We start from the raw sequence: 144,179 nt of genomic DNA on the forward strand, positions 1-144,179 counted from the left end.
TATGCCTTTTCTGTTCTCTTCTCTCATTGGCTCCCTTAGCCCAGCTACATCACTTCCTCTTCCTACACAGCTCTGTCAGTTTCTGTCTGTATAGCTCTCCAGACCTCTAAGGTTAATTGGTGTTGGAATTAAGGTGTGTGCCACCACACCTGGCTGTTTTCCAGTGTAGCCTTAAACACACAGAGATCCTGCCTGCTAAGTGATAGGATTAAGGGTGTATGCTACCACTGCCTGACTTCTTCGTTTACTTAAAATGGCTTGCTATTTCCTCTGAACTCTAGGCAAGTTTTATTTATTAAAACATAAATAAAGTATATCACCACAGACAATGGTTAAAATTTGTGTTAATACCTTCTTGGATGAGACGCCAAAACACAGATGACAATAAAATAATAGTGAAATAGGTAGCATCAAAATATGAAATATCAATAACAATGGTATTATCAATAATAGGAAAAGAAAACCTACAGACTGGGAAGGCATTTTTGCAAAGCATGTGATTTTACCTTGAATACATGAAAACAAATAATTTGATAATAAAATTACTATTGAACTAATGCTTAAATTGTTAAAAGCAGAAGGTCTGAACATAGATTTCCAAAGACATATAAATGAACAAAACACACATAGAAATATAACATCATTATCCATTAGGAAATTGCACATCAAACCCACACAAAAATGGCTTCCTACCCACTATTGACAGCTAGAAAAAAAGACAAGCACTAACAGGAATGCAAAGAAATAGAAACTTTTGTATAAAATGTTGCAGCTTCTTTGACAACTAGGTTAGTAATTACTCAAAATGTGAATCGTAATTACTTTCAAACTAGCAATCCTTTTCCATGCATGCAACTAAGAGAAATGAAAAAATACAATATAAAACAATGGGGCACATATGTGTAACATTTCAAAAGTAGAAACAGATAAATATCCATCAACTAGTTAATTAAAAAACTAAAATGATTTATATTCCTTCAAAATATTTGGGGCAGTGAAGAGACAATGAAATGATGATGACATAAAATGAATGAACTTTGAAAACATGCTAAATCAAAGTCACAAAAACCATAAGCTATCATACTTCATTTGTATCAAGTGCTTAGAAACCATTCATAAAGATAGAGACAGAAAGTTGACAAATGATTTTATATTTGAAAGAGGGAAGACAGGACAGTAATCACTGTTAGTAGGTAAAGGTCTTTTGAATTAAGGGAATATAGTGTGCTAAAAGCACATCATGGTGTTGGCTGTGCAGGCCTGAGTATACTAAGAAGGGAAGAATTTTTTGCCTTAAATGGGCTGACTGCATGGTATATAGATTGTAACAATAAGCTACTTCTAAAACCTCAAGTATTTATAAAAGTAGTTTGTAGTTGAAAGTGTGAGATCTGAAGATGACAACACGAATGTTTTCTCCGTTAGCCACTGAGTTTTAGAGCCAATCACTGAAATGTCCGCTTTGTTTGGAGAGGGATGGCATGAATTAATTTTTGAAGATGTTAGGTGTGAAATGCTTATGAAATATTTAAGTAGGCAGATGAATATCCACAGCGAGAATGCAGAGGTTATGGAAATATGGTGGTCCTTATTAAGCAACTGTGAGTGGAAACCAAAGACTTTCAAATTTGTGGAAATCCACAGTGAAAGGCTATAGGTACTATGTAGACTTACCTTTAAAGAATTCTGGATGTAACAGCTGGACTGTGGAGCATAATTGGAAGCAGCAAATGACCCAGAATTGACAGAAGTGCACAATTAAAAGAATGTTCTCCAAAAACATAAGAAGATCAAAATTGAGCTGATTCACTTCATCCATATTCAGTTGTATGTAGTGAATATTTTAAATAATGTGACAATTTGTAACGAAATAAGTTATGACCATTAAATATTTTTTGTTCAATTTCCATTCTTTGTTCACACCCTAGCATCATAAACTGAGAGGTAGTTTAAGAAGCACCCAATTTATATAGTATATTAGAACATGAGATTTTTTTTAATGCCTAAGAATAACCTGATCAGATATATGGTAAATAGACCATTTCTAATTTTGATAGCTTTAGAGTTAGAAAGCTCATGCTGGCTATGGACTTCTGTCCCTTATCATCATGCTAGTGCTCATGACAGCAGACAGAGGTCTGTGGATGGCTGTGCTACTACAGCCTGTTCACCCACGAGCCATTATATGTCATCAAGTTATATTTATTTTTCCTGGTCTATAGAATCTCAGAGAAAAGGGAAAGGTCATTTTAAAGGTTAGTGTTGTATCACACCAAAGGACACATTGGAAGAATTCCTTTCATTTGAAAAAAAAAATACAGCCAGGGGTAATGGCAATGCTATTGTTTCTATTTCCATCTATTCTACTTTGTTATTTGATCCGGCCGGAGTGTGGCGGGGAATAGGTCATATCTGTTGCCATTTTGTTCTGTGGGGAGGTCAGAGTGGGAGAAAAAAAAAAGATGTCACCTATGAGTACAGCCACCCAGAACAAGAAATAATACTGCAATTTTGACACTTCTTTGATAACTTCATAAATCCTAGGAATTAAACCATGACACAATCTCATAAGCAAAGTAAAATTGAGTTTCTATAAGGCTCTGATCATCAGCCTCTCACCAATGTTCCTTAAAACTTCTATCCTGGTACTAAGGGACAGATATTGATTTGTTTGTCCACAGAGCATTTGCACAGGCTGTCATCACAAAGTCACTATGTACAAAATATGCCAGGGTTTATCTTTATAAAGAGTTCAATGGGCAAATAGGTGGCTGGGATGCCTCTCAGCAGTCCTCCAGCTCTGTGTCTCCAGTTACTGTAAGCACCACTGCATGTTACTACCATTAAGAGAGTACCAAAATGGATATCCTCAATTAATTCCTGATGTCATTCAATTGATAGCAAAATAAGAAAAGAGGATCTTCCTATTCAGCTCTGTGAAGAAGAAGAAGAAGAAGAAGAAGAAGAAGAAGAAGAAGAAGAGGAGGAGGAGGAGGAGGAGAGGAGGAGGAGGAGGAGGAGGAGGAGGAGGAGGAGGAAGGGGGCAACGTTAATCACAAGCCTCTGAAGATTGCACATAAGTGGATTTCTACATTAAATGACAGAATTGACTTGATCTATAAGGACTGTTGGTATGTAGGAGGTTGGGAGGTAAGTGGCCTCATGGGATCATGACCCTACTTTTGATTTTTTCTTCAGTTTGTGATTTTTGATGTTGTTGCTGTTTGTTTATATCTGCTGTCCTCACGAGGGACTTGAAAATAGAACCTCATATAGGAAGACAAATAGGGAGAGTAGCCACTACTAGGTAATAAAAATGCTGAATTTCCAAGATGGCTTGTTTCTTCCTCATCCTGCTAACCTAATACAAATTCCTGGTACCTTAGAAAGGCCATATGGGCTTTTTCTTCTGACCAGAAAGAGCCCTGCTGACGGTCTGGCTCAACAAACTCAAGGCTAGATCAGGACATGTTTACACAGAATTGTGGGCCAATCAGCCATCCTTTATTTTCTGAACAGACTAACCTGAAATTTGGGAAGGAATGTCCTTCAGACACTTTAAAACTCTTAGCCCTGAAGGAAAAATTGGTATTTGGCATCCTGAACCCCTACACTCCTTTTGAGGAGTGTCTCGATCTACATGCTTGCTGAAGAAACACCTTTCTTCAGTTGCTGATTCTGCCTGTTCTTGTTTGTGTCTTTGGAAGTTCTCTGCTGCTACCTGTTGTACTGAAGATATTTCCTGCCTTTTAACTATTTATCTGGCAGAAAAAAAGAAGCTAATCAAAATCCCTGGATGTAACACTCTTAAGGCTAGCAGAGGAACAAGTAGGAGCAACATGATAAAGTGAGAGTTTCCAGTTAATAGATCTGGATACAGCAAATCCAGAAGAAGAAAAATAACACTTATAATGGATCCCTATCTTATAATGAAACCAACATCCACTCACTGTTTGGGTAAGTTTGAACTCCTGAAACAATCACTGGCAAGAAAATAATAAGATTACTGTACTTTATAGTACAAAGCTGCTTATATCTAGCTCTAAAGAAAACGATCACCTTTGAAATGAATATGAAAGAACATCACAGATTAAATTGTATCTTAGTCCCTGCTCTGTAGACGTAGAAAGACACCATGACAAAGGCAACTCATGAAAGAAATCATTTAATTGTGGACTTGTTTATGGTTTCAGAGATTCACTCCATTATCATCATGGTGGGAAGCATGGCAGCAGACATGGTAAGCGTGTTGCCAGAGAAGTCATTGAGAACTACTTCCCAACCACAAACAGAGAGGGAGACACTTGGTCTGACATAGGCTTTTGAAACCTCAAACTCCCAGTGACATTCTTCCTCCAACAAGGTCACACCTCTTAATCCTTTCAAATAGCGCCACTCCCTAGTGACGAAGCATTCAAATACATGAGCCGACAGAGACCATTTTTGGGGGGAGGAGGGGGTATTTAGGTTTTTATTTTGTAATTAAATTTTCTATTCATTTTACATACCAACCACAGATTCCCCTGTTCTCCCTCTTCCCACCCCCTACCCAGCCTTCCTCCCCAACCCACCCCCAATTCCCACCTCCTCCAAGTCAAGGTCTCCCATGGGGAGTCAGCAGGGCCTGGTATATTCAGATGAGGCAGGTCCAAGCCCCTCCCCCTTGCACCAAGGCTGCTCAAGGTGTCACACCTTGGGTACTGGCCTCCAAAAATGCCCGCTCAAGCACCAGGGACAGATCCTAATCCCACTGCCTGGGGGCCCCCCAAACAGTTCAAGCTAAACAACTATCTTGTGTATCCAGAGCGCCTAGTCCAGTCCCATTGGGGCTCCATAGCTATTGGTCCACAGTTGGGTTTCCATTAGTGTTGCTGGTCATCTCTGTATGTTTTCCCATCATGATCTCGATGTTCCTTGCTTATAAAATCCCTCCTCTCTCTCATCTATTGGATTCCTGGACCTCAGCCTGGTGCCTGGCCATGTATCTCTGCATCTGCTTTCATCAGTTACTGGATGAGGGCTCTATGATGACAGTTAGGGTATTCACTGATCTGGTTACTGGAGTAGACCAGTTCAGGCACCCTCTCAACTATTGCTAGTAGTCTAAGGTGGGGTCATCCTTGTGGATTCCTGGGAACTTCCCTAGAACTCTGTTTCTTCCTATTCCCATGATGTCTTCATTTATCATGGTATCTCATTCCTTGCTCTCCCACTCTGTCCCTGTTCCAGCTCCAACCTCCCATTTCCTTACGTTCTCATCCCCCATTCTTTGTCCTCCATCCCCCTGCAACTCCCAGTTTGTTCATGTAGATCTCATCCTGAGTAAGGTAACCCAGACTCCGAAGGACAAACATGATATGTACTCATTCATAAGTGGATACTAGATGAAAAGCAAAGGATAATCAGACTACAATCCACAGCTCCAGAGAAGTTAGCTAACAAGGAGGACCCTAAGAGTGAAACATAGATAGCCCATCGAAGGAGAAATAAATGAGGTCTACATGAGACCATTTTTTTGGTTGTTGTTTTGTTTTGTTTTGTTTTTCGAAACAGGCTTTCTCTGTGTAGCTTTGTGCCTTTCCTGGAACTCACTTGGTAGCCCAGGCTGGCTCGAACTCACAGAGATCCGCCTGGCTCTGCCTCCTGAGTGCTGAGATTAAAGACGTGCACCACCACCGCCCGGCTGAGACCATTCTTATTCAACCCACCATACATAGGCTGACAGTGCTAACTATATTGAGCTACTTTCTTCATCAAGAAAAATTACCAATAATTTTCCAATTACTCTTATATTAGATATGCTGTAGCTATTATCTCCATAATGAAATATCCCTTCCCTATGTGAAAATAAGACTCAGAAACCTTGCAAAAATTTCAAGGCTCTTTCCCTACCTTAAAAAATGCAGTACTTATTACTGTGGAAGAGACTTCTCAGTGGAACCACTTACTTACATGTTATGCAGGGAAATGTGCAGATATACAGCTTTCATGAGTCATCACCCATGAGATGGTAGGGTTTCTGGGGATGCAGTTGTCTTTGAGTCTCCTATGCTTCTGCAATTAACCCCTTAACCAAATTCCAATGAATTGATTGTTTCAACAAGCTAGTCTTTGGGGAATCATTTGCTTGTTCACTTATGATGCTTGGTCTGGTGTAAGTGGAGAATTCTTTCCAAGTGTCACAAAATAGTAATATTAATTATCTAGATTCAAGATATAGAAATCCATGGATGCAAAGGTACACAATTACTTATGTCCAAAGTAACAAAGGGTTTAGTTTCTGGATGGTGTTTTGTGTCCTTTCCTGGGAAAGCAGGACTACCATCTTTTGGCATGAAGATAGAGTAAAGGTCTGGAGTCCTCAGCAGGAAACCTCTACAGAAAAATTGGTCCAATGCTTTTGTGAGTGCTATATTTAGGCAAACAAGATTTGTATTGCCAGAGAATGTTTAAACATATAAACACTTGGGCCCCACATCTGACATACTAAAGTAGTAATTTGGTGTGATGGCTAATGATATGTGTTGTGGTATGATGATATTCACACTTGAGAACTGCTGAGAATTTTTTACTCCCCCAATTCAGTTAATTGACCCATTGCAGTCTTCATTTTCATATTCCTGCCTATGATGTTATGCATGATTCATCCTACCACATAAATCAAAATCATTTCTCTCACCCATGAGAACAACTTCTATATGATAATGTCTAAAGATGCATTCTTTAATAACATGGTAGTAGCCACATGAAACTAAAAATAATGTAAATAAAAGTCTAACCATTCTCATCACATAGCAAATGCTCAATAATCACAGACAGCAAAGAGTACTATTTTGAAGAAAACATATACTTAATCCATTTCTGTCATTTTTTAATATTCTTTTGGAAGTCACTAAAAACAGCACTACAGATGCATGTTCTTAAGTACACACTTTAGCAACATGCACTAAAACCTTTTGCTTCTATGTAAGTGTGGCATCAATCCAGAATATATTGAATTGCAGAGAGAAGAATTATTCACCCTTAATTCTCTTTTATAATGATTGTGGTTCCCAATTTTGAAATTGTGCCAGACAAGATGTTCTGGAGACAGAAAACAAATGACAAAAGCCTTTCTAAAAACCACATAAATTCTAGCCAAGCATAAAAAAAAATCTTTCCAATCTATAAAGAAACTGACAAGAAAGGAGTGAAGAGAGAGTAGTCTCCAAAGGACATGCAGACTTGCTAGTCCTGGAAACCAAAACTGGGTTTTAAAATGGAAATACTGTGGTGGGAACAGATCTGTACACAAACCTGAGACAACTGTAGTCAACTCACTCTGTGAGAGGGGTAGTAGGGAGTAAAGACTGGAGCAAATATGAACCATTTAAATGGTCTGAGGATATTAAGGCAATCCTGGGAATTCTGGCCTCAGCTCGGCCAGAGAAGAGCTAGCCATTCACTTCTACTCTCTAAAGGGGTTTACGTGACTCTAGAATCTGGCAGATGCATAGATGAATCCTCTCTCAAGGAGGTAAATCCGAAATCAGACCTCTCAGGATTCTCAAGCAGAGCCATTCCAAAAGTCTACTGTCCATGGGTCACCACATATGACATGGGATGTAAAAAAAGAAAAACAATGGAAGAAAGACAGAAGTGAGGGTACTTACTGGCCTGGTCCCCAAGTGCCAGGAAAAGGCACCATCTTCTTCTTTTGGTTAAGGAAGAGCCCATCAGAATGTTCCAACTTGAAAGTGAATATAAGTAGATCATTTCACTCAGAAAGTACAGGCGATTCTAACTTTTGCTGCTACTTCACTGGGTTGACTTGAAGCCCTCATGTCAGGGTATAAGTTCTGTAATGGACATTGGAGCTAATTGTCATCATGTGCGGGCAATGCCTACATTCTGTGTTCACAATCCCACACTGTAATTTAAAACAATTTAGCACATTTCATAATACTGCTTTTTAAATGATTAAAGTAGTGAACTATGTCTAATAAATACCTTCTGATTGTGATATTTATAGCAAATGAAGTATGCTTTGTGAAGGATTTTCAGAAAGAAAACATTTCTCAATTTTCTCTGTATTCTGCTAATTAGTCATTGAATCATCTGATTCTCCAATAACCTTCAACGGAAACTGCTCCTTGTGTAAAAAGACATCAGTATGCCTCTCTATCACCTTGTGGCATAAGATAAAGAAACACAATATACACATATTTTAAAAGTTAAAAGAAATAAACCACATTTCTCCATGCATTCAATTGATAAGAACATAGGCTGGTTCCCTACCTTCGCTATTAAATGTATATATTGTTTAAAAATGTTTTTCTCTCCTTGATTATAAAAGCTTCAGAATATCAAAGTGCCAATCTACTGTTTTCAAGAATGTTAGATGTAATAATTATTTGAATTATCAGAATATTAATTTTGTATAATTATATTATTTAATATGAGATATTGTTTTGGGTGTGATATACTGTGGGTACAAGGTGATTGTTAAATAGGAAAGAGTTTAAAATTGTGGCAGAGTACGTTTGAGACACTAGTTACCAATTACAAGTTAATTTAAAGAGAATAAACAAATGTGATTGTTATAACACAACTGAATGGTTTATTAGGATTTTTGTCAGGTATTATTGCTTTCTGTTTTTAGTTTCAGAGCCAGTTGTATGTCTCAGCTATTTTCTCCTACTAAGAATAAAGAAAAGACTGAATCATTTATAAAGTAGAGGTTTATTTAGCTAATTGTTCTGGAGTCTAGGAAGTCCAAGTGCGTGATATTGGTATCTGGTGAGGAACTTCTCATAGACTATGCCATGGGTTGCTCCAATTGGATCTTGAAACCAATTTAAAGGAGACAATTCAAAAATCTATAGCTTCAGAGACAAGAGAACATGTCTGTACCAATGTGAAACTAGGAGTATCAAAGCCTGAAGCCAATGTAAAAGTCATTACTACTCATCCTGTCTTAACTTAAATTTTTAGGTTCATTTGGTTTGTCAATTTTGTACTGATTTAAATATTTTAACAGCACATTAAAATTTTCTTGATCAGGAATGGGTATTTTGGTGTCTTTATTTTACATCTTAGTACTCTCCTCACTTCATCTAAGTCCTAGCCTGGTAAAGATCAACTCTATTTGATGTTTGTACTACTGACCAAAATATCTAAAGAAAACATAAAGTCTAGATTTCTAGAGATTTGGAGGTATATAAAAATGGTGGAAGTATGTAAAATCTGAGTCTAGTATAATTATATACATATATATAGTTTATGTATTATTATATTATATATATATTATTATATATAGTTTATGATATTTTGTTTTTAACTAGAGGCTCATTGCACACAAGATTATACACAAAGAAATATACAAATTTATTAACTTATTTTTAGAGTTAGTACTGGGATAAAAAGAATCTTGAAATGTTTTGACATATTTTTAAGCCTTTCCATTATTACCCATTTAGGGTTTAAAGACCTTCGCAACAATAATTTACTGAACTATTGATTGCAACCTATCTGAATATTCATCATCTTTATTTTAATAATTCATTTAAAATTCCAATTAGCATCTGTATTTGGGATATTTCAGTTGGATGGCAGCTGTAAAGTATACCACATGGAATTTGTGGGTTTTTTTTCATTGCTAATATTTTTGGTTTGTGATAATGAAAATATCTCAACGAATAGACTGCAGGATGGGACTTGGGAATTTTTGCCATTCAATTTTATCCTCAGCAGGCATCAGTAAATAAAGAGAGAGAGAAAGTCGAGCATATTGAAAGTCTCACTCGAAAAACCATGCCAGAATCTCCATGTAAAACTCTATTCCAAGTTTACTGAACTACAAACAAGAATGATCCGTATTTTATAGGATTCTATGATGAGCCACATATCACACTCTTGAATTAACATGAGTAGGTCAAATCACCATTGCTTTACCTATGAAGCATGAAGCCTCCCAAATCTTTACTAAATTCATGTGCTGCAAATTAACAGGTTTAACAAAGGTAGTAGTTTCAAATTCCCAATCCAAGCAGAGTAGAAACATATAGAAAAACCAGAGATTGTGGTCAAAATGTTAAGACTGAACTGCAGACACAACCCAAGGTCATTATGGAACTGTGTTTCATGAGTTTTAAAACTTCCATTGCATAGTCTTTATTATGATAAAGCCAGAATTACAGTACACAATGGACAAATAAAAAGCAAACAACATCAAAAACCTGTGTTATTAGTGAGAAAGCCCTATCCTAGTCTCTACTATTACTATTTGTGATGGTTAATATTTTTATTTTATTAACTTTATTATAAAAACATGCATATAGCTCAAAACAGTACACACCAAATTAATCAGATCCCAACTTATACAAATAATGGCCCTCTATCCAGTTAGAATAGGCATTCGGAATGAAAGTTGTGAATCTTCACATTAAATTTTACAATTTCAATAGAGAATATATTTCATGCACTTATCCACCAACCAAAATGAAAAATCCATGACAGAATTGGAACTAAAACAGCAATTAAATTTACATTCTCTTTTGAAACTTGTGTCCATCACCTGCATTCAATCCTTCCTCATGCCCTTTTATTAGCTTTTCTGGTTCTCTATTTTACATGTTATATTGTTGTGATGACTAATCTTGACTGTCAACATGACAAGCTTTAGAATCATCCTAAATCTCTGGGCGTGTCTTCAAAGACCTTTCTACTTTACCAGTTCACGATGTTTAGGCCCAACATGATATCTCTAATTTCATAATACTGCCTACATTCACCATTGTTCTTACCTCTTCAATGACATCCTTCTTCAACAAATTCCTCCTGTTTAAAGACTCATATCAAGTGCTAAATGATAAATGATAATTTTCCCTGACTTGTACAGTACTTCCTCTGAACCCACACTGAGGTCACAGGAAATACACTGTGCACATCCTTTTATTAGAGCTCTGCATAAATTTCTCCTTATTCCCCTTAGAATTAGGAAATAAATTGAACAGTATTTTGAAAATACACTTTATATCCTCCATAGTATCACAAATAGAAAATTTTACTCACAAATACTAAATAAGGCTTGATAGAACTTCTTTAATCATCATACCAAATAGCATATGTATGCTCTCATCTGCTGTCAATTCTGGGGATAAAGTCCTAAATAATGCTCACTTGCCTCAAAAAAACCTCTCTCTCGAAGGAAGACAAAAGGAAAAAGGGAAGATAAGCCAAAGAAGATGTCATTTCTAGTATGGCAATGAAAAACATGAAACCAAATAAAGTCTTGTGCAATAGCCAACTTTATTCAGAACCTCAGACAATTTATCCTCTGAGAGTTGAAAAGGTCACATGAGTAAAGTTCTCATGAGTTTAAGATGTATACAATCACTGCCAGCAGTCTTTTGTGGGGGCATCTTTGTGGATTTCTGTGGGCCTCTTTAGCACTTTGTTTCTTCCTTTTCTCATGTGGTCTTCATTTACCATGATCTCCTATTCCTTGTTCTCCCTCTCTGTTCTTGATCCAGCTGGGATCTCCCACTCTCTTTCCCTCAACCCTCGCCCTTCATTGCTCCCACTCATATCCAGGACTGACCTACTCTGGTGATGGGATGGCCAAACACCCTAATAGTTGTGCCAGAAACCCCATCCAAGGACTGAGGAATCTGGATGCAGACATCTACGGCTAGGCCCTGGATGGAGCACTGGGAATCTAATTAGCGAGAAAGAGGAGGGTTTATATGAGTGAAAATTGTTGAAACCAAGGTTTGATAAAGCACAGGGACAAATAGCCAAAGGAATGGAAACACATGAACTATGAACCAAAGGCTGAGGGGCCCCCAATTGGATCAGGCCCCCTGAATAGGTGAGACAGTTGATTGGCTTGATCTGTTTGGGAGGCATCTAGGCAGTGGTACCAGGCCCTGGGCTCGTTGCATGAGATAGCTGTTTGAAACCTGGGACTTATGAAGGGACGCTTGGCTCAATCTGGGAGGAGGGGACTGGACCTGCCTGGACTGAGTCTACCAGGTCTATCTCAGTCCTCGGGGAGGCCTTGATCTGGAGGAGGTGGGAATGGTGGGGTGGGCTAGGGGGAAGGGGAGGGGGGCAGGAAGGGGGAGAACAAGGGAATCTGTGACTGTTATGTAGAACTGAATAGTATTGTAAAATAAATAAATAAATAAATAAATAAATAAATAAATAAATAAATAAAAATAAAAAGATGTATACAATCACAAGGACAAGCCACACATGGCAAAAACATGTTTTTCCATAGAAACAGATAAAGAATAGTTTAAATGTTTAATTGAATAACACCAGAAAGCAGTAATGAGTAATGAGAAGTAAACTCACTCCTACCCACTACACCTGAGAGTAGTATGCGAACATGTGCCAAGAACAAGTCTGTGTTTGAAGAAACTAAGATCACAAGACTCTTATCTTGTTTCTTGGAATCATCTCACAAGCAGTTGTGATCCTCCTCACAAGACATTCCTGGACAATGTTCCAAATTTATTTCAGTAATGTATCCTCAGTTTTCTTTCAATGAGTGATCATAACTGTTTGAAGAAGGGTAAAAGACTAAATTTGAAAATAGAAATCCATAAGTAGTATGAAGTTCTGTGAAACCTTGTAAATTATCTAGAAGAATTAACAACGAACATTCAGTTTCATTCAATGAATTAGCCAGGTTGATGGATCAACTATTTATCATGATTAAATTGGTAATCATATAACTGGATCTGGAATCAATACAAGTCAAGTCAGTGGGAACACCTGCAGGGGATTTTCTTGCCAGAGTTGGTTTTTGGTTTTGATGGAGGAAAGCCCAACCTACATGTGGGTAGCACTCTACTGAGAACACAGACAAGAGAAGGACCAAGAAGCTTGACTCCTCTGCTTTCCTTCACACTCGCTTTCAACATCATCCCAGTTCCTGATTCTACTGCTCCTTGTACATTGCTGTGATGATGTGGGAACCAGTCCTTTTCAGGCTTCCAGCTTATACTGAACACTGACCATTTCAAGGTTTCGGGCAATGTGTAGAGGCTGCTGAAGAATCCAGTTCCATGAACTGAACAGCGACTGGGTTCTCCACCTGGCCCTTCAAAGTCTTCACTGCCCAGACCTTGTTGTGTAAGCAAATCAAATAATATCCTTTTTATAATAATATTTGAAGTTAAAATAATATTATACAATTCCTCCCCTTCCATTTCCTCCCTCTAAATCCTTGCAAAATGCAACCCGTTTGCCGTCTCTCATATTCATGGCCTCTTTTCTTTAATTTTACTGTGATATATATATATATATATATATATATATATATATATATATATGAATGAATATGTATATATTCTTATATACATAAACACAACCTTCTCAGTACATGTATGGATATGATCTCAGGGCTAACAACTTGTCCACATCTCACACTAAGCAAAGAATTTTCTCTTCCTAAAAGACAGAGGCTATTACCAGTAATTACAAACAATCAAACTGTAGAGACTAAGAGATTGTGTGGTGCTCAATCCCACAGATACACCCGCAACATGGCTTGTACAAAACGGACTTGGGAATCATTATGGAAGAGGAGGCAGAAATCTTGTCAGTCAGAGAAACAGGGAAGTGTACTGTGATACTGTGTCACCTAGAAATTTCTGAGAGGCTGCACCAATGAAGCTGCATCAACACAACTGCCTGAGCAAGACCTGAACAATAATAATACCAATGGATGTACTAATATAGAAGGGAAAAAACTCCTTTATTCCAATTTTTAGTCATCCCATCTATTCTGTTTCTTAGACTAATCCTGACTATTGCATTATTCAACACAAGATATTCCAAAAGTTGATGACTTGACATAACAGAGCTTCATTTGCAGCTCATACAGCCGACATGCAGGGTAACCCAACTGCACACTATCCAGAAGTTTTGGGGCTGTTTCCTCCTTCTTGGTCCTGTCACATCACAGTCTAACCAATATAAAGGAATGACAGAAAATATAGGGTAAGGAGGTTTCTCATAAAATTAGGAACTAGGATAAATGGACATCATTTCAATGTAGATATGTCTTATGGCTTACGTGAGAAATGTAACACAGAGGCTCCCACATTTGAATACGTAGTTGCTGTTGGCGAGGTTTAGGAGGCACAGCCTTGTTGCAAGAAGTGCATCAGCAGAGGCAGACTGTGAGAGTTTATAAGTTTATAGCCCCACCATACTTCCAGTTCATTCTCTCTGCCTCACACTTGCAGGTGAAGATGTGTTCTTTTGGCTTCTTTCTCCTGCCATTGTGGCTTCTGCTTTTTGCCATCCCTATCTGCCATGATGGATTCTTATCGCTCTGGAACTACTTGGCAAAATAAATTCTTCCTTAAACTCTCTTGACCATGGGGTATTGTCACATCAACAGAAAAGTAACTAAGACATATGTTTAGTTGCAATGATAGCTGAGGAAGGCCTTTAGCCAAAAAAAAAATGTAATAGTCAGAATGCTATCAATAATGAGAGAAAGTGTTATATGGCAATTTGAAAACTGACGCCCAAACTGATTTCTTGAGAAAAAAAAATATCAGAAAGAAAATAAATAACAAAACAAAATCATTTTTAGGGAGATACTACAAAAACATTAATGCCCAAAGGGTTTGAAAGGAAAACAATCTGAGTAATAGACACATGATGATGAACTCTATGATTATTGATTTTTACTGGATAAGAAGAAGTAGAAGTCGCTGCAGCATATCATCTTTATATATCAATGCAGTGTGGTTTTTTTTGGGGGGGGCTGAAAAAATTTAAACTATCATGAGCAATGAAAAAATAGAACATAATTTTATCCTTAAAAGAAAACATCTTAAACTGAGCAATTGATGTACAAGAAATAGGAATTCACCTAAAATCCTGGAGGAATAAAAACTGGGGAAAATGAAGTGACTTTACATGAAGAAGAAAAAAACTGATAACATATATTATAGCCAACATACATGCAAATTAGATTTTTATCATAATCTTTGTAGAGTAATAGGTGTTGTGTTTTTAACTTACTATATTAAAGGAATGCTAATGCTCTTCAGAGGACTATAGTTAGCTTTTTCAGGATGTCATGGGTGACTTTGAAAGAATATGAATCTTCAAAATTGCTCCTCCAATACCAGTGTTGGAGACAAACATTGAGTTTAATGAACCACAAATCTGGCTTCATTATCCAAAAGTATTACTAAAAATTCTAATTGTGTAAATGGCAGTCACTTTGAATTATCACCTGTAGTGGTTACGATCTAACATGTTTGAAGATGGGGAATTCACATTCCTTTTTATGAAATGAAATGGGAAATTACAATCTTCTGTTTGAGTTTTCTTTCACTTTAATTTATAATTGCCTCAACACTCTGTTTGGAGGACATTATCTCTATGTACAGATGCAAGAGCTTTGCAAACAGTGTAAGAGACTTTGCACTGTTATAGGCCTTTTTAATTTCACCAAGTCTTGCCATATTTTGCATGTTATTGTTCCTCCTGAATAGCTGGGGGAAACAACACTCATTTTCAGCATGTTTGCAGAGTAGTTAAGTGTTACAGCTGAGCTTCGGAGTTAGGGCTAAGTTAAGAACAGAAGAGCACGCTGTAAGATCTCTCTTTGTCTGGGATCTGCTTTCATTCTGCTTCTAGTAAACCAACTGAATATAATAGGCTGTTAACTTTAACAACTTTTTCTGTTGTGTGCATCTCTTCAGAACTTGAAATATTGCTCTGTGATATAAACGATCTTCTATTTTTTTTCCACTCTCAAAAGCCTCCAATCAATTGGTAATCGGAGATCCAGAAATGACAGTCACCTCATTAACATCATTCAGCTAGATGTGGCAGAATTTTAAGATTTGAACTTTATCATGATGCCACATCCAACGCCATGCCTACTACACCAAGTTCTTTTACAGAAGGCATCCTACCGAAAAGGCAGGAGCTTTAGGCCGTCTACTTTCTATTAGTTTTTCCTGTCAATGGTTTTAAGAATCTGTCTTCAACTTGGTTTCTCCACTGCCTTTTATCAGTGACAAGTTCACCAACTCAAATTTTAGAGAGCTCTACAAAAAAAGGTTTTCTATGACAAGGTCTTGACCATTAAATTTCTTTACTTTTCTTCTGACAAAATTTAAGTTTGTTAAGTTCCAGAATGTTGTACCAGGACTGTGGCTAACTAGAAGAGAATAATTTATATTTTTAAACAATTATTTTTACTTTATTTTTAGGCAACATCAAGAGAAATATTACATGAATACAGAAATTAAGAAAGTTAAATATTAAACTGTTTTATTAATAATAAGCTTACTTAAAATTTTCATATATTATATATGCCTTGTCTATATTGTTGTGTTTGGTTCGAAGTAAGTGAATCTGCTTCAATTCCAGACCTTTGATAGGGAGACACAGGCCTTTCTTTGATACGGATCTTGAGGTGGGAGGACACAGGCCTTTAATCCAAATATTGAGGTGGGAAGACATACTTTTAATATGGACCACACTTCCTGGTGGAAGTCTGTATAAGGACACGTAAGGAGGAAGCTTTTATTCTTTGTCTGCCTCCTCTTACCTTGCTAGCCCCTCCGTTCCTTCACTGGTATTAAAACCTACTTCTTCAGGATTCTAGCACACACAGAAGACCAGCTGAGACATCCAGCCTGTGGGACTGAGAAACTCTAGATTCCTGGACTTTGTTTTCATAGATAGCCAATGTTGAATTATCTGGACTGTAGCCTGTAAGTCATTCCAATACATCATATATATTTATGATTTAATAAGAGAGATAGAGATAGAGAGAAAGAGAGAGAGATTCACTCCATACGTTCTGTGACTCTAAAGAACCCTCTCTAATACACCAAGTCAACTTATAAAATTGAGAGTTTAATTGGGATTATGGTTCCAGAAGGTTAAAGTCTATGATGGTGGAGTGAAGGCATGTTGGCCAGCAGGGGGAGCAGTGGGCTCAATAATCACATATTAATCCACAAACAAGAGGCAGAGGACACACATACATCAGGAACAGAGCTTTTGAAACCTAAGTGATTTTTCTAGTAACACAGCTCCTCTAAGAAGGCCACACCTTCTAATAATGTCCAACTAGTTCTCCCAGCTGGAGACCAAGTATTCAACCATGTGACCCTAGGGAGGAGAACAAAATTGAAGGACTTCATCTTTCTGATTTTAAAAACGTATTCCAGATCTACAGTGATCAAGACAGTGTGGCAGAGGTTCATGATTCAACAAATGGAACTCAGAATCCAAAAATAAACCCTCATGTTCTGGCCAACTGCTTTTGAAAGAATTTTAAGACAATTCAGTGAAGGAAAATAATCCCTTCAACAAACAGTGGGACAGCTGAATATCTACATTTAAAAGAATAAAGTCATATCCCTACCTTACACCACACATGAAAGCCAATTCAAAAGGGACCAAAAACCTAAACACAAGAGCTAAAACTACAAACATCTTAGAAGAAAACATTGGCCATTCTCATTAATACCACCACATTCCACTCTCAGACCCCCTTTAGGGTTATAGCTATAATATAATGAAAAATGAATTTTCAAATTCCAGAATTCCAAAGTCCCCATAGGTTTTCTGTTTCAACGCTATTTAAAAGTCCAAAGTTCAAACTCATTTCTGAGACAAAAGATGGTCACTTAACTATAACACTTCTGTAATATAATTTTTTAAAATTACATAATTCTAACAAACAATGGCATAGAATATTAATTACCATTCTAAACAGAAGGAATTGGGTCACAGTGAGGATACACTATACCTACGCAGACCAACACCAAGCAGGTAACATTCATAATTGCTATGGGTAGTACAGGATAGTGAACTTAGGATTTTTAATTAAAACTCAGTTATAAGACAGAGAACTCAAATATTGCAAAGATGTTAATAGTCACTGTCTTAGTTAGGTTTTCTATTGTTGTTAAGAGACCCTATGACCACGGTAACTCTGACAAAGTAAAAATATTTAATTGGGGTGGCTTACATTTTCAGAGGTTTAGTTCATTATCACCATGGTGTGACATGGTGGCATGCTGGCAGACATGGTGTTGGAGAAGTAGCTGAGTAGCCTACATCTTGATTTGCAAGCAACAGGAAGGGATCTGTCTCACAGGTCATGGCTTGAGCATATATGAGACCTCAAAGCCTGCTTCCACAGTAACACACTTCTTCCAACAGGACTAGACCTACTTCACCAGGGCCATACCTCCTAATAGTGCCACTCCATTTGTGGGCCATTTTCTTTCAAACCACCACAGTCACCATCTAGCCACCACCATCTTCCTGTAGAAGAAACCTCTGGGACAGTCCATGCTTTCTGGAGAAATGTAGCCTCAGTCTATTAGTCTTCAATTCCAGTCATTATCACCTGTGGCTGGCTGTAGCAACTCCAGCTCAGGAGGACATTCAACAGTAGGCAGCCCATAATGCTGTGGGCTTCATCATACACAACAACATGGTTCTTGTCTCAATTTGCTGTTGATTCATAATGTGAGTGGACAATGTTGTCCACAAGGGTGGTATTGGAACCTTGGATTTGTCCTACCCCTGGAATTCAGCATAGAGCCAGTCAGAATTCTACAGTTCCTAACTATGTCACAGGTCCATGGATTTGAAAGGTGCCTGTGCCCACCCTGGCCACAGAGACAAGTTTATAGAAATAGATTAGTTACCCCTTTTAGGTGCTTCCTTCAGAAGTTACTGAAAAATAAACTAGCTACAGATTTGGAACAAACTTGCACTTGGATATGTGTCCTGGTGAAACAGTAACAACATAGCAACAATAGACGTAAAGCCAAGACTAGACTTAGGGTGGAAGGCATTTAGTGTTGAAGGAGTATAAACAACCATAGGCTAAAAGAAAATGAGAGGACTATTTAGAGTTTGGTGAATACCAGGAACAAATAGAGCCATATTAAGAAGATTAGAAGAATTATATAATCCTTTGACACCCCAATGATGACACACACCAGTAAGCAGCAACATTTATCAAGTAACCATAACCTGACCTAATGAGGACAAGGCAACAGAAAATAACCATCCTATCATCAGTACCATGAAAGAACTAATCATTCTGTCATCAAAGCCTTAAATTAAGAATGTAAAACAACTTTTTAAAGAAAAATTACACTCTAAAGAACTCAGAGAAACAACTCATGTCTTGAGCAAAGAAACTTAGCAAAGAGATAAAAAGCAATTTTAAAAATTAACCAGATATCCTTTATCTGAAAAGTATGCTAATAGAAATTTAAAATACAATAGAACACATAAGAGATAAAACATTAGGAAGAATAAGTAAGCTTAAGGACATTAAAACACAACCAGAAGGGAAAAGAAGAAGAAGAAGAAGACAGAATTAGGAAGGAAGAAAGCTTATAGGCTTGCATTTTTAAGTTAGTTCCTATTTAAGTCTCATTTATCACATACCCTAAATAACTTATTTAGACACTTGTAACTTGCATAAGCTTTCCAGATTTCTTCCCCATTCTGGAAAAGCATCCAGACATCTTAATCTTTATATATGTCTTTCTTTATTAAAAATATTTTCATTTTCACATCCTAACATCTTACAGAATTTTTTAAATACCATAATAACATTTGTACAAGTTTACCAAGTACATTTAACATTTGTTGGAAAAATTTTTATGTTTCTGGGAGAATTTAACAATGCATATTCCCTCCTTAGAAGGTCTCAATTACAAATACAATTTTTGTTTTTAACCAAAGATCACCCTGGGGGACCAATGAGTTTGTACAACTTACTTACTTACAAGGGCAAGAGGAACTGAGAGGAGAATGGGTGACCTGAAAGCAGCCTTATTGGAAGGTTTACAGGCCATGGCAAGAAAATTCATTTTCTTTCCCTCCAGTCCCACCTTGAAATCTATCAAGTATTTTTGGTGAAACCCAATAAAAAATGGACTCAATGAATCCCTAAAATTTTTATTGAAGATATTGAAGTCAATTGCACCTTGTTGTTTTATTTTTTAATCTCTTTCATGATTTGTACAGTCCAGAGAATGAACTAACATAGACATGCCTTTGATTTTGAGAAAGCATAAGTACCAAATAAAGAGAATCAGCAGACACATAGCAAAACATTCTCCAATCAACAATTACAGCCTTCCTATAGTGAACTAGGAAGCCCTGTCGAAATTATTATACTGAAGTTAGTAGTTGAGAACCTTCCAGGCAGAAAGTCTTCTCCATGGATAAAAACCTCATAGGCATCTCTAGATCATGAGATGAATGATAACTTGTGCTGGAAATAGTTCACCCCTTAGCTAGCCTTAGGGTCACAATGCCTTTATCCGTTGTTTTATTGTTCTTCTCTTCCTTGTCACAAAGTTAGGGGTTAGCCTGACCCAGGACAAGGATTTTGGAAGACATGTTGAGATAAAAATGCTTGAATCTGAAGTAGAAGCGCTGAATCCAATCTTCAGATGCAGCTTCTCAATTAAACAGCACAGGGCAATTTGCCAATAGGTGTATATATAAAAGACATCTGTCCTCTGTAAAACTGAATGCAATGGCTTACAATGGATAGGGAACATGCTGCTGAGTCCTGTGACAATTGTCTGTCTGGACCCAAAGCACCTGGCCTCCTTATCACCCGAACAGAGGTGCCCAAATGTGTCTTACCTTCGGAGTCTAGCAATAGGAATAGGTACTGACAGGAGAGAGATAGCATTCTCTTTCCTTTTAGAGTACAATAAGAGACAGATCATTTGATTTTTAAAGGGTTGCCCTCTGGTTTCTTTAACCTTTGACAACATTGGTGTGTGGCAATCTCTACTCATGATCAAGCTGACAGGGGTATGTATCCTTACCAGTGTCTAACCTGAGATTGATTCTGACAGGTCTTAGGGTGACCAACTGCTTTAAAACCTGTACTTACAGTCAGTCAGTGTGTGTGTTTGTGTGTGTGTGTGTGTGTGTGTGTGTGAGAGAGAGAGAGAGAGAGAGAGAGAGAGAGAGAGAGAGAGAGAGAGAGAGAGAGAATGGAGGCAGACAGCCTAACAAGTGTAACATGTACACTTGCTCCTGTACAAAACAAGGTTCTATCTTTTGTCCTTCCTTTGAGCAAGGGCAGTGAGGATATTCAGAGATCTAGGCCTTTGAACATTTAGGTCAGGGTGTTTCTCTGGGGATTCATTTTTCTATGGGCAAGAGATTTTTAGAGAGATTCTTTTTTTAAATTTGGTATCAGGGTTTGATAGCTCCATCCTGCAGGTTTTAGTGTGCTCTGGATGGCATTGTAGGTAAAAGAAAAGTTGGGCAAAAGGAATTTCACTGGATTTTTCCTGTCATTTACAGAAAAGATGAACAGGTAGAAAAATTTTTTTCTTCCTAACTCCATGGATGTTTAACTTGCTATAATTTTTCAGGCAGCAAGCCATGGGAACCCTGAAAGTGGCACCCATCCCCCACCTGTAAAGCACAAAGGATTGGGAGAGACTGATGGAGGTTAGCCTAATTTTCTTTGAGTGTCTCAGGCCATCTGGAGACAGGCATCTCCTAGCAATGAAAGGGGAAGTTAGAAGACTCAAACAACCTAAGACCGGTTCCCAGTGTAGGACTGATTCAAGCTCATCCAAATCGGCAGTTGTGCTCCCTGCCGGTTTTCACTTACACCCATGATACCATTCTTGAAAGTATCTGAGTTCTCTTCTAATCTCATCATTGAGAGATATCAAGATGAGAAGCCTGGACACCAGTTAGTTCCCTCTTAACCTTGTCTATAGGACAGATCAAGTTGAGAAGCATCTAGCCAAAGACATAAAACATTTCCTCTTTCATAATGGCTTAAGGTCCTGGTGTTTGAGTGATGTAAACTAAAAAAAAACTCTTGTCCCATACAGATGGAAGTGGGACCTCAAAACATCACAAGTAGTAGCGGGGACAAATGATAGCTAATGAGAAAACACCGGACCCTTAGCCTGAAATAAATTTTGAGAATTTCAAACATGTCAAGGGGGAGAGGAAAGGTACATGTTCCTGATGAAATAAAAAAGAAGCTGCTCTGCTGTAGGGTCTCCCTAGTCCGGTGGTCATTTTCTTAATCTGTAAAGCCATACCACATTTTTTAAATCCAGATAGAGAGGCAAACATGAAAAGCATTCATGGCAACTCCCTGTTATTTAAAGAGGGCTGTCTAGATTGGGAAAGCCTCCTTGCAATCTACCACATGTGCACTCAGTTCAAATAGCTGTGGTCCAGAGAATACTACACACAGAAAACAACTGGAGCGCAAACCAACTCAACGGCACAAACAAAACCAAAAGAACCAAGAACGGGGGGCGTTGGAGTCTTTCTTTCTTCCCTGAACTGTCTCCATGACTTTGACTGAAAGGTGAAAGCAAAGGCAAGAGAGTGCAAAGCACCAAGGGGCAGAAAAGCAGAGGAAGTGTGAAGCAAAGGAGTTGATCTGGAGAAAGAACATTGTATCTCACTAAGAAAAGGAGCCTGGAGCGACAAGCAGCCACCACAGGCACTAAGGGCCAGCAGAAGCTACATCTCCAATCTTTTGTCCATGGTGACCTCCTGCCTTGGCTGTAGCAGTTGTCTGCTGGCAGCAGCCTGTCTAGCACCTGACAATTTATCCTTCACATCCCCGTGGTGGGGGGGGGGGTGTGCTTTACAAATACTCAGCCCTGGGCTGCCAAAAACCTCAGAGTGCTAACTCCCTATGTTAATAAATCAGTGTTGGAGGCATATAGCCAGGAAATATCTTAAGTAACCTGTAGAAGCCAGTAAACACATGATCTAAAATAACAGTTCAAATGTAAAGTAAAACAAAAATCTAAAAAAAAAAAAAAAAAAAAAAATCCCTGCAAGTCTGGTATTTTCACCTTAGTCTAATGTAAAAAGGGTTGCAGTGATCCAAAGCTCTGTGGAACTGGGAAGTAAATGCTGTCATTTGATTTATTTCATGTGGTTCTATTAACCAAGATGGCAGAGAAGTCACATAGCTTTTGCCCTTTGTAAGCTATCATTAGCTAAGATGGTGGCCGTGTCGTGTGATTGCCTCCATCAGAAAGAGGCTACCAGCCAAAATGACAGCAAACCTACATTCTGTTCATGGTGAGTTAGCTCCATACTGTAGCTGGAGTTTTCTCCAGTCCTGCCTGGCCCATGGTCAGGACAAATCTCTCTCACCCGCCAGTCACAAAGCCACTCAGACCCAACCAAGTAAACACAGAGACTTATATTGCTTACAAACTGTGTGGCCATGGCAGGCTTCTTGTTATCTACTTCTTATATCTTAAATTAACCCATATCTATTAGTATATAAGTTGCCACATGGCTCGTGGCTTATTGGTACCTTACATCTCGCTTTTCATGGCGGCGACTGGCAGCGTCTCTCTGACTCAGCCTTTTACTTCCCAAAATTCTCCTTTCTCCTTGTCCCAACTATACTTCCTGCCTGGTACTGGCCAATCAGTGTTTTATTTATTAACCAATCAGAGCAGCACATTTAACATACAGAACATCCCAGAGCATCATAGTAAACTGAACCCATGCCCCATCAGGGTACAAGACCCTGTGGAATCCACACATCTCACAGATTAAATGCTGGCCAGTACATCTATTCTCTATAATGAATGAAAGAACAAAATCTTCAGTTAGGCTGGTAGGCATAGAGGAGAGAGTACCTATAGCCTCAGCAGATAGGACCTAAATATCACAGTAAAGAAACAGAGGGGGGAATTCTATGATCTCAGATCAAGGAAGCAGAGATAATGTTAGAGTAGCTGGAATCAGTGTGAGGTCTCTCTCAGATAGCTTCTAGCAAGGAGGGAGAAGAAATTTAGCCATCATACAAATTCTAGTTCAGAACAATAGTAGTCCTATCTCTTTCTCAGGGTTACACAGGAGACAGGGAAGGATGAAAGATGTAAGCCCTCAGTAAATTAAAACATTTTGTCTGTCTCCAGCTGAAGGGTGACTTCCCACATCATCTTAAAGAATAGCCCTCCTTTCATCACCTGGTTCAGTGTGAGGTAACATCTTGGTGGAGCCAGGCCTCAGGTTAAGAGTGGAGTCTTAGTCTCTATTCATAGGTTTCTAGTCACCAAATAGCCTAATTTTCCCCTAAGATACATAAACATTAATATCAGAAGAAGAAACATGTAAGGGGAGCTGTCTTAGAAAGAAGAAACTGAAGTTACTAGCACTGTTTCAGGGTAAGGGAAGGGTGTTAGCAACTAACAGTCATACCTTTCTATCCTTTTCAGGTTTGGCATGGTTTATACTCAGCTTGATGATTCCTTGGTACTCAGAGGATAGATAATGTCCCAAAAAAATCACTATCTCAGAGTCTCGATTGGGTTCATTTTCTCTTCTAATTAGAATTAAAAGACAGGAAAAATCCTGAACATAACAGGTAGCCATGGGGGAATTCTCAGACACAGACAGAATCAGACCTTAAAGAAAAGCTTTTATTAGGAGTGAAGAAATACACACAGCAAAGAAACATCCACTGCAAAGCATAGGAGGAACTTGGGAAGGTGTGTGTGCAAATGCTATGAATCACCATCATCCTAGTCAGATGAGTGCTGTGCTAAATGTAAGGTAAATGTGCAGTAACAGTGACTCAGAATTAATGGATAGCAAAACTTGTTTTTTTTCTTCCATATGCCTTACTGTAATGAGGGAAAACAAAGGAATTCTGTGTCATCACATTGCTTATGAAAGGAGTTTAAAGACACTCAGGCATGAGCCTGTGCTTCTTTAATGTGCAATGATCTCAGATTCTATATTCCACTTCTTCCCTCTCACTGTGACCTTGTCTGTGGTCTGATACCATGTTTTAGACATTGAAAATGTCGATTGCTAGAGTGGAGAAAGATGTTTCTGTATCTTGTGAAAAGTCTCAAAGAATCCTGTATCCAGAATAGCAATTATATTTTTGACAAAATGGAGCTGCATCAATGTCTCTCTGTTAACTTCTGTGAAAGAGTTATGAATTTGGTTATCAAATAAATATTATGTTGGATTAATGGCATATGTACAGAACAACAGAAAATTAGATTTTTCTCTCTGAGCCATTATTTCATTATTTCACTACATATCCCAAGCTATTCTTAGGTTCTCTGGGCACCCCAGACTAGCATCAGACTCCAAAAACTCCTACCTCAGCCTTCTGTGTTTTGGGACAAGCACAGAATAGTCCATTGTAAAACCATACAAGTGAGGGGGAAAAAAAGACTACCATTTTTCTAGATGCCTCCCTTGAGACACATTGCATTCACTATCCCCCTAAAGGCATTGCTATTTCCACAATTACAGATCAGTTTTATCTGTCATTGATTTTGTAAAAATGGATTAAACTACCCACATGCATCTGTAGCTAGGGTATCTCAGTAGATAAGCTTGTGTGATATATCTAAATTAAGGCATGTTTCCAGTAGTTCATTATTTTACATTGCTCTAGACTACAATCTTAAGAATATCCTTTCCACCGTAAATGAACGTGCAGTTTTTCTCCACTGTGTACTTTTTACTAACAGTGCATATTATAACATTCAATTGTACATATTTGTACATGTGTGTTGTTTCTCTTGTACATGTAAGTCTAGAAATCAAGCTATCAGCTCATAAAAAGTTTGCAAATGTCCAAATTTAAATACATTTTCAACTAATTTTGCAAAATGTGACATTTCGCACAGTCATAAAATTGAAGATTGTTGCAGGGCATGATGACACACATACGTGATGGGCAGAGGCAGGGGGATGAAGGAATTGAGGACAGTCTCAGCTATATAGTGAGTTCAAAGCTAATCCAAACTACACAAATAGATGCTGTCATGAAAAGCCCAGGGCTGAGAATGTAGCTAGGTGTCGGAGCATGTGTACGGACGGCCCTCTGGCACCAAGCACTCAAGAGTGGGCAGGTGAAGATCCTATTTTGCATTCCTACCTATCTTTGACTGTTTTTTAGACTGTGGTACATATAGTGGTTGCTCCTTTATTTCTATAACTAGTAATGGGAAAGATTCATTCATCTATTTATTGGCCGTTTCACATTTACTTTTACTGTTGCTTGCTTGGCTCTTCTTCACATGCTTTCAGATGGTCTATGACTAACTTTCTGACACATAACTGATTCTTGCATTTTCTGTTTGCACAGACTCTGTTACATTGAGTTTGGATATATTTTCTCCCACTCTACGGCTCCTATTTTCTTTTCCTCACGAAAGAAATCGTGCATTTAACATAAACTCTTGGCATCTAGTAAATGTGTAGAATTAATAAATAAATTATGGGACATGATCTTTATTAAAATATTTCATCAAGCCTGATTATGCTTATAACCCAGCACTCAGGAAGTGAGGTTGTGTGAAGATTTAGAAGTTCAATGTCATCGTCATCTACATACCAAGTTTGGTGCCCATCTGAGTTTGAAGCTATATCTCAAAAACACGACAAAACACAAAGTCCTCTTATAGTCTGAGAACTGCATGGCTGAAGAAATACACATGAAACCATAAAAAAGGCTATCATTTAGAGATCATTTTAATTTTTTAAATAGTCCTCACTGTACTTGATATTTTAATAATGTCAGAAAAATTATAGTTTATTAGAATTTCCTATTGTCAAGCTTATCACATTGTTACATATATCACTTCTAAGGATGAAATAATAAAAGAAAATCTGAGACATTAGATGCCCCTTTAAAGACTAGCCTTTAACAGTGGCACAAACAAGTGAGCCTGCAAAGATTTCACTAATGTAGTCAACCACTGACATCTATTGGCAAAACTAAGCTATACAAGGTTGGGTAATGTAAAAAACAGGATTTTTTTTTTAATTATCTTAGTTTAAATGTTATATTCCTTAAAGGTGGCATTTAGTGACAGTTTAGGTAAAGTAAGACCCCGGTTGTTTGAAACACAGAACCCCAAATATTGAAGAGAAGTGCTTAAAGTTGAACAGATAACCTTGTTTGTCTTCAGATCAAGAGTACAGTCAGAAATAAGAACAATATTTGTTATGAGAAGAAGATATGGATTTAACAGGATGGATAGGCTAAGCACAGCAAATGCATACTGCTGTCAATTCTTAAGAGAAAGGAATAAAAAACAATACTTTTCAAGCCAATCAAATCACCAAGGTTTTCATTTGGTGTATATTCATGAGCTCTCATTCACATTCAAACTCCTTCCCCAACATTTTTCTCTCATCAAGTATGATTTCCTTGACTTTTATCCTGATAGTTCCCAGGAATCGATCTCTTCAAGATACCAGTGCACTATATGCTGGCTTTATGCTAGCAAGCTTCTGTGGGAATAATTCACTCACACTTTCAATAATGATTTTAAATATTAGATGCTATAAACAGTATGATGCATTATAACATAAAAGTAATCAACTCATACTGAAATCCCAGCTTACCTACAACTTAAGAGAAAATAATAGAAAACATGAAATAAATGATACAGTGGATCAGCACAGGGCAGTGTTATTGGTAGATAAAATAAAGTTGTAGAGAGGATAGAGACAATTAGAAACAAGGGCTGCATAATGTCAGCAGTGACCAATTTCCTGGTCCTATTAATTCTTCTTTGACACTGAAGTGAATCAGGAGAGACTAAGCCAAGAGATTGGCCATAGAAAGGGGATTCCGGAGGAGGGAGAAGCGAGTGTAGAGATGGCAAAGAGTGGGGACTTTTGGAAAGTTAAACAAGCCAACAAACCCAAGTTATAGGGACAGAACAAACATTCTGTTTACAGGAGACAATACCAGAGAAGAGACGAAGGACAGATTCTACAGGGTTGTGTGTTCCCTAGAGGATACGCTTTAATTGTGAGTGAAGAAGGAAGTCATGTTTTCCAAGTTTTTAGTGTGGTAACTGACTCAATATAAGGGCAAAAAAAATGTATGAAGAAAAATACCCGTGCAACCCAGTGGAGGCATGACTTAGGTTGGAATTAATATGGTGGGGATTAATATGACAGAGGAAAGATAACACGATGAATATCTCTTCAAAATAAAGTTATGAATAATTGGGTAACTGAAATAAAGAAGCATGAGAAAGATAAGAAAGAGCTAGAGAGCTATAAGAAAAGCCTATAAACAAAGCTAAAAATTAATTCTCTCTCTTGTTCTCCTCTCCTTGCCTCCCTTCTTCTCTTCCTCCTCCACAAAAAAAACAAAAACAAAAAACAAAAAAAAAACAGCCAAAACAAAGCAAATGGAAACCAACAACAACAAAATTCTAAAAGTAGCCAGGTATTATCATTTATTTTCACTTAAGTATAGTTTGATGAATGATTCTGACAAAATTCTAAACTCAAGAGCATGAAATTCCTGCTTCCATACCATTTATATGACCAGAATTACTACAAATGAGAAATATTGTTAACTTTCTAAGTGTATTTCAGATGCATAACAAAACTCTGCTTCATTTATCATAACACTATAAAATTGAATTATGCTCTGTGATCATCTAATAAGTATGTTCCCCAAAGTTTCTCCCTCAGGTCAAAGGGCTCCTTCACTTATTAGATGCATGTACCATTTAACTATGAAATTCTAATTGATAAAACTACTTAGTAACAACATAATAGTGTAAACTAATGAGCCCATCAATACCATCGTCAGATTTGGATCCTGCATGAAGGAATACAGACCTTCAGCGGAAGGACTTTTCACTGGGGTTTGCAATGCGGATATTTGGTTTGTTTCAAACGCATTCTGCTGGCCAAGTTACCTGTGAGCCGCCTCTGCGTCAATTATGAGCTCCAGATTTATAATCAGCAGCTCCACGTGAGACACTGTGGGTGGCACCCTCTCATTTCCGTGTCTTCCCTCCGATGCTGTTTATTCATGGGAAATGGGTCATAAATCCCTTTGAACAGTTATCCATTATGTGCAGGCGTGTGTGGAGCAGCGCTCCAGCAAATTGCATCCTGGAAACACCGCCCTGAACTGTTGGGAAAGAATCATTTTTATCCAAACATCCCTTCTGTTTGTTGTTTGTTGTTTGTTGTTTGTTGTGGGGTAAGCCCAAAGATTGAAACCACAACTCCTGCCTGCCTGAGAAGCAAGCAACCTAGCCCTGAACTTCACCCCCAGCCCTTCTAAATGACTGCTTAGTTACTGTCGCTACTATATTATTTGCTTTATATTTCGTTCCTCAGACATCCCCAATTCACTGTTTGGTCTTCTTGTTCACGATGATATTTAAATTTTATATGCCAAAATTAGTTACTTTGCAGAAATAAAGCACCTCAGAAGAAAACTAATTTTACGAAGTAAGAAAAATATTGATAACTGTGTTTAAAACTCTGTGTGTGTGTGTGTGTGTGCGTGCGTGCGTGCGTGCCGTGCGTGCGTGCGTGTGTGTGTGTGTGTGTGTGTACACCTAAGCTCCTAAGGAGCTTTAACATTACCTCACTTTCACTTTCTTGTTTCTAACTTCCATTTTCAATATCCTTTGCTTCTCACTGGATTGTGAATGTGCCCTTTCCCTCTGTCTGAAAATCTTTCAACCTTCACCATTCATTCTAAGAATCAGCAATATGTTATGTTTTTTATAGAACCTTTCTTCCAGGGAACAGAGAGTGTTTCATATATATTACCACATTCATCCTTAAAATTTCCCTCACAACACCCATAGCCCTGACTGAAGTATGCCTCCATCGAAACCTCCAGCCATATCTTTAGTTCTTCTTTCCTTGGCTGCCTTCTCTATAAACTCTGTAAATCAGTTTCAAAACCCAGTGTCTGGAGAAAATATGCATAATTCTATCACTCGGGTGACCTTTCTTCTGAACCCTGTGCTGAGAATTCACCATCTCTGTTTCAAGGCTTTGCCTGTTCACATGGCAAGCATTAGGTTACTAAGTTTTTTGCCAATTTTCTGTTAGTTTCCTTCAATACAGTGAAATAATCTCACTTTATAACACACTGTGACTGTCTCTTTTTTTCAACCATGTCACTTGTGTTATTTTAATTTATATTTATATCACTCTGTAGTTTATTTTTCGCTAGTAAGTAAAGTCATATCCTAAATTCTATTTGACTCTCATGTTCATCATTTTCCCTGATTTTTTATTTCCATTTATTTATTTATTCATTTATTTTACCTCCCAGTTGCAGTTTTTCCTCCCTCTCTCCTCACAGTCTCTCTCCACCTCCAGCCCTCTGTTCCCAGCCCTTCCATTTCTGTGTATAAAAGGGCAGGTCTCCCACAGGTACCAACCAAACATAGCATATCAAGTTTCAGTAAGACTAAGCACCTTCAACTATGTCAAGAATGGGCAACATGACCCAGCATCAGGAGTAGGGTACCAAAAGCCAGTAAAAGAGTCTGGAGACAGCCCTGTTCCCACTGTTAGGAGTCCCACAAGAGGACCAAGCTACATAACTGTAACGTATATGCTGAGTGCCTAGGTCAGTCCTTATATTCATTGTGATTTTGTATTTTAAAATATGCTTCTCCCAGTAGGGATAGGTAACATTTGCTTGTTTTTGCCACATGGCAATCTGTTTGGAAAATATGTAAATGGACTGCTGAATTTACTCCTCACTACACACATGAGAGCTCCAGGCTTCTGCCTGTATATTAAAGACAATGTGAAGGTCTCCCAAGACAGAATAACTAGACAGACCAAGGACATACATGCTGAGTGGTTAAACATTGCTTTGCATTGAAGTGCATCCATATTTGATACTCTGTTTTCTCTAAGCAATTACTGTACATTAAAAGGTTAAAGAAAACAATATAAGGTTTTGTTTTGTTTTTTAACAGAGTTCATCAATTATCTATAAAATTGTTGTACTATATCTGGGGACTAAATTCCAAGTTGAAAGTGGATTGGAAATTTAGACTAAAATCTGGCTATTTCGAGAAAAGTATCAATATTCAAATGTGGTTCTTTGAGATGCAAAACTAAATCATGCTCTTTAATCTCACTTCAAACAATTAAAATTTTTCCTTATAACTGAGGACTATTCCTAGAGTCTCACACTTCAGTGGTAAGGTTTTTGATCAATACTACCACTGAAAATACCCTACCACTGAAGTACATGCCTAGTCCTTTTCTAATTTTTTTTTTAAATGGGAACTCACTAATTTCCCAGGCAGTCTTGAACTTGTGAACTTACTCTTTCAGCCTCTCAAGCCCCTGGGATTACAGGCCACCAGCACCAAATCCTGAACATACTCACCAATATACATTTTTACGTGTGTGTGTGTGTGTGTGTGTGTGTGTGTGTGTGTGTGTGTTCATTTCATGTGTGTGTGTGTGTGGAAGAAGAGAGCACAGGTGTGTACAGGTTGGAGATCAGCATTGGGCATCTTCTTTAACCTCTCTCCACCACAGATTTTGAGACCACATCTCCCTTGGACCTGGAACTCATCAATTTGGCTTGACTGACTGGCAAGAAAGACATAGTGATCTTTCTGTCTGCACCCACTCAGCACTAGAGTATAGGAGTCCACCTTGGGGACCTCTGTACTTTTGTGTGGTTAGTAGGGATCCAAACTCTGGTCCTCATATTTGCCTATCAAATGCTTTGCCATCCAAGACATTTTACTAACCCCTGGCTATACTAAGAACACAAAACTGTTAGAACTTAAAAAGAAACCTTATTCTAGATTTGCTTGATTACTACATTTTTTATTACATTTATTGATTTGTTCATCCATATAGAGGCAAGAGGACAACTTGCTAAAGTCAGATCTCTTGTACACAGGCATTAAAACTGAGGTAGGTTATCAGGTGTAGAAGCAAGTGTCTTTACCAAGTGAGCCATCTCGCCACTTTATCAGCTGGTTTGCTCCTTTTTAACCCATGCCTTAAAGAATCCATATTGATTTGGTTTGGTTTATCCCCAGTTCTTCAGTAGAGCAGTCATTAAAGATGATCACGCTATAGTAGCTGGTATACTGGTATTTAAAAAAAAAAAAAAACTTCAAATGACCTCAGTAACTACTACGATTCTATTTCATATTTCAAGTATCTCCTGTTACTCTAAATCTTTTTAAATACTTTGACAATTTTTCTCCAATGTCTTCTCTTGATAAGGATGTTCTTTATATACCGAAAGCTTTTAAGTATTTTAAGTGTCCTCCAGATGCACTTTGAATGAATGAAACTAAAGAATAAGGTATGCAGATGTAAAATGAAATATGAATTTCCCATGCAAACATTTAGACCATATAAAGCCATGCAAATACAGCCTTCAGAAGGAAAAAGTTTGTCATTACATTTTTTTCAATTTGATCTCTGTCATCAGAGTACAATTGCAAAATAAAGATTTACATTTTTTTGACTGAAAAATAATTTACATATCACAGAGTAAGTGACTTCACAGTGTGAAGATTTCAGGACACATATTCAGGCAGTAACTCATTAAAAAAAGAGACCAGAAGAGCTGGGGTAATGGGTGGATTTGATTTATTACAACCTAATAGAAACACCACCAAAATCCTTCAAACTAAAATGTAAATATCTTGAGCATGGAATGGATTCAGTGGTGTTCAGAAATTAAACTAAAGAATAATGTGGTTATTCAAAGATTGTTTCAAAAATAAATATGTATATTTGGTAGGGAGCTTGTTAGTATAGAAAAGTTACTGATTTGGAAAGGAACCAATTGAAGAAGCAGGGAATCCTCGTATCTTCCTCGAGACCTAGGACCACCTCAAGGGAACAAGAAGTGGCTTCCACGGCAGCACATTTGTGTGAGTATAAAACAATTTAAACTGTGTTAGAAAAATGAACTTAGCTCAAAGAGGAAACTGATGACATTTAAAGATAAAAGTTCCAGATATTAGATCATATTCATCAAACTCAGCAAGATGAGAATCATAAAATGAAAAACTTTTACTAGCTAATCATTTGGTAACAAATAATAGAATGTCCCAGATTGTCAGAGCCCTGACACTCTGTCAAACAGTTTGATTCAAATTTGAGAAGGAAAGTTGAATAGAAAGGATATCAGAATTCACAGAAGGAAAGAAGAGACAAGATGCAGAATGGTAGAACCCAGAGAATGGTAGAGCAAGGATAAAAGGAAAATAGCATAATTGTCCCTTTATTTTTCCAAGAAAAAAAGCATAGAATAAGTAATCAAGGACATAGGAAAATAATTGCCAAACTCCAAAATGATAAGTTAAATTTTTTAAAATGTGAAAAAGGGGTTATAAATAGCATATAGTACACACAATGTGAAATTTTACATAGTTTTTTTTGCAACTTAATTGACTTAGGCCATGCAATCTCTAGTTTATAAAAGTAGTCCATATATGTCTAATTTTGAACTTCATAAAGTTTTGATAGTCAATAAATGCACTCCTGGCTCAAGATAAAATGGTTCTCATATCTGTGTCTCTACCTCAATGTGTTACATTAATACTTTTGTATTTACAATTACATTGAGAAGTTTGTATCATGTGCCAAATTTCTGACAGCTCTTTTGATGTCTTTCTAACATTTGTTATATTCTAAAATAATAAGTTTTAATATATCTACCACTTAAGGTCTGTTTTTAAGAAATTAATAGAAAATATTAAATATTGCATTATCTTAAAAAGAAACCTAGTCAATAACCCTAGAAATATCAATTATGCATTCAGATATGCTGAAGGGATACTACAATTGTCTATATGATTTGAAAATAAATCAAGCAGCCACGGAATTCACAGAGTAACAGTATTAATTACTTACGCTAATTGCTTCTGAGCAACTGGGAAAGGAGTAAAACTTAAACCTTGGTCTGCTAAGGGACATCACAAGCTCTTACCCCATCAGCCCGCTTAAGATTTCCTGTCTCCTGAGGTGAGGCTATGGCCCTCCCAGAGCAACAGAGTCAGTCAAAACTTTTGTGTGGAGGCTGTTTTTTTTATTTTGGCTGTGCCATGATATTGTCTGTCCTAAGACTTTTTTTCTAGCAGAAACACAGGTATAAAGGTGTGACTTAAAGAAACACTCCTAAGTCAAGTATAATTTAGTTCCTAATGAAGCTATTTTTCTATAGGTAATTTCTTTCAAAGGTCATTCCAGTGCCTTAATAGAAATGGCTTCATCACTGTTCACACTCGAGAAAAAGATTGCCTATTTAAAAAGTAAGACATTTTTTATTTAATGCTGTTTTGAAAAAGTAACTCATTAAAGAACTACTAAGAGTTTTAAATAATTCTATTTCATCATCATCGCCAACAACTATCTCTTGACCTTCACATTTTAGAGTAAATTAAGCCCAGAAGTAAAGTTTTGGGCAGTCATGGAATCCATCTGTAGCAAATAAACAAAAGAGAGGCAGAGTCAAACAACTTCTGGAGTGAAATAAACTTTTAAATATGACAACTCATTTCAACTTTATCAATGTAGTTCCAAACCATTTTTCTAGAAAAAAATCAACTTCCATATAAAATAAAATATAAAATGTGTATTTCTACTTTTTCTTCCATTAGTTATTTTTTAAAAAAAGAAAATAAACATACAAAATTAATATTAGAGCAAGACTGAGCATAGAATTCTTGCTAAGACTAGGGATACAGTTCCAGTTAGATTCACACCTGTGTAATGAAGCAGTCTTGCTTATTTATTTAATTATGTTCATGGAAATGAAAAATTGTGATTTAGTAACAAAAGAAGAATCTGAGGCCAGCCAATTTTTAAGTACATGCTTGACTCTGATTCTGCCACAGTTTTCACTCATGACCAGCCATTTCCTTTTTTCTGACTTGTTAGTTAGGTGTCACAGGGCACTTAGCTGGGTAAATTCAATTATTAGAAACAAAATTCTGCTACAGTGCATCATGGAGAGTTGACATTTTCTAATTGTCGTTTCTCTTGCCACTTCAGTTTTGATCAGAATTTTTATCCTTTCACTCCACATTTTGTAGATTAGTATGAGACTAGCAGAATTTAGATTTATGTTTTAGTCACTGAATTATTCTTCTTAAACTGTAGACAAAAGTCAAAGTTGAAGCTAGTATAGTTGTTTCAGATCATACCACTTGGAATATATATATATATATATATATATATATATATATATATATATATATATATGAAACATTTCCTGTATTCACGGCTACCAAATCTGAGCTACACCATGTAGAAGCTGAGAGAGTGATAGAATTGGTCAGCAAAACCCCAGGCTTCTAATTGTTCTAATTGTTGTTGTATAGTTACAGTAAGATTGTTCCACTGTCCATGCCTTCTACAGAAGTAGTAATAAGGGGGATCTAAAGGGATCTGTTCACTTTAGTTGCTGGGATATAAAATTGTATGGATAAACAAAATATAAGGAAGGCACACTCAGTAAAGTATAATATAAGACAAATACAGGAACATGGGTAAAGCATTGTCAAATGTGTAAGGGTGGCTGAAATAAACTAAGGAAACACAATAAAGTTTTCTACATGATGCCACCTATTTAAATTAGTCTATGAGTGAATGAATAAAAACAAAACACATTTTACAAAAATATATGCATACACAACACTCTGCATTACAATTGTGTCATGGGAAGCTGAGATTTAGAGTACCTCATCTTGAAGAAGCTCAGACAACAAAAATTTAAATGGAACTTAGTGTAGAAGACAGTGAGTTGTAGATCTCCATGACTTTTGCATTAGAAAACACATGTGTTCTAACAGAGATACTGAAAGATGGGCTCAAGACACTTTGGAACATGATTTTTATGATGTAATATATTGTTCTTTTAATTTTCTGTATTTCTATTAGCATTTCCAGAATACAATGAAAATAATAAATAACCTGAGAGGCAAGAAGACAAGTTTAGAATTAGCTAACAGAATGAAAATACTCAAGATTTCCTTTTCAATTTAACTGACTTTAATCATTTGTATTTTTTGAGTCTAGAAAGCAAAAAAACATAAAGACTAATTATAACACTTAAGAATTTACAAAGATTTTAATCTCCATGTCATTTATAAAGCCTCAATTAGCATATTTTCAAAGAATAGACTGTAATATTAACATGACTACCTCTAATTCACCTAATAAAATATGTTTTGAAGTTGAATTCACATACTAATTAAGAAAGATCCTAATATTTAAATTCTAAAGCAAAAACTTCACATCTTTAAAATACATATTTTAATACTTATTAATAAAATCAAGTCTATATTCATGCTAAAATTACCTTGTGGTGTTACAGCTCCATTTTTTCCTCTTGCCACTTCTTTGGAAGATAAAAGAACAATATACCTTGATTTTCCAAGAGAAATAAACTCTTTGAAACTGTCCATCAACTAATAAAACCACCAATTTAATTACTTTTCCATTCTTGAGACTATAAAATGATCTAATTTATAACTGGTATTATGACAAGGACCTAATAAACTTATAATGACTTGACATTATGGCTAAATTTCCATTGGAAGTAGAGGGAAGGTTTATGACTTGGGGAATTTCTAATCCCAAGGCACATTGATGAAATGGAACTCATGTAAAATCCTCCCTGTCCTTGCTGTTTTCTAATTATAACTTCAGGTACTAAACACACACAAAAAATAAAACCTAAAAACAAATAACTGCGGGAGTTATTAGCACTTTATAAAAAAATCAAGTGCTTATTGATTTTATGTCTTTTAAAGTGCTTTTACATAAAATATTTGCATACTCATATATTATAAGAACATGATGATAAGTAATAAACTTATTAGTTGGATGTACAGCCGTATAAATCAAACTAATTTCTAATGAATCCTATATAAACATGCTTTTGTATAATAACAAGAGCCCTGATCTGAAGATAATTAGCATTTGGAATATAAATTTTTCATTTCTAATACTTAAGCAATTTTTTTTATTTCACACTATATCAAGGAGAGAGATATGACTTTAAAAATAAGGCCAAAATCATAAATACACATTCACAGATACTTCAGCAAATAAATCTTGCATATATCTCATATTTTAAAGGCATGTATTGCCATTTTTTTCTTAAATGTACTCATAACTACACAATATGCTCCCAGGAAATCAAAAGTGGACCAGATAATCCAATTTCCTGACTGTTCAGGGTCTACAGGAGCCTCTTCCAGGAAAACAGACAGCCACACAGATTTTTTCCCTCAGGGTGTGAGGGAGAAGACTTAGTCAGAAGCCCCTACTGAAACTTGAAAAGATCTATGTAAACATGGATGCACAAAATTCAGACTGCTTAAGTTGATTATAAATTGTGTGTAATGAGAAACAAAACCCTATTGCAAGGCCTTAATCAAACCTAATTGCTCCAAAACTTTGAGTACCAAAGCCCATTCCCATACTAAAAGCTCATCCAAAGGCCACAGAGAGAATCTTTTAGGAAGAAATTTGTAAACATTCACTCGAGCTTCAGCTATAGTCAATGGTGCATATTTTATTGTTTCCAAATATTTTTAGAGATTGGAATCATAAATGTATTATTCTTGAATATAATGGAAATGCTTGCTTCTAATGCTCCTCGCATTTGAAATCTCATAAGTCAAGGGCTTAAGGAAATCCTCATTTTCCAGGATTCCCATAGGAACAAAATCTTCAGTCCTAGAACATCATACCCAGCAAATACCCTCACATTTTAACTCCCAGCATCACCCTTGTTCTCTTTGCTCAACCCTCTAAAAGGGTTTATTAAATTACATTTTCAATTCCTATAGTCAAGTTTTTCCTACTTAAAGGAATAATGTATTTAAAGGTTCTAAATTGAATATTGAGAACAGAAAAAGAAACCATAAGCAAAGCAAATGAAATCTGAATATTATTTGGAGGAGAGATAACACTAAAATTCCGTGAGCCCTTCTTAGCTCTGATAAACAGACAATGATAAAGGAATATTAAGGTGTGAAAATGGGTAGGTCAGTGTACATTCAGTACCACCTTTGCAATTTCCATGTACAGCTGACACTCCTCAAACATATTTTGTTTAAAAACTTCAGGGTTGTGTGTTCATCAGAGCAAACTCAACCTTTTAACCCAAACAGTAGGGATGGAAATATTAGCTATAATAGTGTTGCAAAGTGAGAAATTTGTATTGGAGAAAAAGAATCTCCCTGCTTTATGTCATAGACGCAGCTGCCTCTCTCTGCCTTTGCATAAAGGTTGGCCATGAAGGAAATTGCATTACTTTGCATGGCATCTGGTCAGGGAATGACATAAGCTCCAATTTGTTTTTCAGAAAACAGAAACTTGTTGTGTTATTGGGTGTGGCCATCAGCAAGGGAAAGGAGGGTGCTAGCTGGGCAGTTATAGATCTATTGTAAAAAAAAATATATATCGGGCAGAGACTTTACTCCGGGGAAGTGAAAGACAAGGTGAAATAAGTCAGGAAATACAAAACCAAACAGAATGTGTTGAAAGGGAGGCAAGGGAAGCAAGTGACTCACAGATCTTTGCTCAGAATATTGAGTAGATGGGAGAAAACAATGACTGAAAAGAGCTGTATAAAAAGATGTCATGGTCAAAGGACACATAACACAAAAGAAATTACCATTATGGAAGTCAACTCTGTGGACAATGAACACATGCAAATTTACATGGAGGAGGTAATTAAATAGATGACAAGTTTGATGAGCAAATAGAAGGGTAGAGTCAGTGGAAATTTCAAGTGATGCTACAAAGGAAATTGATCAAGAGGAGTGTTTGAGAAACACATGAATACGGAATAATCAGCACTCATGATCACAGGCAAACTTAGTAAAACTCCTTAGGTACTAAGCGAACCCACAATGAAAACATGCATTCAAAGGGGAAATCAATGAAGGTGTGGATCATAAAAATACATAAACAAGAGACTGTTTACTATGATATTCAATAGAAAGAATTTATTCCAAAAATGGGATCCTGTAGACAAAATATAAGTTTTAAATAATCAAAAAGGGCCATCAATTGGAGAGTAAGTGTAGGATATCAGAGAGGGTGGAGGAAGGATGGGGAAATGGGGAAGTGATTATTGTGCTTATGTTTTACTTCATCATTCATCCCCATTAAAACTGTAATTGATAAAGCAAATATGCAGCTAAATACAAATAGAAACATTACCCAGGTTAGTTATAAACTATGCATACAGACGTGAGTGAGGGGCTTCAGGGATGATGGCTCAGCAGGCTGCAGTGAAAGCAGGAGAGCTCAAGTTCACATCCTCAGCACTGACATAAAAAGCCAGGGCTGTGCAAACCTGTAGCCAAGCATTGGATGGCAGAGACAGATAGACCCTGAGAGCTTGCTGACTAGCCAGACTAGCTGAAAGAGTTAATTCTAGGCCCTTCCTCGATAGAATAAGGGATAGAGCCACAGGAAAAGAGAGCCACTTTCCTCATTGGCTTCTGCATGTGCTCACGATCATGCACGTGAGCATGCACATCCATGCATGCAGCACACAGTTACACATATACCACACACACCCCACACCAAAGGGAGAAAAAAATCAACATAGTTTTGTTTAAAATTAGATGTCAATGAGTCTTGTCACGAACATTATTTGTAGTTCCATTTTGCATAAAATTAAATTGGTCAAGTAGTGGAATCATGACAACTTCTACAAAATTCTAGCAGAATTTCTTTTATTACATGTGTTTTTATTTGAGTTTTATCATCGCTCTACATTTGAGTGCAATTTCTGCCTTTCTGGGAATTGTCTGTGAAGGAGATTTATTTCATAAAAGCATAGGCACAGCCTGCTGCATTTAACCGAGATTTCCTGTTACACTAGTTACAGAATTGAACTGAGAGTCAAGAACAGGACTCCTGCTCCCAAAAGAATAGTATTTCACCTCAATGTGAATTTCTCACAGAGAAGTGGAAATCATGACTACATTTCACTTGAAAATCTACTCATAACAAAATAGAAATATTCACGGAGCAATATATTATGTGTGTATACATACATGTATACACATATATTGGCAATTTTTTTACATTTAAAAACCCATACCCATAAAAATTTATATTGGTTTATATGTGTTTTTAAATACTGCTAATTTTTCTAACTTTAATAATTAAAATAAGTTAAATTGTAACTTGTTAAAGTCAAGCACACACAATCTATTACTTGCCAACAAATATTTTCATTGCTTAGACAAGCATTCAGAAGTTGGATGCAAAAAATAAGAAACTGATATGTCTAAGAGTGGATAGGGGAAGTAAGCCTTCCTCAGCTGTGGAAAACTATTTAATGATGACAAGGACAAACTTAGCCTCTTTGCATTTTTTTCTTGTTTTGAGGCAATGTCCACACAAATGTCATTTGTGTAGGTTTGGCTGAATTAGATCTCCCTAGGTAGACTGGGTGACCTACAATTCACAGAAACCTGCCTGTCTCCTCTGAGATTTACCTCCTCTCTGCCTTTAATTCACACTGCTGTGAGAATGAACATTTTATAGAATAAATATCTTGCCATTTAAATTTTAAATAGTCTGTTTTACTATGACTAAATTAGGCACACAGATTCTAAAGGAAGAACTTGACTCTCTTAAAGTTATTACGTAAAAAGGAGTGATGTTCTATATGAAAATCATTACAATATTGATATATTACAGAGATAAACTATGACCATTCTATGACTAATAATTAATGCCCCAAACTATGGATCTTGCAATCACTGCACTTGAATACCAAGACAATGGAATGGTTATTGACTTTATTGATTCACAACTCAAAGTAGTCTTTGTGTTACTGGAATGTGAAAATGCTAGGCATGGTATTAAAGTAATGAGATGTCTTTTAATATCATCACTTGGAGGAGTAAAATTTTTGAAAATATTTTAATAGTTATGAGAAAAAAGGATGGACTATTCTGTTTTACTGAACACAACAGGGAAAGGACGATTTCAAAACAGATTCTCCATATGATTGCAATGTTTATCTTCTAATTTTAACTGCATAGCATCTAGCTTTATAACCTAAGTGAGTGAAACATTTTCATACCTAAAAGAAAAACAGATAATGCATTTACCTCCAAGTTATTTGATGGCATGTAACTGATAGTGACAAATAATTCACAAATTGAAAATTAGTATTTTCACGTGCAAGATACACTAACGTACTTTCCACTTAAATATGATCAGTATTCCTCCTATGAGTCTTATTTATGTTGTTGAGACAGGTTCACTCTGGGTAGTTATACTGGCCTGCTGTGACCCTGTTGCTTTGCTTCCCAAGTGACTGGATTGCATACATCTGGGGCCCCTAAGTTTTAGAAGTAGCATCTTCACATATATCCCCATCACATAAGTCAAAAGGGATATGAGTTATACAAGCCACTTATTCAGAGCAAGTGGATAATGTCAATAAATTAGTGCATATATCTACATATTTTAAACATGATACCGAAGTCAAAAGAGTCTGTCAAACAAGTCCTGGCCTACTCACAAATTCTTTAGTTGCCTGTAGTGTTCTATGTAAGGTTGAGGCCTTGTGGGCTTTTCTCCATGTCTTTTGGCATGTCTGTTGGTGTCATGCTTGGTCCAATCATGTTTAGGCAGTCATGTTGATGAGATTTTTGTGGTTGTAACTTTTGATGTTAATAGAAGATAAAATCTCACAGCAAACTCCCTGATCTTCTGGTTCTTAAAAATCTTTCTGCCCCCACTTCCTTCTCCAAGAAAGAGCACACTGAATGGTTATCTACTAAATGGTCAGCCCGGAAAACATACAAAAGAGTAACATTATACAGACTGAGCAGGCTATATTTAGAAATATATTTGTATAAACATATATGTGCTTAACAGCAATTAAAGAAAAAAAGGGAGGGCCATACATTTAAAAAAGAGAAAGGAGGAGAGTACAGGGTAAAGGAATGAAAGAGAAGGAAGAAATGGTGTAATTATAGTATAGTCTCAAAAAGAAAAGAAAACAAATTCCAGCCTGCTCCAATTTTAGCATCCACTGATCCTGCTTCATGTTATGCTTGGAGATGGGAGGAGAGAAAAATTTGTCTTCTGACAAATATCAATAATTTTGTGATGATATATCCAAAGCAGTAATCAATGATTTCTTCAAAAATAACAACAGAATTTAATTACACATAACCCATGTCAGTATACATCAAACAATGTTATATTTGGTATCTAATACTGATTGTCAACTTGCTTGAGAAGCTGTAAAGAGTTGGCATAATAGTTCAAAGTCTTGATGAGGGCTTTAGACAGGAGTTAACCGGCAAAGAGAAAGAGCATGGACTAATGAAGAAAGTACGTCATGAAATGAGTGAAACTTAGAAAAACGACACGGGATTTCTGTAAAAATCAGCACCAATAGCAAAACACCCCATGCAACAAGTGGTTTCTGCAATGCCACAGATCAGACAACTTCAAGAAAGCTTGAAAGTGTAAGGACAAAAATGCAGAGTCTAAAACATAATGTATGAAATGAAAAATCACTGCATTCTACAAAGGATAGTATAAAGGTTTGCCATCTGGAAGGCAAAGGCCTATTAAATAATTAACTGAGCATTTGGTAAATATAGAAAGTCTGTTACACCCAATCATAAGCATAAAATGATTAGAGAAAAATGTTATAAGAGCAAAAAATCTTAGGGCTCTTCATTCAGCATCTGTAGCAATTAATTAAGTATGCTTACAATTTTTAATTCATATTTCCACTTTACCAAGAAGGTTGTCTTTAATTCAAAGAGTAAATTCCAAGCAATTTGCATTGTAATTATTCCCCATATAAAAATGTATGTAATATGCTCAATTTTAAAAAGAAAGGCATACTTAGTGTTACACTATTATTGATAGTTATATTATTTTCATTTGTAAGATATATCTATCTACTCTATTTTTAAGACTAGAGTTATAAGAATTAGAGGTATAAAATTTGGAGGTATAAAAGTTAAATAAAGATAACTTCCATTTACGTGAAATAAGCTGATTTTATTATTGTAATTTGTGTGCTTGGTGGTTGCATGATAATTGTCTTCACAGTTTACTATACTTTTCTATATTAGATATATTTCAATTCCAGATAAGAATCTCAACAAAACAGGAAATTTGTACATTTAGGTGATTTTTATCAACTAAAATGATGTTATAATAAAATCTAATTGCTACAAAATTCTAGAGAATTGCTTCATATAAAATTCAAATCAGTAATGTATTTGTAATCATTTGTAATCAGTTTACTAACACATATCAAAGTGTAAATTGTGCACTAAATTTTTATCTGGCAAATTTATTTCTAGGAATTTATGTTGACATAAATATATGTGTACTGAGAGGATATCTATTATAGTATTATTTATAATTGTGAATTAGGAGACATGCAAAAATTATATACAGAATTAATAAAATATGAAGTTATTTGTAGGCATCATTATCATTACTAAAAATACATTTACTAGTATAAAACTTTAGAAGTCAGTATGATCAGTATCTTATACTTTCATATTATAAATATGATTAAAATAAATTAACTCACTTTGAGATAATGTTAGTGATTGAAAATATCTTCTGACAGTCCCATTCTTTTTTTATTCATCCATTTATTTTACATCCCTGCCACAGCATCCCTCCCATCCTCACCTCCCAGCCCCTGGCCTCTTCCCTCCTCCCTGCTCCCACACCCTAATCTTCTCCTTTGTCTTCTCCATCCAGGAAAGGGCAGGTGTATCATGAGTATCAATAAAACATAGCATATCAAGTTGCAGTAAGACAAAGGACCTCCCCATGTATTAAGGCTGGGCAAGGCAACCCAGTATAAGGAGTAGGATCTCAAATGTCAGTAAGAGTCAGAGACTCTTACAGTTTCACAGGCCATTCATTTTTTTCTTTTTCAATGACAAAAGGTAAGTTGACTTCACTCACAATAACATGCACATAATCTGAATCAATAAATCACAAGTTTAATGTTACTTGTTTTCATTAGACTTTGAAAATCTTACTACTGTCATATTCAACTAGAAATAAATTGACAACATCTTACCAAATTCAGGGAAAGTAAACACTCGACTACTAAAATATACAGGACTCACCTTACTAGTGTGAACATAAAATTCAAATACCCCTTTCATTTTCCCCCTTGAAGATATGTTAGCTTCATTCTGAGCATAAGAAAAGCATCATTTCTCTTCATTTCCCAAGGTCATTGCTCTGAGACCCATCAGATACCTCTATGACTTGCTGAAATCACCCTTTAAATATTTCTGGTTCTGTAGTGCATATTTCTGCAAAGAATGGAGTGTGGATTTTTATAAAAAATCATCATATTATTGAGAAAAATGCAAACTTCTGGGAATATAGGAAAATAAAACTGTGAGACCACTTGTTATTCTAACTTAAACAAGTATCTGTAACATGGATTAAGCTATGAGGGCAATTTCCTAGAGCTTATAAAGTAGAAGGATGCTTTTCAAATGAGGTGTATCACGCAATTAATGTACCCAAATCTTCATCATCTAACATCAATGCCTTCAGCAAAAATACAAATGAGAAAGAAAAAATAAAGAGGACAGCACAGATAAAGAAGAGAAGGTATTAAATCAGACCCTCAAACTCCTAATCTACATTAAGGGACACACACACACAACACACACACACACACACACACACACACCTTTTCCCTTTTGTACATTAAGAACAGGATTAAGTATAGGAATTTATTTACTTAAACAATAACAAATCATATCTTTTAGCCATATCTGAGGCAAGTTGCAAGATTCCCACTAGCTACTGAGAAAAGTAAAAATATGAATTTTCATTGTATTCTCTTAATTAAATTTTCACAGTCCATATTACTATTAACACAATACCTCAGCTCATATTATTATTATGTGTGGGGTACTGTGTTAGATGTTGAGGAGAATTGGAGACTGAAAAACTATTTAACCAGTACACATGGACCAAGAAATTTGAATGCAACAGCTGGGGAGACCACTCAATGGTTAAGCACACATGTGGCTCTTGCAGAGGACTTGAGTTTAATTCCCAACACCCCTATCAGAGAGCTAACAGCTTTGGCTATCACTCCAGCCCCAAGGGAACCAAAGCCCTTTTATGGCCTTCTTGGGCATCTGCATTCCCACACACAAGCAAATGTGCCTATATAATTAAAAAATAATCTATTTCTAAATTATTTAGTTATTTTACATCACAACCCTCCTCTGTTTCCCTTCCCGCCTCTGCTCTTAGTGGTCCTCCCAACTCCCCTTTACCTTCCCCTCACACACATCGACCCCTTCTCCATTTCTATTAAGACAAGGGCAGGCCTCTCATGGATATTGACAATACATGGCTTATCAAGTTAAAGTAAGACTAAGTACCTCACATGTCTTGAAGCTTGGCAAGGCAACCTAACATGAGTAATAGGGTCCCAAAAGCCAGTAAAAGAGTCAGAGAGAGGCCTGCTTCCACTGTTAAGAGTCCCACAAGTAGACCAAGCTACACAACTATCACATATATGCATAGGTCAGTCCTATGCAGACTCCTGTTCTTGGTTCAGTCTCTGTGAGCTCCTATGAGGCCAGGTTAATTGATTCTGTGGATTTTCTTGTGATGTCCTTGACCCCTCTGGCTCATACAATCTTTGTTCCCACTCTTCGACATGATTCCCAGAGCTTTACCTAATGCTTGACTGTGGATCTTTGCCTTTGTTTCTACCAGTTGTTGGATGAAGCCTTTCTGATACCGATTGAGCTAGGAACCATTCTACTAATATACCAGAATATTGTTAGGCATCATTACATTGAAAAAATATCATCCTGAGTAAGGTAACCCAGACTCAGAAAGACAAACATGGTATGTATTCACTTATAAGTGAATAATTGCTATAAAATAATGGATAGCCTTGCTGTAATCCACAGACCCAGAGGGGCTAGGTAACAGGAACCGCCCAAGGGAGAAACTTGGATCTCCCTGGGAAAGAGAAATAAAAGAGATTTTGTGGGTGGATAGGTCGTAAGTGGGCATGGGAACATGAGGGATCAAGTGGAGGTTGGGAGGGGAGTACTGAAAGAGATAACTGGAAAGAGAGGCATGGGCATTTCAGAGTCAGGTAGAAACCTGGTAAAAGGAAACTCCCAAATATCTATAAGGATGAGCCCAGCTAAGACTCCTAGCAATTGCAGATCTATAGCCTGAACTGGTCATCTCTTATGACTAGGCATGACTTTCAGTGAAGGAACTAGGACACCAACTCAACCATGTGAGCTTCCACCTAAAGTCTGTCCTGCCTATGGGATGTGCTAGAAAGGCAGATAAGGGGTAAAGGTGGCACAGAGTTTGAGGTAGTAGCCAATCAATGACTGGTCCATCCAGAAACTCATACCACAAGCATGAACCCACCCCTGACAGTGCTTGGAGCACCAGGACCCAGAGGCTGAATGGCCCAGAGAACTAGTATAGAACCAAGTATGACTGGAGGAAAATGTCAATGTAATGATGCCTACATCCATTTTTTTAAGCTGAGAATCACGATAAGACATGACCATATGCTACAAGATTAAAATGTGACTAAACATCCTACAGATATGATGGAAGGTCAGAGGTTAGAGCTCACTCTGGCTCCATGGATGAGAGGCAGGAGAGGTCAGGCAAGCTCTGTGGATGAGAGACAGGAAAGCATTCCGACCGAACTTTGAGAAAGAACAGAAATCAGAAGATTATACCTGCTAAGGACAAAACAAATTCAGAGTGCAAATGGTGTGAGGACTAATGCACAGAATTCCAGTTAATCGTGTTCACCTAACCCTCAGTTGTTTGCCTAAAGTGGAACCTATATTGAAAAGAGAAACTTTGAAGAAGTAAATAAAAATAAAGCACTTTGGAAGATGGTCTATAATGATGGTCACATCAGAACCACATATTGGAGAAAGTCCTAAGAGGTTTACATAATATGTAGTCTTCCTATAGAAAGTTCTGGGATGATATCTCCCTTCAGTATGACTCTTTGAAGGAGTGCAGAATGGACTTGAGTGAGAACAATATGGAAAGAGTACATTAGTTAAAATAAAAACATGGACTAGAGTGACATTGATGGAATTCTGATGATAGGCAGACACCAAGAATTTCTAAATACAACCTGACAGTGTCCTGTCTTTCAGTTGTTATTGTTTATATAACTTTGACATTTTACATTAGAGTGACTTAATGCATACTTTAAATATAAACAAAAAGAATAAGTTTGGGGGGTAAAGGAGAAAGAAGAAAAAGATAGAAAATTCATTTTTAAACATATGCAATTTCATGAGCTGAGGAAACAGATATGAGTACTTAGGAATAAAACAAAGACCCATAGTCGGGATTTGGGTGATTATGATAGTATATTGTATTCCTGTCTGTAGTGTTAATAGGAGTTTGTATGTATGGCTGACGGTTGTAATCTGTCTGTAGGTATCTAGACCACTTTAAGAAAGACTATATGATACAGTATTCTTTTTCAGGATAGGTATGAATATAATAAAAGCAAAACAAACAGAATTAAAAAGGTAGAGGCATTTTGTTAAAATACCTTGAAATAATCAAAACCATGGTTAGAAAAATATTGTAAGCAAATATGAAAATGATATCAAAAATTACTTTAGATAATTTTTTAACTTTAAATTCAAGAATCTCTACTTTTGGCTAAATACAATATTGACAATACAGTTGCCATTCTTTCCCAAAAATACTTTAAAATAGTATTAAAGGAATAAATATTACATAAATCTACAATAATGAAGTTACAGTAGGGTCTTAAGTTTTAAAAGTAAGTTTTTTTTGTTTTTTGTTTTTTTTTTTTTAGAGAAAAATATTTGATGAGCAAAACTACACAGTGAGGCAAGCAAGACAAGACTGTAGACCAAGGACTCACTACATATTCGCAGTTGACTGGCAAAGGTAAGGTCCAGTGTGAATAAAAGGCAGAGGTTTACATAGCAATTGTTGGAAATATGAGAGGCAAATTCCCAGGTGAGAACATACCACAGTCTACTAAAAGGATATGTCCTGTGTCCAGATCAATAAATGAAAAAGAGGCATAATAAGGAAAAACATAAAAACATTCCATGATATCAACAATAAAGATGTAAAGAAAGGAAGGCATGGGGTCTGTCATCAACAACACTGGACAGAATCACCAAGGGAACAGAGTCATCTAAACAAGGCATCCAGCAAGCAGCGAAAACACATACTACAGAGGACATTGAAAGTGATAGCCTCCCTGGAAGTCCTTACCTAGCTTCTTTAATATACAATTATATTAATACAATAAATGCTGGATCAAATGTTTTAAATATATATGCATGCATATCACGTTCATCTCCATACACTCTAGCAGCTTTATTTTTAACAGATGAAAACTCTGAACAACCAGTGTTCATTGAAAAGTGGATGGTAACATAGTAATATAACCATGCTATGTGAAAAAAATGACTATTCATATAGAAAGCAGTATGTATTATCTTCAGGATCATACCAGTCCTGCATTTTCATATTCTATATGACACCATTTGCCAAAAATTCTCAAGATGATGAATATAAAGATAAAGAAAAATCAATAACTTGAGGTAATATAGATGGCAGTCTATAAAAGCAGAGCTTTGAGGCAATGGAATAATTTTCAGCCTTGATTGCTACAAAAGTTAAATAAATACACATGCTAAATTTTTTTATAAATCTGAAAAACATATATACATACATCAGTGTTAATTCTGTTTTTTTTTTGTTTTTTGTTTTTTGTTTTTTTTTTTTTTTTACTGTATATACTTACGCACAATCTGAACCACTGAGAAATCTGATGGGCATGGGAGACCTTTTTTTTTCTATGCTTCCATCTTCCTTGGAATCTGGAGTTCTCTGAAAATAAACATTTTAAAAAAGACTAGGTATCTAGCTGCTCACTGGTAGGGTGTTTGTCTGGCTTCTGTACAGCCCAAGGTTTGACCCTTGCACCACAAAATATAAATTAATAGTTATAAATTAAACATACTTTTAGAAAATAACAGAAAAATCAATATGGATGAGAGGAACAAACAAAAAAATCTATATTTTTACAGAAATAATTTACAAAACATTGCACTAAGAATTTTGGGCACAGTCAGTAAGCAATCGGAAACCAGTGAATTTATTGTTTAGTGATTATTCAGGAAACCATATCATTATAATAGCATCTAGGATAACAAATTGTACACTATCCTTTCCCAAGGAGCATATTTCCTAAAAACCAATTGATTGAAAATTAATGCATGTATGACATTTCTGAATTTCCTGTAGCCAGTCTATAAGTCAGGCCTAAGCACCACTAATCAGAAGATTAAAAGGCCCACTCGTCAGCAGATGATAGATTCAGTGGGAGACTCACTGCTGTCGGATTCCCGGCAGGGCACTTATTTGAGGACTTCCTGCCTTCTTCATAATGCTGAAAAGGGAGTTCCTTCAGCAATAATCTACAAATTAAGAGAAACCCATTTAGCCTGTCAAAAAAGTTACATGATTGAGGATCCCTAAGCAGCATGCCAGGTATTTAATCAGTACTTTGCAACAGACTGAATAGTCCTTATTGCCTTTGCTACTCTAGAAAATTTAATTTTATATACATTTTTAAAAGATAAAATGTGAAATCAAAATTATTGTATAAAGGGAGATTACTGGTCATGAACAAAATATGTGAAAATAATCTAATGTATTGTAGGAAAATGGTAATTGGCTGAGAAAAATTTTTTTGGATCATTCATTTTTCATTGGGGTCAAAACTAGTACATAAGATAGGGTAAGTTATCTATCTGGAAAATGTTTGATTGCAGTAAGAAAATAAAATAAGCAATAACTTATGCCATGGCATATATATTTTGTTCTAAATTATATAATAAAAAAATTAGAGTCATTATCTTATAAAGTAGTAAAACAGGCCATATTCAGCACTTTAAGTATATTGGGATGTAATCCTGTGTGTGTGTGTGTGTGTGTGTGTGTGTGTGTGTGTGTCCTTCTATTTGTGTGCATTTCAATCTGTGTCTATTCCTTTAATGTTAGGGACTGAAACCTTAAAATATAAAGAGAATCTAATCAGCTTCTTCTAAGTATTATACAATATTAAATATATTATTATAATAGTTTACAGAGAGTTGCTCTTTTCAGTTTATCAAAATTTCATTGCAAAAAGTTGAACCACAAGAAAGTTAACATAGTTATTTTGGCCAAGGATGCAAACAGTCTAATTACAAACTTCTTTTAATATTATATTATTTAGCTTTGTGAATATTCCCATGACTATTACCTTGCTTTGCATATTTTTGCATTGAATATTAAGCTCTTTACCAGAGAGTTTAAAGAAAGGGAAAGTTACCTCAAGAGAAGAGTTAAACAGATGCTGCATATATAAAATGGCAATGTAGATATTTGAAAAGTAGATGAGAGGAAGTCAATTAAATTGCTCTGTGTGTGTGTGTGTGTGTGTGTGTGTGTGTGTGTGTGTAATTTAGAGTATTCAACAATATTAAGGAAAATTTCAAATTTGAGTTCAATTAATAGCAGATATTATGAGACGATGAGATTATAAAACTACAGCAAAGCTAAATGGTGTCAGGATCACTGTGCTATTAACTTGCATGGTTAAACTTGTTCCACCCATACTATTGTCTACAAACCCTTTAGATGTTGTCCTTGAAGAGTCTTGGTTTGCTAATATATAAAATGAACTTTGAAATGTTGCCTGGTTCATAGAATAATTATCAATCAGATAATGCCTAGTTTCTGACACATATATGTACAAAATATTTTAGCTCTTAATTAGTTTAAAACTTCCATTGTTTTAACTATTGAGATCTTCCCCCCCAAATCACTCATGACATTCTCCCCTGAATGCCATTCATCTAGTTCAGAAATAGTTTTAAAACTAAGAACTTTTTTTCCAGCAGCTACATCAGGTTAAAAGGATAATTTCCCATTGAAATGATACTACACAAATTAATATATTTATTAACTTAATATATTATATTAATATATTAAAATTATTAATTATAAAATATTTAATTATTAATTATAAATTATTAATATAATAAGTTAATATGTTAAATTAATATATTTATTAACTTTTTCTCCTGTAAAAAAATGAGGAACAAATGGAGTAATGTATCTGTTTAATAGGAAGTTTCTTGTAAATTTAAAAATCATTTTGTTACCTCTGAGTATCCTGTGAAAGTGCTGCAACATTTGGTAGGAAAATTAATCAAACATTCGTAAACATTCTATGTATCTCTAAACTTCTCTCCATACATTTACTTTCCTAAACATGTTTTGCCTTCATCACAATCATGAGTGACAGCCCCATTTTCCCAGGCTACAAGGAGCAGAATCCATTCCTTTAACCCCTCCCATTGTCTTGGACTCAGGACTCTTTCCCTCCCACCCTTCAGACCTTGTCCTTTTATCCCTGAGTCCCTGCACGAGACTTTTTCACTTTCACATTTTTTGTTCAAATTTTAAGACAGAACTATGCTGCTTATTAAAGTAGGCAATTAAATGGAGTTCAGTTCTCTAAACCATGCCATTCTGAAGCATAAAAATGGGATGTACGAGTATAGTCAGTCTTGTTTAATCCCTAAGCCAAAACACAAAACTCTGATTCTGCTGATTTCTTCTGATTTCTAAATTATTTTAATTGATAGATAAGCCTGTATACTTACAGATAATGTTCACTTACATTTGCTTTTATTGACTCTTGTAATCTTCCCTTTTATTCCACATATATCTTAACCATGTTAATTTCCAAAATTATCAACTTCAAACTCATCATATAAAATCCAGTATCTCCAAGACACTTAGAGTGCTAAACACTCTAAGAATTTGGACTATATATTTCCTTTCTCCACACAGAAGCATCAAGTAATTTCAGTATGGCGAACTATTACCAAAAATCTCCTTTTCTATATCATCTTAACAATGGTTCTGTGAACATTAAATTTAGGGAAAAGAAATAAAACAATCATATATCTATAGTAACAACCAAACATACTGACTTAGCATATCTCTCATTACTTTCCTAACAGAATCTTGGAGATAGATATCATTTGATTTCATCAAAATGAGGCACAAAGAGGTCAAAATTACTGGATCAAACTTTCAAAAGTCACATTTATTTATAAACTCATTGGTCTACTCTCTAAATTTATACTCATTTTATTATATGCCAATCTTTTTTTAAGGACTTTAAGGAGTGGAGTTCCCAGGCTATAACAAATGCCTACTGCTGCTATGAGAACCGACTGTACACTTCATGGTTTAAAATAACCCAAATATGTAAGTGTCAAGTCCTGGGAACCATAGGCCAAAGTTAGACCCGTTGAGTTAAATTAAAAGTATTAGTAGGATAGACTCCTAGATTCTCTGAGGAAAGCATCTGTTCTTAAACCTTTGTTCAGTCTAGATGCCATTTGAATTTCTTTGCTCTTGGATACTTCTCTTACTGCATTGGTCCTATGTTCCATTCACACACATCCTCCTACACACTCAATCCCTCCTACCATTCCTCTGAAATGATCCCAGATAATTACACTGGGTCCCTTTGCTATGTAAAATAACATATTCATATTAGCTAGGTAGTACGATGCCTGGTCTACAGAGCAAATTCCAGGCCAGCCAAGGCTGCACAGAGAGACCCTGTCTTGAAAACAAAAACAAACCAAAAAAAAAAAAAAATCCTGAATAATGAACTGAGATTTTTAAAGGGAATGGGAAGTCATAATTAAACAAATTGTGATTACTACTTCCAGAAGGATTTATGAGAAAAGAAATAATTTCATTAAACTCTAAGCATGGATTTTAATTTTGTCTTGGAGTTTCAGTAAAAAAAGATCTTATTTCTGCCTCCTATTTCTTATATATTTTGACTGACTTTACCAAGAAAACATCTAAATTTTAAACTTATTTTCTAATACAATGTATTTTGAAAATAACTTCAAACATACATTATAAACTCAGTGTTGTATTATCCCCAATCAGCAAAACAAAAAGTCAAAACATGTTTAATGATTCAGTTTTTGCATATCATAAAAACATTACTTAATGGTGCTTGAACTAACAAAATGAATTGAGTTAATTGATGATTTCACTGCTTAATGACACCCTGATTGTTTAGGTCATTGCTTTTATTTCCATTATTCTCAATACTCCAAGGCCATTCATGTAGTGGGAATTTTTGTAGAGCAAACAAATAGGGATGTTCCAACTCCAAGTTTAAAGAAAGCCTATCTATAATACTGTTACAATCAAAGCTTGGCAAAGTATACATAGGGTTGCCAAACACCGTTTACTAAAGCACCGACATATATACTTTATTTTGATAAATATATTGGCATTATTATTTTAAGCATCAGTGTTGAATTAAGTTATATGGACATACATTATATAAGATTCATAGTCTAAAATATTAGAGATAAACATGTTATTAAGCTATGAGCAGCTGAACAAGTTGAGGGTAACAGTATAAGGCATTTACTAGAACATGTTTATATACAGGTAAAATTTTTTTTAATTTAAGTGGCTGTTTACGTGTGCTAAAAGATACAGCCTGCCTTGCAAAATCAAAAAATGAAGGGAAATGAACGATCTTTAAACACAATAAAGGTGACTATCAAGTGCATGTTATAATATAATATTGAACATCTTGAGAATACTAGTTGCATAGCAATGAATGCATATGAAAATTAGCAAGTAAACTAGCAGAATTATTATTCTAATGGGATCGTTATATTTTATGCCTGACTCAGAGAAATGTCACATTTATTCAAAGAATTATTTGTTCCTTGGAAGTAAAATGTTTTGACCAGAGAAAACTTAACAAAATGATAAAAGCTAAGACTAGCACGACTTAAAAAAAATGCCAACTTGTAACCCAGAGACAGGTATTTGCATACTAATTGTAATGTTCCTGCTGTCATGTTACCTTCAGCTTGAAGATCAGTCAGAAAGAGAAACTGCATCATCTGTGACAGGCAGACAGTGGGACGCAAAATGCCAGTGAAGTGAGTTGCTGTTTAAAGCTCTTTTCCTCTCAGAAGATGTATAAATGAAGCACCTGAGTCTTCAGTAGTCTCTATGACTTGCTACCTTCATTTATGATCAAAATGTTAATTGTTGCCTTTCATCCTAATTTTTTTTTTTTGCTTTTCTCTATTGATTCTTTTTTCTTTCTTTCTCTCTAAAATATGTCAACAATGTGTGACTTGCTTTGGTTCTAAATTCTGTTTGCTAGATAAAAAATGTGAAAGTAGACAGATCATTGATCTTTCTTTTCATCAAGTTTTTTTAAAATAGTGAGTTAGAAATAAAACGTATATGATCTTTGTAAAAATTATTCATTATCACAGTACTTATTAAGAAACTTTTACATGGATATTAAGTGCTGGGGAAGGAAGCAGCTGTCACTTCCTCGGGCACATGAACTCCTTGCTTGAATTTTCCATTCTCCAGCACACTGCTAATTGAGTGTGAACAGCTAAGTTGTTGGATTCCACATTTTTTAATGCAATACAACTGGTTCTAGCTGGCACAATTAGCAAGATAACTGGTAGCTTTCACGCAGTTCCCATCTGGTCTGGCTCTTCTCTGGACATGTAATATGGGTCCTGCCGGCCTGGATGCCACTTGGTTAATGAAGAAAACAGACAGGAAATCAGCCAAAACCCCATGAAATACTAAGTGCAGTTTTGGCTCCAGATACACAGTGAATTTTCTGGCAAACCATACACACATGGAAAGTTACTCTGATTATACACCAGAATTCTATGAAGTTCTCTCTCTCATACACACACACACACACACACACACACACACACACACACACACACACACAGGAAAAGAGCCACATATAACCTCCATTAAGGATATAATCAACACATAATATAAAATGAAAGGGAGAAAAGTAGTAATGAGCAAATGGCATAGTGTCCATTTATTTCAGATAACATACAAGTAAAAAGGAAATCAATGAAGCCTGTACAGTTTTAAATTAGTTGCCATTTTCTTATCATCTAATTATTATTTAATGGATTTTACAGATATTTCTATAGCTGCATTTTATAAAACATACAATTATATTTTCCATGCACATCAAACCTAAGAAATTTTCTACATTTATTGTATAATTTACAAGCTTTTATAACATATTGCATAGACTTTCTACTGAGTAACCAATTGCCCCAATTTAACTATTGTTTAAAGTCTGGGAGAAGTATGTGACATTCTACTGCAGGAAAACTATTCTACTACATGTGCTTCAAAATGAGCATATATGTGTTGACTTATGCATTTGGGGAAAAAGTTTTAAAAGAGTTAGTATCTTAAACAAATCTGTGTCTAAATATTAACTCTACCCACTACTATTTGTGATATTGTACAAGTCACTAGCATTTATAACCCCTTTTAGTCATTAGTAACAGAGGAATTTAATACACTGTTATTGTCAGGGTTAACTGATCAAAGGTATGTGACATGCTTAATGCAATAACATATAAACAAAGTACGGTTGCGCATTTTATTGTTCTGATAAATATTAGCTTTCAGTTTGTTTCTAAATATCAAAACTTGTTCTCCCAAAGATTACAAATTTAAACCCAAATTTAAAAATTTTTAGTGGTAGGAAAGATTAATTGTTAAAATAGATGCATAATAACCTAATTCCTGAAAAGGAAGCACTCCACTACTTCCATTCCTTTCAGTACAATAAATATTCAAAACTGTATCTTCTAGGTGAGAACAGGTCGCAAGGTAAGCATTCCCAGCATCTTTGCAAGCCACCGGGGTATCCCTTCGGAGAGCAGAAAAGCGGCTTACCCCTTTAGAGTAAAGTCAACATTTCTTGACCGGAATTTATAGTAGAATACTCCAGCAACTCTAATTGTAGGGTGCCTAACTTTCTATGTGCGTATATACAGAATACAGAGTACTTAAGTACATCTCTGTAATTCAAAACACTCTTGCTTTTGTCCTTAGTTCCATACTAGTTTCTGGACTTTTTTTTTTTTTCATCTGTTTTTCCTGTTTTTGCACAATCATGCAAACAATAGGAAGGGCTTCTGCTTATTGAAAACATCTCCATGCTCAGACTCTTTCGTTTCCAAATGGGTCTTCATGGGACCTGACTTTTGCCTTTAGCTTAATCAAATTCTGGCTCAACCTACAGGCTGTGTTCCTTTGTCCTCATTTCCCTCGGGGTTGACAGTCAGGCCCTGACGTTCTGTGGTTCTCCAGGCACGCTGTGACACTCTGTTTCTGATTCCTTTGCCAGTATCACTCTGTAGGATGTGGAGCTTGAACAATTTGTCTACACTTTTGAACAAGTTTATTCTTTGTATTCTCAAAGCATCCTGAAAGTCACATCTCCTTTCCATCGGTGATCTTATCAGCCCTTATCGAGATTTGATCATTAATCTCTTAGCCTAGCCACACTCGTCTGAGTGCTAGAAAATAACAGCTTTCATTTGTTATTAAGGAACCTACATAGGAACGGAGAAGTAGACTTCTGTACTGGAATGGATTCGCTGTTTCTCTGTTTTACCTGATGGCCCCTTCTCATTTAGAAAGATGCCCTTTAAGGCCCAGCTCCCCTCTGCCCTATGTATTACCATATACTCCACAGTATTGAGTTTCTAAACATTTAAATATTACATCAACCATCACATTCCAGTCTGCAAGTGAATGTTTTTGTACAAGTGCATTTTAAATGACCTTGTACATTTAAAGTACAAATAAATACTTTCAGAATTCCAACAAAACTTAGTATGAGAGCCATGTGATTCAACATAATCTTAGTGAAGTAACAGGTGGTAAATGCTCAAATGCACTTCAGTGTGAAATTAAATCTAGGATTAAGACTAATACTTAATTTATGAACAATGAAAACTAAACAATGCAAATCTTTTTAAATGCCCATTTCAATTAGAGATCACTATTGCAAAAGTCTCCTCGACAACTTGTGCCTTCGTTAGTAAGTTAAAGGAAAGATTGAGGTTTGTGGTACACAACTTAGGAAGGAAATTTGAGATAGAAGATGCCAATAATTTAGGAGAGAAAAATGAATGCCCAGTAGCCTCTCTTCCTCAATCCTCTTATTATTACACAAAAATACAACTAGTATTCAAACAGTGGGGGAACATAGTCAATCCTTTAAAAGGCATATAAAAGTTGCAGTAAATTATAAACAAAGGACCATAAAAAAAAATAAGCACTTCACAAAACCATATTTAGGATTATCATCTTGATATGCAACACAATATTTTATAACGATAGCTAGATGTGAGGCTATCTCTATTTTATTGTCAATTGTTTTAATATATGATTTAAATTAGCTTGCCCTTTGTCCTTTTGTACATCACCACTACATAATCAAACTCTTTGGCCAGGAATGGCTTCCTGTGGTTAGAGACTGGTTTCATCAAGATATTTATCTGTTAAGAGAAATAATAAATGATATATTTGTATCTCACAAAGATTATATCTTAAAGCTGATTTATTATTTTACATAATATCCCCCAAAGCATACCTTCCTCAGAAAACTTCAGTCCATAAATATTTTACTGCTTTGAAAAAAATACATCATACTCCCTGAATAGATTCCTACATTTATATAAATCAGTCCAGAACTGATCTACCAGCATAAGGAGAATAAAATCTGATTCAGAATGGGGAAAACACAGCAAAATACTAAAATCAAACATTTTCCATATCGTCATTCTTAGAATTTTTAAAGCCTTTCTTTACTTTCTAAATACTCACAATTATTAAACAGGGAAATTTGTATGCCATGAAAACTTAAAAATAATCATTCATTTTTGTTTTAATCAGGAGAATTTTTCAAAACAAAGCGACCCATAATTAATATTATGATCAGAAAAATTTATAGTTGCTTCACAGAATGAATATGTCTCGTGTGCCATTAATTTTATTGTTCACAAATACAAACACCTTTGGCTAGATTGATAAATAGTTTTCTGATAACAAATTATATTCCACATTATGTTGCTATGACTTTAACACATTAGAAAAATATGATATGATTTTTACTGACATTCTCCTGTTTCATGATTGGCTCATTTTAATGATGTAATTCAAATACAATGTTCAGCTTAAGTATTACTATAAGTTATCAAAGAAAAAGATCACAATGCTATTGTCAAGGGTAGATGCTGTTTCTACAGGTCTCCAACTACGGAATCACTGGCGTGGTCTGAAAATATGGACTCCCTCTTAGCTAACCAAGGTAAGATTCAAGCAATAGTGCATTTTAAAGATGGTAATTACACATAATTCATTAAACCTTGAAAAAGGACAAATATTTCATGAAGTTTGATATTGATCATCATTTGAAGAATAGGAATTTAAGGGCCCAGAGTCTAAACAGATTTTGTTTGAGCTTACATTAAGTTTGTCAAAAGTTCGGTTATGAGTACAAGGAAAATTTAATTATAAATGATAAGCAAAAAGCTTGCCATTTTCTTAGCCTGTCATTTGATGTATTTGATTGCTGTTTGCCATTAATACAAATGAAAAAAATATGCAAACTGTCAACAGCAGGAAATGTAAATTAATCACTTAATTTCAAACTCATGAGCTAAAATAGAAATTTATTAGTGGGTTTCAACTAAATGGTCTTTATTTTTTAGTGAATACAAAAACATGTCATTTTTTTTATTAATGCATATGTTCTGATATCTAAGAGCAGGGTTCAATATAGCAATTGTGACCAATCATATAAAACATTTTGATATTGACATTAAATTTTGCACACAAAATAGTCACAAAGTTTTCCACGCTTTCTGGCTTTTTTTTTTATTATAAACTATCTGCTTTGCAGTACATCAAGGTCATCCAGAGAGGAAAATTTGGGAGTACAAAGACAAGATAGAGCATATTTATAGTATTCATTGTATTTACCAAATGACATTTCTGTTTCAAAGTAATAAAGTATCAGAAAAGCTTAAAATAATAAAGCCTGGCACATTTTGCACTGCTTTTATTTACAATTAAAGTTAGATTGAATTAAATACATTAAGATACACTGAATATTTTGTCTTTATTGACTAAGCTCTAAAGCAGTTTGTGAAACAATCCACTTACAGCTCAAGTACAGCTAAAGACATTGATGTTGTGGATATAAAACAGATTTTCTAAGTTAGAATGGGCAGTTTCTTGTGTTCTTCAGTGTGTAACCAAAGGAAAAAGCCAAGTTTCCTAAGTCTCTCTTAGAGTCCTCTTCTGGTTGTCACGTGGGGACTGCAGAAAAAATTATTTTTGTACAAAAACTATGCAGAACAGAGCTGGCAATGGTCCTGAAATGGAGACAATTCCTCTCATATGCACACTTCCTGGGCATTGATTTAATTCTTGCTGGCAAATATGATTTTAAAGTGTGTTGCTTTTGTTTATGTTGCATTTGTTTAACTCTGTGAAACTGTGTCACTCTGCCTGTGTAAAACACTTGATGATGATCTGATAAAGAACTGGCCAATAGCAAGGCAGGAGAAAGGATAGGTGGGGCTGCCAAGCAGATAGTATATATAGCAGAAGATGGGGAAAGATCAAGCAGCCAGAGAAGGAGGATGACTCCAGGAACCAGCCACCCAGCTACACAGCAAAACACAGAGTAAGAGCAAGATTTACAGAAGTAAGCAAATGGGGAATGTCCAGAGACAAAAGGTAGATGACATAAATTAAGAAAAGCTGGCTAGAAACTAAGCCAAGCTAAGGTGGAGCACTCACAATTAAGAATAAGCCTCCGAGTTTGGTTTATTTGGGAGCTGGGTTGTGGGCCCCCACAAAAGAGCAAGAAACCCCAAACAATAGATACTCAAATAAAAGACCAAAGCCATAGATTTTTATCTAAATGACTATTTGATGTGGCTTTTATAAAAACAAGATAATTAATAGTGGTATACTTTATCTGTAACCCTAGCAAACTACTTAAACATTTTTGCCAACTTTGCCTCTATGTAGACTTGGCTTTCCTGTTAGCTTTCTATTCCTAATGTCTAACTATTCCATTTAATGTCCTCTATGACTTCTAAATAGATGAAGTCATTCCATCCTGCACACTGCCCTCAAGAATCGATTTTATTGCATGTAATATGTTAGTCCAGACTTATCTGGAATGTTTTCAGATTAAAATGTGTCTAGAACAGAAGAGCAAATCAATGAAATACTGAATACAGGACAGAGAATCCTGACCCCAGAATTAATTATTTTGTGCCTTGAATGCAATTAAGGTGTGGAAGGAATGCTTGTTTCAGAGAGTAGGCCTTCCTAGAAACTGAAGAGCAGCAGAAAACAAGACCATTTCTTGATTTCTAACATCCATCTCTCTATGTGGCATTCACACATCCCTTGAGGAGAAAAGCTTCATATGCCCTAATGATAAACATAAAATATTGTCAGGCAAGAATCAAAGTATTCTTTCTTTATTAAAGAATACTATATCTAACATGTTTGGATTTCAAAAGTGCATCATGGTTTGGATTTTCAGAGAAAATTTTGCCTTTTACTACAAATTTTAATGTCTAAATTTATGGCAGACAAGCTTAGTGCACAGTTAATTTAATTTTCATATAGTTAATAATAATTTTCATTCATTAATAACAACCATACTCTCTAACATTTATTCTAAGAATTTTGATTAGTATCTTGTCATTTTACAATGAATTTTCACTTTTACATTACTTCACATGAGAAAAACATCACGCCACTTTTATTTAGTGTTTTAGACACTTGAGATTTTGTTCTAAAAAGCTGTGCCTTATTTTATTGTTAAATTTCACATTTGTTTCCCATCTGTAGCAACCTATAAAAATTTGACAGGTCCTATCCTTTCATATTCTCTTTTTTCCAGTCAATCTTTCAATCCCCTGTATTTCCATAAGCTTCCTTCTTCCAGAGGATGAGACATAAGGGGGTAACTCAGCCTGCCGTATGTGCAAAAGGGACCCTAGTGGCTGATGAGGGGAAAACCACCAGTGTTTTGGAAGGCAAATTCTTGAGTGACAAAAGGCCTGAAGAACATGTTCCTTATCAGACATAAAACCTCACTTACAAGCATATCTTCTCAAATGCAAACTCAAAAACTGAATATCATGACCTTAAGATACCAGAACAGTCTAGTCAAAATAAGAGATCTGAACATAATCTTTCGAACATGGCCCATAGCCAGAGGCACACTCTCAACCATAGTTAGCTCGAAACATTGAGCAAGAACCACCTTTTACAATTAGCTGTGGATATTTCACAACAGAATTCTGGAAGGCACATTTCAATGGGTAGTGCAGCAAAGTAGAAACCTAAGCAGCAATCCAAGGATTTAAATATCTATCAAAGCAATGACTTGTGGCTCATGTTTTAATGGATGTATAGTAATAAGGGGGACAAGATGTAGGGCATTATAGGTTGAAGATGTAACTGGGGTTATTGATTTTTTTCTCTATAAATACATGTCCTAGTCAAGTAAAAGGAAATGAGCCCACAAATAAGTGAACCCCGACACAAAACCTACTGCAAAGTTGCCAGAGAAATGCACGCTCACAAGAAAATCTGACTGTAAGGCAGAATATGAGACATTTCACATTCAGTACATCACTTAAAGCAACATTAGGGAAAGCCCCCTTATTTGACTTTCAGAAGTAAAATTGTCCACCAAAAAAAGAAAAGGAGAATAAACATTCACCACAAAATATCTTGCCAGTTACTTGTAGCAGGAATCTTAAAAGTTCTTATTAATAAAATCAAACCCGAGGCCAGTTATTGGGGTCCATGCTGGTAGATCAGAGAGACAGAACAAGCCACAGCTAACCTCACCTGGTCAACTTCTCAGCTGGTCTTGTTTCCTCAGACTGGAAGCTTCTCTGTCCTCATCCTAATGGCTCTCAGCTGAACTGCTGCTGGAAAGCCTGAAGCTTAACCAGCCACATGCTTAACCAGCCAAATGCTTCTAGTTTCTGGTCCTCACGCCTTATATATATCTTTCTGCTTTCTACCACCACTCTCTGGGGTTAAAGGCTGGCTTTCTGGGATTAAAGGCATGTGTCACCATGCTTGGCTTTTTCCAGTGTGGCCTTAAACTCACAGAGATCGAGAGGGATTTCTATCTCTGGAATGCTAGGATTAAAGGTGTGTGCTATCACTGCTTAACTAGTGGCATTTCTGTTCTCTGACCCCAGATAAGTTTATTAAGGTACACAATATTTTGGGGAACACAATACCACCACAGTTACTTTCTTGGCTTAAAGATCAGATTTGTCAAATGTAGTCACCACAAACCATTTAAGGTCAGCATTGACTCTTCTCCTCTGAGCCCAAGCCAATATACCTTTTTCTCTCAGCTTCAAATTATGTCTCAAAAGCTTATAGAAAAGAAACATATTCTTTCCCTGGTTATTATAACATAATTAACTTGAGCTAAGCAGTTCAGTGGCCCATGGGCCTTCCTATCCAGTAGTCATCAAGACAGTCTCTGAAACATGTGATATCTAGAAATAGAAATCATAGTGAAATAGAATATAGAATAGAAAATAGAATATTTCTAGAAATAGAAATTCATAGTTAGTGAAGTTGATTTTTAAAGTATAAATGAAAATATTTTGGACCTGTGATTACTCCTAAAACCTGTTTTCTAATTTGGAATTGATAACATGTCAATATTACTTTAGGCTGGATGATTAAATATTTGCCTACCGAACATTCAGTAGATGCTCATTGGATGCAATGGACTTATTTGGGGAATGTTAGTGTCTTCTAGATGATGCAATGCTTTCTTAAATATTTTGTAGCTGGTTTGGATGCTTTCCGAACATTTCTAAAATCAGAATTCAGTGAGGAGAATGTTGAGTTCTGGCTTGCCTGTGAAGACTTCAAGAAAACTGAAAGTAGAGAAAAGATTGCTACCAAAGCCAAGATGATTTATTCTGAATTCATTGTCGCTGACGCACCAAAAGAGGTGAGTCAAGTATTTGAGAACAGGGAGGTTGCAGCCCACACTGGCTGTTCCCAGTTAGAAACAGAGCCAACCCTACCTAAAGAGTAAGCTAATCATTTCTCTTTCCAGATAGAAAATGTCAGTAGGCCCCAATATATAAATATATTCAACACTGGCATATTTTATAAATTAATGTATATGAAAGAAAACTATCTAACCAGTGGAATACAAGCAGTTTTCAATTTTGATGTCTGAGAATTCTGCCTTAGAGAATGTAGGAATGCCCTGTGTTCAAAAGGGGGTGTGACTTGCCTTTGTGTGAAAATGGACCAGAGCTATTTATGAAGTGACCAGGTTCCACCCATGCAACTTAAAGATCACTAAAATACAAAGGGTCTCAAGGTGAAATTTAGAATTATTCTGATCATATCTCTTTTAACAGTGTTTATTTTTAATTTTTATTGTGTTCACATGTGTGATGGTGCTTATTTGCATGCATGTGTTATGTGTAGATTCACTGCGCTATGTATATAAAGACCAGGCATTGACTTCCAGGTATGTTACTATCTAAATATTCCACTTTAATGTTTGATTTTATTTATTTTTGAAATTACGATATAATTACAACCTTTCACCCTTCCCTTTCCTTCCTCCAAATCATATCCTATACCCCTCCCTCCCTGCTCTCCTTCAAGTTTGTGGCTTCTTCTTTCATACAGGCTGAAGTGGACAGAGAAAAGTCCACAAGGCCTCAACATCACTAGACAGCCAAGGAAAGCAGAGCAGAGAGACAGTCTTCCCCAGGGAAGGGCACACCGAGTGATTACCCATGTCCATTTTTGAGGCAGAGACTCTCACTGAAACTGGAGCTCACTGTTTTGGCTAGACTGGTTAGCCAACTAAGCCAGAGAATCTGTGTGTCACTTCCCCATCAGCTTTAGGGTTCTAATCATGGCCAGCTTTGACTTGGGGGCTGGAAACACAAACTCAGATCCTCACACTAGTACCAAAATGTTTTCAATGAGCCCTTAGATGGTATTTCTGCTGTGGAGAGGTTCATTTGTGTTTGGCTTAACTTCCAGTAGATCAATACAAAGACTGGACCCTAACTAGTCTAGTATTAATTGTAACTGGTATTTAAATAATTTACATGTTAAAGTTCATAAAGATGCCTTGAAATTTTGTAACATGAAGCAAAAAGTGTTAATTCATAAGTAGTGGGCAAACAGGAAGCTACATTAAACTAGTAATGGCACAAATTAGCTCACAGCACCAGTGATCTTTCCTATAGTGGTAAAATACTGACAACTGCTAGAGTTACTTCAGTTTCTGATCCAACATTAGGATTTGTGCTGAGAGAAAAGTGGTAGTCCTTATAGGCAGAGAATGAATTACATGGACTGCAAATACATTGATAAAATCTAGGACACAAAAGCTCAACTCTTAGATGGACATTAACTACTGCAGTTATTACTAGGTTGGTATAACACTAACAGACACAAGAACCACTTATGTGTGGTTTGGAATTCACAGCGGGTGGAAAACTTTAACTCCTGTGGAGATCCTTTCCCACTCATTTCCAAGTCACCACCTAAAAATCAATATATAATTCTGGAAAATTGGAAAGGTAGTATATATGATTTGTCAGGTTGATTAATGTGTCATTTCCTAAAAGGTTTTGAAAGCAACCCTAAAAAACATATTTTATTGCAGTCCTCCTTCAAAAGCCAGTAGTTTTCCTTACTTACAAATCTAATTAGCAGTGGCTACTTTAAGATAACATTAGTAAAAATAGCTAATGAAAAGACGCTCTTAAAACTGTAGCTAAGTAACTGAATTATTCACTCAGTGACTACAAGCACTCAATGCTCTTGTAGGGAACCTGGGTTCAATTCCCAGCACCAAGACAGATCACAAATGTAACTTCTGTTCCATGAAATCTAATGACCTCTTCTAGCACTCAAGGGTGCCAGGCACACATGTGGTGCATAATCATATGTACAGGGAAAAACATCTATATATATGAAATAAAATAAAAATTTAAAATGAAAAAGAGTACAGCTGAACTCAGTTATAATTAATAATTTTAACAAAACTGTTCTGTTTATTTTCCTAAGCTTTTCTTCCAAACTAAACATCATCAGTAATAATTTAGGCAAATAATGCAATTATTATTTTAGGATATAAAACTTTTATAGCTTTTAAAATTTTACACATCTAATTATTCTAAATAAAATGTAAATAAAATTATGGTTCCTTTTCAAGTAATGGTTAGATTGTTTCAAATGACTCCAAAGTATTATCGAAACATGACAAATTTCATTGAAATCAAGGTGTGTGTGTGTGTGTGTGTGTGTGTGTGTGTGTGTGTACATATATAGCCACTGTCTTATTATTTACCATCCATTGTTTCTAATGCAAATGTCTCAGGACATTTCAATGTTTTGTTTTATTTACCAACTAAGTTGCTAAGTCCAAATACTTATTGACTTTCAATTACACATAAAAGGTAATGCATATGATAGTAGGTTTATTTATCAAACAGAAATTTTGAGTATCTGTTCACATAATAAATTCAAGAAGACAGAAGTAATTGACCTGTAACAAAACTCCACAATTATAAATGAGACCATATAATAATAAAACACACTTAAAGTTAATTATTGCCATTGTAGAAATGAGAGATTATAACCACATGCAAAGGTATAGGATAGATTTGTAGAGTTAATCACTGACTAAAGAAACAGGTCATGAAAAAATCAGTCATATTTTATAAAAAAAAAAAAAAAGCAAGCAAAGCTAAAATATTTCAGAATGAAACATACTGGTTTAGCACTGTGATATAAATCATGCAGATATTTTCATATTTTGCAAGTATTTTGGTATTGTTAATATCAGCAGGAGAATGGAGAACAGCTTTGAGATCTTTATCTTTGTTGTTGGAGATAAAAACATAATAGGAAAGAGTATAGATTTATCTGGAAGGCAAACTTGACAAGACTATGTGATCATTTTTATAAGTAGGTTAGAAAATACAGTAGTTCTCATAAACAGTAAGTCAATCTCAGAGGAGTTCATAGTAGACTATTCTCCTTTATTTCTGTATTCAGCCGAAGCTGTGTAACTGACTATAATAAAGAATTAAACTATAGCCAATTTTCTTGGTAGAAAGTCCTGTACTGAAGAACAGTGGCAGAGTCAAGTCTGGATGTCTACTTGGTCTTCTTTCCTTCCCATGTCTTTATTTCTTCAGTTGCAAAATTGCTACAGCCTTCATCAATTTTCATTGAATGCATCTAGATTATACCAAACTTAGCTACTGAATCTTGTGTGCAAACTGAGATCACAGGGTTGTAAGAATACCGTCCTCACAGGCTGTATACAAGAGCTGGACTTCCAGGTTCCTGGGAGATATGTAGGAATCTCAGCTACACTTCATGACCTCTCTCTTATAGCGTCACCTTCTCTCCGGTTCACCCCTTTAATCATGAGATGTGATGATATGGCACTGAATCTAAAGTGTGAATAAATCTCAATTTGGATTCAAATCCTGTGCCTCTTTTTTATTGTGCAAATATCTCATCTCCTGGATTCATATTCCTCATCTAAAACAGGAAAATAACGTGTGTATATGAAGCAGATGGAAATGGTGATGACTGAGATAGTAGGATTAGGACTCATACGATGTGGAAAAGTTTTTATAATATTTTAATCACAGTTTTCTAGGACTGTGTCCCTAGGTGAGCTATTAAATTTTAAAAGTACTGAAAGCAATCACTTGTAGATTTCTGTGAAGATGTAAAGACAGGCTTTTAAGGATTTAATAAAAATAAATGTGAATATACATTGCCCAAAATATGTTAACAAAATATCAGCTTCCGTTCAAAAGAGAAACTCATTGAAGGAACTCCATCATAATGGGCTAAGGGGAAAGTGTTTCATGAAGAAAATTGCATGACCCAGCTATTTTGAGTAAATGACTACACATTCTGAATATTACTAGACAACTTTTTTTTCAAGTTTTACTAATTTACATAAAAATCACTTGAGTGTAGAAAAACATGATTCTCAATACTGTGCTTATTCATATTTCATTTTGGACCATTGATTTCATATATTCAGAAATGTTAAAGTCAAAAAATTTATTAGCTTTGGGAAACTGTTAATCATAGAAAAAATTAAAAGACTATCTTCATTTTCCACCAATGGCTTTCACATATTTGAAACATTTATAAATTATATTCTATATATGTCATCAGTTAAAATATATATATTGAGAGACTAGGGATATGATTCAGCAGTAAAATCTCCGGTTGCTCTTGCAAACAACCTGAGTTCGGTTCCCAGCACCTACATGTTAACTCACATCACACTCTGTTACTCAGGTTCCACAGAATCTGACCTCTTCTGGTCTCCACAGACTTGATGTGGCTCACACACACATATGTAGGCAAAACACTCATATACATAAAATAAAGAAAATAAATCTTAAAAACTAAGAGCAATATCAAGTCTCAAGTCCACTGTTTTACCCACTATTACTAGTAACCAGTAGTTCACTCCCATTCTGTGAGATTAGAAAGTGTGCAGTAACACCACAGGAGAGTGTTTGTAAATTATATAAATTCAGAGGCTAGGTTGCAGCCTGCTGTCAGAGTGCATAATGAACATGCACAAGGCTCTGAGTTAAATTGCTCGCAATTGAACTAATTGGACTAATTAAAACAAATATGGGTTGTTATTCGTTTTTGGCTCTTTTGGGGGGGCCTTGCCACCCAACTCCCAAATAAATTCACACATTGAGTCTTATTATTACTTATGAATGCCCAGCCTTAGGTTGGCTTAGTTTCTAGCCAGCTTTTCTTAACTTAATTATCCATCTCCTTTTTTGCCTCCGGGCTTTTCCTGTTCTCTTACTTCTGTAAATCTTACTCTTACTTCGTGGCTTGCTGGTTGTGTAGCTGGGTGGCTGGCCCCTGATGTCCTTCCCTTTTCTGGCTCCCTCTTGATCCCCTTTTCCAGATTTCTTCCTCTATATATTATCTCTGCCTGCCAGCCCTGCCTATCCTTTCTCCTGCCTTGCTGTTGGCCAGTTCTTTATTAGACCATCAAGTGTTTTAGACAGGCACAATAATACAGCTTCACAGAGTTAAATAAATGCAACATAAACAAAAGTAACACACCTTCAAATAAGATTCTACAACAAATATGTCCAAATTTAGTCTCATTTTATCATCAAACAATGGAAAAGATTCTTTCCTTATTTTATTTTTTTTATTTTCATTTACTTTTTTAAATTTTGGAGGCAATTTCCTATATGACTACTGTATTTACACCATTTTCAGCTCCTTTCTTCTCTTTAACTCCTCCACACCTGCTACTCCCTCTCAAACTCATAAGGTGTTCTTTAATCTTCACTTCCACATATACACACATACTACTGAGTACATTTAGTGTTGCTCATATGTGCATGCATTTAAGGCTGACCACTTGGGCTTGAATTATCTTGTGGGGCTCATCCCTGAAGAAAACTGATTCATTCTCTGCAGCCATTGCCTATAGTTCTTTATCTAAGGGTGGGGCTATGTGAAATTTCCTCTATCTATACTGGCATGTCAACCAGTGTTGTCATTAGGTGCAACTTCTCTGTTATGTTGAGAAGACACTATCTTACAGCAGGTGTCCTATACTCTGACTCTTATAATCTTTATTCCCTTGCCCCAGCACTCCCTAAACCTTAGCTACAGGTGATGCATTGTAGGTGTATGAGTTCAGTATAAGCACTTCACAGTTAATTATTCTCTGCATTTTACTACTCATGGATCTCATCTATTACAAAAAAAGTCTCTCTAAGGAAAAGTATGAGCTACATTTACCTATGGTTATAAGGATATGTAAACAGAATAAGTTATTTAATTATAATGTTTCTCTAGTTTTATTAAAAGTAAAATTTATATAAATAGAAAACTGGCTTAAAATGCAAGAGTAAGTATAAAACAGATGAATATCTGATCAGAACAGACTTATGATTCTGACAAAGGGCATTATTTATTTCAAAAAAATTAGTTTGAAGATGGAGTGAGGAAATAGGTATGTGCCTTGTTGGTATAGAGGGACCTATGAAGTGTGCAGCTGTATTTTCCTCTATTACTGTAATAACATTTTGTATTCTCCATCCTATATTCATTCTCATATTTCATTTTAGTGTCAATTCTCCAATGCATTGAAGTCACTTTGAGAATTATTTTTATTTACTAGTTAATGATAACTAACAGTTTACTCCCAACTATAATTATCTCCAAATATATTTATTTTGTTCATTTCTTAGTTGCGCTCCATTTTAATCATTTATTGACGGTTGTGTATATATTGTATACTACACACTATGTTGGTATATTGGAAAAAAGAGACACTATTGATTCCTCAGTAGATGAGCTACCCATCTTATTGGGAAGACTCAAGATTTAAAGAATTACAATAGGTTTCACAAGCATCATCATGGGCAAATGTAAAGAGGAAACTATGTAAGGAGAAACTCTGAGTCTAGGAGATCAGGAAATATATATATATATATATATATATATATATATATATATATATATATATATATATATATATATCGGAAAAGCTAAGTGGTAAAGCTTGACTAGGATTTGAGAAGAGATGGAAATGAGTAGAACAAGAAGGGGAGAATAAAGGTCAGATGAATGGGAGAAACAAGAGTCAAGGAAAGGACCATCTACACCCAAAGCAATTGACCTAAGCAGCATGAGGCTGTGTGGCAAGGTGTTAAAAAAAGCCACTATGCTGTTCATATCACCTTTCATTCTGAACTATCTTTTAATCTATAGTCAATTAAAGGTATCTCTTTTTTAAAAAAGTGCAAGAGATGATAGATGATGACAGACAGACAGACAGATGATAGAAACAGAAATAGAGAATGATGACTAAAGAAACTGGAATAGCTGCCAAGTGCTTTTATGAGGACTGTCTTGTTTCACCAGCCCCTTCATTCACTGCCTTAGAGAAATGTTACCAGCATCTATGGTGCAGGAGAAAAATGTCCTGAACTTTAGAGATGTTGAGAATAAATAATGATAATGATGAGCCTGCCGGCCACCAGGATCTGTGAGGAAGGATGTTTTCAGCCTATGCTTCTAGGTTTCAAATTCCTTCTCTAGACCTGCTCCTCATTTTTAAGTGTTTATGACATAGACTGGGAGCCTTGATATTTATCCTAAAGGCAGAAGAAAGCAAAGAGTAACATGAAATGCTTCTTCTTTTCTATGAAATATTTCATTTTCCTTCTCATATTTTCCCTAATTTGTTTGACATCTTAGACTATGAAGCTCAGGTTCAAATATGGTATTAGGAAACAAAGGGTGACATGAATGTTTCTTCTAATTGTATGTTTTTTTAAGCTTTGGTTTCAAATATCTTTTTATTATTTATTTATTTATTTTACAACCTGACCACAATTTCTCCTACCTTTTCTCCTCACATTCCCTTTCCCTACCTCCTCAATCTACGCTTTCTCTGTTTCTGTTCAGAAAGGGACAGGCCTTCCATGGGTATCAGCAAAGCATGGCATATCAACTTGTCATAAGACTAAGCACCTCCCCTTGGATTTAGACTGGCCAAGGCAATCCAGTATGAGGAATAGGTTCCCAAGAGCCAGCCAAAGCATTAGTGACAGCCCCTGCCCTCATTGTTAGGAGTCACACAATAGACCAAGTTTCAGAATTCTAGAGGTTGGTCCTATGCAGGCTCCCTGATTGTTGGTTCAGACTCTGTGGGTCTTATGAGCCAAGTTAGCTGTTTCAGTGGGTTTTCTTGTGATGTCTTTGATCCCTCTGGCTCCTATAATCCCCCTCCCTCTCTTAAGCAGGAATCCCTGAACTTGGCCTAATGTTTGCCTGTGGGTCTCTGTATCTATTTCTATCAGTCACTGGATGAAGGCCCTCTAATGACAATTAGAGTCATCACCAATCTGATCATAGAGGATGGTCAGTCCAGACTACATATTTACTATTTCTAGGAGTCTTACCTGGGGTCATCCTTGTAGATTTATGGGAGTTTCCCTTGTATACAGTTTCTCCCTGACCCAGAAAATGCCCACTTTCCAGTCACCCTTTCAGTATTATCTTCCTCCTCTCACTCCCACAACCAGATCTCTCAAGTTCCCATGCCCACCCACCCCAATCCACCCAGGAGATATCTTCTATTTCCCCTTCCCAAGGAAGACCAAGGAGTATGCATTTCAAATTAAAAACACAAACCTCATGCATTCTTTAAGCTTCCCTGTATTCTTGTGTCTTCTAACCTGGGACAACCAAGTTGATGTTGGTGATAAAGTCATGAACTGGACTCCCTCCCAGCCCAGCCATACTAACAACAACAAAAAGCCCCAGCATATATTTTTAGACATATGTATACATCATGATTTCATATGTGTCAGCTCCTTTTCCCGTGGAAGTTGAAGAGGCATCTGGTTCTCATTCAATCCCATCTTTGCTTTGACTACATGTCTAATTAATCAAGGTGCATTTAATTCTATTCCCTTTCTTTCCCTTGCCCAATTTAATGCATTAGCAATGCTTCCCAACTTGTGTCATCTATTTCTGTCACCAAAGCCACTGATAACAAGCAGATACAGTGTTGAGCAGGCACAGATTCCCTGTACATGCTGCAAAAGGCTATGTCTTCTTTAATTGCAACCTTTGGGAATATATTTCAGGGTGTTCATTTGCCTTTAATGATGCCAAAAATGAAGTAATACATGAAGTGTTAGTATTGATTACAGAGAATTAATCACCAAAAACATGATTACAGATGGCTTTGATTTAAATAGTGATTTTTAAGCGCTGCCATGAATGAAGTCTACGAAGGTACCTGCTCAGTCTTTATAAGACCTTTTACTTATTCATGCTTATATCCTTTGCTTAAAGACAGTCTCCTGTTACACTATACATCCTAAAGGAGGAACAGCCATGTAATTTGAATGTGGGAGCAGAACTGAGAACTTCATTCAAATTATGTAAAAATATATAAATCACAGTTTAGAGTCAAAAGAGAGAGCCAACAGGTACACTTTAAAACACATTCTTCCTGTGAAAACAATTTGTTGAAAGCTGAAAGAATATAAAAATGCTGGTGTAGAAAACAAAAACGGATTTGTCTTGCATATCTTTCAGCTAACCAATGCTCATAACTATGAAAATTTTCTGGACCGTATAATAAAAATGTTTTAACTACAACAAACATCATCCTGAGAACCACCATCTCAAGGCCAGACTTATCCATGTCAACTGCACCAAGGCCTTTTCCAAAACCAGAAGGACTCAGAAGCCTTAAAGTAGCTGTGAAGAAATCTCAACTGTCCTTTCATAAAAATCACAAGTAACAAGTTTCCTGTTTTCTGAGATTGGCAGTGTAGTACTCTGAATTAAAGAAGATAACATTTTGAAATGTAAGCAAATAAAATAACTGTTTCTCAAAGTACCTAAAATCAAAAAGAGTATCTATATTAGCAAAAGTGAATATTCATTTATATTTTAATATATATTGCTATATATTTACTTTGATATAAACAATAGCTATATTTTAATACATATAATAAATTTATATATATACAAAAATTGAAAGCTGAGTGCTATTTCCCATTCAAAGCTTTCATCTACCGACATCTTTTAAATCTCAGTTAGTGGCAACTCTGTTTTGCCATTGTTTTGACTAGATCATGGTAAACATCTCTACATGCTTGTCCATTCTTCATTCTTTTTCTCACAGTCCATATCTAATAAGCATTTCTATCATCCTTCAGGGTATGCCCCGAACCCTGACATTCTTAAGATGCTTTCTCTGGTCATAACGACTGGGCAATAAGTCCTCTTGGCCCTATTACTAACTGTGTTTGGAAGATACACAAGATGTCCCTGCAGCGTCACTCTCTAACCCACCACCTATTGCCTACCTGACTGGTAAGGTTTCTAGATCATCTTCCCTGTATTGAGACCTTGTTATTGGGGCCACTCAGACTCAGTCACTATTCAAACACATGTTCACATTGTTTAAAATTCTCCTCATTATGCTCACTATACATAAAAGCGGTAGAGAGCTCCAGGGCCTACCACCTGCTTAACTCACCCAGCTCTTGCCTCTCCCCCTTTGAAGCCTAGCAGGCTTCTTTCAGTGAGTCCTCCCACAGGCATGGCCCAGATTTTGTATTTCCTACTCATAAAGATACTTCAAAGGCCAGTTTCAAATCTCATTTTCTTGGGAGAGACCTGCTTCTAGAAAGCATATTTTTTTTCTTTTGGATTGACTTCTCATTATGATTTTCTTCAGAATCTTACATTCTAGCACAGTTCTACACAACTTTTTAATATATACCGTAAATGAGTTAAACTCGGGAAATATCATACATAAAATGGCTAGCTTTAAAATATATGATACATTTTCCTAAACAATAAGAACATAAATGTAATCATTTTATAGCTGTATATGACAGTGAACATAAAAGATATACATGAGAGCAATTAGCATATCAGTATTTACATTCCACTTCAAATTGTTTCCCTATTTTAGACATATTTATATATTCTTGCAAATTATTTTTTAGTTGAATTTATTTTTCAAAATTTTTGTCATCAGATAAAACAGACTTGCTAAGGAAAATAAAACCAGAAAGAAAAGAGGACAGATTACTGGAAATGAATATCCATTCTGCTGGTATTTTTGAGAGATGTAGAAAATGAACAATTTAGAAAAAAATGGAAGAGATAGAAAATAAAAGACAGGTTGATTTCCATCCCTTGAACTGTTGAGTGCCTTTGTTGTAACAAGTTTCCTTTCTTGGATAACCAAAATTAAACTCAACAATAACTAAAGCTTTCATATACAAATCTGTTTATAAACATAAGCCTTATTTCTCAAGATTTCTACATCAAAACTACACATAATAACAAGAAAATAACAGAGACATCTATTCTGTGATACTGTGACTCAGATGTCACAGAGAGTTGTTTCACATATATATCACAGAAAATTAATGGAATTCTATAATATACGTATAATAAACAGCACATTGGTAAAAATGACATAGTAATACATTACACAGTGTTGCAAAGAAAAGATTTTATATGAAATATCAAAGAGAAAGAAAAAACATTAAGTAGTAAAACCTGAACTGTAGGCACAAAAGTGAAAATGAAAAAAATTACTGTGAGCTCCAAGATCAAAGGCACAATTTACACAGACACAGAAACACACAGAAACACACACACACACACACACACACACACACACACACACACTCACTCACTCACTCACTCACTCACTCACAGTAATGATTAGAGAAGAAAGAGGCATCAAGGATGAGTCCTGTGTATCAAGCTTGAACAAGTTGAAGAAAATAATGACATTTATATAAACATGTGAGAGTGATGATTTTGTCACTAACATTAAGCTGAATTGTCAAGACACATCTTCATAAAACTACTGATTATCTCATGGGAACAAAGATATGCTCACCACTCACTGAGTTATCAATGGCTGAGGCTGGCAGTTCCTTGGCTGGGAAGCAAGCACATCAGAAATGAATACATTTTGGTAACAATATTAATTAGAATTAATGGATTTAAATGGAATTCTTTTTAAAATTTGGAATGGTTTTAAATAAACATATAAGATTTCTTCACTTGAGTTTTACAATATGTATTTATTGGGTCCTTAGCCATCTGAGGAATGCAGAAAGTGTAAATATCTGACAGATTCTCTCTGATGAAACACCTTTTGTAAGATCACAATTTTTTTAATCTGCTCATAATCCCACAAGGAAAATATTACTTGAGTTTAATCTGAAAGACAAAAAGTCTTGTGGAAGACTTATATAAGAACAGCCATTTTGTTGAGCAGGATAATATGAAAAACATGTTCAGAAGTAGCAAAACATAGAGAATATGCTGGGAATTTTCTAGTTTTGTTAGAATATGGCATGTACATAGAAACGGGGTATATCTCAGTGGTAGAGCTGCTGGCTGCAGAATGGACATAGAACAAAAGAAATGGGTAACTCAGGACTACACCACAAAGGACATGAATGCATACATAAGACATGATTATGATCACAAAGGGGGTAGTGATGATAGAGAAGATGATGGTAATGGTGACTTGGAAACAGTATATATAACTCTTCAGTACGCACCAATTAGCTACAGTCAGTCAAACCTCTTCTGGAGAATGTCTAAATATAATAGGATAAGTTGTTCCACATATCATCGGGGGGATATAAATCACTAAAGATGCTGTTGAAGAATTTCTGCATTGAAGAAACAAATTGTAGCTTATATTCACATATCTCTATAACACAAGATACTTAAAAAAAATAGGTTAGCATGGGTGTTTGCAAGACAAGTAGTCACTGTTCATTCATTCATTCATTCTACTACAGTGAAGGCTAAATTCATTATCACAGCACGTAAGATCTACTATACTTGGCTTAGCCTTCTTCAGATCTCACACTACACAGAACTCAGGTTTCTTCTTTTGCAAATCACACACCAGCAAACCAGGCAAGTATCTCTTCATAACTTCAAATTCTTTCCTGCATCAGGATTTTGCACTGTTTATCTGTCAGAAATCTTTCTCCAAAATCTTAGATCTGACTTTGTATTGTTCAGTTTTAACTATGATAAATTTTATTTCATCATATATCTGTTGCAAAAATAGAGAAAACATTTGGCACATAATAGACAGCCTTGTCATTTGGATCCACCAATGGATCTCCCTCTTGTTATGTCCTCTGACTATCAATAGACTAGGCATCAATGTTAGAGGATAGATTTGAAAATGATCATGTGCCCTAGAAAATGAAGAAGGAGCAACTGATTCCAGGTTTTAGAATGTTTAATGAAGTTTCAACATTATATCTGGATCTTTGAGGAAGAATCAAAGAAACTGATCAAAAAGATAAAATTATAGATGTATCTGGAACCAATGAGTATCTGAAATCCTCATCAAAGGAAACTATATGAGGCCTGATCATGCTCTTTTGATGACTCTTTCCCAATTCATTATTTTTTATTAATCTTTTTCCTGAAATAATGGTTACTAAAATGTTTTATAATATTATTCATTGGTAAATAAAACTCTTTAAGAGCCCTTATCGTTCCCTTTTTTCCTAGAAAATTGAAAGTATAGATTTGAGTTTCTTATACACAGGCAAGTTAGGAGCTGAATTGGATTTAATTGCAGCTCTGTCTACCTATCACTTAGCCTTACTTCAATGCTACATAAGTGGAATTTATAAGTTTTCCTTTACCAAATTCCCGAATTGTAACACTTTATCAGTTCTCAGATTTTCTCCTGAGATGATCTCATTCTATCCCATAAATATCTATTGATTTCTTATTATGTGGTGAGTATTCAGCTAAGTACTAGAAATAATGATAAATGAGATACAGCACCTGCCTTTGGGAAGCTTATAATATTAAGATTCGAATATATTTTATATGTCATGAATATTTTTAGTTTAATTCAATAGCCTTGGATAAAACTGTTGCTGCTCAAATATCCTGGGATATGGATAGAGAAGTTGGTCTGAACTTTAAAAGTTTTTCTGGAGAATGGTGTGTTCTAATACAATAAAACACTGCTAGGCCCTTCTGGAGACTGGTGTGTTCCAATATAATAGATCACTTAGACCATTCTGGAGACACAACACTGGATTTGGTTTCTTCTGTAGTGGTGGTGGTAGTGTTTGTTTGTTTGTTTTTAATTGTATTTATGTATGTATGGGTGTATATACTTGAATATATGCATATTTTGATCTTTAGGACATACAATGGCAGTGAAGAAAAGGTATAATCTGATTTCATTTTGCCAAATAGGAAGAAACAAAATAGAAAAGCAATGCTATGGGAGTCCAGAAGTTTTGCTAAATACATGGAGAGTGATAAAACACCATCTAGGATATTATAGTTATTCCTAGGTAAAGTACACATTTGGAATTCAGATCAATGTTAGAAAAAATAAACTGGTATGAAAGAAGAGATATTTCAAATCATAATGTGTCTTGTGTGCATTTTCACTTTGCCTTTTTAAAACACTAGAAGTCAGCTTCTGCTGTTTCTTGTCAATGCCACCCCCCTCAAGCTATGACCAATTTAAAACCAAGAATGTGTTTGTCATGTCAAAAAAAATGCATGATCTTGCTGATATTTTCCATCAAATAAGTTTGTGTTTGGAAAAATTCAGCAATACGTGTATCCTGATAAGCCGTGCATGTTTTGAAAAATCTTGTGTAATTACATGCAATCTTCCTTTCTACAGATTAACATTGACTTCAGTACCAGAGATCTCATCTCAAGGAATATTGCTGAACCAACTCCAAAATGCTTTGATGAGGCTCAGAAACTAATTTATAGTCTCATGGCCAAGGATTCATTTCCTCGTTTTCTAAAGTCAGAAATTTATAAGAAACTGGTAAATAGCCAACAGGTTGGAAATCATAAAAGATGGCTGCCTTTCCTGTGAAGAAGGTAAATGAAAATAGTCCACTAAAATGCTACAATATTTAAAATATACAAACAATGAAAAACATTTTAGGGTTTAGAAAATGTTTTTACTTCATCAGAATACATATGTGTGTATATATATACATATATATGGATATATATGCATACATATTTGTGACTATCTAAACAGTGTGTTACAAATTTAGTCATTTTATCAGGTACTTAGAAATCTACAGGAAGAATACAGAGTGAGTTCATGAAGATAAATATACTTTCAATCATAAGTGAATAATTTTATAGATTATAATTTCAAGAAAAATATACATATCTTTATGTCACGGAGTTGAAGACTGCTTAACATCATATACAACATTTTAAATACCATTTGCATTATTCAAAAACCTCACTTCTATAAAAGGAAAAGTTCTGAACCTAAACATAATTTTTCATTTGCTGGATTCAGCTGTTCCTTGTGAACGGTAATTGATAATGTGATGATTGTCTGAACTACTGTGGCTTTCAAGTTAAAAAGAAAACTTAATGGATGTGTGCACACTTATGCATAAGCCTGATAGTTCCAGAGACCAATTTTTTCAAAGTCTATTACTTGGCTCAACAATCACCCGACATAGATGTGTGTATATGAAAAGAGCCTTAGGAGTGGTGGATTTTATATTCTCCTACTAAGAGAAACAGAGATGAAAGAAGCACAATCAACTGCAAATGATGATTAATGTAGCAGTGACTGTCCCATAAAGCAAAAAGTTATTGAAGTATCATCTATTCCATTGTGGGTTAAGAATCTATTTGCTCACTCAGTACTGGAATTTGCCCATAATATCCAAATAAAATTTAAAATTTTTATTTTCCTAAATGATTTTTTATGTAAATGTGACAAAAGTAAATTATTTCTGTATATGAAAGGTTGTAATGATTCAACAGATTATTGTGTTTCCATTTTATTTTCACAGATTTATTTATGTCCAATGCCTTTATGTATTTGAGGCTGAGAGTTATAAAATGGAGGGAAAACACCAGAGACTTACTTTGTTTCCATGAACTATTCATTTGGTAGACAAAAATCTTGCCTCCTCCTCCTCATGGAAAACCAACACATAAACACATGCAAATGGACTATTCCCTGGGTACTTGCAAATTCTTCCAAGCCCAGCATAACACAAATGAACTGACATGTTTGGAGATTTTCGTTCAGTAGTGTAATATATCTATACTATAACAGCATTTCTTCTGGAGGTTCTAACATCAGTATCTTTTTTAAAATGGCATATTTTATTTATTCCAGGAAATGTAAGGCATCCAAAAATCATAAAATCATATTCTTACTTCCAAATAGAGAGGGAAAAAAAAAACCCTGAGAGCTCTGTTGTTTCTTGAGATCACACATCTGGTGAGTGGCAGAGCTGTAAGAGCAGTGGATGTCATCACATTGTCACACTGACGCTTGATCCAAGACAGCAGTGTTGTCCTTTTCCACTTGACTTGCACCGAAGTGTGGAATCTGAACTCCTACAAATCCTCCCACACTCTGGCAGGATGCCACGAATGTTTGAATCGTCTCTACAGTCGGTTTGTAACTTATTATCAAACAGCAAAACTTTTATCATTGGCTTTAGTGAAGAAAAGGAGCCTCCAAACCCATGTTCACCACCTTGAGGCCATAGGAGCTCGATGTACCACATAGCAATATATGGAGATCAGCACGGTTTGTTTAACACTGGGTGTTAAATGACCTCATACATAATACCAACCTAAGATTAGCCACAGAAGACCCCACTTTCTACCACCTCTACTCACTTTCTACCATGAGTCATAATTCCAGGGCTTCCAATCAGAAAACGAATCAATGACAGGATTTTGAAATATTCAGTAATGAGGATTTTAGGAAAATATCGTGAGTACCTCCTCCATACCTGAATCTGTTCATGACTCTTTCATACTACATGTTATTGTAATCCATAGTTATCATGAGTCACTTTATAAATGTAAATGAAAGAAGAAAAGATTCCTTAAAAATGTGAAAGAAGGAAACATCTTGATTATGAAATCAAACATTCAATAGTGCTGTATTAAAGCATTTCCACTGACTTAAAGAAATGAGGTTATTAAAATCTAAAACTAAGCAATAACAGGCTAATAAAATTACAAGATAATTGAGCAGAAATATGAAAGAAAACATTCATATTATAAGAGGGTTCTTTGTATTGTTTTAGCTTTTATGTTTGTTCTTTTATTTTTTTTTGAGATAAGGTTTCTGTCCATGAGGCTGGCCTCAAACTCACACTCTTCATGCTCTGACCTCTGACTACTGGAATCATAGTCATGAGCCATCTCACCCATGTATTTGCCTTTTCTATTTCCCAACACTTCTTACAGAGTATGTGTTAGCAGGAGATATCACCCATCAGTAGATTACACTGAAGAAAGTCAGATGATCTATTTTCTAAAAGAACCTTAGACTCTAGTAATTTTATGTGTTACAATAATCATAAATTTACTATAGATTATTTACATATCAAATATTAGTAATTTGATTAATGTGGAATTTTCCACTTACACAAATGTAGTTTCTTATATCTAAGTAGGAAATATCTATTCCAATTTCAAGATAAAATCAGAGGACAATATTTGATACCATCAAATCCTAAAACCTTTTGGCATTACAAAGAAGATGTAATCTCCAACATTACTTTCCCAAACTTAATTCTGTTTTCTGCCTACCATAGAGAGAAGTCTTTCCATCACTTTCATTGCTTCATTTTCTCTGTAGTAGTTCTTAACATGTGTGGCCTAGCAATTTTGTGTTCCAATGTGCTCTTGATAAGGGTGTATGCTGCTTAGTAAAAGTAAAGGAATGTCAGTTCTGTTTTGTTTCCAGTACCCCTTTAATGAATATTAGCATCATTCTGGCTTTTTAAACAACAGTGACATTCAGGGCCACAACATTGAGGATAGTTGAGATTTTTTTTCTTTTCCATAAAAATTTAGGAGGAGATCATTTCTGTTATCCTAGACTTGAAATTGAGAATAAACTTGCCCTTTATTCTGTATTGGTAAACTCTATGCATTCCCAATCAAAGACCTTCAGTTGTGAGCCTCTCTTACTTCCTCAGCACACATCAGAAGTGTTAATTCTGTTTCTCTCAACTTAACAATAGGAAAAGAAAAAAAACATACAATATTGTTAAATACTTATTGGATAATACTCCAAGTCATGAAAGATATACAGTAATGTAACTGTAATGTAAGCAGTCAGTTTGGATCACTACAGAAAAACCTAACCTTTGTGTGTATGGTGGGGGGGGGGTCAGAGAGCCAACAGAAAAAAAATATTCTCTTTGAGAACTACACAGAATGTTCGGTATCAGCATCACTAATCTCAGATTTGCCTCCCATGCAAAAAAAAAAAAAAATCTGTCTCTAGCCTTCACCCACACAAGCCCTATATAGCAATTTGAATACAATTATGGCTGATATTGGCCTTCTTTACTTTCCAGCCACATAGTAAAGCAATTTATTTCATAGTGCAGTCAATTAATTTAAAATGAACTCTTTCTACAACTATGTAAAAAGGTGGGGTGTTGTCAGAACAGTAATCAATTATTATGTGTATAAAGAGTCACACAGGCCGTGTGCCTCTTTTTGTCAGATTTTCCATTGCATTTTAATGGGTAAATATCAGGAATGAATGTTAAGTGGTAGCTACTTAGAGAATGCCATTGAAGGAAAAAAAAAAACGTGTTTTAATAATTGCTATTTATAGATTATATTAGAATACAGAATATATGCATAATTACTTCTAATTTTAAATGCGTAGACATAAGACTGTCTATAAGTGAAACAAAGGCTGTTTTACCTCTTTGTTATTAGTGCATATTAACTGAACAAAGCACTGTGTTTCTCTGTGATATTTTCATACAGATGTATAACATACCTTGATCACTTTGATCATCTCACCCTCCATTATCCTCTCTTGTCCCTCTCCCCAACTCCCCTTCTATTTTCACAAAAGATCTTAATTTTTAAGAAACCACATCATGTTTTCCCCTTTTAAGTAAGGATGGTTGTAAACCATGTACATTGACACATGGTATTAATTCTACCACTGTGAAAGGAGGAGCTCAAGTTTGAGGACTACCTAAGTTAGATTGTGTGTGTGCATGCGTGTGTGTGTGTGTGTGTGTGTGTGTGTGTGTGTGTGTGTGTGTGCATATATATATTCCCGGATGTATTGTAACAGAAAAATCCTAATGACATTTAATCAAGTTATTAATCTGCCATTAAATAGCTATGTTTGGCATTATATCAATATTAAAGTTTTTGAATATTCCTAAGAAATAAAAATTATCATCGTGTGTATGTGTGCATGGGTACATGTAAATGCACACGTGTGTGTTTATGTATATGGAGATCAAAAGTGATGTCAGGTATCTTTCTTGATGACTTTTGGGTTTTGTTTTGTTTTGTTTTATTTTTTGTTTGTTTTTTGTTCATTGTTTTTCGAGACAGGGTTTCTCTGTGCAATTTTGGTCCCTGTCCTGGATCTCTATCTGTAGACCAGGCTGGCCTCGAACTCACAGAGATCCACCTGGCTCTGCCTCCCGAGTGCTGGGATTAAAGTTGTGCACCACCACAGATCAGCTCTTGATGACTTATTACTTTAACGTTTGAGAAGGGGATCTGTAACTGAAACCGGCACTTTTCAGTTAGCTAGACAGGCTGGAGCTGCTTCATTACCAACCCCACACTTGTAACTATGGAGTAACTTAGCTACAGTCCTCACGCTTGTGTGGCAAACACATGTGTGAACTGTGCTGTCTCCATAGCCCTGAAAATTTTCTCATTCAATGCCATGTTTTCCTTACATAAATTTAAGCATTTATTTCTGTTTTCAAAAGTAAGAATTTTTTTGAAACATTTGGTTCTTTCCAGTGGTGTGGGTTCTTTGTTCAAATAACTTTACTTCTTTATGTATTTAGAAAAAGAGTTTATAATACTTGAAACATTAATGTTGGAAATGGTGATGACTTAGACAAAGATATAATAAATGGCTGGTACATTTAATAAAAACTAATGAGAAATAATACAGATTTTGTAATTTAGTTGTACTGAATGATTATAATTATTCCTTGTAGTTTTCAATAATAATGTTATTTTTACAGTGTCAGTGTAGGTCTTTAAATAATAAATATTTTGTGCATGATACCTTTGAATTACTGTTTTCATTCTACTTTCCAAATATGTATTGTTTACTCTATAAATATAGTCCTGAATTCAAAATCATGTGTTTTACACAGAACTTTAGAAAAATCACTATTGTTAGATAGGAAAAAGTACGGCTTTAATATTAGCCATTTAAATAATTAATTTGAGTTTAAAATCTATGAAAATATGCCGCAACTCTTAGTTTAAAAACCAGGACACATTAGGGAAGATTTACATTGTTGAATTTATGATTGAGCTACTGAACTTTAACTTTAAAATAATTGTTTCTTATGAAATAAATCCATTGATATATTTGTAGGTTTTTCTTCTAGAAGCAATCTCTTTAAAAATTAAATAAATCCTAACAGTTGAAGGATACAGATTGAACTCCAACAATGTTTTAGGCAAGTAAAATTCATTTCTCCAAATATGGATTTTATATTAAGTAGAAAGTTGATGTCATGACATAATGGCTTTGAAAAATTTGAAAACCTGTTGAAAAACCTAAAGACATATACATATATACATGAACAGCATACATATTAACTTAATGAACTTTTTACATGTAAGTTTCCATTTGGGGGAAAGTTAATGACTTCAATCTTTACAAACTATACTAATTAAAATAAGAATAAAGCCTTAGGAAAATCATAAAATGAAATAATATTAATCAAGTCAGATTTATTTTCCTGATCAATACCTTTCTTAAAATAAGAGAAATAGTATACAATGTATTCATTTTATCATTCTATAAATAATTAAAAAACAATCATAAATTGTGAAACATGAGATCATTTCTTGTCAATGTTAAGGACTGTTACAGTATACTCAGTGTTTAATAGCTACTGTCTAGTCTTCAGAATTTCTTACTAAAACACTTTTGAGGTAAGCTATAAAAATAACAAAAGATTGTGGTGATATTGTGTCTCCCAATGTATTGTGCACCCTAATAAACTTATCTGGTCAGAGAACAGAAAAGCCAGTAGACAGACATAGAGGCCAGAAAATGGTGGCACATACACTTTTAATCCTAGCATTCTGAAGGCAGAAATCCATCCGGATCTTTGTGATTTCAAAGCCACACTGGAAACAGCCAGGCATAGTGACACATACCTTTAATTCCTGCGCTTGAGATCTCATGTCTTGTTTGGGAAAAACACATGCCTTTAATCTTAGAAAATGATGGCAGGAGGGCAGAAAGGTATATAAGGCACGAGAACCAGGAACTAGACTGTTTTTGAGCTTTTAGCTTTTAGCAGCAGTTCAGCTGAGATCTATTTGGATGAGGATTTGGAGGCTATCAGTCTGAGGAAACAAGATCAACTGAGGAATTGGCAAGGTGAGGTAGGATGTGGCTTATTCTTTTGATCTTTCAGCATTCACCCCAATACCTGGTTCTGGGTTTGTTTTTATTAATAAGATATTTTAAGGTTCTTGTTACAAAAGATCTTTAAAAAAAACATAAAAATATACCACAAACCAAATAAGCCCTGTGTTATAGTTTAAAATATCTGCTCAAAGAAAAATATCACTAAAATAACTAAAGCCAAAATAAGATCATAATATGATTACATATAAATTTTGATATTCATGTTGCCACCTCTTAGTATATAACAATGAAGAACTGAACTCATTTCAATGAAATGAGCTGATAAAGGAAATTATGAATCAATGTGTGGTAAATACACTGGCTACCTAGCAAAGAAAGCAAAGAACTCAAGAGCAAAACATAAAGATATAGAGAAAAATGTACAGACCCTAGTAAACAGAATACAAAGCACAGGAAACAGAATACTGAAAACAGGAAACAGGATATAGAGCCCAGGAAACAGAATACAGAGCACAAGGAAACAGTATATAGTACACAGGAAACAGGATGTGTAGCCCAGGATACAGAATACAGAATGTGGGAAGATGGCGGACTTAGCAATAATGAAATGACAATGAACAAAAAACTTCCTACAATAAACCAAGTGAGTCAAGAAAATGTTGATTTGTAGGTTTTGTCCCTGAATGAATGGAATAATAATGCTGGAGTATAACAAAATCTCTTGGTAGAGAATCAGGCTGACAGAATCAAGGTGATGATGTCACCTGCGAGGAAATTGTTGAACTTCCTTTGTGGGGCTGAACTATTCCCTCCATCATATGCTTAACAAGGGTATGAGGAGCTGTGTGGTGCAGCTAATATATCCAGCTTCTGTCAGCAATTAGAAATACACAGACGATTCACTTTTGAGTGAAGAGACTCTCTCTTAAAACTACTCACTATCTATAACCAGTTTGGTTTATACTCTTCATAACAAGCATCATGAAAACGTTGTGGAGCTTGAAAGTTTTTTTCTGGGTCCCGCCAATACCCGGCAATCCCTTAGCCCACTTATAAAATAAACATACAGATGCTTATATTATTTAAACTGCTTGGCCATTAGCTCAGGCCTATTATTGTCTAGCTTTTAGTCTTATATTTAGTCCATTACTATATCTATACTTTGTCATGTGGCTCGTGGCTTACCGGTACCTTATATCTTTCTTGTCCTGGCTGCGGCTCAGTGTCTCTCTCTTTTTGTTTTTTTCAATTAGTCCCGCCTATACTTTTTTGCCTGGCTACTGGCCAATCAATGTTTTATTTATTAACCAATCAGAGTAACACATTTGTCATACAGAACATCCCACACAAATTCCCACCTAAAACCTGAAGAAAGATTCTAAAACACAGCTAAAAACAGCTTCCTAGTTGTTTCTCTAAAGTTAACAGCAGGCTGCTGGTTTGAGCTACTATGGCGGGTTCCTGGTGTGCATGCTTGACCTACAGTATGGTGGGAACCGGAGAGAAACTCTCCAACAACAATGTTGTGTCTGTACAGTATTCTCTTGTTAACTTTTGAAATCTTTAAAAAAAATCATCACAGGAAAATATTGTAAATACTCTCCACGTAAGCACACAGTTGAGGAGTAAAGTTTATTTAACCCGATGATCATCAACAAGTAGTTACTACTCAAGATTTTCGAAGGTACATAACCAAAAGTGATTTATTATCTTGCTTTCAGTCTAGAACACATATGATATTCTTGGGCATTCCTTCTGTTATCAGCTGCCTATTGCCTAGATTCCTAAGCTTAGCATCAGTGGTCATTTTTAATGGTTCTTCAACATTATTCGTAACTAATTACAGATACCACTGAATCTCTGCCTCCCTCCCACCAACAGTGCCATGATAATAGTCATGGATCACATTCCTTTGGCTTTTCTAAAGACTTGGCTAACTGGCCCATTCTCTGACACTCTTAGCATGTTTGTTTTACTTTTGTTCTTTGCCTAAGAGTGTGCTCTGAGCTGAAAATGTTATCAGGTCTTCTCCTTTCTTGAAACCTTACGTGGACAGTCTCTCCTCAAGATAATTACTAAACATTTAAATTTGCAATAACCCATCCAGTAATACAAGTCTTGCTTATATCGTCCTCATCTTTTGACTTTGCTTCCACTCTTCCACTGCAACAACATCTAATGCCTAGCTAATAGTAAAATATGACCTGATCATTGACTAATTCATTTTAAGTATCTGAGTCTATTGCTTCTTTAATATCACCATGTTGAATTTCCCTTGGTGAAATGGTTATGACCATTCAGAATTTGAAAATAATTTTTTCTGTGACCATAGCCTGATGACATGGATAAAGGTTTGGCAAATGATCCAAGTCTGCATCCTCACATGTGGCCATAAGTACACCTAAATTCCAAATTTATATTAAAAATCCACTAATAAATTGAAAACTCATTACTTCCTAAAGAGAACTGTGAGGGTTCAAAGTTTTCTTTCCTTTTATGTGAAAGCATTTGTATCTTGCAAATTGTTGCATGAGAGGTGATGATAAAGAGTATTTCTTATTAAGATGCCAGGTAACTGTCATGAAATCAAAGGTTAACAGAAGGTCATAAAATATCTATTCTATACCTTTATTCTTCTTAATGATTATGTTCCTTATCAGTCTGTGAAACATCTTATTAAACCTGATCAGCTCCAGGTTGACTAGGAAGTGATAGCAATTAGTAAATCATATGTATTACCTAAAACATGATTCTTACAAGGTGATTCTGTGCTTTCAAGTTCAGCGTCACAGTATTTATCTCTTGATTTCATGTCAATCATTTAAGAAATGTTCCAGTTTATCATTGTAACTTATTTTAAAGGAACAAAAACTTGAAGAAATGATCTGAATGTAGAAGTTATTACAGGTCTTGTCTTCCCAATGTGACAACCCAATCTAGTATGGTGTCAGCACTTAGACTACTCATGGCGATCGCCTGTGTTAAACTCCAGAAAGGACAATACTTTAGACATTCAGACCAAAAAGGACACACTCTCCACCCATAATTTCTCAATCCTCATATGTCCACACAGGTCCTTGAGCTAATCAATCATAGAGGAGAAGTGTCTCTTTGTGGTGGAATTTCACACTCAGTGAACCCCAGGTAGTCCTGGTCCCTTTCTATGAAAAAATATAACTGTCCTGTTGTCATAATACAAAAAAAGCAAGTAAGATTTCTAAATGCTACTCATCCCTTAAAAGTGAACATTTTCATATTTAAAAAAAGAGATTTTAAATACAATGCAGGTGTTTTCTAAAATAAGTTCTTCCAAACAAAAGTTTGTTCCCAGACCAACATACCAATCTTCTGCAAAGGCTTCATTTAGATTTAATTGCATGGCAATTGTTAAGCAATTCACCTTTATTGAGTCTTCCTAAAGTACTTAGTTTAGTCTTTATTGAATTAAATTCCTGTCTTCACTAATTTTATCTGCCAGTACATTATTTAATTAAAGCCTGCAGTAACAATAGAAATTAAAACTTGAGGAACAGTAAACTGTGTCTGTCTCTTGATAAACACAGTTTACCGGCGCAGGCAGATGGGCACTGGCTGTAAGGACTCACCACTGCCTGCACAAGCAACATCGCCTTAAACAAGAACAGCCAAGTGAGCCCACATGTAAACTCTGCACTTCCGGGGCTTGTATCACAATAACGTATGCTCATCAAATGCATCCAGTGCATCACATCAGTGGGGAGGAGAGTTGCTGACCATGGGAAAGGTTCTGGATGTATGGGAGGAGGGAACACATGGGAAATCTCTATAGCTTTCTGTTAATCTTGCTTTAAAACTAAATTGCTCTGAAAAAAAAGTACTCTTTAAAAATATTGAAGAAAGTCGAAGAGTACAGAAGCTTTAATTCTGATTATATTAAGGAAATGTCTAGACTGTGAAACGAACAGTATAGAAAAATTTATCCTTATCTGTCTAAAGCAATGTTGTATGAGAATGCAGGATGGATCCTCAATAGAATGGAGAGGGGTTGCTCATTTATACCATGCTTAAACTGTAATTTATACCATGTTAATTTATACTGTGTTAACTGTAAAAAACCCCTCCTTACCTTGTGAACTAACCAACTAGGCCTTTGTTGGATTTCATCTGCTAGTCATAATTAGCCAAATACAACCCTAGAAAGTATCATTGTCCTTGAAGAGGCAATTACAAAGTGATCTATCCAGTATGATGGCAAAAATTTCACAATCTTCACTTCTTTTATTTTCAAGTATTAAAAAAATTGCTAACAACAAATAGGGAATTGGAGACACAAATAATTAACTCAAGTCCCAAATCAAGATGTAGAGACTAGAAATGAGCTTAGCCATTGAGCCTTTACACCCATATTTCTTTTAAATGATATATACGTCCAAACATAAATAATGCATTTATTGTACATACAGTGATACATATGTGACTATAAGTAGTTTTAATGAGCTAACAATTACACAAGTTTCTTAGTTGTCACTTTTATATTATAGTACACAACATGTTTTACAAGCAGCTCAACCAATATCATCCATATCATGGATGTTGGACAATAAATCAGAAGCTATTCTTACAATGTTAATGCTGTCTGAAGATTTAAAAGGTTAGAAACAAAGAGAGAGAGAGAGAGAGAGATAGAAAGAAGAGTAAAAGAAAGTAAAATTTAAAAAAAGAAGAGAAAGAAAGTAAATATAAAGGACAACTTGGGAAGAACCAAACACCAGGAAGAACTGAGAAGACCAGGCACAACACACCGTAATGCACATAGATTCTTAACACTAACATTGGTTTCTATACATTGAAAGTTGGCAGTGTCCAATAAAACATATATATATATATATATATATATATATATATATATATATATATGGTGGCATAGTTGGAAACATAAAGAAAAAATCTATAAAATACATGTAACTTATTCAACTCAAATATTTTTCTTACCACTGAGTAATATAATTAGCATAGGAAATATTGTAAAGTAAATATTAAAATATACTAGCTTTTCAGAATGAAAATCATTGTAACTCACTATTTATGTTTCTCAAGTAATTTAAAAATCTTAAGCATAATAATAAAAATTATTGCCATGAATTTATTTTCCTAAATCTAGAGTATAAAATGAAACAGCATTTGAGCCCTTATTTAAGTGATAAATGAAATTTTGCTCCAGGAAGTATATGCATTTTGAAAAAAATACCTGAATTATTTAAAATTTTTGCTTGTTCAAATTGGACTTTTAATGATTAAAGGTATAATCCCAAATTAATAAACATAAATTACAATGTTCTATGAATGTGAAGTAATAATTAATTGTAAGTCATTTGGATATTGGCTAATTTTTAATATATAATCACACATGAAATGAACAAATACAAATTCGTATTAAGCATGGCTATTTTAGATACATACTTGGGAAAAACATATTTCTTAGAGATGTATAATACAAGAATATAATTAAAGAATTTAATGATAAAAACTATCTGAAAAGTTTTAATTGCAAAACCCAAAGTTACTTTTTTTTCAGAATTCAAATAATAAGTTTAGGAAAGTGGCAAGTTTTTAACACAAAGAAGCAGTATACTAACTTTGAAGTGCTATGTGCTACATCCTGCAGATGGATTTTTACCCTTACTGTGACATTGAATAAATGCACGTGCCATATCATGAAGAAGCATTCCTCAATGATAATCTAAGCTAAGTGCATGACAACCTACCATCAGCAGAGGGCTGCAACATATGTTACATGAAGTAAATGTCAAAATGAAAGCAATCATTAATTAATTCCACATCACAGTGCTTAAAATGATGCATAAACTTTCAGCTCTCACTGTGATGTTTATGAGATGCTGCACAATTTTTAATCTAACAAATTAATCTACTATAGTTTCTGATTTACCAGAGATACAAACTATTCACCCTAAGACAAAAAAGTACTGCTATGAGTAATAGATATTACCAGTAAAGAGCAGCCAAAGTGTCAGTATTTTTGAGCTCTAATTTCCAGAGTAGTAGATAGAGGCCAAGGTGACAACTCGTGCCTGGTGTTTCGTCTTTTAAGAAGAAAGTATGAGCCTAGGTAGTGTAAGTTTGTTACAGTGAGGTAAACAATGTTAGCATGGAATTAGATAAAAAACAAAAGCAGTCAAGGACTGTGCTTGCAAAATGGTCAGAAATGTCACAGACCTGTGGAGAACATCCATTAACAGCCATCTAAATAGTAGAAAACAATCTCATCTGAAAGACCATGGGAGGGATACTGAGAAATTTTGTTTTATGGATTGTGAATTTTGTTTTGGCAAAAACCATTCTCTGAGGAGGAGGTAATAGCTGACAAAGAAAGAAAAAGCAGCTGTCTTATGCTGGAGAAGAGCTTCTCCATAGTAATGAGAAAGTACATTATTTTGAAAGATGGGATTTGCTCTTTTAGAGTCTCTTCTACAAACTGTGTACAAGTGGACCAGAGAAATGTCCTAGATGAGGCATGTAATTTTTGTTTAAGGGCAGTCATATTTTAGGTTAAGCAGATTGCATCGAAAATGTGTCACAAGATTGATTATTCAACTGAAATATCACTGTTCCCACCTCAACCCTTTGCTGTCTTCTGACAAGAAACCATCATTTTAAATCCTAAATTCATCCTATATAAACATATCAGCGCCATGCCACATTTAGCTTCAGAGTTATATGACTCAGCAGTTGGCCAATGTTGCCCACTTGAAAGAGACATAAACAGTGAGACATCAAAGGTAGATTCTAGAACAATTTAAATCAGTTCAAGTAAATAGAGAGAGGTAGAAAATTCAGATATTGTAAAAATGTTCAGAATAACCGTATTTTCCACTATAGGTAGAACAAGACAACTCCTTACCAATTCACTCATTCATAAGTACACAAACTCAGTTCATGTGTGGACTGCACGCACTAAAGAGCAATAGCAAGAGGGTTTAGGGAAAATGATTATTAGAAATAGATGTAAAATATGGTTGGATTTTCTTCCTTGTAATTGCTCTCACTTATAGAACTTAAGCTATCTGTCACCCCTAATGATAATCTCCACAAAATGGAAAATGACATCAGTAATTTAACATATTATTGTATAACATAAATATCTAAGAATGAATGCTTCACATCTTGGAGTAAATTTTTATTTCTTTTATTTAACTTGTTATTTTGGCATTATTTCTTTCCTGCAGAGTTTCAAAACTTGCCTTCCTAAGCATTTAATTTAACATACAAAGTAACCAAGGTGTTAAGATCATGGGATGAGACAGTCACTGTTCCAACTCATACATCTATCTAAGCACCCACTATCTTTCTAAGTATTTTTTTAAAAGGAGTTCAAATATAGGAGGAAGCAGAGATGAGTTTAAGAAAGAGAGAAACACATACCTTAATTTCTCTCTTTCTCCCCCTTCTCTCTCTCTCTCTTTCTCTCTCTCTCTCTCTCTCTCTCTCTCTCTCTCTCTCTCTCTCTCTCTCTCTCTCTCTCTCTCTCTCTCTGATGTGATGAAATGGGACAAATCACCAGAGTTGAAGAGATCTCAATATCTGATCACCAACACGTTCAACTGAATGGTTCAGATGTATTCTGTCTACAGAGGCGTTCACTGGTCCATTATTACAGCTGGCTCTGAAGGCATATGGTGTCTTTGTAAATTCACTGCTCCTCTTCCCAAGCAGCACATGAGCAGCCAAGATTATAGATATCCACACAAAAGACAGCCAGAACTTCTCCTTTCGGCTTTGCTTTGTTGCCTGCTGATGTGCCACCAGTTACAGATATTAATATTCACACACTCCAGAAACCCTTATTGAACACTTGTTATAAGACATACAATGAGCGAATTTCTAAGGGATTCAAAAATGAATAGCATGCATAGGGTACCTGTTCTTTGTAAAGTACAGTTTAGCAACAGAGAGAAAATTAAACAAGCCCAAGAGATATATCCTTCTAAAAGAAGAGGGCAGAGTTCAAGGAAGAATACATCCAGCTCCAAGGCAGAGATGGAGAGCTCAGATAAAGCTTTGTAAAATAGCATCAAAGATTCTGTGTGCTGGGGTAAGAAGCAAGGCATTGAAGGGTTTAAGCACTAGGGTAACATCGTCAAAATTTTGTGCTAGGAAGGTAAATGTCTATAATGTTGAAATGTGTTAAAAATCAACCAAATTTCTGCTTCTAGATGTTAACTAAACTGTTTATTTACAATCACAAACGCATGGATAGTCACCAAAATGTTGTATTTCTTTGACATATGAGCTATGAATTCCTCCAGAGCAAATGTTTACACATAGCTGTGGGAGACAGGGCTACAGAAACACGAAACAAAACCAAGTTGGAAGTGTGTTTTGCAATCTGAAACCCCTAACAAGTCGTTTACAACCCTAAAAGTGGCTACAGTTATGGTTAGCATAAATAAAAAAGCACCTTGAGTTCATAATCGGCTATGGTGTGAGTGTAGTTTGAGCATCTGCCAATGGCCTGATGTGAGTGAAGGCTTCCTCTGAGGAGCAGTGTTACTGGGAGGTGGTGAAACACTCAAGATGGATTTATGGAAAGGTCTTTGGGTCACTGGGGAATGCCCTAAGAGAAGACTGTGGATCACCAGTCTCTCTTTTACTTCCTGTTTATCAAGATAAGCTCCTACACACACACACACACACACACACACACACACACACACACACACACACACCTACATAATATGCTACCATTTGCCATTCTCATCAGAGACTAAGCCAATAGCACACTCTGGCATTAGCACCAAATATTGGATTTTGAAACTTCAAAATTGTTATCTAAATTTTTATGTGTGACCCATGTCAAATATTTCACCATACTGTTGAGAAACTTTCTAATTCACTCTTTTTTTCCAAGGTCACTGCTTTTTCCATTAAATATTGTGTCATAGTTTGACTAATGCTCTAGAACTATTTCCTTATAAATGCCACCTAACCTGTCCCGAGACAATTCCCCTGTTCCTGTATTCTGAGAGAGTGAGGTCATGGGTGAGAAATAAATAAATGAATAAATAAATACACTCTTCCAGGTATCATTCCAGCTAATCTCAAGAGTAGGTTCTCAGTGAGAACACCATGTGTGTTTTAGTATGATTTAGCCCAACCAAGTTGTAGAAGAGAGAAGACACTCCTACCAGGTTGTTCTGGATCAAACTTCTTACTACGAGAAGGAAAATTCACCTCTAAACTTTCATCCAGCTCAATGTCTAAGTGTGGGAGGAAGGGAAAGAGAATCCTGGTGGAAAAATCAACTGCATACTGCTAATTAGGTGTCTCCACTATGCTCCCAGTAAGCCCAGCTAGCCAATTAAGTCTAATTGCTGAACAGGAGGGCCTTTAGGGTCCACTCCTACAGAGCTCACAGCAGTAGCTGCAGGGACATCTTCGCCCAGAGCAGGGCTTCAGCCACACACAACTCAAACTAATTTCAGTGACACTTTATTCTAATACACACAAGAGGAGAGGGAGCATATTCTACTTTTAACATGATGCTATATTATTTAGGATTGATTTCTAATTAGTTTTTTTTCCGTGAATTTCAATATATTCCCAAGTCTTTGCTACTTGGGTTAGTTTGTGAAAATCAAGAGGAATGCTCAAAAAAAATACACCTGAGGGAAAAGATGAGTGTAAAATTGTCATTATAAAATCTAAGATGTACAATTTAATGCAAATCAGAACTCACTATATTTTTTAGATTGCACAATAAAAAAAATTCACTCTTTGTCTCTAATTGAGAAAATATTCTAGAATATGTCAGTTGTAGGAATCCTTTTCCTTGTTTAGTACTTTTCAGCATCCTTATAATTAAGGTTTATCAGTTTGTGTTTTTATCTAGCAATGATTGAAGTCAAACTGCAACACTGAGCTTGCCTCTTATTTTCTGATTTATTTTAATACATTAGTAAGATGCTGTGCCTCCCATTCACCATGACAGCTTTCTGCTGTGCCCAGCAACACGCCCCTCCACCTGACAAGCTTGTCCTACTTAGTTTCCAATATTTGCATTTAAAATGAATTAATGCTGGATTTCATTTTTATTCAAGGCCTTCTGTAAAAGGGTTTGCATCCAGGTTGCTGCTGGAGTGTGAAAATTTACCATACTGCATTCATTAGTCATAGAAACAAGCAAATAGGACTTATAGGAAATGATTGAGTCCAGGGGCTATTAGTTTCCCTTTCTGGCAGCATTATTCATTGCTCAACTTTTTTCCACATTCCTTTAGTCCTAGGAACATAAATGATAGGCAAAAAAAAAATTGCTAGATGTAATTAATAATTACTATCTTTCAAGAAAAAAATTAGTAAAGTGGATAGAGGAGAGTGTGTCTATGCAGCAAGTACAGGGAAAATGAGAAGAAGGAGGGAGAAAGCCAGAGAGAGAGAGAGAGAGAGAGAGAGAGAGAGAGAGAGAGAGAGAGGAGAGAGAAAGAGAATTAATGACTAGACAAAAACGGTTACAAGGTTACAAACAGGAAGACACTTCAAAAGAGAAAGATACCTTACATAAGGTCTGTACAAGTAACAAATGTAAGGAATAGAATATAGTATATTTTGCCCCATTTTGTAAATTTTTCCACTATGATCTAACTTAATATCATATTCATATATCTTATAATTTGACAGTCTTCTCTATGATTATCAAGTTAATCCTATCGTTATGATTCTCTAAAATTACATTTCAAAAGAAATTTAGGTGAAAAGGAGGTGAGATCATAAAAGGCATTTTCAATCAGATACTGTCTAGTTATGGATCAAAATTATGATCAGTAAACTCAGAGAACAACTACAAAGCTGTAATGTAGATTTAGAAATTACTTTTACAAAAAAGCAGTGTCTTCACATAGGCTTGCAAATTAACAAAAGTAGGTTAAGTACCTGGAATACTTGCCCTTGTTTTATGTCTGTCTCCTTTACTTGGGTCAGATCTTGGCTAAACTCTGCACACAGGCATTTTAATCATTCAAGGAGTGCTTGTCTAAAACTGATGATACCTAACCTATCTCATCTCACTTCAAGGCTGAAGGCACAAAGATAACAGTATCTAGCTTATTGAACTGTCAGCTTTTAAAATGTCCTGTTCAAGACCCCATAAAACGCACCTAGAAGTTTCTCCTCATTGTTCTAAACCTCGGACCCCTTGAATTCTAAGAACAGTAGTGGCAAGGAAGATCATTCATTGATAAAGTAACCTGTAGACAGAAGCATTCATCTTGAAGGAACTAGATGGTTCTCTCAGGTAATTAGGACTTCTCTAGAGGCAACTTGCAGGACCACAACTCAGACAATTACCACCTACAGTTTGATCAAGACTGATAAATAAGGAAGTGCTTAACCTGCCCCAGTTCTTCACAGCTAAAACATTTGGCAGTATTCTGAATGCAGACCAAAATACTTAATCTTCATCTTCTCTAAATAGCCATGTTGATTAAAATTCTTTCCTCCATTTCTGGATTCCTTCTGATTGCCTTCTGTGAGGCCAGTGGCCAAAACTGATATATTAGAGCTTTCAGAGTCAGGTCTCTGGCCTAGAACTCCAGTTACATTGTCTTTAAAGTAAATAAATATAGAGCTGGAGAGGTGGTTCAGTAGTTAAAAGCCCTTGATGCTCTTCCAGAGGACGAAGGTTGGTTTCCAACCCCCTCTCTGCCTTTGCAGAAGAGACACCAGAAAGGTAAATGGTGCACAGACATACATACAAGCAAACATTTATATACATGAATAAAAATAGTAAATCTTTTAAAATAGAAGAAAATAATAAACAATGAAAATAGATATTTTCTACTATAGAAATTGATTGCATTAGGAAGCTTCCAGAATAATGAAAAAATGTGAAGAATAAGGCTACATCTTTCTCATAACTTTATTCAAGTATTGTATTAGGTTACCATTATAAAAAGTGCTACTGATTAAATGGCAACATAAATTTATTATTTCACGGTTCTCTCAAGTAGGAATATGAAACTAAAATGTTTATAGGGTCTGTTTCTCCTTAGGTAATCAAAGGAAAGCCCTCCTCCAGATCATTCTCTCTGGCTAGAAAAATTGCTTTGTATGGTATATCTTGTTCTGTTCAAATTATGCCTCATTTGAAATCCCCCTTTTTATATTTTTATGGATAGACTAAATTTAAACCTGATTTTATTATGACCTTAACTGATCACATCTTCAACAGTCCTATTTCAAGATAAGGTCACATTCTAAGAGACTATGGGCCAACACTTCAAACTGTAGATTTGTGGAAATATAGAATTTAATATATAATGCTTATAAGTCACTACTAAAGGTAAAAAACGTGTGTATGGATAAACAACATTCATGAAACATCTTCATTTTCATCTTGCTTGAGTGGAAAAAAATCAAATTCCTGGATTTTTTAATTCATAAAAACTAGCCAAAACTACATACAAATAAGAAAATTTAAATTAACAACACCATGAATTTATTATCATAGAAAATAAATTTCTGCCAAAGCCAAAATATTATTTAGAATTAAAACAAGCATTTGAAGACTAGCATACTATTCCTTTTGGTTTCATCATATACCATGAATAAGTCCACTATTATTCCAGGTTTCTCTGTTTGAAGTGAAGTGAAACATCTGTTTGGAAAGCTCATTGTCTAAATATGAGTCCAATAATAAGAAAGACAACAGTGTAAAGAGTATCTTAGTGTAAAGTATGAGAGCTAGAATAAAAGTTTTTCTGAGAATCAATGATGAAAGCAGAAGACTCAAATGAAGAAAAGAGAATTATTAATTATAAAAAGTTTTAGAGTCCCAAGACAATAAAGAGAACTTTAAAAATCTTAAATTATCAGATAAAAGGAGCCAGCATGGCTTCAATGACTAAGACAAAACAGTCAAGAATGAGGCTGAAAGCTAGAGCCTGTAACTATCTCTCACCTTTTGCTTTAAAAAAAATCACTTAGGTGTCCCGTCAGTAGACCTTGGCATTCTGAGGAAACCAAGCTGACTATTCAACAGGAGATATCTCACCAGAACTGTTGTATACAAAATGATGCAAGCGAGATCATGCTCCTCTGGGTATCAGAATCCCTATGTGTATGTTGCTAGCACAAATTGGATTCAATAAGTTATTTTTAAAGGTATGTGAATTTGAGAGTGAATGGAAGTATGATGATGGGTCTTAGAGGAGTTGGTGGAGGAGTAAGAGGAGAATATAATCAAAATACATTATATGCATGTATTAAATTCTTAAAGAACTAATTTAAATTTTCTATTTTAAAAAATCAACAATAAATATCTAGAAAACAACCCCAACAAAAGGGATATATAGGACTTATTTGAGAAAGAATAAGCAATCTTCCTGATTCTACAAGAGAGCACAAATAGATAAGCAAGTAAAACTATAAAAGCTACACAACAACAAAGTGAGACTCACAAGAGATGGAACTAACTATTAAATACACAAGACAAGGAGACTTGACTAAAGGACTCCAAAATTTCTAAATAGAAATCCTATATCTAAAAAAAAAATACAATTATAAAATTTAAAGTAACCCAGATGCAATCAGCAACATCCTCCAACAGCCAGAAGAAAGAATCTATGAGCTCAAAGATAATTAAGACTATGGACCAGAGAAATGAAAAGGAAAATAATAAAGAAAAATGAAGATGCCTAAAGCATTTATAGAATACCATGAACTTGGCTAAAATGAACATTGTGAAATTCCCAAAATAGAAAACGTGAAGATAAAAATGGAGTAGAGAGCTTATTGGAAAAGACAACGACCTAAATTTCCCAACTCTGAGATAGAAAATAGACCATCAAACTTAAGCTCAAAGCATCCCAATCAGAATTAAGACAAATAAGTTCCCATATTCACAGACATTATTCAAACTCCTGAAATTCAAAATAAAAAAACAAATTGAAAGTATCAAGAGCAAGGCAACTTAACTGTTACCCAGGAACATGAACAAAAGAAGGGCTCTTCTTACATCAGATTAAATATAATTTGATTTAAAACTGTCACATAAAGCAAGATGATACATAATGATGAAGTGTCAGATCACTAGGAAAGTACACTATGTTAAACTCTAGCTTGAAACAAAGTATCATATTTAAAACCTGATAGAATTGAGAGGATAAATAAACCTAACATAATAATACAGGAAGATTGCAGTATCCCTCATTCAATAACCAATAAATGGGCCAGGTAGATGATAAGTAAATAATGAAGAAGTGAATGAGGAGTAGTATAGAACAATCAGACCCAAGTACATATAGATGTTTTCTAGGATACCACAGACCACACAACAAATATTAATACATTTATGAAGAGATAAATACTATGAAGCATCTTTTCATTCTTTAATGAAATAAGCTGGAAATCAGTAACAAGAGGAAATCACCAAAACTGATAAGTGTATACTAAAAAATGCATAGAATAATAAATCCTAGATTTTAAAAATGTCTTGAGACAAATGAAAATGCAGCACTCTAAGCTTAGAGTACGCAGCAGAAGTACACAGGGAAATTTACAGCAGGGAATGTCTGCACCTAAAAACAAATCTCAAACATCCACATGACCTTAAACCTTAAGGAAGTGAGAAAAATCAAACAAGTTTAGAAGAAAGAAGCACTCTGGCCAGAGGAAATCTGACCCATAAGCTCTGAACCAAAAGATGATGACATGTAGCCCAGAGCCAACCAAGAAATGCCACAGTAGCTAGGAGGAAAGCCCGCCAAAAATCCACATATATAAACCTTAGCCCTTTGCTTAATAAATGAGAGCTTGCATGCAGTTCCCAGAATCTATGCCATTGATTCTGCATCTGCTCGCCCACTTCCTCCCGGGATCAGAGACAGCAGGACCCTAGCTGAAGAGTCAGCAACACAGAGTAACAAACTAGGTGGGGAATGATGGATCTCCCAAGGAAGGGGAAATAGAATAGATAGTTATGGCTGGATTAGGAGGCAGGGTTCAGCTAGAAAGGGAGGATCAAACTGGAAAGGAGAGAAAAGGGGGTGTTGAGAAAGGAACAGCTAAAATTACTGGTCATTTGAGTGGTCATCAAGAAACTAAATATAGTAGAAGCTTCTTAAAATACATGAATATATTAAAGATATCTAAATGGAATCTACAAAGAATGGGGAAGACAGATTCCCAACTGGATATCTCTTATCACTGAATGAAAAGGCCTCTAGTTCAAAGAATGGGTTACATCTAACTGTGAGAACCCTAAAACAACCCAGATTATTGCCAAGGCTAATCACTGATCTCCACAAACTTATGTTAAGGCCCTCTGTATTGCTCAAGGCAACACCTACACATCTCACTGAACATAGAGAACTGGAGCTGATGCCTACATAGAGCCTTCACCCATGCTGACTGTTGTTCATGTTATTGGAAAGTACTGTGTATGGTACCAAGGGAAAAGCATAAGCACCAACCCAGCTGCAAACTCTTCTGTATAAACTGCTGACTTGCCTACAAGATGGGCTAGTGCAATAGTGGCACAACACGTGTGGAAGTAACCAACCACCAACCAATATCTGACTGTGTTTAAAGAACAATCCATTAGATGGAACCCATCCCTGACACTGCTATGTTGACCAAGAACCTGAGACTAGATAGCCCAAGGACCTAGGGGAAAACCAAATATTACTGTTCTGATAAAGGAAAATAGCCATAAAATGATTCCTAACAACCTTCTACTATACTCATAAATCAGTGCCTTGCTTAGCCATCATCAAAGAATCTTCTCTTGTCATACATGAGAACAAATACAGAGACCTACAGCCAGACATGATGCAGCAAGTGAGAGAAACTGGGATGTTTCTAGTAAATCCCCACCCCCCAAGATTTAAGGAAACCTGTGGAAGCAGAATGAGAAAAGAGCATAGAAGCCAGAGGTGATGGAGGATACTAAGGAAACAGGGCCTTCTAAACACAGCAGGACCAATACACATATGAACTCACAGAGACCATGGCAACATGTACAGGGTCTGCATTAGTCTGGGTCAGATGGGGTCCCAGCATTAAGATAAGTGTACACAAGCTTAGCCTAGAAGCTATTTCCAATTGATAACCTCTTGCAATGGAAAAAATTGTTTTCTACAACAGAGTCTCACTATAAGTATATAAACTACTTTTAAGATCAGGTCCCATTCCCATCACTAGATGAATAACACAAAATGAATTCAGTGGTATTTTCAGGGCATCTTTTAACCTTACAAATCATTTGCATATATATTATGGTTTCCAGTTCTGCCTTTTTATGGGATTTCTCTGCATACAAATATGTATATCTCTATATCTGTTTCTTGTGCCTTTTTCTTTTTTGCTCTTTTTCTTTTATTTGTTCGATTTTGCTATTATTATGTGTTATTTTATATTTTTATATATTATTTTATTAGCTACCCATATATTTCAAAAAGAAAGAGAACTGGTGTGTGTATTGGATGGGAGTAGATGTGGAGAGAATATGAAAGGAGCTGGGAAGGGGAAACTGTAATCAGAATATAATGTATGAAAAATATATTTAACAACAGAAAAAAGCATATTACTAAAAAAACAGTATGTGAAATAAGCAAAAGTTAAGATCACATTAACAGAATAATAGTCCAAAAAATCACCTCATTTATTTATACAGTGTTTTGTAACCATAAATACCTATTAAAGATTAAAAAATTCCCCGCAGTAAAGTACAAAAGGGAATTAACATATTATATGCCATATATTAAAAAAATCTACATCTAACATCATCTTCAAAAGTGAGAAACTGAAAGCTTTTCCTAAAGTATGTCATTTGCAGAAAAATAGATAGCATTGATAATCACCATCACAGTTGAAACAAGCCAAATTCACAAAAACTAGCTTTGCTTGTTTGTCTCGCATGTGGAACCCAAATACATATGGTAGGAGAGCAGAAGGAGAAATAGAAAGAGGTAGGATAGGGAAGGGGAGAGAGCTTAATGGGGTGAATATGGTCAAAGTCCATGACATGCTTGAATAAAAAATATCATGAAATGCCTGGACCAGCAGGTAATTCTTCACTGACGGTACTAAGCAGAAATAGAAGGAATGAGAAGATATAAAAGATAGGAAACCCGGCTTCAGGAGGTCTTGCGCAAGCTATTTCTTATGCCAAGCAAGCTTAGTTAGAAGTACAGCATCTTGTATACAGTTCTCAAAGGAAAAAAAAAATGGGACTAAGTTAATAGAAAACTATCATACAAAGGAACGAAGTCAGTAGGAAGCTAATCAAGCAATATTGCACAAAAGGAACACAGGATATCTCAAGTGTAACACAGACTGAAGACACAGTGGTCCAGAGACTGATAACCATAGCTCTTTCTGTCAGCAAGTGTTGAGTTCTCAGGATGAAGTCCCTGCTCCCTGCAAGGTCCTTGGCTCCGGGCTATTACTGGACTTGCTGAGCGTATCCCTGGTTTTAGACAAGGAACAATGTCCTTTCTTTAGACATCACGGCTTCAGGAAAAACCATAGATCAGCCTGGCTCATAACAATGAAACCCATCACTTTGTACAATTTATATTCTCTAATTAAAAACAAACTTTTCAAAAACATAACAAGGCAGGAACATATAATTACCACTGCCATTCAACAGAATAGAAGTCGCATTCAGATCAATTAGACAATAAGAATAAATAAAAGACATCTAAATTAGAAAAGAAGTAAATGTCCTATGTCCACAAATGGCATGTTCTCACATCACATATAGAAAATCATAATGGTCTTACATACATACATACACACACACATACACACACATACACACACACACACACACACACACACACACACACACAAACACACAAAACTAGAGCAATAGCCAAAGATTTCAGTAAAATTTCCCATATACAAATTCAATTTGTAAAAAAAAAAAAAAAAAAAAACCTCTATTCCTTCACTCTAAGAAAGCAACTGAGAAAAAAATTAAATATCTCTTTTATATACCTTCAAAATGAATAATCTATTTAACCACAAATTTAACATAAGTGGGGAAAAAATCTTATACATTGTAAAATATAAACTATCACTAGAGAAATAGTGTACAAAACAATAAAATTAACTCTGTTAGTGGATTAGAAGGCATGGTGTTGTTTAAATGTCTGTGTTCTCCTAAAAGGCTTTTAGATCCAAGGCAATTATTAGCAAAACTACTGTTAAAGGCATATTTTTTAGCAGTAAGAGAAATGCCTAATATTCATATATATGATCTCAAAAGATTTTGTATAGCCAAAACAGTCCTGAGAGATAAAAAGTAAAAGTAACTATACACTTCCTGACAGTAAGTGAAAAACTGTAAAAGTCAAAATAGTATAACACTGACATTAAGACATACTGACCAATTGATTCAAGTAGAATACTCAGGAATAAATTTTGACATATATGGTCAAATGATAGATGGTTATGATGCCAAAGCTATAGAAATAGTCAACACTCATAGGAAAAGATGCTTAGCAACACTCAACATTGAGAAAATGCAAGACTACGCTACCATGAAACAGTAACACCCCCCTCTTAGGATGACAGGCTGGGAAACGACAAAAATAAATCAAGCCAACTTAAAAAAGTTGAGTAAGGTGATGAATATGACTAAAATACACTGTACACAATCCTCAAAAAATAAATAAAAAACATTACTAAAGAAATAAAAATAATAGAAAATAATAAATGCTGGCAAATATACAGAGACATTACAAGCCATGTGCAAGTTCAGTGAAAGTGTAACATGAAATGTATGCTATGGCCCAAAGTGTAGAGGTTTTCTGAATAATAAAAAGCAGAACAATCACATAATCTAATAGTCTCATAAGTGGATATATAACCAGTATGAGCAAAATGCAGGATCACAAAGAGCTCTGGGCTCACCCATGTTCTCATCGGTATTATTCAAAATAGCTGAGGAGTGCAAGTGATGTAACTGTTTATTATCAGATAAAAAGGTAAAGAAAACATGATGTAAGCATATAATAAAGTACTATTCAATATCAAAAAGAAAGGGGATCTTGTCATTAAGCTGCAACATGGATGAACTTCAATGGCATTATTCTATGTGACAAAGGCCACAGGGTACTGTTTGTAAGGTATCTGAAACAGTGGAGTTATTCAAAAGAGAAAGTAGGAAGCTGGTTTACAAGAGCTGGTGGGAAGGGTGAACAAGGAACGGGTCAATGGAGTATGGAAAGAGTTCTAGTGATGAAGGACCTGCAATAATGAGCAGATGTTTAATACTCCTTTCTTACATGTTTTAAAACATTTTGGGTAGCAAATTTTGTCATTGTCCTCATTTGGTTTCCTTTATTGTGATAAACATTCTGACCAAAAGACACTTGGAGAAGGAAAGGTTGATTCCTACAGTCCATCACTGAAGAAAGACAGGGCAGGAACTCAAGCAGATGCCAAGGCAAAAACCATAAAGGAAAATCATTTACAGGCTTGTTCCTTCTGGTGAGGGTTCAGCCAGCTTGCATTTACAGCCCTGGACTCTGCTTAGAGATATCACTGCCACAGAAGCTGGGACCTTCTACATCAACCAGTAATAAAGAAAATGCTCTACAGATATGCCCAGTGTCCAATCTGATAGAGGCAATGCACCAAACAAGAGTCCTTCAGATAACTGTGGGCTATGTCAAGGTGACAGTTGAAGCTAACTAGATAAAAATAAATAGATAAAAAAAATTACAGAAACAAAATGAATGTTGCTCTGAAGCAGCCTAATAGCATTGAGCGACCATATAGTCATTCAACTAGTTCAGAATGTGATTAAATTTTTTAGATATTTGTATAATTATTTCAATTATGTGTGTGTGTGTGTGTGTGTGTGTGTGTGTGTGTGTGTCTGTGTCTGTGTCTGTGTCTGTGTCTGTGTGTATGTGTATGTAAGCACCGGTACCTACAGGAGTCAGAAAGAGGGTGGAAGGCAACCTGGAAGCTGGAGTTGCAGGCTGCTGTGAGCCACCACTCATTAGTTCTAGGAATCAAACCTAAGGCTGTAGACAAGGACCTGTTAGGTAAAGTACTTGCTGTGAAAGCATGAAGACCTAAATTCAATCACCAGCACTTGTGTCAAATATTAGAAGTGGTGGAGCATGCCAGCACTGAGAAGGCCATGACAGGTTGATCCTGGGGGGTTACTGGACTGTGGGTATAGTCAAAACAGTGAGCAACAAGTTCAGAGATAAACTTTTCCTCAAAAAATGAGAAGAGATCGAGAAAGATATTCAAATGTTGACTTCTGGCTTCCACAAGCACCTGCACCTTCACATAAAATAACACACACACACACACACACACACACACACACACACACACACACACAATGAGTGAACATGCATGTGCACATTTAAAAACTCCCATAGACCCAAAGTCCTCATAGACTATTTCTAGAATATGGAAAGTAAGTAAAGAGAAGTAGAGGGATGCCCTACATTCCAATTTGTAAAGCAATGTGATTAATTCATAGCTGATATATGAAGAGTAAATATGTAGAAGAACTGAATAGCCAGGCATCCAGGAAGACACATTTGAGAGGTTACAGGCTTCTGTAAATAGCCCTGACTTTGTTTTCAACTTTAGCATCACCACATTCCTATATTCTTCTCCTAGAGAAGGAGTATTTCATGTAAAGTAACAACCTTATTTTATAAAGAAGCCACAATGAATAAAGCCACTTCTGATGATAAGAAATCAGGCTGCAGTCAGATTAAACCTCCACAGTGACTAAAGCTTTCCAGACACTGAGCAGTTTGTAATAGCTTCTGTTTCTCTTTGCCATGTCGTTACACTCAATTTTGAAATATACAAAATGGTTATATATTTACTTCATAATTCCCAGAAATTGGAATTCAATATATGAAATAACATACTATTATCGTCAAAAAAGTTGTCCTTCAGAGTTGCCATAACTTAAGGATGCTATTATTTTAACACCAAACCTAGTATACAGAAGAAATTATTCATTTCCTTTATGTGTGTTTTATCAAGCCCGTGTTTCCAACCTTGGCTATAACTGCTATTGAGTAAAGATATTAAAATAAAAAAATGTTTGTTCCTAAAGAGAACTGTCCAAATGAACAACACAAAAGCTATTGAAGTCAAGTCAGTTATTCAGTTAATATTAGATATGTAATATTGTATCTCATAATTAAATTATATTGCCATATAAAATAAAAGAATGGTCATAAACATAAAGAGAAGATTTAGCAGCCATCAAAAGATAAATGTCTTCATAAAACAGTTATAATTTATATAAAGACAATAATGTCCCCCAACTAATGTTAAAATGCTAGCATTATAGCACATTTATACTTGAGATAGTTCAGATGGTTATTATAAATTACTGTAAATGCTATTAAGCATTCATTTATTTGACCCAAGTAATTAGATTTTCCTAAAACAATGAACCAGGAATTCTACAGTATAGTAGAACCAATAGTTCCACATTGACTATAGTCAATGACTACCTACCATATTCTTCAAAAACACAAAAGGGTAATGCCAAGTATTCCTCACCACAAAAGTGATCACTGTAATAGTGCACCTGTTAAATATGTTTATTAATTCCTCTATATATACTTAAAATTATCTTGTTGTAGATAATATATATAATTTTGTCTTTCCATGAAAAAATTAAAAATGGGGCTGGGGATGTAGAATCAGTGGTAGAGAACTTCATTGTCACTCATTAAGCTGTGGATTTGATCCTCAACATTTTAATAAATAAATAAGGTAAATCTAGAGAAAAACTAAGTTTAAAAGATGGTAATTATTTTTTGCCTCTTCTCCTCCATACAATATACAAAGCAACCATAGCCAATACTAAGGTAAGTTGGTATTAGTAAATACATATTCGGGTGCATATGTTACAGTAGACTAATGTTATTTGAGAAGTTTGAAATATTGGTAATATTAAAGTCCAGTTAATAATAACAAAGTTACAAAATCAACAGACTAAAGAATTAAGAAGTGTACTTAAACATGGGCTTCACTAGAAGCAGTATTTTTGTTAGTAAACAAATAATCCTAACCTTTTGATCCAAGACATAGTTTATACACAGAAACACCTACTGATGATTTTTATTCCTACTGTGCTATTAGTTAAGCAACAAATAACAGGATTTTCAAAAGAATCCTAATATCAGGCAAGCACCCACTGAATGACAATCCAGGGCTTTAGGAATCCGCTTTCCCAGTGCAAGTGAATGTGGACAATACTACAGGGACAGCCACAGACTTAGCACTCCGATACTTCAAAGACAAAAGTGAAAAAAGAAACCACCCTGAAGTTGGCTTTCGAGCTAGCCAAAATCATCATGTGTCAAGCTAGAAAAATGGGGGACATGCAAGTAAATTATTAGTGAGTCGGTTCAAGATGAACTTCTCATTATAAAGTGTCCCTGGGTTATAGCTTGATCCTAAGGGAAATCAGTTTTAAGGTTGGTGACCCAGAAAGCCTTGACACTGATTTCAGCTTTACTTGACCCTAGACCTTAGGTCTCTGACCCACCTTTACTTAGAGCATTTACTTGAGAACATTAGTTGTAAAGATTTTCTTTGCCTCTTTGATCAGTTTTTTTTAAGTGTCTAATAGGGTTTATGACCCAGAAAAGTCATTCTCAAGGACCCAGGAGTCATCTTTCTGAAATGTGTTCATCAAGGAAGAGAGCATCCTTAACTGTTATTCTACAAGGGGAGATAGGAATGTAACCTCAGTGGGCAAGCACTTTGGTCCAAAGTGTAAAACTATTTCCTGTTACAGAGATTGGGAGAAAGTTGTTTTTCTTTAAGGTCGGCAAACACAACCTGTGTTCCTCCAACTCCACTCTGAGCTCCCTCCTCTAATCCAGCATTTGCTTTTACAGTAGTTCTAAATATCCATACTAGGTTTATGCCCATTCCATGTTGCTGCAAATAACATCCGAGTAAAATCACGTGTACCATGTTGATGCAATTTTCATCTGTTAGCTGGTGATTTTTGAAGACTGCCATCTCTCATACTGTGTGAATGCCTCTGAATTGTAGTGAAGGATGTGAGCAGGTATGACCAAAGGACAGAAGACGGTTCTGTTGCTGCTCCACACACTGATATTCTGAGGTTTTACTATCAATGCTAGTATAATGGCTACAACAGCCATTCTAAATGAAGTAAAGTTGCATGGTTGCATAACATGGTGGATACACTGTCCCAGTTTGCTAAAGCCTCATGAGACAATGCACCGTGGAACCTAGCATGTCATGACATCCTCCACACTCCACCGTGGAAAAAGTACACTTTTCAAAGTAAACTTTTTAAGAAGGAACAAAAACTTAGAAGCCAATTCTCTTATAAGTATAGTTTTAAAAGCAATAATACTAACCAGAGCATTTGAGTAACCACAGCACTGGAGTTCACTAGGTTCTCAAGGTCGATCAATGGCATGGGTGTTTTTCTTGCTTTTCCTCTTCTTATGCAGGTCACTAGAGCTTTTCAGATTAAACAGATAATACTGCTTACTTAATGCTAAGGGGCACAATAAAATCAAGATTGCAAGTCTAGTACATTAGGGCTCAAAAGAATTACAAAGTAACTTTCAAATTGCAAGAGTTTCCCTAAAAACCAAACCAAGTTTATTAAAGTAAACTCCTACTTGTGATGAGACTGTCTGAGGGAAAAAATAAATTGCTCTACTTTCCTTCTGAATAGGAAAAACTCATTTTATGTAAGGAACATTCCACGGAGTTTTATTTAACCGCATGCATCTGACTGAGTGTGTCTGAAGTACTTCAGCACCTCTTGGTATTCCATCCTTCTGAACTCATTTAGAATTCAGTGAAACATCACAGAGCATAATATATTCATTTAGTATCCATTTGGATGTCACACTTATTTCTATAGGTATTCAATTGTAATTCAACATTACTGGGCACTCAGGAGAAGCGTTAGCCTTAATTTCCTCAGTTGCCCCACTGTTAGAATCCATTCTCTGCATGCAAATCAGCACATTTACATGTACAATTTATTCTTGATCTGAGCTTTCTATTTTAAAAAACTCTTTTTTTCCTGATTATCACGTTTAAATGCAAATTGTTTCATACAGTGCTCGTCTGCTACAGTTGTATGGAAATCTTATGAAGCAAGAGATTCTATAGGTTAGGCATCTCTGCAAAAGAGTGTGTTATTTACATACATATATCTCCATTATGCCGAAATAATAAAAGCATACCTTTTACCACTTGTTTCTCAGTTAAACTAAACCAGCTCATGTTAAAACATAAATATCTACAGGAAATTAGTCCTAAATTTTGTGGAGTTTTGAGAAATGATATCTTTCACTTAAAATGTGACCTCTCTATATTTTAGTTGACAGGAGCTGAGCAATAACACAAAGGGTCATAAAGTAGGAGTCTGGATAATGCCTCTGTTCTCTGAACTTCAGGAGTTTTACTGCCAGCAGAGGAACAGAAAACTGTGAGTGAGAATAATGTTCCTGAAAATGTTCCAGCCAGCTCTACACACAGAAGCAGAAAAGGTAATGTTAATCACAATTTAAGTCATTGCTACTGGTTAAGGGAAATCCACAGGAGGATAACAAAATATGTACATATAAACATTTGCGTTTGTGCTAAAAAAAAAATCTGTTATCTCAAATCAAAAGCTGCAACTACTTAAACTAAAATAATTTGTAGATAAGAATGAGTATGTTATATATGGCTAAGTAAGTATTTAAACCACTTGTTACTATTAATGAGTATGTTTTATATATAGCTAAATATTTAAATCACTTGTTATTATTAATATAAAGCAATAATTATAACTAGCTGTAGTTAAGGTATAAAATACATTAAAAAGCTAAATCTCACTGTCTCAGTTACTTTTCCTTTTCTATTGCTGTGATAAGATGCCACAATCAAGGCAACTTATAGAAAAAAAGAGTCTATGGAAGCTTGCAGTTTCAAAAGGTTAACATTGGTGACCAGCACGGCATGGGGGGCTGGCAACAGGAAGGAAGTCACAGTGCTAGAGCAGTAGTTGAGAGCTCACCTGGATCTATATGCATGAGGCAGAGAGAGATTGGAAAGGGCAAGAGTCTTTTGAAACCTCAAAATCTGATCCTAGTGACATACCACCTCCAACAAGGCCACACCTCCTAATCCTTCCCAAACAGTTCCATCAACTGGGGACCAAGCATTCAAATATATGAGCCAGTGAGAGCAATTGTCATTCAAACCACCATAGTTATATACAATACCTCATTAAAGATGTAAGGTGAAGTTTTTGCTTTATTTCAAAGAAAACAAAATACAACAGAGATTTGCTGTTAAATTAGTGATGAGTTCATTATGAATTAAAAAGGAATAAATTATAATTTCTGTTTTCTAGGTATTTTAAATATGTTAAGGTGTCTTAAGTTCTCCAATACAATGGATGTTGTCTTAGTTAGGGTTCTATTGCTGTGAAGAGACACCATGACCACAGCAACTTTTTCTTATTAAGAAGTATTTTATTCATTTTACAAACAAACCATAAATCACCCTCTCACCCCTCCTCCTACCCTCCCCATCCTTCCCCCCACACTGACCAATACCCATTCACTTCTCCAAAAAGGTAAGGCCTCCCATGGGGAGTCAGCAAAGCCTGGTACATTCAATTGAGGCAGGTCCAATCCCCTCCCCCTGCATCAAGGCCAGCACAGCAACTCTTATAAAGGTAAACATTTAATGGGGGAGGAGCTTACATTTTCAGAGGTTTAGTCCATTATCATCATGGTGGGCAGCACAGCTGCAGGAAGACATGGTACTGGAAAAGTAGCTGAGAGTCTGACATCTTGCAAGCAACAGGAAGTGAACTGTCTCACTGGGTGTGGCTTGAGCATATATGAGCCCTCAAAGCCCACCTCCACAGTGACACAACTTCCTCCAACAAAACCACATCAACTCCAGCAAAGCCACACCTTCTGAAAAAACAAAGTTTCAACCAATGTATCGTAAGTTATTGCAATTTAATGCATGAAAGGGATATTTATTTTAAAATAGCACCTTTACATTTCCAAATTTTCAATTACAGGCATTCAACATTTTACATTCATAATATTTCTCGTTAAGCAATATCAATAAATATGTACAAATATCAGAAGAAGGATATTTCAATAAACTTTGGTTTTGGTTTTGGTTTTTTGAGACAGGTTTTCTCTGTGTTCCACTGGCTGTCCTGGAACTAACTCCATAGACCAGGCCGGCCTTGAACTCACAGAAATTTGCCTGCCTCTGCCTCCCAAGTACAGGAATTAAAGGCATTCACAGTCACTGCTTGGTTAATGAACTTTTTTATTTTAATATTTTATTTGAGAAATTTTTTATTCATTTTTCATACCAACCACAGATCCCCTCTCATCTATCCACCCACTCCCCCCTCCAGCCTTTCCCCCACCCCCCCCCATCACCTCCTCCAAAAGGGTAAGGCCTCCTACGAGGAGTCATAAAAACATAGATTTGTGTTGTAACACTTAAATTATCTCTTAAGGGATGGGAGAAAATGTTCATCAGTTAAGAACACTTCCTCTTCTTTCAAAGAACCCAAGTTCAGTTCTTAGCACCATATTGGGCACTTCACAATTGCATGTAATTTCAGCTATAGAGGATCTGATGCTCTCTTCTGTTCTCCATGGGCACCTTCACACTTGTGCACATACACATATATATATATATATTAATAAACAATAAAACAAAATCATGAAAAAATAATAACAATAATAAGTCAATTTGGACATGAAGGATTTTAGACATTGAGATGATTAATACATCATACTAAAATTTCTAACTTTACCTTATATAATGCTATTGGCCTTATGTGCCATTTAAAATAACTCAAAATTTTCCCCCAGGTGACAAGGAAACAATATTTCTCACAAGCAGGTATTAACCACTTTTTTTTTTTTTTTTTTTTTTTTGTTTTTCGAGACAGGTTTTTGTGTAGCTTTGCGCCTTTCTGAACTCACTGGTAGCCAGGCTGGCTTGAATCACAGAGATCCGCCTGCCTCTGCCTCCCGAGTGCTGGGATTAAAGGCGTGCGCCACCACGGCCCGGCAACCACTTTTTTAATGAGATCAATTTGTTTCCCTGTATTTTGAAGAGATCAGTCTAGAAATATCACTATTCAAAGGAGGTTTTTTTACTATAACAGAGGTGGCAGCTAAGCAATTCATCAACCATTTCCTCTCTTTTCCTTCTTCCCACCCTGTTTCCTAAGAGGAAAGCTATGGAATGACTCAGCCCTAATAGGCCTGAGAGCCAGCCAGCCCAAACCAGTAATGAGAGACAACCTGGTAATAAGATTCCTCCAGAGAGCCAACCTGGGTCTGCCTAAGGGTCTCAGCAACAGCAGCTGAAACAGGATCTGAGATAACCTGGACCAGTATGAGGAAGCCATGTCACACCAGCAGATGCATACTCATCAGACCTTCCCCCCACATCCAATCCCCCATTCCCTCTATCCCCCCACTCTCCCACCCCAACCCTGGTGGGGTGGAGGGTACATAAGGCTTACCTCTTCCTAAATAAACTGAGCTTGTTGTTTCAACACCCTCCCAGAGTCTGTGTCCTCGACTCTGTGCCTACTCACCCCCTCCTCCAAAGGGAACAGCACAGGACCCTGCCACAGGAATCCCTTGTGGCTAAGCAACAGATTATCTGAAAACCCCTTATCCCTTCCTCTTCTTTAATTAGCAAAAGGCAGGCAGCTGAAAAGCAACCTAACCAGGGCTTGGACAACAAGAAGGAGCTTTCGGTGAAACTGTAGCACATCTCCATCACTAGAGACTTTGGCAGCTGTGCACAGTTGCTGGACATTGGATGCTTTTGTACTAACAGTCACAGAATTAGAGGGAAGCATCTAGAAATATTCAACCTGTGTTCTCTCTATTCTCCTGTAGGTGAGACTGGAGAGAATGGCAGTATTCAATTTACCCAGCCTACTATTTATTTATTTATTCATTTATTTATTTATTTATTTATTTATTTATTTATTTATCTATTTCTACATTTATGTTGGTGAGACATTTTGACTAATTAGAAATGCATAACAAACTTCCTCTAAATGTTATTCATTACATTTTCCCTGAAATCAATTGTGTTCCTCTGTTGTTTACAATTGATTTTAAGTTGCAGTTTTACCTCATTTTTCTAGGAATTATCACATTACTTTTGCTTTCTGTAAATGAAGATTACCTTTCCGACTTTTACACAATTTTTAGTACTGTTTTGCCATCAAGTAAATTTCCATCTTTTGATTCTTCCATAAAGTTGCCATCTGTACTGGCTAGTTTTATGACACCTTGACACAAGCTAGAGTTGTTTTGGAAGAGAGAACATCAGTTGACAAAATATTGCCACCAGATTGGCCTGTGGGCAAGTCTGAGTCTATGGGACATTTTCTCAATTAGTGGTTGATGTGGGAGAGCCCAGCCCATTGTGGCTGATGCCACCTATGGGTAGGTTGTCCTAGGGGTATATAAGAAAACAAACTGAACAAGCCATGAGAAGCAAGCCAGTAAGCAGCACTTCCCCATGGCCTCTGCATCTGTTTTCTGCCTCCAGGTTCCTGCCCTGCTTTGAGTTCCTGACCCAGCTTCCCTCTGTGATGGAATGTTACCTTGAAGTACAAGATAAAATAAAACCCTTCATGTCCACATGGCTCTTGGTTGTAGGCTTTATCACAGCAATAGAAACACAAACTAAAACACCATCCCACTAAAATTTTTAAACCAACGAACAAGACTAAATACAGTCTTGTTATGCTTCAGAATTCCTACTATATGCTTATTATAAATGAGCCAACATTTCATTTTAAAAAAAAAAGTTGGTCTCTGTCTAGTAAGTAAGAGAATAGGAAAACCTGGCACACTCACTATATCAACATAACTGGGAACATGAATTCTTTCTATGGCTACTCACGGAATAACATTCTGTAATTAGAATGAACTGTGACAGAAATACTCACAGTTTTGTCTTCACTGAGCTTTTGACCCAATATATCATTTAATTGTGTTTCCTATACAGTCCAGAGATGCTGAGGACACCACCATGAATTAAACTGGTAGGCATCAGCTTGCCCTAGAGAGGTTACAGCTTCAGCTGGCAGAGGCAAACAAGGAACAGAGACACGTTTACATGTCAGTCACTGATGACCAGTCCCAGGAAAGTGAGCAATGAAAAGTGTTTTTTTTTTTTTTAGGCTTATTCAATATTTAATTTGTGTTAAAGGTTATACACAGGTGATAATTACTTGATATTTAATATACAGCATATTTTTTATTTTACAATACTATTCAGTTCTACATATCAGCCACAGATTCCCTTGTTCTCCCCCTTCCTGCCCCCCTCCCATCCCCCCAGCCCATCCCCCATTCCTACCACCTCCAGATCAAGGCCACCCCCGAGATCGAACTGATAGACTCAGCCCAGGCAGGTCCAGTCCCCTCCTCCCAGGCAGAGCCAAGCGTCCCTGTATAAGTCCCAGGTTTCAAACAGCTAACTCATGCAGCGAGCCCAGGACCTGGTACCACTGCCTAGATGCCTCCCAAACAGATCAAGCCAATCAACTGTCTCACCTATTCAGAGGGCCTGATCCAGTTGGGGGCCCTCAGCCTTTCGGTTCATAGTTCATGTGTTTCCATTCATTTGGTTATTTGTCCCTGTGCTTTATCCAACCTTGGTTTCAACAATTCTCGCTCATATAAACCCTCCTCTTTCTCACTAATTAGACTCCCAGCGCTCCACCAGGGGCCTAGCCATGGATGTCTGCATCCAGATTCCTCAGTCTTGGATGGGGTTTCTGGCACAACTATTAGGGTGTTTGGCCATCCCATCACCAGAGTAGGTCAGTCCCGGCTGTCTCTCGACCATTGCCAGCAGTCTTTTGTGGGGGTATCTTTGTGGATTTCTGTGGGCCTCTTTAGCTCTTTGTTTCTTCCTTTTCTCATGTGGTCTTCATTTACCAAGGTCTCCTATTCCTTGTTTTCCCTCTCTGTTCTTGATCCAGCTGGGATCTCCCGCTCCCACAGGCTCTCTTTCCCTGGACCCTCGCCATTCATTGCTCCCACTCATGTCCAGGCTGTTCATGTAGATCTCATCCATTTCTCCATCATTGGGTGATCCCTGTGTCTTTCTTGGGGTCCTGTTTTACAGGTAGCCTCCCTGATGATGTGAGTAGCAGTCCAGTCATCCTTGTTCCACATCTAGTATCCTCCTATGATAAAAAAAAAAAAAAAAAAAAAAAAAAAAAAAAAAGTGACAATGCAGGTGGGCATGAGAGATGTGGCAGTTTTCCAGTTAATTCCAACAGCTGAACCCATTTTCTGATGTTTGGCTGATGAAATCCTTTGGCTCCCAACTCTTTCATTTTCCTTCTTGCAGCAAATCTGGGCAGATGGTAAGAAAACATGGCAGGTTGTTTCTTTTAACTGCAGGGGAAAGGTTGAACTATGGAGGTCGATGCCCCAGCAAGGAACCCTAACCTTGCCTAACCACAATAAAAATCAAAGCCATGTGCCTGTCCTTTTTCACAAATCCGCCTGTGTTCCTTTCTCCAGAACTACTTCAGATGGGTACCATACTTCTCACCCCATCACAGATGGGGTCCAAATCTAGACCAAATTTTGGGTGTGTGTGTTGGGGGAGAAGTTGATTCCTTCTTCCACTAGGGCAAAAAATAAAACAGCTACTTGAAATGTGTAACTAACCATAAAAATTCATAACATTTATATAAATGATTTGATAAGTGTACACAGAGTAAGTCAGTATTTAATAGTATCTAGTGAGTCTTTTTTAGTAGTAGCCAATATATAAACATTTGGCAAGGAAAGCAGATATAGAAAGTTGAATCTTTCAGCCTAGATGTTAGTGTATCTTCAAGTCTACTGCATATCTAATATCTGTCATATTAATATTATGTGACCCACTTTGAAGTTTAATGTGACAATAGGTAAATAAAGTATTATGCTGCCTAATTTATACAAAACACTGGTGTGGAATGTTCGAGCCAGTGACAGAAGAATAAACAAAGTTACCAACATTCATTCCAGATGTGACATATTTCCAACAACTGCCATTGAACTTATCTTATGTATTTCCAGACATTTTTCCTTTTGAAATTGTATTTTTTCTGATTTTTTTTAGAAAAAATCTAACCCATTTTTTGGCATTGTGCTAAGAAGTACACGAATCTCCATTTTACTAAGAAAGATATGTTGTCGATCTTTTTCAGGGTCAAGAGTGACTTTCAAGGGTTGCAGGACTGGCATACCCAAGGGAAGGGTTAAAGAGAGTGAAGAGAAGAGCAGAAAATTTCAAAGACATTCTTAGCTCCAGAAACAGGTGGGGTTAACTCCCATGTTCACTCTTAGGTGAACAGTGATGGTTTAAAACCTCAAGTTCCGAAACATGAGGAGAATTTCCTAGATATCACATATAAGACAAACTGACCTATCTGTAGCAGCTATAAATTGCAGCTATTTCAAAAGAAGACACAAAGGGGTGAAGCAGTTTGCCCTGAATTAGGCATCTTGTGTATTTTTTTAAAGACAAAAATCAAAGTCCTAAAATAAGAAAAAGAATAGAAATGTAGCAGAGCCACTGGGAATGTCCCATGATCTCTCATGTCACTGAACAGCACAAATACAAACCCAGCTGCACACGAGCTGTCTAAACATGACAGTCTGGTAACCTTTCAAAACACAATTACTGTTCCCTATTATTTCTTCTCCTCTTTCTGTGGTTTTATTCTGATTTGACACCTGCATAGTACTTTTTAGGCAACTTAACTATATCCTGAGCTTTCTTGACTTCAAAGCAAGCTCAAAGCATTATAGGGCTCTAAAGAGGTTTAAGTATTGAAATGAATTATGTCCCAAACCATAATTATTTAATGTGTGATAAATGTAAAAATGGAAAGTTAGTATTTTAGAACCATGCTCTCCTGTCTGCTTTTGGAAGATAAGGGTGAATTTATTAGCTTTCTTTCAATACTCATGAATAAAACGTAACTCCCAATTTATTTCAATTCCAAAATGCTCTTAAAGAGGCAGAATAAAATTTGGATGCTAGTTTTATCTTGTCACCTCAGGAAACAAAAATGATCAGATTGTTAACTGGAAATTTCTTATTTGAACCAAGGTATTGTTTTTATGTGCCACTTTGAACTCCACTGGGTATTTTATTCTTCTCCCACCCTAAACTAGAAGAAGAAGCATCATAAAACAATGTTTAAAAGATGAAGTCCCATCGAGCATAAAGCCACATGATCCTTCCCTCTCTTATCAGACTTGCCCATGGAGCTGAAAGTACAAGGCAATTAAAGTCTAAACTGGATGTTGATGTTACACGGATTATCTCTTTCCCTGTGGCAGGGCCTTCTGGTGATCTTTTTGTATTGTTGCTGGTTTTTTTTTTTGTTTTGTTTTGTTTTTGTTTTTTAACTTGAAAAATCCTGATACAGGCTGATAATTTTCACATGTGTTTATAATGCGATGTTATTGTGCCTTTCAATTAGGTAATCAAAATTTCATTTTGAGCCCCTAACATGTCACTCAGTTTGATCTCAAGGAATAACATAAATTATTTTGCATTTTTATTTATATGTATTATTCTGAGTTCTCTGTGATTCCTTAGCTATGCAATGTCTTAAAAAGCAATGAAAATTTCCCTTTCAGTATTTGAAAAATAAATATTTCAAACATTTAGTAAGTGCTTTTTATAGTTAAGAGTATAGGTTAAGTTTGGGGTATTTTACAGTAGATGTTCCCAGTCTTCTCATTTGGACAGATTTCCCAATGTCTACATAATCCAAATATCTATGTACTGGAGGTTTCCAATAATCATTATTGATTATTTTCTCTAATAATCACCTCAAGCACTTTATATACACTAAATTCTGGTGACTTCATAGTAGACTACAGGATTGAGGCGGGCTAAAGGAGGCCAAATAGCATAGAACACTGACTCATCTTTCACAAGAGGAATGATTTCATGAGAAATTTTTCAATTAATCAATGATGTGTAGAAATTCAGGTCAGTGTGGTCTTATGTCATTAAGCTGCCTCAAGGATCACAGCTCACTAGTATGCTGGACCACAGCTCACTAGTATGCTGGACCCTCTTCGATTCTTCTTACCTCACTTTTCCTTGGAAGTGAGATGATTAAATAAATATGTATTAAATAGTTAAACAAGAACCTTAAATCCAATCTCCTTTACTTAGCCCTTTTCCTAAACATTAACAACAACAACTTGTAACCAACCCTCCTAAACGATGAAAATTATCCCAAACCCAAGACCACTGAAAGACCAAAAACCACCTGCCCCACACCACCTCTTTGGGAATGTGTGAGTCATGTCCTTAAAATTGCTTACTGTTGGTCGTGGGCAAAGGCATCTTTAAGGGATTCTGAAAAGAAAAATTTTGGATTAATTGTCAAGTTCTAGGAAAGGTAGTTATATTATTTGTTGTCCAGTCTCTACATAATGCCAAAGTTCAGGGCTTACCTCAAGTCCTTGTTCAAGTAATCTATAAAACTAGATCATCTCAGCTAGCCATCTGGAAATTGTTCTGAGCAGTTTGTAGTCCAAAGCTGATCTGTGGATGATGTTTGTCATCTTGGTGGTATTATTATTGTCCATGTGGAATTGTTGTGGGGCCCCATCATCTTTCTGGAGACTTCAGATTAGATGTTAGGCCTGGTTGTAATTCCCTGCAAAAAACTGTTGGAGACTAGAACACAAAAACATGTAGAGGCAGCTAAATGAAGCCTTTTGTCTAGAATTAGTGCTCTATATGACCAGTAATATCATAACAAAAGTTTAATATATATATAAATCTTATAAATTTTAATATTAAAATTCATACCTTAAGAAAAGTTTAAAAATAGAATCAAAATAGAATCAAAAAATTGAGATAGATAGTAGCAATAGAATAGTCCCTTAACTTTTTTGTTTTCTTTTGTCCCATATTAAATAGCTCTTTCTTCTGACATGATACAGATATTTTGCATCTTCCTTTTAACAACATGCTTGGGTTTAAAGAAGGAGAGAGCCATCTCCAACTCAAAGCCAGCTTTAATTTTTAATTGAACTGGGACTACCAAAATACCATTTGTGTTAAGTGTCTGTAGAGAAGAGCAGAAACAAACATTTAGGAAGATTTATGAGATTTTTATAGATGATGTACTAATAGGCCAATTTACTCCTTTTGGGGGGACTTTTTTTTAGATGATTTGTCCTTTTTCTTTAGATGTCTCATTTGTCTAGTGTTCTTCAGATTACATAGCCCTTTGAAATTTTTGGATAATAAATCACAAAAATACTTTATAATTCTTTGTTGTGTACTTAACTTACCATTTATTAAATATTTCAAATTGTGTATTAATATGATGGATATGCTTTTTATATACAGAATAAAATATTGACTAAATATTCAATACCTCCCAACTAATGAGAGCTTTAACTGTCAGCTCGACACAATCTGGCATTAACTGGGAAGAAAATCGCAATGAGATATTGTCTGGATCGGGCTGGCTTGTGGGCATATCTATGGGCAATTTCCTTGACTGTTTATTGATGTAAGAAACCCAGTCCACTCTGGACAGCACCATTTATTAGGCATGGGGTCCTGAACAGTGTAATAGCTGAAAAAGCTAGCTGAGACCAAATAAAAAAGCAAGGAAGGGCCAATGGGTTTCTCCTCTCCTATATGGACTATGAATGTGAGTATCTAAATTCTTCTCTTACCTACTACACAATCATGTACAGTAATCTGCAATCTTAAGCAGAAACCAACCTTTCTAAGTTGTTTTTTTTTTTCTCACAGCAACAGAAATGTAATTAGGAGAAGAACACAGAGTATCTTGAATGCTTTTCAGAGTTGATTACTATTTTGATTTTATAATCATCAGTCTTAAGAATACTTACTGCTTTTGCATAAATACATAGTACAAAATAGCAGAAATGTGTTTAGGACCACCTCAGAAATTTTGTCCTAATCCAAAGCCAAATTTCATTCAATGGTTTTTATTGAAACTCAAGTCAAAAATTCAACTAGCAATTTTGTAAATCATACATTAAGGCACAATAAGATTGTGTTTTACTAATTTGATATTTACATGCTGAGAAGTGACAGTAGGAAAGTATATTAAAGTCTTTGTTCTCATTAATTAGTTATGATTCTGTAAAAGCAGAAAATTTGATGTGCACAATAAAACAATCATATTGTATAATACTCTCTAATATGAACTGAGATGTGTCAGATAGCATTTGTTGGTATGGCATGTGATGGCATGTGATAGCATGTGATGGCATGTGCAGTCAAAGGAAGCTTGTGTGTTCAGAACACTGAATTCACATGCTACATCTGTGAACACTGTCAGAAATCCTTCATACTCATCGTGTTTGACTTTTTTATTATTTTATTTTATTTTTAAGCCATATGCTGTACAAATATTAACTTTTATTGTTCTAAAATTCTGTTATACATTTTATCAAATGTTCCTTCTTTTTATTGCCAGTTTTAGAACAAGTACATTTTTTTCTTTAACTTTCCTTTTATTTATTCTTTGTGTCTTTCACATCATGTAGCTCCATCCCATCATATCCACCCTCTGCCCTTGCAAACCCCCACCACCACCACCACCAAATAAAATAAAATTTAAGAGAAAGAAAAAAAGAAGAAAAAGGAAAAAAAAAAAAAAGAAGAAACCAGTCTCCTCATGAAAGTTGTAGTGTGACACAGTGGTCCATGCAGTAAACCCATTTATCCATATATCTTTACTTACAAGTGTTCATTGCAAAGAGTCATTGGACTGGTTCTGTAGAAGCCTCTGCTACATTATCAATGCTGGCCCTCACTGGAACTCCTCTTGATTAACCTGCTCTTGCCTTGTGTTGTGGAAATCTTGCAGCCTTGTGTCTGCGGGACCAGTCCCTTTACATGCTCCAGCAGATCACAGATCGGATGTTGGGGTGGGCCAACTCATAATCCCTGTTCTGGGACTGGGTAGTTGCATGGTTGGTCAGCCTGCCAGCTCACCACCAGGGTGAGTTCCCTGCATTGCCCTGGTGAGTTCACTCTTTGCAGGAATGAGCAAGGGGCGGGGCGCGTTCTGCTTTCATGCCAGCAGAGTCAGATCTTCCACATCCACACCTTCAGAGCCAGTTCTACTGTGTTGCCCAGTCATGGGATAGGGGCCACTTCCCAAGTGCTGCAACTGGTGAGGGGCAGGGACAGCTCTCCCACTCTCAAGACCTCAGGGCCAGCTCTCTCACCTGCCACAGGTGCTGATAGATGGCAGGGTTGGGAGGGCGTTTTTCCCCTGCCCATGATGCCACATGACTGATGAGTAATGGGACAGCCCTTCCATGCTCACAAATTCGAGCCTGGCTCACCCGCAACTCTGCCAATGGCGTTGGTTCTATTGTGCTGCCCAGGTGAGGTCCAGGGCCTGCTCTTCTGAGTGTTGCAGCTGGTGAAGGGACAGGGCCAGCTTTCCCTCGCTTATGATCTCAGGGCCAACTCTCCCCTGCCCATGCTGCCGCATGACAGATGAGTAATGGGGACAGCTCTCCCATGATCACAACTTGGGCCTGGCTGACTCAATGGGACTGGCCCTATTGCAAGCACAGTTTTTCTAATATATTAAGATTTTTGTAGAAAAGGTCCACTTCATTCCTGCCATTTATGCTTTTACATATAGATTTAGTTGTAATTCCATTTGCATTGCCAGACCTGACATTTACTTTGCATTTTATCCATTGCATAGTTTTTTTAAACAGTTTTCAGAGTAAATCACTTTTTATATTTATAAGAACTTAACACTACCTTTGTTGTTTGTGGGTTGGTTGATTGGTTTTTATTTTTTGAAACAAAGTCTCATTTTTGTAGGCTGAGCTGTCTTGGAACTTGCTATGTAGATCAGGATGGCTGCAAACTCACAGAGATCAGGCTGCCTCTGCCTCTCAAATGCTGTGATTAAATGTGTGTGTGTTACTTTACCTGGCTATATTAGCTTTTTCAAATGCTGTATCAAGAAAAGTGATAACATAGCATCCTAGCTGAGTCTAGACTACTTCTCTAGAACTGGTATTACTCACTATTAACATTTAGCTGCTTAAAATTTGTAAGCATTTTGACAAAGTTAAAGTCAATAGTGGCATAATTCCTAATTATGGTGGATTTAAATAAAAATATGATTAATTCATTCATTCTACTGTTTTCTTTTATATAATATATATTTCTTTCTATTTTATGTGTTATGAGAGTTCTCCTGGATGTGTATGTGGGCATTGTACATGCCTGGTGCTTTCGGGGACCAGAGGAGGCTGACGGATGCTCTGGAACAGGAATTATAGGTAGGTAGGTGACAGAAGCCATGTGGGTACTAACAGTTGAACACTTGTCCTTCTGCATGAGCAGCCACTGCTCTTTAACTGCTCTCTCCCCAGCCTGGCTACTATTTCTTTTACTGGTGTGTTCGTGTGTGGGTGTGTGGAGGGGGGGGTGTGTGTGGGTGTGGGGGGTGTATGTGTGTGTGTGTGTGTGTGTGTGTGCATGTGTGTTTGAACCAGAGTTTCTCTATGCATTCCTGTCTGTCCTAGAACTTGTTGTATAGGCCAGGCTGGTCTTGAACTCACAGAGATCCACCTGCCTCTGCCTTTTTGAGCCGGGATTAAAGATATGCACCACCATGCCCATCCCCTCTACTATTTCTATGTACGGCAGTGTTCTTGACAATTATACTGAGATTAGAATTCCATTCCCTCTAAACATCTCAATTTCTCCAGTACAGTTACTATTACTGCTTGTCAATATCTGTGTTATTGACAGTCAGTCCACACACCTAGCAGAGAGTTACTGCAAATAACAATGATATTGGAGTTGACAAAACATTGAGAGTGAGTTACCTGAGATGAGATTCTGAACCTTAAACAGCACTATAACAAAAGCCACGTCTTAATTCCATTACATGTATTCTGTCTCTTCTGACTTAGAGGAAAGTTAGAGAAGAGAAAATGTTGTTGCTGTCCTAATTGGCTCCTAATGACATATAGGAGATGTCACCCATCACACTGAGCACTTGAGGTCCCAGCCTCCGAGCAATGGTGCATTTTCATTTGCTATTTATATAAAGCCTGTTTTAGCATTGTACATTATTTCAAAGAGGTCTCATTTCAGTTCAGAGTGTCACAAGATATTCTCTCAATAGCATAGTTATGAAAACTAAAAACATTGTACATTTGTGTTAAGTGTCGTGGAAGTCAGAAGCAAAATCAACAGAAATCAATGAAGCAATTTCAGATGTTAGAGTAATAAAGGAAACTGTAGAACCTTTCACAGCATGTCTTAATTTTACATAAGAGAAACCACAGGTCTGCAGGAGAAACTAGGGGCTTGTTTCTTAGATCAGTATTTTATCAAACATGTTTTCTTCCTTAGGATTATACATTTCACAGAATCTCTTATCATGTATGTCATGTATGGTGATCTGAATAAGAATAGTCTCATAGGCTCATATATGTGAATGTTTACTCACTCATTAGGAGGTATGGTCTTGTTGGAGAAAATGTGTCACTGGAAATGGGCTTTGAGGTTTCAAAAGCCTATACCAAGACCAGAGTCTGTCTCTCTCTCTCTCTCTCTCTCTCTCTCTCTCTCTCTCTCTCTCTCTCTCTCTCTCTCTCTCTCTTTCTCTCTCTGCCTGCAGATCAGGATACAACTCTCAACAGTATCTCCAGCACCATGTCTGCCAGGCCTGCTGCCAAACTCCCAACCATAATGATAATAGACTAACCCTCTGAGACTGTAAACAAGCCCATAATTCAATGATTTCTTTTTTTATAAAAATTGTCTAGGGCATTGTGTCTCTTTATAGCAATTGACACCATGGAGTTTGAAGTATGTATCATTTTGAAATTTTAAACCAAATAGATTTTATCACTTAGTAAAAGTTGTTGCAATCACCATTTTTATTGAAAAATATTTTTCAAACAATATGTTTTGATCATGTTTCCTCCTCTTCCAGTTCTTCCCAGGTCTTCCCAACCTCCTTACTCACACAACTATTTGTACTTTTTTCCTCTGTCTTAAACAAAAAGCAAAAAAACAAGAAATACACAAAAAATTGACAAAAACAGAGATGAAAATACATAAGCAAATGACAAATAAGGTGAAATATAAACCATACAAAGCAAAATAAGACAAATCGTCTACCAAAAAATACCATGGAGTTGATTTTATGTCGGCCAACTACTTCTGAACATGAGGTCTTCCCTGAAGTGCACTTTATACACCCAGTGAGACTCGATTTAATTTCTTTTTCTTTGCCAGTGGACATCAATTGCAGACAGCTTCTTGATTAGGAGTGGGAGCCTGTGTCCACTTCCCCCTCATTGCTGGGAATTCACTTGGCTTGAGTCTTTGCAGGCCTTGGACATGCTGCTACAGTATCTGTGAAGTCATATGTGTATCAGTCCTGGTTATCTGGATGGCACCCTTTCTTTGGAGTCATCCATCACCTCTGGCTCTTAAATTTTCCTGCCTCCTCTTCCACATAGATCCCTGAACCTTGAGGGGAGAGATGTGATGAAATCATCCCATTTAGGACTAAGCGATTTAAAGTCCCTCACTCTCTGCACATTGTCCAGTTGTGGGTCTGTATATGGGTTCCCAGGTAATGCAAGAAGAAGCTTTTCTGATGATGGCTGAATGAGTCACTGATCTATGGCCACATAAACTGTCATCAGTAATCATTTTATTGCTGTATTCATTTATCAGAATAAGAGTATTAGGTCATCCCTTAGACCCATGCCCCATCTAGTCTCAAGCTCTTGGCCCCTTGAGCAGTGTCTGGTATGGGTTCTCCATCATCATCTTTTGTATTTTGTTTAGAAATGTTCACATTCTTCTTGTATTCAATAATCTGCATGTAGAAATACTACATATTATACCTTGTTTTGGATAAATTTGTTGTTGAAGAATTATGATCTCAGCCATATTTATGCTCAAGTGTCCTTGTCACACAACTCTACAAGCATGCTGTCCCTAGAAGAAGACAAATGGCAGCATAGCTTTTGATCTTTAATTAGCTTGTTGTCTCTTATTCAGAACTCAAGCATAAACACATTTGCAAACCTCAGTGGACTTTCAGTTGCTACTTAAAAAGATGTCCCAAAGGAAAAAAAATCATCCTTTATACCTGCAAGTTCCTGACTTCATAAGAAAACAAGTACCACCAAATAGCTTTCCAATATTACATTTAACGTTTGAGGGGAGTCAAACCTCTTGAAAATGCACACATTCCTGTAATATGTACTTTCAGTGAGACTGTAAAGTAAAATGAATAGAAAAATGGGCAATGAATAAAATAGTACAACTGTGTTTGCCCTGTCCTGACATATGTCTTATGATAAAACAGTATTCCATAATAAATTCAGACACTAAAGATTAGTAAAAAGAAAAAGATTTACATCATAGAGAACTAATTCCGAAGTGCAAGATTTATTTCAAGTCATTATCTGTAATAGTTCATTGATTGATCACTCCCATGATTACAGTAACACAAAGTGACTTAGTAATTGCTTATTTATTTTCTCACCCATTGAAGACTAAAATTCTTGTTTCTAATAGCAGTTAAAACATAGCTGTCACAGTATTTGAATTCCAGAATCAAAAAAAAAAACTGAAATGGGTTACCCCAAACTACACAGGGTCACAGAAGATTTTACTGCAGAAACACAGCTAATAGTTGACGACCTGTTAAAGAATATCTTTACTTCAGATAATGCTTCTCCATGCACTTATTGGATATAGGCCTAGCCAGCTCACATGCCAAATATCACCACTTCATCTCATCTTTAGCAACTATATGAAGAGGTAAAAATCATACATATCTTACAAATAGACTGAAAATAAGTGAGATTAAGTAATATGGTCAAAGTAACAAAGACAACAAGAACAGAGCTGTTTCTGGGCAGGATGGCTCATGCCTGTAATCACAGAGCTTAGAAGATAATGCCAGAGGGATCAAAAGGTTAAGGCCAACCTCTGTCACACAGTGAGTTGTGATGCCAGCCTGGCCTGCATGAGACTATCTCAGGAAAAAAATAATTTCAATTTTTTTTTGTTTTAATCACCACATTAAAAAAGAAGAAGGAGGAGGAGGAGACCCACATATCTGCCAAGGATGGCCTGCCCCAGCACCCTGTGGCAGTCAGTCAATATTATGGTGAACAAATATATGGTGGGGTATGGAAGGGAGGGAGAGAGACAGGGTGATTCATGTCCTGTGGAGAGAGCCAGATCTGAAGAGGTGAAGGCGATGAGGAGCAGGCTAAGACAGGTGGCTTCCTTGCTACCCAGGGCTGTTGACGTCCGGACCTGGGCCGCTGCAAAGGCCCATGTCTGGGTCCATGTCCCTGCTACATCCACAGTCTGTGTTGATGGCTCCTGTTGTCCCCGAAGGCCAAGAAGATAGGATTGCATAGAGTTGACCATGTCCTTCACTGGCTGCAAAACTACGTGGAACTGGTTCTGCCCCTCACCAGCTGCAGCACTCAAGAAAACATGCCCTGCACCTCACCCGGGCAGGCAGCACAGTAGAGCTGACCCTGTTAACGGGGGTAGGGAGTGTGAGCTGGTCCAAGAGCGTGAGTGTGGGAGATCTGGTCCCAACCCTCATCTGCCATATGCTGGAGTGAATGAGAGACAGATACCCAGACCCATCCACCTCGGGCCCCTTGCCACTGTAGCAGGTGGGAGAGCTGGCCCTGAGGTTATGGGAGTGGAAAAGTTGTCCTTGCCGCTCACCAGCTGTAGCACTCAAGAGTGTAGGTCCTGCACCTCAGGGTCCCGCACCCAGTCCTGAGGCAGGGAAAGCAGAACGGGGCCCTGACCCTTGCCCCTTGCTCCTTGCTGCATAAGGTAAACTAGCCAGGACAATGCGAGAGAGTTCACCCTGGTAGTAAAGATGAGCGAGAGTTAGTGCTGACCAACCCTGCAACCACCCAGGCACAGAACCAGGGCTGAGTTGGCTCACCCCAACATCCACCCCTTTCTGTGATCTGCTGGAGCATGTGAAGAGGGTGGTCCTGCAGAGCCAAAGCTTCAAGACCTCCATGACATAGAGCAACAACATGATATCCAAGAGGAGTCCCAGTATTAACAGTGTAGCAGAAACCAGAGGCCTTGAACCAGACCAGTGACTCTTTGCTATGAACACTTGCAAATAAAGATATATGGACTAACGGGTTTACTGTGTGACTCACTCTGTCACACTATAGCTTCCATAATGAGATTTTTTTCTTCTTTTGTTTTCTTCTTCTTTCTTAAATTTTAGTTTAGTTTAGTTTAGTTTAGTTTATTTGGGGGCGGGGGAGTTGCAAATGCAGAAAGCAGATAAGAAGGGAGAGTGGGATGAAAGGGATCGAGATGAATGATGTGAAAGCCACAAACAATAAATTTAAAAATTAAATTAAAAAATGTATAAAATTGCAGGTAACTATGTGGAATTTTGATACATTTAGATATTGTTTGTGTTAAAATAAAGATAAGTATATCCACCTCCTCAAACTTATGTTTCTTTTATAAAAAAGCATTCCAAGTCATCTCTTCTAGCTTTGCAAAATTATATATTACATTGTTTCTATGGCACAACAGCATACATACTAATATATATTTTACATCTCTGTGGTCTAGGGCTCATCATTCATCTAGGCTGTCTGTCCAGCAAGCACCAAGATCACCTTGCCTCTTCAGCAGTGGAATCACAAGCCTCTGCCACCAGGCCCGGATTTTTGTATGGGTTAGGGGAGTAAGCGCAGGTTGCATGCTTGTACAATGCTTTCAGAATGAGCAATCTTCCCAGAAATTTTATTCTTAATACCTTTGAGACAAGGTCTTGTCAGGTAGCCTAGAGTGGATAGGAATCTGTGATTCTTTTGCCTCAGCTTCTCTTAAAGGTTGGGATTTTAGGCATGTGTACCGTGTGGGGTGGTTTGAATGAGAATGATTCCCATAGCTTATGTGTTTGAATGCACAGTCACCAGTTATAACTGTCTGGGAAGGTTTAGGAGGTAGAGTCATGTTGGAAGAGGTATGTCACTAGGAGTGAGCTTGAGATTTTGAAGGCCCACACCAGCAGCACACAAACTGTCTGTCTGTCTGCTGCCTGTGGATCAGGATGTAAAGCTCTCAGACACCACTAGAGCATCATGCCTGTTTCCTTCCCACCATGATAATTATGAACTAACCTTCTAAAGCTGTAAGCAAGGCCCCAATTAAATTCTTTCTTTTATAAGAGTTGCCTTCATCATGGTTTCCTTTCACAGAAATAGAACAGTAATTAAGGCATAATGTTTGGCCACATTTGTTAATTTATTTAAAAGAATCCACCATGACTACATGGTAAGACCCATACACTTTGGCTGTAGGACATAAAGAAATTAATCTCAGTTCAATTTTCTCCGTTAGCTAGCTTTGACATACCATAAGGTACTATGAAGGCTGCTGAGGAGAAAAATGGTAGCAATGGTCTTACCAAGAGCTGAATACTACATACTATAATACCAACCTTCCCAAAATATGCCTACTGATGCAATAGTGGTAATTGCTTTCTGGTCAGATCTGAGACTTGCTCCATAGAACTGAATTCCATGGATGGTGTTGTAATCCTGGTTAAAAGGCCATGCCTGAGGAAGTCACAGGCACTAGGGTAGAACTTACTGTTGTTATTTTGCTAACTGGTCATCCTCTCAAATTTCCTTGTGAATATTTATGTTTATACCTATATTCATTGAGCAGAGAAAGACCTAAATGAGTGATGTCCATGACAAATGTGTCGTGTTGACCTGGACACAGACATGTCAAGGACTCTGAGGCCTCAAACACGAGAAATTGGCAAAGCCATTCCCAATGTGGCCCAGGCTCACTCAAGACAAATGGTAAAACTCTCCTTCGGTGTCTGAGTGTGAGCAAGTGACCAGTGTATATAAAAACTAACAACCTCAGCTTCATCCTCCCAGATGTTCAAAGATGGAGATTGCTTATCTACAGATACCACCCAGCAACACTAGAGATGTGCTGTAACCAACAAACTTTTCAAACTCTGTGGATCAGGATGTAAAGCTCTCAGCTATCACACTACAGCACCATGCCTGTTTATACATCAAGCTGGAGTAGGTGCATGCAACTCCAGCAGACACACAGCACCCCTGACCTTAGCTTTCCTGTGTGTGTCTGCCTGTCTTTTCTTCATTCCCTCACCAACTCTAGTCAGGGTTCCCAGACTCAAGCCACATGACATAGTGCCCATTGACCTGGGCTGTTCTCAGTCTTTGTCAGAGATCCATCTATTTGAAGTGGACAGCAGTTTATGGGGATACAATACTGGGTGCTCATCCCAGATAGCTATATTAACTCCACTGCCAACAAAGCTCATAGAACATTATAGAAGAGTGGAAAAATTTTAAGAGACAGAGGATGCAGAGGAGGACCGGACTGTATAATGACATCATCTGGAGATAACCGGGCTACAACAATCATGAACTCACAGAAACTATGGTTACCTGCATAAGACCTACATAAATTCAAGCCAGCCAGAAACCCAACATAGACAAGATAGGTCTCAAGGACCTAATCCTTAACAAAGAGTAGTTGGCAGTTGATAGGGGAGAGAAAGATCATTCTCTTTTGTGAGTATCACCACTGCTGGTTTTCCCATGCTCCCCTGTGGACGGCTCCACACCCATACATACAAGGGAAGCCCCAGCTGGACTTAGTGAGTTAGGAAAAAAAAGACATGAAGTGGGAGGTGGGTGTGTTGGGTAAGATGTGTGGAAACTTAGAAAGGGTAGAGTGGAGGAATATATATATCGTATCATATATATATATCATATATATATCATATATATGATATATATATCTTCTAAAAATGTATGAAATTCTCAAAAATAAATTTCAAAAAATTAATTAGAAAATAGTTTTCTAGAGAAGTGCATCAGATAAAGTTCAGATACTAAAAAAAAGCACAAATACAAATGAATTACTAAATAGGACAAAATAACTGACTACTTTATAAGCAGTGTATATCTTATTTGGTATTAAAAACACAATAAATATGTTATTATTTGGAACACACAGCTCTAAATGAGATGTCTCCCATCAAATCTGTCTCTTTAGTGTTGGAATACATTGCTGGCTGGTTAGAGGTCTCAGTCTGCCATAGCCTGGCAGTTTTCTCTAAGCTTAGCAGTATAGAAACTCCCTCCCTCCCTCCCTCCCCAGCAAGGCTTCCTACTCCCTACCTGCCCTTGTCTGGAGAAAATCCCTGGGCCTAGAGGACTGTCCTTATCTAAAAGCTATCCCTAAAACCAGATGTCTGATTCATCTTTAGCTTGACCCTTAGCACAGATCCCTTGGCACAGATCCCTGCTAAGAAGACTTGTGCTAGGAGCTCTGCTATAGGACCCTGCGGTCACACACTAAGCCTTGGGATAGGAGCATGCCACCTAATGCAAATTAGGGTTTGTCCCCGGGCTCCCCTATCCTATATATTCCTTAGACTCTGGAATAAAGTTGAGCTGATGTACTGAAGTCTGTCTCCCAGAGGCCTCCCTCCTTTCATGCTCATGGGCCGCATAAAAAGCTTTCTATTGCCCCTTCTGCCTCTTTCCCCTCTCGGACTGATGGCCCACAGGGGGAGAGGGAAAGAGGACCCCATACTTCAGAGCTCAGGAAAGCCCATGGGAGAGGAGGCAGAAGGGTTAGTGGAGATGGGGGGGATAGAAGATGCTAGAAGAATAAGGCCATCTAAAACAACCGAGCAAAACTCATTTGAACTCACAGCCACTCACAAGGCTTATGTAAGTCTGCACCAGGTCCCCTTCACATGCACTGTAGCTTTCAATTCAGTACTTTCATGGGACTCCTGAGTGTGTGAACAAGTGGGACTCTGAATCTTGTGCCTACTCTTGGGGCTTTTTCCCTTCTATTAGGTTGCCTTGTCCCAGTTCAATGAGATGGTTTTTGTTATATCTTATTATATTTTATTTTGGTATGTTTTGCTGTTATCTCTTTGAACCTTTTTTTTTCCCAATGGGTGACAGAAAGGAAGTGGATCTGGGTGGGAGTCAGAGCCAGGGGAACTGAGAGGAGTAGAAGGAGGGGAAATTGTATTCAGATTATATTGTATAAGAAAAGAATCTAGTTTAATAAAAGGGAAAAATAAATATATTCCAAAATATATCACACAGACACATACTGATACAGAAATCACCAGCATTCCTATAAGAGTAGGCTATTCACCTATATTATTCAAATTTCTCCGACTTTAAATGAAAAAAATAAATAATTGTTTTAAAGAGATGGCAAAACAGAAAATAGTCTGGTTTCCCAATTGAATCTACCAGTATGGAAAACAATGTACACAACAAATTTTAAAATATTTTCCCATTAAAATAAATAACTTTCAATTGGCAAATGGTTTTTTTCATATTTATGTCTGATATATTTTCTTGCCAACAGTTTAAAAGACCTTAAAAATATTGAAGTGAACAGAAAAAGAAAACAAAAAACATAAGGAGAGGGTTTGATTTTAATTTTAAATATTTATCCTTCTAAAACTATATATTACTAATAATATGACTTTATGTAAAGTAAAAACTAGTAGAACTGAAAAATAGAAGATGATATATTTACTATGTATCTAACATTAATCAATCTGATAATTATACCCTTGGAAAGCTATAATTATCTTCTAGGAATTGCATGTATTTATTAACAGATCCATAGATATATAATATCCAAATAACATAATTTAACATCTTAATTATATGGGTATGTACAGAAAGTAGGAACCTCCAGTGAGATCAATACAGTCTTCTAAAGTTCATGTAGATCATCTTTAAAAATTAACTGGATTCTGAAACAGAAAACAAGTATTAAGGGAATCGGTATTCTGGAGTCATAGAAAGTTTGGCACTTCTGCTAAGAAACTTCTTACAGAATAAGAATGAATGAAAATAATTATGAAATTCCTGTGGTCATATTTTTGCCATTTAAAAATGAGAACTCCTATGACATTTTACCTTTATTACTAGAATATTATATCAGAATATGAAGTTTTTAAAACCCAGAGCCTTCAATATGATCTAAAGGAGAGTTCTTGTGGTAGTAATTTTAAGGCAAAATAATTTGCAAAAATTGAAATAATATGGTTTTGCTCAATTTCATTCATTTAAAGAAACGCTAAAATGATGTTATTTATATAAGAACATTTTGTGCTGACTACATGTTATTATATAGTTGCAAGTAGACTTTTGAAGCTCAATAATACATACCAATATTTTTCAGAACTAATTATAATAAAGCTAAACAACTGTTTATGTCTGCCTTATTTTATGTCTTACTATGATGTAGGACAAAAGCTTCTAAACATTTAGATTGGATGCTTCTCCAGATAGTACTATACTACTTTAACAATGGAAATGCTCAGGAAAACCAACCTTTAATATCAAAACAATAAGCCAAGTGTGTGTGCTACTAAAACGATGTTCTGTGGAAGTATGACACACGTTGCATTTTATAATTTAGGATGGTTTTAACATATTATAATTGATCAAAATACAGTGCACATTATAGTATGAGATCATTTATTAATGATCATATTTACTGAGACTCTTCTATACAGTACATATGATAAACACTAATTCAGAAACATTTCTACTCCTCATTGCCCTTGGATACAGAACCCCAATGCAGCATCCTCAGCCCACAGCACAGAAAACTGAATTCACAAGCACACTACAGCTAAAGACGAAAAAGAAAAGAGGCAAGGAAGAGAAAGAGGTGTAGCTGGAGAGCTTCTCAGGAAGAGAAAGAGGTGTAGCTGGAGAGCTTCTCAGGAAGAGAAAGAGGTGTAGCTGGAGAGCTTCTCTCCAGGTCCTGCGAGCAGCAGTCCGACATCCCACTTGCCACGTGGCTCATGGCTTACCGGTGTCTTCACATGCTGCTTGTCATGGTGGGGGCTGGCAGTGTCTCCCTCAATCAGTCTTCCACTTCCCAGAATTCTCCTCTCCTTGTCGCGCCTACTTCCTGCCTGGCCACTGGCCAATCAGTGTTTTATTTATACATAAATAAAAAACGATATCCACAGTAAAGAGGAGAAGGAGAAAAGGGGAGAAGAAATGAGAATGGGTAACAGGGTAGGAGTGGTGGGACAGCTGGTAGAACTAAAAATAAAATTATTTCTATTTAAAAGTATTTATTCCAAATGACCAGTTTTGGTTTCTCTCTGTAGACATTGCTAAGTGGGAAAGCCTTCTGCATGTGTTCATAAAATAAGTTTCATACCCTGATTTGTTTGATAACTTAATAACTAATCAGAAGTAAAAAAAAGGGGGGATGAGTTATTTTTAATAAATCATATATAGTTTTCACTAATAAACAATGAGAATATTATCTTATAAATGATTGTTTGACTGTCAAGAAATTTTTCTAAAATTAAAATTCAACTTAGTGAACTTACTAGTTTGGACCAATGGTTTTCAGTCTTGGAATGTGAACTCCAATGTTCATGCAACACAGATTCCAAACTAACATTAATAATAATAATTTCCCTGAAGGAAGATGCAGAACAGAAGTCCTTATGTGCCTTCAGGCTTCCAAGAATAATTCTAGGTAGTTTATATGTATTCAATATTTAATCTTCACAGTTAGATATGAGTTCACTGTTGTCCATTCCCCAGATAAAATGAACACCGAGAGACAGGAGGAAGCTTGTCCAAGGTCATCAAGGTAATAGATTACTGGTGTGAGATGCAAACCCAAGTGACATAGCTATTTTCATCAGTATGAATGCTATCCCTCAAGACAGCCATAGGAAGCAATGCACAATACTGATTTCTACATGGTCATAAACATATTTCACATTTAACAATTTGGAATGAACTGAGTAAAAAAAAAAAGTCTCTTTAACTTCATCAAAATTGTGTAAGTTCAGAGTCCCAACATTAATTGATTACTAATTATTACCAGCACTTCATAGGCAATCTGAACACAAAGGCCAGAATTTATCATCTTTTCAAAATTCAAGCAAGAAAATCTAGTTTCTTGGTTTCTTTCCAACTCATTCCTGAATCTCTGCCTACTTTCCTTAATGTAATCGTACATCAAAAATTCCTTCACAAGATGTTTGAAAGTGCTCACTGAACTCTCTCACCTTAGCACATTTGAAATATCTAGAGCAAATGCTTTAAAGACTTGCAAACTTTTAAAGTGGCTTATGTGCTCACAAAATATGAAACAAGGTAAAACCCACTTTTTATCTAGTCAGCATATCCTTTAGTAACGTTTTCTGTTTCTTCCATCTAATTTAAGGTGCCCAGCTGCAATGGAATATAACAGCCTGATCAGGTTTCATTGGAAAATTCAGTCACAGGGTAGGTCAATCTGAAAAACATAATGTTCATAAATCCAAAATGGATCAAATTTTTTATTACAGACATGAAAGCAAGCTAAGGAAGGGGTGGAAATAAAAGAGCTACAGAAATGTAGTACACTCATAATCTTTCATTTTTGCTCTGAAAGGCTTGAAATGTTGAAGCTAGGAAATAGAATATGATGAAACATCTCTGCTTGTATGTGACTAAATTGATAAAAGCCATGAAAACCTAAATTCAAATTCTAAAGTGCATTCATGGAATCCAATCAAACTTAATTGTTATATTTAGGTTATCTAAATAGAAATTCTTAACACTGAATAATGGATCAATAAGTGCTTAATGGGGAAATGAATACATGTTTCTGCCAAATAACGTTTTATCTTTTGTGACACTTTCTCTCACATCTCAAATTCCACACGAAGCCAAGACTTGCAGTATATATTCTGCATGATTTGTTGGAAAGAGAAATTTGCTGCACTGCTCATATAAGGGATTCCTGTTTATTTTGAGTATTTATAATTTTTTTAAAATAGAAACAAACACAATGTGTGATATGAGCTTGTCTGTTTACAAAGAATTGCCACAACATCCCACCAATCTAGTGTTCACAATTCATGAAAGAGTAACATTAGACATTTAAGCAGTTTACTTAGGCATTTTCTATTAGTATGTTTTCATCATGTTGAGTGGCAGGCTTCACAGTGCCATCTGTACACATGCATATCATACACATTGATCATATTTACCCTCCCTATTGCTGCCTTTTATTCCTTCTACCCCTCCTCTTCCTCCCAAATAGACTACTGTCTCCTGTCGTGTCTTTTTTGTCTAGATATAGATTGTGTATGTCTCAGTTACTTTTCTTTAGCTGTGACCAAACACTCCAAAAGAATCAACTGAAGGAAGGGAGGGTTTCTTTTTGTTCCCAGTTTGACAACATAGTCCACCATGGCAGAGAAGTCATGGCAGTGTGGGTGCATAAGGCCTCTGGTCACATTGTGTTTGTACTCAGAAAGCAAATGATGTCAAGTGCTCCCTAGCTGCACTCAGCTCCATTTCTGTTTCATGTGGTGTGTTAAGGAATATTGATGACAACTTGACGTATCTGGAAAGAGACAACCTCAATTGAAGAATTGCCTCCACCAGATTGGCTTGTGAGTGTGTCTGTGACGCGTTGTCTTGATTGCTAACTTATGTGGGAGGGACCGAGTCACTGCTGGCAGTACCATGCCCACTACCATGCCCAGGCAGGCAGGTCTGGACTGTATAAGAAAGGTGACTGAAAGGGAGCCTTGGAACAAGCCAGTAAACAGTGTTCCACTTGTGGTTTCCTGTGGTTTCTACTTCAAACTCCTTCCTTGAATTCCTGCCTTGGCTTCTCTCAATGATGGACTAAAACTTGTAAAAAGGAATCAGTCCCTTTCTTCCCCAAGTTGCTCTCTTGTTCATGGTGTTTCTTATAGCAACAGAAAGCCAACTACAACATTTGGTCTAACAGTTAGGGTGAATCTTTCCATCTCAATTTAACCAAAACTAAATAATCCCTCACAGGCCTGCTTAGAAGCTTGTTACCTAGACAACTGTGTATTCTATTAGGTTGACGATTATTATTAACTACTATACCCCATATGAGAGAAAACATGTATTTGTCTTTCATGGGATAGCTTATTACACTTATCACAATGATCTCCAGATGATGTGAGTTTTCTTAAATTGTCATAGGTAGGTTTAAAAAAAGAAATTCAAAATTGAATGGCTAATATGTACAACCACTTTAAAATTAACTAAGTGAGAAGGATTATGTAGTACAGAAAATCATACAACAGTTCAAGTTTTAAAAAGATAGTCTATAATGTGCATCCAAAAAATAGAGAAAGGATATATCTCCAAATTTTACACATTTAAAGTTTTATGTCTATTATTGGTTGAAGAAGGCTAGAAATGTAGTAGAAATTTTATTATTGGCTTGCAAATATTTTTCACCCATTGGTTAACACTTCACCAAACTAGACAGTGAAAAGAAACAATTTCATAACTTATTGTGGTGATGTAGCATAACTTTAATGATTCTTTTGATATGAATAAATAGAGTATTTGGCAAACATGCATTAGTGTTTTTTCCAATTTTTTTTTGCTTCATTTGACAGAAAATAGAAAACTTATCACCAAATAAGTATGTTTTTAATGAGAAATTTTCTATAAAAGTTAAAGATATAGCATTTATTTTCCTTTTAAAACAAGCATAACTTGAGTATTACATTAATAAAGGAAATGAAAAATGGAGTAGTAATTGCATCAGGTGTAAAGGGACTGTTACAGCTGCTAAATAAATGATAGCTAACTGACATCTGTTTTTATTTAGAATGTAGTTGCAACAGTCACGGCAAAATCAGAATTTTTTCTTTATTTCAAGGGAAATGCAATTTAATGTAAATGCAAGTGGCAGAGTTTCCAGGAGCTCACAAATAGAACCAAAGCTCAGACTATATTACTTGGTATGCTCTGTGGACCAGACTGTTCTGATGATAAACAATCCATACAATAGTTACTGTGAACATCGTTGAGCTAGCACAGGCATCTTCAAAACTGTTGACTGTTTACAGAAACCAAGCAACACTCATTTTTTTTGGTCATTGCCTATGGTGGCCATCGCACTAAAAATGTGAAGTTGACTCCTTACTGTGGTGATATTGTGTTCCCCGAATATATTGTGCACGCTAATAAACTTATCTGGGGTCAGAGAACAGAACAGCCACTAGATAGACATAGAGGCCAGAAAATGGTGGCACTCACACCTTTAATCCTAGCATTCCAAAGGCAGATATCTGTCTGGATCTCTGTGAATTCAAAGCCACACTGGAAACAGCCAGGCCTGGTGACTCATTCCTTTAATCCCAGGAAGTGATGGCAGGAAACAGAAAGATATATAAGGCATGAAAACCAGGAACTAGATCCTGGTTAAGCTTTTAGGCTTTTGAACAGCAGTTCAGCTGAGATTCATTCTGGATGAGGACTCAGAGGCTTCCAGTTTGAGGAAACAGGATCAGTGAGGAATTGGCAAGGTGAGGTGGCTGTGGCTTGTTCTGCTTCTCTGATCTTCCAGCTTTAACCCAATACCCGGCTCTGGGTTTGATTTTATTAATAAGACCTTTTAAGATTTGTGCTACACCTTACTGCAGAGACCATCTAACTCATAAAGCCTACATAATTACTATACAGACCTTTACAGAAAAAGCTTGTCAAAAAAAATAAGTAGTATTTGGCAAGGTTTTTATAAAGTAGATTGGAAAATAAAAACAATGATTAAATCAGTACAAAAGCAATAATATACCTCCAAATCTGAGTGGCAAAACATAAATTATTGGTAGTAGGTACTCCTTGGAGAAATGGCCCCACAATACACATAATAACGCATTTCTAGACAGATTCTGATATGACTGAGCATCATTAAGCTTAAATATGATGTGTCTCCCCAAATGCTCATGCGTTGAATGAAGGTTTCATTTCAAGCTGGTGTGGTATTGATGGGTGACTGGACCATGAAAGTGCTGCCTTTATCAAGTGACTAATCCATTTACAGTTTCATACTGAATGGTCTGCTAGGGTGTGTGTCCTCACTGAGAGAAGAAGGCCAATGAGGGTGTGTGTGTAGGGGTGTATCTGGCACACAGCTCTTCCCTGTGCTTTTCTCTGCTTTCTAGTTATAATGAGGAAGTCAGCTGTCCTCCTCCATGACTTGATTCCATGATGCTCTGCTTCATTACCTCAGGCTCATAGCCATGGAACCAGGAACCACGCTAAAATAAATCCTTCCTCTGTTCAAATCTCCCTGAATTTGTCACAGGGATGAAAAGTCTGATTGAGACATATATCAAGAAGAATTAACTATTTCTGAGGAAAGAAGTTGTTATGATTATTCATGTTTCCATTTGAACAGTATCCAATCTGGTATGTTGCCAACAATAAAGAATTTGTCATTCTCTTTTCTAAGATGATGAAGGAACTCCACGTCTGGGAGTTATTTTTATTTCTTTTACAAAGGCAGAATGTATTCTAAAATTAACCTTGATGAACTTTTATAGAATTAACAAACCTAAAATTTTGTTTTCAATGTGCAAAAGTATATGTCAAAAAGAATAAATTTATGAAGTCATAGATTAAAATAAACAAATCAAAAAAGGGTCCTTCCAGGCCAGCGAGATGGCTGGGGGGGCGCTGCTTTTGTCGATGAGCCTGCCAACCTGGATTTGATTCCCTGGAGTGTTGAGAGAACCAACATTGTAAGGTGTCCTCTGACCTTCACACACCCATCATGGCACATGTGTGTCCTGCCCCCATAAATAAATAAATAATTTTAAAATAAAGGCGTTATAAAGTCCTTTCTCCTATTAGTGTAGAATAGTCATTGAAATCATGAAGTTTTATTTCTCTCAATATATATTAAAATATATAACACAAATCTTAAAAGGTCTTATAATTAAAAAAAAAAAAAGAGCCAGATATTGGGGTGAAAGCTGAAAGATCAAAGAAGCAGAACAGCCAGCCACTAGCTTACCTTTATGAAATCCTCAGCCTCAAGAGGGCTAGTTCCTGTTTCCTCATACCTTATATACTTTTCTGTGTCCTGCCACATTACTTCCTGGGATTAAAGGCATGTGTCACCACTGCCTGGTTCTGTTTCTCTCATGTAGCCCAGTGTGGCCTTGAACTCACAGAGATCCTTGAACTCACAGACAGATCTCTGCCTCCCAAGTGATAGGGTTAAAGGTGTGTGCCACCACTGCCTGGCCTCTATGTCTAATTTAGTGGCTGGTTTTGTCCTCTGATCCCCAGGTAAGCTTTATTGGGGTACACAATATATCACCATAAAATATGTGGGTCTTTATTCCTTACCTAAAGAAAGATCCCCAAGAAAATTTAATATTATGTTCAAGTTGAGGAAATGGTGATTTATATGAATGAATGTGAGTGTGCATATTTGTGTAGGGGATAAGAATCTCTGTGTGTAAGAAAATGAGAAAAATATCTTCTAGTCAGAATTTCTCAGGATAAGTGAAGAGGAAACTCTGATATGACTTGGGATATGAGAAGAGGTGTATGTCAACTGAGCACCAATTTACATACAGTACCTGATAAATGTTCATAAGATATAAACATTTTGGCTAAATTTGGGTGTGATTCCAAGATATGCAGCACAATAGAAACCACTAGTTTTGTTAGGAAATGAGATGAATTAGCAACTAAAGAACTTCACATTCAGATCACCTGACAAGTGTCCAGAGGTTGAGATGACTCCATGATCAATAATTAAAAAGGAAAATGTTCATGTTTGTTTTACAGCCTACTTGGTGATAATATGTGTGATCCATCTGTCACAGGAAGGATTATTTTCACTCTACAATGAGAGATCAAAGGACAAGAAGCAACAGCCCTTCGGGGTACTGCAAGTAATGCAAATGGTGACATCTGTAGCACCTCACCTTTGACCACACTCGTCCCTGGATGGTTGGACAAGTAAATACGATGAATACAAACAAGGCCAGGCTTGCGGAGAAAACTTTGAAGGTAAAAAAAGAAAGAGCAGTCGCCCTACAGCCTGGGGGATCTAGAGAGCAGCTGCTGTCTTCACATGGAAAGGATCCAGGCTCTATTCGGACTGAAAATAATAATCTGCAGAATAGTGGAAGATTCGGAACACATCCACATGAATACATCCAACACACACACACACACACACACACACACACACACACACACACACACACACTGCAAAAGTGCAATTGCTGCTCATGGAGTAAAAGTGAATCAATTGATTCTCGGTGTCTGCTTTTTGTACTTTAATAATATTGGAAGTGCCTATGTTCTTATTTTAAAGTAAACTGATTAAAACCACCATTAGAAAGCTTGAAATCATGTATTGTCATTAGAAAGGACAGAGCATAGAGCTGTGGGACTTTTTTTAAATGCCCTAACCTTTAAGGCCTGTCCCTGATCTATAGGAATGTATCTTATCTCATTCTCAGGAGCAACAGCAGGAGTTGGACGACAGATAAGGCATTGGCCCAGGTGGAAACTGTAATTAACTGTTTACTTGATCTTAATCTAACTTAGGATCAGTTTTTTATCAGATCATTCATTCTGATAGCATATAATTAGAGAGAATTAGTCACTTCATATGTGGAGAACTCGTGAAAGAAGGAAGCAAGTCTATATTCAACAGGCTTGTCAAGCAGGAACACAAACGATTCTCTTGACATTTCATTTTCATCAGCAGGTTTCTCCCTGAGCGTGTGTTAATTTTTCATGGATATTTTTAAAGTAAGTGATGAATTCACTCTACCCCCTGGGGAAGAAGGCTGTACAATGCAGGGATGGCCTTGCCATGGAAGTTCTCCAGTAATTCTTCAGGTACTCAGATGAAGACAGGTTTTAGGTTTCCATGTAAAGAGAATAACTCAGAATCCTGAGACATGGCTGAAAAGTCTGGAATTCCTCCAGGTGATTTCTGATAATCTGGCATGATTTCAAACATTTACTATACATGGTATTTATAAACAAGTGGGTCAAAATAATATTTGAGCCATGTGCTTGAGTGCCTTGGATCCAGTGCCCATGGACTGTTCAGAGAGAGCTGTCTGCTTACATGGTGCTTCACAAACTATGATCAGTGCAAACCTGAGCCTGAGGACGTTCCAAACTGAAGGCCTGACACAAATGTGACTATGAAATATGACCTTCCTCATTAAATACAGTAGATGTAAAAGTGAATCCTTCACTTACTACTTAAACATAAATGAGAGAAGAAAGAATTGTGAGTGTTTTTAATTCAATAAGAGAACTTTTTTGACTTAGTTTGAGAATTTAGGAGAAAGTACAAGGAACAAAGATTTATGTATAGAGCCATATTGAATAAGCATCAAAGACGAGCGAAGCAGAGGCACAGATTCACAAGAACCCGGGAGGAAGAGAGGCAGTCCCAGAAGAGTAACCAGGCTGCAATGGTGCTCCAGGCTCGGTATTGTCATCCCACCCCTGTCCTTCCAAAACAAGTAAGAATGCGTTAGGTACTTCCCTGGTTGTCATAACAGAACACGTTACAGTAAGTAGCTAAAGAGACAAAGAGCAGGTGTTGGCTTGCACTGGGAAAGGATGTAGTCTGCTGTGGAGGAAAAGGCATTGCAGTGGGCAGGTCCACGATGGCTCAAGCAGGCAGCGGAGATTCCTCATCTTCTCCCATCTTGGCAGAATAGGAAGCTGAGGGTGGATGGGAATGGGGGCCAGGATATTAAATCTTATTTAAAGAAAAAACAGAAAGAGAAAGAAAAAGAAAAAAACAAGCAAGCAGTGAACTTCTAAATGTTCCAGAACCTTCCAAAAAGACACCAACTAGGGCTCAAGTGTTCAAACCCTTGGGTTTATAGAGTACATTTCACATTTAAACCACAATAGTGTCCTTAAGTAAATCAGAAGGAAGCTCTAGCCTTAATTGCTCTTCTACAAAATATGCATGCAATTATTGCTGTCAAAAGACTGCTTTGGGCCGGGCGTGGTGGCGCATGCCTTTAATCCCAGGACTCGGAGCAGAGCAGGGATCTCTGTGAGTTCGAGGCCAGCTGGCTACAAGTGAGCTCAGAAAGCACAAAGCTACACAGAGGAAACCTGTCTCGAAAAACCAAAAAAAAAAAAAAAAAAAAAAAGACTGCTTTGGTGATGAAAATGTTCAACAAGAATATATAGTGTCCAAGAACAGCTGAAAAATCCTACAGATAGGAATTATTGTTCTAGTTTGGGTCTCCATGATTCCAAGTGATTGAAGCTTGATCTCAAGGTAGAGACACTGTAGAGAAGTGGAGTGGATCGTCAAGAGGTAGGAAATAATGAATGGGAAGTGTTCAGGTTATTTTTTTCATGCTCTCCAAGACGACTGTTAGACTCAGCATCTCTCTGTTCTAGGTTCAATATGCAGTCACTTGCTTGCTTCCACACATGCCACTCAAATTACCATCAGTGAAATATGGGGACAGACTCAGGGTGGGGCTTGCTGAGTCGATACTGTGCTGTATGAACTTTAAACCTCCTAAACTGGAAACTAAACCAAATTCCACAAGCAGAGGGTGTAAGTCATAGGAAAAGAATTTGACTAGCATATGGAAGGCCCTAGATATGACCCTTAGCACTTTAGACAAACACACACACACACACACACACACACACACACACACACACACAGAGAGAGAGAGAGAGAGAGAGAGAGAGCAACCACATTTGCTCTTCATAGTACATATGAAGTAGAAGGGTGAAGTATATAGAATGGAAATGTATAAATGTAAATACAAAATACAAAATTCTCAAACAAATAAAATAAATGTTAAAATATTGAAAGTTCACACCCTTACCAGAGTATTTTACATTAAATAATGATGAAGAACAAACGTCTGATACCCTCCACCCACTCTGGACAATTCCTAAGTACCAAAGAGCCTGTGAAGCTACCTGAAGCCTTTATTGTTCTGTGTTATAGCTTATCTTTTCCCATACACAATCATGTTTTCCTTCCTTGCATAAGATTGACCCTGAAAGCACTTCCTAATGAACCCTCTACATCCTAACTTTTACCTCAGAGTCTGTTTCCTGGGAAACTGAACTGTAACACCAACTATGGCATGATTAGGATGATGAACATTCCAAGAAGAAGAGACCATGAGTATTAATGTTTTTGTCCCAATGATAATGATAACCATTTTTAAACAATTGGAGTTTAATCTCACAGTATAAGGGATCAAGTCAAATTCAGAAAATTAGACATCAGGACAGCAGTATCATGCTGTGGATATAGCTCTATATAAATAAAACACTGATGGCCAGTGACCGGACAGGAAGTATAGGCAGGACAAGGAGAGAGGAGAATTGGGGAAACAGAAAGAAGGGGGGAGAGACACTGCAGCCACTGCCAGGACAAGCAACATGTAAAGACGCCGGTAAGCCACCAGCCACGTGGCAAGGTATAGATTTATAGAAATGGATTAATTTAAGATATAAGAACAGTTAGCAAGAAGCCTGCCATGGCCATATAGTTTATAAGTAATATAAGCATCTGAGTGACTATTTTATACTTGGGTTGTGGGACTGCGGGGTTTGGTGGAACCTGGAGAGAAGCCCTCCAGCAACAGTATCAGATCACATGTTGTGTGAAACCAAGAATGACAGTTTTTGAGAATGATAGGAAGTGATTTACATTTTGTTTATAAATTAATATTTTAAAAACCAATGAATACAATTAGAATGAACTGAATATATATATGGATAAGAAATCCTAAGGAAAGGACTCTCTCTCTCTCTCTCTCTCTCTCTCTCTCTCTCTCTCTCTCTCTCTCTCTCTCTCTCTCTCCTCTCTTACCCATCCTGGGTTCTCACTGTGTAGTCCCTAGCTAGCCTGGAACTCATTATGTAGACCAAACTGGCCTCAAACCCACAGAGATCCGCATGCCTCTGCTTCTTGAGTGCAGAGATTAAATGTGACAACACACCCAGAAAACCCTTTTGGCAGGGGTAGATTCACACTTTTATCTTTTATTATTTATTTTTCAGGACAGAGTCTCACATCGTAGCCCATATTGTCCATTAACTACCAATCCTCCTACCTCAAGAGTCCTGAGTGTAGGGATAATGGGCATGTGCCACCACACCTGAAAGCTTTTCTTAATGTAGCATTGAACAAAGAAAAGAGAGAAAAAGTTCTATTTTAAATTATTCTTCTCAGGTTTAGCTTTGACCTGATTTGGTGACTGGGTCTCACACAGCCCAGGCTAGTCTCAAACTTACCATGTACCTGAAGCTGACCATGAACTCTCACCTCTCTTACCTACCCACACATTGCCCTGAGTTCTGGGATTACAAACTGGTTTTTTTCATACTTTTTTTGTTTGAGATATAGTCTCCTGTGTCCTTGGATGACCTTGGTTTCCTGACTCTCCTGCCTTTATTTTCCAAGAGTTGAGGCTGGAGACATGTGCTACCATGCTTATCTTCACAGTTTAGCTTAATGAATGAACAAAGAGACAAGGGTTGTTATCATCTGTATTTTTTATTGTTATTTGGGGTTTTCATTTTGTTTCCCCTTTAATTGAAGACAGATTATTTTCTCATACAATATACATCCTGATTATAGTTTCCCCTTCCTCTACTCTTCCAAGTCCCCCCCTACCTCCCCTCCCTTCCAGATCACTCCCTTTCTGTCTCTCATTAGAAAACAGGCTTCTAAGAGGTAACAACCATGCATGACAAAATAAAATATAATAAGATAAAACAAAAAAAAATCATCACTTCAAGGCTAGCCAGGGTAACCAAAAGATGGAAAAGAGCTCCAATAGCAGGCACAAGAATCAGAGATCCACTTGTTCACACACTCAGGACTTCCATAAAAATATTAAACTGAAAGCTATAATGTATCTGCAGAAGACCTGGCATAGACCCATGTTAGCCCTCTACTTTCTGGTTCAGTCTCTTGTGTTCATAAGATCTTTACTCTATTGCTTTAGAGGATTTTGCTCCGTAATGTCCTCTATTCCTTCTGTCACCCCTACTCCTTCTGCCTCCTCTTCCATGAAGTTCATTTAGCTCTGAGGAGAGTAATTTGATGGAGATACCTCCTGTAAAGCTGTGTGTTGCAAGGTCTCTCTGTGTCATGTCCGACTGTGGATCTCTATATTTGTTCCTATGTGCTTAAAGATGAAGCCTCTCTGATGATGGCT

General features: G+C 36.3%; 1 protein-coding gene across 1 annotated transcript; it reads left to right on the forward strand.

Moving 5' to 3' along the window:
* The first annotated feature begins 32,406 nt into the window (after positions 1 to 32,406).
* On the forward strand, positions 32,407 to 77,398 carry Rgs21 (regulator of G protein signaling 21). Its single transcript, XM_028884626.1, has 5 exons — positions 32,407 to 32,723; positions 53,858 to 53,930; positions 58,089 to 58,165; positions 62,718 to 62,884; positions 77,195 to 77,398. The coding sequence occupies exons 2-5, from the start codon at positions 53,920 to 53,922 to the stop codon at positions 77,396 to 77,398; spliced, it is 459 nt and encodes a 152-aa protein (XP_028740459.1). The 5' UTR covers positions 32,407 to 32,723; positions 53,858 to 53,919.
* The last annotated feature ends 66,781 nt before the right edge of the window (positions 77,399 to 144,179 follow it).

The sequence above is a fragment of the Peromyscus leucopus genome, chromosome 15 (genome assembly GCF_004664715.2).
Source record: "Peromyscus leucopus breed LL Stock chromosome 15, UCI_PerLeu_2.1, whole genome shotgun sequence".
NCBI lineage: Eukaryota > Metazoa > Chordata > Mammalia > Rodentia > Cricetidae > Peromyscus > Peromyscus leucopus.

Coding starts and splice junctions, on each gene's coding strand:
- Rgs21 (XM_028884626.1), top strand. Junction 58,166..62,717: donor CTCCCTCTTAGCTAACCAAG/GTAAGATTCAAG, acceptor AATATTTTGTAG/CTGGTTTGGATGCTTTCCGA. Junction 62,885..77,194: donor TCGCTGACGCACCAAAAGAG/GTGAGTCAAGTA, acceptor TCCTTTCTACAG/ATTAACATTGACTTCAGTAC.